The following is a 121896-nucleotide window of genomic DNA, read 5'->3' as shown; positions in this document are numbered from 1 at the left end:
GAGTGCCAGAGCAGCTGCCCCATGTCCTCACTGTCCTTGTGCCCGCCCTGGTACAGATGCAGAGCTAACTGGGGGGTTATCAAGAGACGTGGCTCCAACCAAGCAGTTCTCTGTGGGTTCCCCTCTCCCCGGCAGTGTGAATCCCAGCTACTGGAGCTGCTCTGGGCACGAGCTCACAGCCGCACACCCTGCCTGGTGGAGCAGGGGCAGCTGGCATGTCAGAGCACAGGCAGCCTTCACCTGCAGTGTTTATTTAGACTGCTGAATTATCCCCTGACACTTCTGCTGCGTGAGATGCTCTGGGATGTAATAATCACAACTGACATGTTGTTAGCCGGCAGGTCTGATCGCTTCAGCTGGAGTGCCACTATATTATTGTTGTGATCACTGACACTGTAAGAGCTCATCTCACAGCCATCAGCATATCTGAAAGGCACACCAACCAGCCCTGCTGATCCCTTTTGTCACACTGCTCAGCACTTCAGGAGCACTCCTCAATTACTTGCGTTCTGCACAAACTCTGTGCTGCAAATACACCATCTTTATTCACGTATCCACAACACCAATCTCTTACAATAGCTTTTTCACTGTGGGATGGTGCAAAAGCAAGTGTGGAGACAGCGACGGCTTGGAGTGGTTTTGATGTTTCTGTCCAAAAAGTCTGCCTGTCCCCTCCAAAGGCAAGAATGGAGCCGTGCAATTCACCGTGCAGCCACTAGGGAGAGGCAAAAGCTATTGCAAAATGGACTGGGAGAGAGAATGTAACAGTATTTCCAAAACATCCCATTTACACCAAAGGAAAGCTTCTGGCCAATCTGTCTTCGTGGTTCTTAAAATAGGCCTGGCAAAATTCAAATACAAGAATTAATTTTGAATCTCATTAGCTCTGTAGTCAATTAGTTAATTAGAAAGCGGTTGCAGACAATCCGTATGAAGCACACTCTAATTATCCCTTCCTACCCAGCGCATGAAAAATTCATCATGGTTGGGTTGCTTCACCTTTTAAGACAATGACAAAAGCAGCAGAGAGCATTCAGTGGAGCGTTTTCATAGAAAATCTTCATCATTTGCCTATTAAAAATCAGGTTTTTTTGTATCTGGCCATACAAAAAGAGTCTTACAGAAGGAAAAATCTTAGCAGTAAAACTCAAAGGTATGAAATACTGGCTGTGCACATCAGTGTCTATATTCTTTTTGTGGTCTTTCCACAAAAGGTTTTGCAGGGCCTTCTCATAAGAAGGAGGAACACAAAAAAAAACCCTAAATTATGAGGACAAAATTTACTACAGCCAAAGTACATCAACATTCCAGGCTGGTGAAACTGATGGATATTTTAAGTCTTTTCAGATGTCACATGATTCTGATCATAGAAGAGCTGTATGAAAGGTGAAGCGATACACTTGCTGGTTTCCTAAAATATATCTGAGGATCAGAATCTGACATATGCAAAATAACTTCCCTGCCGCCCTCTGCAGTTTCACTCAGGCTCTGAGGAAACCACTCAGCCGGCTGCTGACAGTACAGGAGTTGGGTTGGGTTGGGGTGGGATGCCCCCCAGGAGCTTTTAGCTCTGCACTGCTGCCCTGGTACCCATGGCAGGGAGTATGGGCTGTGCTGAGAGTCCCATGAGGCCACAGGACACTGCCACTGCCACCAGAGCACGGTGAGTGGTGCTGGGGGATGCAGCAGGTGGCATGGAGCAGGTTGGCACCACTGTGGAAAAGCAGCTTCTGGATTTCTCTTCAGGCCATTCCTCTACCATAGCAGACCTCTGAAAGCCACTTTGATGATGAGTGCCATTTGCCCCCAGCCTGCAGATTTGTTGCTTTCAGAGAAAGCCACCCACATGGGGATGACAGCTGCAGCTGCAGTGGAAAGGGGAAGGCAAAGCAGCAGCAGCGCAGGTGAAGGCAGAGAAGTGGAGAAGTGTTACCTGGAGTCAGGCACTCATCACTGAGTTTTTGTCACCTCTCTTCAGTGCAGGGTAAGATGCTGCTGTCTGGAACCCCAGGGTTGGGACATTAATCATACTTCATTCCATTTGCTGGTGAGAACCCTGAAACCTAACCTTGCCTTGTAGATCAGCAGGGAGGAGACGGGTTCACCAAGCCTGATTCCTCCCTGCTACTTTTTTACAAAGAAATTCAATGCATCAAACCTATGCTTTTGCTGCGAGAGCTAGGCAAGGAAAGCAGAAACTTCTTTTTGCCTGATACTAAATGGGGAAAAAACAAAAACCAGAGAAGGGCTCTGACAGTCAACAGTGAGTCAGCAATGCCAGGAGGGAGCAAGAATATCGGGTTTCAATTCCTCAACCTTCCCAGCCTTGCTCTGAATCAGAGAATCATAAAATTACTTGAGTTGGAAGGAACATTTGAAGGCCAAGTAGTCCAACCTCCCTGCAATGAACATTGACTCCTACAGCCTGATCAGGGTGATCAGAGGCCCTTGCAGCCTGATCTTGAATGTCTCCAAGGACAGGACATCCACCGTCTCTCTGGACAACACATTCCAGTGCCTCACCACCCTTATTGCAAGACCACCTTCCTTCTTAAAATGGAAGGGGGATCATCAGCACTCACTTCTCCCGATGTGGCAGAGCAGCCCTGCTTTCCCAAGGAGATGTTAGTAAGCCCCTTTGACTGACAGCCAGAGATGGGAAGGTGATTTCCTGTGAGTTTGCTTAGTATGAAAAATGGATGCATCAGCAGGATGATCCATCACTTTTCGGGTCCAATGAAAGCAGAAAGAACCCTAATCTGCCTTCTAAGATGAGCGAGAGTGATGAACACATGATGGTGAGGAAGACAAGAAGGAGGTGGAGAGTTTGTTTTGGGAGAGCATGGGAGGAAGGAAAGAGCACCCCACAGTGAGGAGCAAAGTGTAACAGTGGGAGCCCTCAGGGCTGGTCCTGGGACCCTGTGGGGCTTCAGCAGTGAAATGTGGGGTTGGGGTCTGGAGGAAGGAGTAGGATTCTTAGAAGATTTGCAGCAATATGCAGGAAAGACAGCCCAGAAGGAAGGCCAGATTTTTTTTCCAGCTTTTCTGGGCTAAAGAGATTAACTATGCCTCAGGAAAAGGTATGGACAGATCTGACTGGTATTGATCTGTACTGGGTGGCTGATGAAGTGGGTGGAAGGACCAGGCAGTCATTTGCACTTCAGGCAGGGCTTTACCTCCTCCTGGTGGAGTATTTCACTACAGACAGCAGCTACAGCCCCTGCCCTCCATTCTGTCTGAGTTCTGAAAAGGAGCAGTGACTCACCTGAGCTCCACAGCATCCAGAAATGCCATGGTGACCAGAAACAACAAGTGACTTCCCTGCATCACCTGAACCACAAAGCAGTCACTGCTGGAGGTCATTCTAAAAGATGAGCAGGAATGCCAGTTACCCATCTTCCTCACCTTACATTACAACCTGAATGTGAAGCCCAATCCAAAATCAGTGGATTTTGTCTGTGTCAGCTTCTGCTTGTTCCCTGAGCAGGTTGTGTTGAAGCTGCCAGTGATGGAGGAGGAAGGCTGGAGGGACCAGGGCTGTCCTCCTATACCATGTATAATTAAAGAGGACAAATATTTGTCATTAGCTTTCAAACTGTGTATAAGGGAGATCCATGCAGCTCAAAGAGCTATGTAATTAAGTGCTCCTAATCTCCAACCTGTAGTGGGATCACAGCAGTTTTAGGGAGTACCTCCCACAGGAGGCTGTCCTTTCCAGGCTAACCCATGTGGGCTTCCCACAGGCTGCAGCTCTTCAAGCACTGCTTCAACACGGCTCTGTACCACTCCAGCACTGTGCCCATGTCTGCAGCTCCAGTTGTGGGCTCCTCCTTGCCTGTTAGGGGAGAGCTGGCCAAAGCCACCTGCAGTGAGGTGCAGAAGGAAGAGGCTTGAGGAAACACTGCATAAAATCCCGGCAGAGACCTGCTGAGACTGGCACTGGGCTGGAGGAGCTGGAAAGCTGTGGGGGGCAAGGTAGGATGTAAACAGATGTTGTCCCCGTGGTTTCATGTTGATGAAGAAATCTGCAACAAGAGGTGCAGTGTGTCTACAATTATGAGTATTGCAGGAAATGGAATGGAGGCAGTCACTGCGATCCTGACAGGACAAGAGGCCGTGAGCACAAACTGGAAAGTTTTAGAAAGTTTTATCTGAACACCAGGCAACACTTCAGTGCTGCATGGGTGGCTGAGCAGTGGCACAACTGCCTCAAGGCTGTAGATCTCCTCACTGGAGATCTCCAGAAACCGCCTGGCTGTGGCCTTGGGCACTCTGCTCTGGGTGTCCCTGCTGGGGCAGGGGTTGTGCAGAGGGACACAGAGAGCACTGCCAGCTTCAGTCATGTTGTTCTGTGATCCTCTCCTGAACAGCCTCAGCATGCAGGGAATATCTGCCAAAGCAGTGAATAAAGTCTATCTACAGGTAGCTAGGATTAAACCTCACTCTCTTCAGTGGTGAACTGAAACAGCCACAAACTCCTGCTTGCTGGATCCTGCTGCTATTGCAGACCGTGAAGCACAGGAACGGTGGTCACAGGCAACACTCCATAGGGCCCATTTTGCTTAGAAGCAGCCACCTTCTGTGTACAGCAGGCAAAAGTATCAGGCACAAACCCTGACCAAATCACATCACATACAAATGGCCGCTCACAGTGTGCAGCAGCACCCAGCAGCAGCCCTGTGCTGTACCTCACAAGTGGGACCCCACGCTAAGACTGGGCAGATCACCAAGTGTGGGTAAGAGGCAGTGGAGTCAGGGACAGGTGCTCATCTTCTGGCTCCCCGGTGTCCAGCAGTGCCCTGGGATTCCCCCTGAGCACTTCTTGCCCATCTGGCTTGTGCACGTGTATGAGAGCTCTGCCACAGGCGCTGTTTGCTGTAGAGACCCGATCTCATCTGAATTATTTCAGCACTGCAGAAATGGAGATAAAATAATTGGGATAGATGGTTTATTCTTTCCTGTTTTATTTCACCACTGACACAAGCTGGCTGCATTTCGATGAACTGATTTATACTGAATACTGCTCTACAGTGCTTCCAGCTTATCTTTACAGGAGTGAAAACAACTGTCAGCTGCAGTTTAAGTCAGCTCCTATGGCAGGTGCCACAAGTAGCTGTGTGTGTGTTGTCCTCCAAGGTCAGGACTTCGGGCTGCATTCCAGGTGAGTGTTTGCTGTGCCCCAGAGACTCAGCTCAGAAGCCTGACATGGACACTGTGTCAGCTCAGGGCTCAAAACCCAGATGATATCATAACCATTTCTGTACAGATGAGGTGCTGCCTTCTGAGGTTCTGGGACTCACCACACTGTGGGGAATTCTATGCTGACTGAGTTGAGGGAGAGAAAGCTCAGAGAATGAATGAGGTTTTTTACGTCACTAAAAATAAGTTCAATTCTAATGGAAATCCCACTTAATTTCTGCCCGAGCATCTAAGCAGGATCTTGCACTGCTGCCTACTGAGCACAGCTCCTGGGCTCCAGCAAGGTACTTAATATGGTTTGAGTAGTACGTGTCCAAATCTTAAATCTCAGCTGTGAGTGCTCAGTTGCAGATGTCAGCAACAGAGGAAAGCAGACCTGCACAGCAAAACACAGCCTGGCATGTACAGTGCTATGAAATCCCCAAGGTGATCAGAGATGTCAGCTCAACCCCATGTCTTCTGATGGATCTTTTATAATAGCCAGGCACATCGTACACCTGGCTGACTACGGGGGCTGGAAACACTGCAGACATTGCAGCTGCCTCCATGGGGTCAGCCTTCATCCAACAGGTACAGGAGCACCATGTAACCAAAATATGGGTAGGACACTGTTCTCAGTGCTGAAATAGTACCAAGGGATTCACTGTTAAACTGCCTGCAGCAGCAGAAACCTGTAATAAAAATCTGTAACAACAGTAACAACAGATGCCGCCATCAGTGCCCGGATCTTCTGACCCAGCCAAGGAGGAGACTTTTGTTTGAATCCACGTGGAGAAGCAGTTTGGGTTTCCACTTGTGGGCAGGCATTCAGCTCTCTTAGAGGTGTGTGGGAGATTTAAGTAACACCTAACTGTGTTATCCACCGACAAAGTGAGTCTTGGAAATAACATGAAAGATGTGAATCAATTTGGAGCATGTGATCCAAATGATACATTACCAAAAAAAAAAAAAAAAAAAAAAAAAGGTTAAAAAATAATTTAAAAAATGAGTATTGGTTTCTGAACAGTCCAAACTGACCATTCAGTTGTATGGAATGAGCACATACGGCATGGACGGCGATTCTGCCTCTGCATGCTCTCAGGTCCTGGAAGGGCTGATGGGTACAGGGAAGTTCAGGGATGCTGCATGCGCTCAGCAGCTGGCGGGGCAGGATGAGAGTTCTTCCCGCTGTTCCCTTGTAACTGGTTAACTTTGCTCTAAAGCAGAGAGCTCCCATTGCTTGCAAACTTGCATCTATTTAGTCTTTTGTCATTAAAATTCTTTGTGTCATCTATGCACTCCTAATCCCTTTAAAGTATGGCCGAGCTCCTGGTTGCCGCGATACCCTTTGGCACGGAGGATCTTGCCGTTGTTTTTCATGGTGTGCAGCTGCTTGCTGTGAACTTTCTGCTGCTGCTCAGCATTATTCATTATCCCCTACTACCAACGCAGAATAACTCAAAGGATGGTGGGCTCACGCTGGCTCTGAAAGGCTTGGTGCGTGTGGCCCCGTGATTCCAAAGAGATCTATCTTTTCCATTTCTTACTGCCAGGAATGGCATTACAGGCGTGTGTGTGCAAGGAATCAGCAGAACCGGGGGGCTGCTTTTGTCCTCTTGCGTTTCAAACCAAGAGAAGGGTGATGAGAAGAGGGGCGAGCTGCCTGCTGCCGAGCCATAAAGGCTGCTTTGTGCTGAGCCATCGGGGCTAAAAAGAGCGCTGCTCTGCCCTGCGAGCTGCCCAGGGGCTGCTGACAGACCCCTCGGGGACAGCCTTTGTTAGCTCCGGGTCAGCTGCGGTGTGAGATGTCTGGGTCCTCTCCGTATTGCAGCTGCAAAAGGGACAAGGGGTCCTGAATTTGAATTTTATTCTTTTCTTTTTTCCATCACAGAGTTTTCCAGTTAGAGCTGGGGCACTCTGGACTGGAGCCCAAGTGCAGCATGGGCTTAAGGTGAATTCGTGTAGATGTGGGTGAGATGCTGTGAGAAGGGAAGGGAGGATGCTGCTGCTCATATCAGCACTTGGATATGACTTTCGTACCCGAAGGACAGGAGGAAGAAGCTGTGGGACAGATGTTCATCCCAAGAACAGTCTCTCAACAAAAGCAGCTGTTCCCATACCAGTTCGCTCAGCCACGCCTCTGCTGCAAACCCCAATTCTTACTTCACCATTGCTGAGCCACACACAGTGAGCCTCAGAAAACCTCCTCCAAAGGTCTGTGGAGATGGAGCAACTCAATTTTTCACCGCTGCCCACAAGAGCAGGCTTCTGGGAACCCTCAAATGTTGCAGCACCCCAAAGTAACAGAAAGCCTGCAAAAGGAAGATGGTAAATGGCAGTAAGAGCCTCACATTTCCCTCATTTTAATGAAACTAACGTGATGCACCTACATCTTCTTATGCTGGCCTTCCCAGGCAGTCTGGGATGAAGAGAGGAATCTGAGCACCTACACCAACAGCACTCATTGCTTTCTAGTCTAGGGTTACATTTTCTAAAGCCATCCAAAGGTGCCCTGGCTGGTGGGGCAGAGCAGGGGCTGCCACAGGGCTGGGTGCAGATCAGCGCCTGCCGAGATGCAGGAGGAGCAGCACGGCACAGCCGGCTCCACAGTCTGAGGCTGCTTCCAATGCTGCTCAGCCGTTGCCATTTCTTATGAACCACACACCTTCCCATTTCTCTCACATCTCTCTAGGAGACAGATCTGCGAGATTTGTTTTCTGAATGAATTTTATAAGAGCTTCCAGAAGAGATTTTTTCGGGAAGGGTTTGTCTTACAGCCTTACTGACAGTAAAAAGCACGAAATTGTCGGGGTTTTTTTTTTTTTTTTTTTTTGAACAACTGCATGAAGGGAGAAAATGTGAAATATTTTGAGAGCAGCTTTCCTTCATACGAGAAAGCAGAAGCGCCATTACTCTCCCTTTCTCACACCATCTGTGTGTATTAACGCTCACTATTTTAGAAACAAAACATCTCTTACATCTTTCAAGCAAGCCAGGCTAACGCAATCCGTATAACCACCAAGGCAAGTACAGAAGCCATGTAGAAAAGAGGAAAAGCTTTCTTTTATGCTTTCTTCTAAGCTTCAGAGGCCTAAGAAATCTGCCTGAAGTTCTCCATAGTTCACGAGGAGTGCAAGGCAGACAGTGCATGAATTCATGCAGATGTCTTTTGGTACATCCAACCCAGTATCTTGTTTCCTGCAGTTACTGTGAGGGAATCATAGAATCTTACAATGGTCTGGGTTGAAAAGGACCACAGTGATCATCCAGTTTCAACCCCCTGCTGTGTGCGGGGTCGTCAGCCACCAGACCAGGCTGCCCAGAGCCACATCCAGCCTGGCCTTGAATGCCTCCAGGGATGGGGCATCCACAGCCTCCTTGGGCAGCCTGTTCCAGTGCGTCACCACCTTCTGTGTGATAAACTTCCTCCTAATATCTAACATCTAAACCTCCCCTGTCCCAGTTTAAAGCCATTCCCCTTCATCCCATCACTATCCACCCTTGTAAAAAGCTGCTCCCCCTCCTGTTTATATGCTCCCTTCAAATATTGGAGGGCCACAATGAGGTTTTATCTCCAACATCCTTCGGCAAAGGGCTCACGAGGTGAACTGCCCATGGTGTGGTCTGTTCCATTTCACACATTTTAATCTGGTTCTCTCAGTTTCTGCAGACAGCCACAGTCATGTGGCACTTGAGTCCATCTGATGGTCTCTGCATAACCAGTTCATAACTACATATTAACTGGATAACTAAAATGTTGGCTCCGTCCTCCCAGCATCCCAGAGGAGCGTGACCATAGGCTGTGCTCTATCTTTTGTCACCTGGTTTGAGTCTTCCCGAGGCCCAGCTGTCAGTTCTGCTATAAAAATGCATTGTGAGTGCTGCTCTGCAAAGGGTTACCAGAGAGGAAATGAATATTAGCAGCAGCATTATTTATTTCTTCAGAGAGAAATGCTCTGGTTCAGATCAGTGAGATAGCTATTTTTTTCTAAATGCTTCTTCTTCTGAATTATGCTGAACTTATGAGGTTGTCTTTAGAGACTCTAAATCTCTTTAGCTCTGATTTCTGTTACGTAGCACAACTGAACTCTTAGCTTGTTTCTGCATCATGTGGCCTTAGCTTCCTTCTCCACCAGCAAAGCACCCTCATTTCCCAATGCAGTGAGTGCAGTATCATGCTGATGCCCAACAGATGAGTGCTTCATTTGAGGGTACTTACTGATCCTTCTTTAAAAGGAAGCTCTTTTTCTTTCTGGGGTTTTCAGATGCTTAATCCTATTCCATGTTGCTGCCTACAAACATCTCATAGTCCAAAGAAAGACGGTTTCAGTGACAGTGATCACTAAGTCGCATAAACAGAAATTCGGAATGTGTCTGAAACACTTTTTTAGCTCAAGAATCTCAGTGCTTCTGGCTGAGTGAGGGGGAAGCGTTGCCCCTGGGGGCCACATGAGAGCTGATGGACAGCACGCACCACAAGCAGGAACCGCCTGCAGCTGTGTGCACAGGAGCAGCAAGGGGACACAGGTTTGGTGTAACTCATGTCCACGAGCCATGTAACACATGTCATGAGCCCAGGAGTGCTCCCTTCCATAGGACACTGCCCTATGTTCCCAGCAGAATGAGGAACACAGGGCTTGCTTGGGGTTGTGAAAGGGCAAAGGCACCTGAGAGCTGCATCTCACCTGGCTTCCAACATTTACATCCTGCATTTACATTTTATTTATATGTTTAACAGAAAACAGGTAATCAGCTGCTATGTATCTCATAAAACAACAGTAATATAACACAGACCATACATTATGTAACACTTACTGTCAGAAAAATTCTGTGTACACAAGCCCACAGGATACCATGCATGGATGCAAGCACGAAAGATTGCTCCCCAGGGGCTGGTCCCAGGGAACTTCCCAAATCCTAGCAGCAGATGATTTTTATGGTTTATATCTCATTCTTCCTTTCCCTGTAAACAGTTTGCTCTGGATGTGTCAGGAGATGCTGTGGTGGGAGGAGGGCTCCAGGCTATGCATAAGCCATGCCAAGCTTGGCTGGGTGTGGTGGGGACATGGGGATGCCTCTGTCCTGAGGGTGGTCTCAGGTCAGGTTCACAAAGGTCTCAGGTCACAGACAGACCCTCCTCCTCTGTTTGCTGCCACTCGTTTGCCATCCTTGACTGAAGATCCATCTGTTTGGAGTGTAAGCAAACCTCCAGGCCATGCACTTGGCTGCCGAGTTCTTCTGCAGGTTTAGGTCTCTGTGAAGCGTGGTCTTGAATTCCCTCTGGGGAAGCAGAGTCCTCCCTAGGACATAGATCTATTACAACTAATTTTATTTCTTAAATTGTATATAAAACCAAGTAACTCATTGCAGTGTCTAACACAGGGTTAACATCAACGTTATGTTACTCTGTGCAGTTTTCTTTTCCAACCTTCAGTTCCTTTTTTTATTTTTTCATTTGTTGGCAAAACATGAGAATGTCCCAGAGGTGCTTCTATTGCTGCAGTAGGAATCAGGTGGGGTCAGCGTGACTAGGCATATTATTTTCATTTTCAAATTGTCTTATCAGTTCCAGAGCTGAAAAAACTTTTTAACAAGCACAGACCCACAAGTAGGAAGCCCTCTTTTCTGCAGAACACCTCCTTACCAAGGACCTGTACAACGTGCCACATCAATGTCAATGGACAATTGCTGCTTTGATCCTTCCACTTTCAGACCATTTTCTATTGCCCTGAAGGCTCAGTCCAAGCCCATCCCAGCCAAAATAGCTCCCAATGAACTGATGTGATCGTGAGCCTGCACAGACTGCAGAGAAACAGCTCTCATTTTGTCACCTGTGCTTTGACTCTACGGCTGCTGACTTCACAACTGCTTTTGAGTCAGTCCCAGCTGATGGCAGCCTTGCCTCTCCCAGCTCAGCCCTCCCTTTGCTGCCACAAGTGTCTGTGTGACAGTGACAAAACAGAGCAGCCACCAGAACTGGGTTAAAATGAACCCTGCAAGAGTAAAAAAAAAAACAAAAAACTTTCATTTTAACCCAGATCAGTTCCTCAATCCTCTCCTTCAGGTTGTCAGGGGCAAACAGAAAATGATATGAAGGGAGAGTGAGGAGCAAATTATGTGTGAAATGTCAGCCTAAGCTATAGGTGGATGGAGATGATCAGTCACAGCCACCAGGCGTTAAGCAACATAAAAACCCCCTTAAGCCTTCAAGTACTTCTGCAGTCTTAAATTGCCATTTCTCCTCTTTGAAACAGCCTTATTTCCCCTCTGCAACCCCTGCTTTCTGACTTCTGCTGGGAGAGGGGGCAGTGACGGTGGTTCAACAGTGCAGGTACGACAGTGCAGGTACTTTTTCATCTTTGGTATCTGATTTTGACTATTTAATTGAAAAACCAAAGGAGGTGCTAAGCTGTTTCTTCCAAAGTGCCATGAGGAAATGGTTGAGGTTGGCGACAGATTTCTGCTGCCAAATACAACTGCTGCTGCTGGGAGCTGCTTGCTGTGGATGCTGGAGTCTAGAGACACAGCTCGTGCTTTCTGAAAGACACTGCTAGTGATTCCTGCTGGAATTACTGTATGAAATGTGGCTGAAAACCCTCCAGTGTCCTGCCACCGAGCAAAGCACAGCAGGAGAGCCTGTTTTTGGGTGTGGGGTGCTCAAAACCCAAGCTGCAGTAGGCTGCCACCTGTCCTTAGCTCCTGCACAGGGACCATGTGGGAGCTCACCTTACTCCCAGGTTTCTGAGGCGCTCTCAGTGGCACGGCCACAAACAGCCCCTTCCTCAGGCCAACTGGATTCTGCAACATCCTTATAAGCCAGGAAGTGACTGAATCTTCCAGACATGCAGAATTCTGCATCTTCAAAAACGACACAACAAGGGTCCCCATCATTCTCAAAGGGAAAAGAAAAAAGATGGAGATAAAAAGTAGTGGAAAACGAGAGATGTACCACAAGACTGTTATTTAGGGGTAGGAATTTGTCCTATTATCAGCAATGAATTTTGGACAGCACCTGCATTAGTTCTGGATGCTGTGTCTTTGCTGCTCTTTTTATTTACAGAATAAATTGCAAAAAGCAATTTAGGCATGAATCTTTTTGATCTGAAAGTGCTAAAGCCTACCAGAAATTTTGACTTTTTTCAGTGTTGGCTAATTTTGTGTTCTGAGTAGGAAGCTTCAACTTCACACCATTTCTACACATGCTCCTTATCTGTTACCCAGCAGTTCAGGCATGCTAAACTTGTAACTGAGACATTCCTCCACTAATATCTATGGCTTTATGGGGATTTCATTATTGCTCACCTTACTGTAGATCTTGAGAAGTCATGGGGAATATCTGAAGTAGCTTGGAATGATTTAATTTGTGAAATACTAGTGGGATGCAGTGATATTTTAAGAGTCCCTGCCAATTCACCCAGCCCTGACTTTGTTTTGCTTGCCAGCAAATGAGCGAAGCAGGGAAGGCAGGGGCAAGGTGAGCTGCCCACAGCCCCTTGGACAGCACCCACTTGTCCATCCTTACAGTGAACACGGCAGAAGAGAGCACACAGGCAGAAAAAAGTCTCCAAGAAGAAGCAGCAGTAGCAATGTCTTGCACACTGAAGTAGGTCTCAGAATTGGCAAAGCAGCAGCTGGAGGAGGTAATGACCAGGTTCCACCATTGCCCTTGTTGGTCCAGATGCTTTGGCACAAGCTGAGAGCCAGCTGGTGGCTCTGGCATCTTGGTGGGTAAGGCCACACATGCCTGTGCCACCAGCCTGCTCGCTTCTCCTCCCTCAGGAGCAGCAAGGAGGGACAGCACATGGCATTATCACAGCATCTTTAACAGAGGCCTTGTACACCATTGCCAAGCAAGATCTCTGCTGGATCAGTACAGATTTTAGTCTATGGACTGTGCCTGGTGGTTGCTGTGGCTGATGTCAGCTTGACCTGTACAGGTAGGCTGTTTTGCTGTACAACAGGATGGATCCTGACTATCACAGAGTGGATGCAGTGCAGTCTTCTTGGTGCCCATCTTGGAGGACTGTATGAAAGCAGACAGGAAGACTTCAGAGGCAATATCTCTGGAGCAGCTAGCCATCATGGCCAGCACCACACATGCATGTTTTTCAAGCACAAAGGAGAACTTGGATATGCTGCAGCCAGTCCCTTCAGATGAGATGTGAAAGCAGAGGCCTCCTCCACCAGCGTCGCCTGATGTGCAGCGTGCGGAACCCGTAGCACATCCTGAATTCACAATGAAAAGAAGCCAGCATCCGGTTCGCTGCCTCATCTTCTACTAGCCAGCTCCTAACGCCCATCCCAAGTCTGTCCACCGCCATGGAGAATAGCTGTGACCTTCATCCAAACCATAGCTGCCTACCTGTGCCTGTGCTCAATGGGCCCACCGGAGAAGAAGCGCCGGGCTACTTGGAGCTGGTGTACTTGGTGACGGCCTTGGTGCCCTCGGAGACGGCGTGCTTGGCCAGCTCTCCGGGCAGCAGCAGGCGCACGGCCGTCTGGATCTCCCGCGAGGTGATGGTGGAGCGCTTGTTGTAGTGCGCCAGGCGCGAGGCCTCACCCGCGATGCGCTCAAAGATGTCGTTGACGAAGGAGTTCATGATGCCCATGGCCTTGGAGGAGATGCCGGTGTCGGGGTGGACCTGCTTGAGCACCTTGTAGACGTAGATGGAGTAGCTCTCTTTCCTGCTCTTGTGTCGCTTCTTATCGCCCTTCTTCTGCGTCTTTGTCACGGCTTTCTTGGAGCCCTTTTTGGGGGCAGAAGTGGACTTTGCTGGCTCTGGCATCCTGAGAGCTCTTTTTTCTGGTTCTTGAAGCTGCTCGGAAAGAACACAAAAAATCACATTCATTTTTATTCTCCTATGGTATAGTTCTACTGAAAGATGCATCAGTGCCGTCTCCAAATCTGAGACAACCACCCCACGACCCCATCCAAGTGTTTTTGAACTGCCACTGGGAACCACGCTGGTTTGTGATTATTTTTGTGTTGTTTCCTGTTTAAATCCCCATGATACTGGCCTTGTCAACACTGCTGAACCCAGACCCAGCTGGCATCTGCTTAGTAAAGATGGGCTGGGGATGGACACATTTCTGAGAGGGACACCAAAGTTCCAAATAAAGCATTAACTGCAGCATGGATTAAGTTCAGTCTTTCTGGAACATGCTGGAGGCACTTGGATGATATCACTGCAGCCAACTTTTTATGAGGCTGTTTATTTTGTACAGCTACTACAAACTCCAACACAACCTTTTGTTTGGCATGTCCACAAAAGTTTGAGAGTGCCCATATTTATGTGGCTACTGTTTTACATCACGTATTATAAAGGAACATAAAAATAACATAATTTTAAGGTAACCAGCTGAAGCACTGGAATCTCTCAGCATGAAATTTAGTAAAAATGTAAAGAATTAGAGAAACTCAAAGGAGATGTCAGGAATCATGTGACAGAGAAGCAGGAATGCAGATAGGAGGAAACAAAATGCTTTTGGGCTACATGTTGATTGAGGCAATCTTCACAAATCTTCATTTCTGGCTATTTGGGGCTTTCTGCTTCGTGGGGAGCAGGCCTCTGTTGGCCAGCCTACGTCAAAGATGTTGGATTCTCTCTCTGAGTTTTAATTAATTCCACCACAGCTTGCAGAGCCTCGACCTTTAGCTGCCTGTTGTCGTCAAGGAGTGCTGTAACAAAAGGGCGGTATGTAAACAGGTCATAAAAGTGGATGCCTCCTCTACACTACAGATTTACATGTGTTTTATTGTGGGTCAAGGGAATAACTGTGCTGCAGCCTGGTCTCTTATTACAAAGGTTTTGTGTTTGAGTGCTCCCTTGGAAGACAAATCTCCTGCAGGCTCTGGATGCTGGAGGATCAGCTTCCAGCATCGCCCCAGGGCTTGGTCTTTCATGGCTCTGCAGTCTCCTGCCTCCTGCTGAGGCTGCACCTCCCTCGAAGACAACCTATGAATGCCAGTCAGTTGGCTAAGAGAGACAAAGGAGAATCAAGGCTGATGGCACATGTGGATATCATAGAATAGCTGGGCTGGAAGCAATCTTAAAGACCATCTATTTCCACTCTGTGGGTGGGGACACCTCCCGCCAGACCAGGTCACTCAAAATTGTAGAAGGATGTGGGGTAACCAGGCATGCCCATCCAGAACAACTTCTTACCTTTCTATAAAACCTCCAAAGATTTTCACCAATCTATCTGCTTGATTCTTCCACTCTTCTAAATTCCTTTCTGGTGTTTTTCTCAGTGGAGTTATTTGGATGGGTAAATTCTAGATTGACCTAAAATACAGAACGCACCTCAAAACTCTGACACCTGTTCACTCAGATGTTGTGTTTTCCTCCTTTGGTGACAACATTTTTCTTCCTTTCTTCCTCTACTTGAGAAGCAACATTCAAGAGAAGCAAACCCCTACTGTTCTTGTTTGCAGACTTGAAGATAAGTCTTTTTAAGGGAAAGGCATTTTTCCAAGACAAGAAATAACTGTGCACTTTCTTCATTTTCTCTTGGGCTAATTCCCTAACTGAAAAAACACTGCAACTGAAAAATGGACGTGACTGTTTCTTATGCGTACAGGACAGTTTCAGCTGTTCAACTCATTGAAGCCCTTGGGTAGTGCAGCCAGGATCTCAGTTTTCTCCCATTTATAGCTGTGATGAGGGGAGTAAAGATGCTAAAGCTCAGAGATTAGCACAAATGCTTCAGTGTCCTTGCTTTTCCCCACCTATTTCTTTGTAGCATACAGTTTAACAGCTAAATAATACCTTCTTTGGGAACTGGCTTCCTGCCTTCCAGTTTGCTGGGACGATGCCCAGTACAAAGGGCCTGATTGAGGCTGCTAAGTGCTAAATAAATCATGTCAATAATGGCCCACAGTACCACCCAGAACTCTGGTGACACCGCTATTTTTCTGCCACACAGACAGGTACTGCCTTGCTACAGAGGTGAAATTAGTGGGATTATCCCAAGGTGTCCACGAGGACAGTCTGCTGAGCAAACATTACCTACCTTAGGAAAAAAAACCAACAATCACATTTCTTTCCTTTCTTAGGAAAAGAAAAAAGAACAAAAAGAAAACCTGAAGAGACCAACATTTATTATTTTGCATTTAGAAGCATTGCCACGATGTCCGGCTTTTTTACATGGAGTGTGGCTGACCCCTTGATCGGAGAGGCTGTGGGGTTTTCACCCTTGGGGACACACAGAACCCAACTGGATCCGGTCCTGGGCAGCCAGCACAGCTGGTCCTGGTGGAGCTGCACTAGACAATCTCCAAAAGTGCCTCCAGCCTCAGCCATTCTATGGCTGTTGGAGACTGAAGCCGGGTACCCAGAACAGGCTTTAGAAGTTGTGCTCCCCCAGACGGCCATTTCCCATGGGATGCTGCAGCTAACAGCACCCCTACAAGCACTCCTGGTGAGGGGCGATGACACTGGTCTCCAGGCACTCCAGGTCTTTGGGAAGCAGGATACAGCCATGCAAGAAGAGGCACTTGGAATCATCAAGGTGAGATTTAAAAGGGTTCAGGCTTCTGAGGAAAATATTCTGGCATGTTTTTCCTTTACTTTCTATGCTGTGAGTCAATCAGTTACCATTGTTGGCATTTGTTTCCCTTCCTCAGAAAAACAACAAAACCACTGCAGTATTTCTTCCAGCAGTCCTATGCTGTAAGCAGCAGCCTGCCTGCTGCTAGGGAGCAGAGTGGTAGGAAGTGACAGATACACCTTTGCCTCAACACCCTTTTCCTCAGCATCATTAAAAGGAAAAAGAGTTGGAAACATATTCAAAGAGATGAATCACTGCAGCCTCTCTGATCTGAAGAGTCCTGCTGAGAAATCCCATATGAAGCCTGATGCTGCCTGCATCTTTCCTATGCCTGATACACTGACAGCCAGACTGGAAGAGAGGCTCCCTCAGCAATTCTTTCTTATTTTTGGGGTTGCTGCCGTAAAATCAGCACCAAGTTAGTACCAGTGGTGTGCAAGGATGACAAGGGCTGGACCATTCGTTGGCCTTTAGGACCTCTCCTCATGCAGAGGTGGAAACAGCACTCACATTTTTCCTCCTTTTCTCTCACAGAATCTGTCCCTGCTGAGATGAGCTTTGTGGCATCTGCTGTAAATCCTCACACCCGCCGCACCGCCCCCTTGCTGTAATTTACTAACAGCCACAAGGACTACACTTCTATCATGGTACTTTGTTCTTGGGATGTTTTGATGAAAAAAAAAAAAGAATATTTGTAGGAAAACCTGAAGCTCTCATCTTTCTGACATCTGGTACTCTTCTGATACTTGGTGATCCTCTGACGATCTATTTTAATCCTTGTTCCAATAAATAAGAGCCAAGAGGATCCTGCTCGTTACTCTGCCCCTTACATATGAAAGTTTTCTTAGTTCTGGTCAATTATTGTCCCATTTTTTAGTTTCTCTCGTGATATAAAATCAAGAAAACTTGGCTTTAATCCCACACATCAAGAAACCTGAAATTTGCTATTGCTGTCGGTTTTACTCTCAAACACAAAGAAAGGCAACAAATATCAGAATGTTCTGCAGAAAAGTTTCTTAAATGGCTTCATCTGCTCAGAAATGTTTGCATGAGTGCAGACAGATCTGTCAAATGCAGTTAACAAGTTACCAGATGTCAGCAGATGACTGTTATTGGAGCACATTTCTGCAAAGGGCAGATCCCCTCCCTTTTACAATGGATTGCAATGTACCTCACTGTTATTAAACGAGAACCCTCTCAATCCAGCTGCGTCGTTAAGAGTGATACCTGAGAAAACAGGCACGTAGTTTATGGTTATTTGGTAGCAAGCTCTGCCTAGGTAGCAAAACAGATCAGAAGTGAGGTGAGTCATGGTGAGACGCTGGTGACGCTTCCTCATGTGTACAAACTGGTTGTCATGTTTTGGACTGGGAAGAATTTTTCTCTTGGCATGTTGTGTGGCATGTGATCATGAGGTAATGCTTGCTTTCTTCTGAAGTAATGAGGAAAACAGTTTCCTAGAATAAGGTAGACTAATCTGAGCTGATTTTTTTCTGAAGGTGGAGGGCCAAAGAGCAGATTTCAGGATTCCCATATCAATAATAGTGCCCGTCCCCAATCCCACATGCTCCGCTGTGTTTTATTTAGTTGTTCCTGTAAAGTAATCATTTCAATGGCTAAATGTTTAATCCAAATTTGGATTCATGGTTACATATTGGACCATGAAAATCTGTTAAAACTGAAGCTCTCCCCCTCCTCCATCATATTTAAAGAAATGCTACAGCTCACTCCCACACACAGGTGCACCACGTTCCAAGTGACCCACAGCTTTAGAAGAAACACAAGCAGAGTAACAAAGAGAGATACACTGGCATCCTAACCCTGTGACTGCCCCTCATCCTTGCTTGTGGTAACGCATTACCTGGGACTTCCGTCCAGGAACCTCCTTACAGTAACCTATGCTTTGCTTTTCTTTGCAGGCATTTCCATTTACAATTTTAGAAAACACATTTCTGAACACCAGCAACAGCTGTAATTTCTTGTGCTACCTCTACTGAAGCTCCAATTACTTCTCAGGACTGTGGGAACATCAGAGATGCTTATGCACCAAGTATAGAGCAGGACCATAGATCAGAGCTGCCTGCAGGGAACATATACTGAATTTCTAAAGAAAAGAAAATCTTATTCATGAACCAAGCAGAGCAGCAGAGGGACACAGGACTGCAAGAAGAATGGCTGTCAGGAGGTTAAATATTGCTGTGTTACTCTGAGAGTGCCTGAAGTCAGTGGGGGTTTAACCTGCGTCTGAAACCACAAGTACAATATTTAGAGGTGCTTAGCACCAGCAGACAGCATTGATTTCCACTGGAATGCTGGAGGTTCAGTACTTAGCAAAAATCAGACTCTGTGTTTTATCAGGGTTTTGTTGCTGCAAATAAATATGTGGGTACTTAAAAAAGCTATTTAATGTGACTTTTATCTGCTCGTCCAAAGATCACTTGATAGCTACCTGCTCTGGCATCTCTCCATTCTACACTCTTGAAAATAGGTCCTAACAAATACAAAAAGGAGAAATTATATTTTTGATAGACAATACCCTCTAAAAGTTTACAGGCGTATATCTCGTACTGTAATCTGCTACAATTATGCTCCGGTCAGCTTTCTCTCTTTCTTAAAGAGCCATGGTTTAAGAGAAGTATATATTATCACCATCATCCTCCACACCCTCAGTACTAGAACCTCCAAGAGAGAACACAACCAGGCTCACCTTCATCCCTTGCGTTTATCAGCAAGTCAAAATATTAACACAACATAAACTTCAGCACAAGCATCCTTTACAAATTTCATAGTTACTGGGATTTGCCTCTTCTTCCACAAATCCTTTCCGTAAGCAACAGCCACCTGAGTGACTGCAGGAGCGAGGTGAGAACCAGCGCAGATGTATGAGGCACCTCCTCCTCCTCCATCACCCATTGCCAGGTGTCAGGAGTTTTGTGTGACCTCTCCATTTCTACAGATAACCCACGTAGCAGAAAGGCACTAGAGCAGGGATCATGCTCCAAAATGTTCCCTGACTGGGAATAACATGGAAAATCACGCAGAAGTGGAAAGCTACGTTCCCACACAGACTGAAGATCAGACCAAGTCATGAACGTTTTAAGAATGGTGGGCACATCAAAACAGAAGTACTACCAGTCTCCTCTGGCACAGACAAAACCTTTTTGTGAACCTTTGTGCCGTGTATACAAGTCTATGCTCAACAGAACAGTAAGTATCACAAACTCTCCTCTATGTGCAGAGATGCAGCTGAGCAAGGGTGTGCTTTGTGCAGCTGTAATCAATCATGACCCACATTCCTTCCAAATGAGGGCCTCCAAGTTCAATTATAGTCCTGCAGTTACTGTGCCTGCACCTCCACATTTCAGCATTTCCTGAAAATGATTGAAAAAATAATATTGGAAAGCATGTAATTAATGAAAAAGTCAAGAATATGTGAAAGCTGCTTTATCATCAATGTAAAACACAGGAGTCCAGGAGTGCAATGTGCAAATGCAGACATGGCGCATTGCATCTGTAAACCAAACAGGTACATTTGAAAGTGGTCTGTCATGCCACAAGCTACACATGTCAGATTTTGAGGTACTCAAAACACTGCTATGTGTACATTAATAACAAATTGGGCAATTTACAGCAATTTCACTGTAAAAGGAAGATGCGTGACTGTCACTGCAGGGAAAGGAAGACTAGCATCCTTCCCCAGAGCTCCCAGCAGGCAGGAGCAGACCAGCAACGCAGCCCAAGGCTGCTGACACCTTTCTGCTGCAACCAGCTGATCGCATTACCGCAGCCCCCCGTCGTAGAGCACTGGAGGTCACAGCTGCAGGGACAGGGACAGCCTCTCCTAGGGCAGGGGATGAGGAGAACACGGCTTGCACAGTGCAGCAAACGGCACTCAGAGGGAGCTGGCTGCTCTCCAGGAACAGAGCAGGGTGAAAATGAAGGACAAAAGAATTGTTGAAGTTAAACCCTGCAATAAGAACTGACCATAAACTGTTTCAAAATGTTCACAAATAGTTTCATGCTGGAGATGAGATATGGAAAACTTTACCTGAAAGTGATGTGAGATGGAGGGAGAAGAGAGGAGAAATTAAGAAGTCTATATCTTTGAATCATACCGTAGTATCATAGAAAGGCCTGGGTTGAAAAGGACCACAATGATCATCTAGTTTCAACCCCCTGCTGTGTGCAAGTCACCAACCAGCAGACCAGGCTGCCCAGAGCCACATCCAGCCTGGCCTTGAAGGCCTCCAGGATGGGGCATCCACAACCTCCTTGGGCAGCCTGTTCCAGTGTGTCACCACCCTATGAGTGAAAAACTTTCTACTAATATCTAACCTAAACCTCCCCTGTCTCAGTTTAAAACCATTCCCCCTTTTCCTATCACTGTCAACCCATGTTGATAGTTCAAATCTGATTTCTTTGGAAAGGATCCCTAGGATATGGCTCTGACAGAGTAGTAAGCAGCTACTCTGCATTAACCAAGCAATTTCCTTCTGCTCCATACTGCCAGGCTACTGGGCTGCCATCAAAAAGCAGAGAAGCCTTTCACCTTGCTTTCTTCTTTCTTTGTTATTTTTGTTATTGTCCCTTCCTCCTTTCTTTCCCACCCATTGTATAGGCCCAGAGTTTTGGAGAAGTCTGCAACCACTTGTTCCCATTCAACATGTGATATGGGTACCAAGGCTGACACTCTGCTTTGACTGAGCAGCCATGGGGCTGAAGGGCTTGCACTTCCTCAGAAACACTGGAAAAATGCATTTCAGGTCAGCTCACACCCAAATTCCATACTCCACAGCCTGCCTGCAAATGGAGTTCTAAGTGGTGTTTTAATCCAGCTCTAACACTGAGACTAGCATCATTGTCAAAGGGAGTACACGCGCTAGCCACTACCAGCTGAAAAAAGCAATCACCCTCCAAAGAAATCAAAGCATAATTAGGGATAAGTCAATATTTACATCAGGCTGCAGCGCAAAGAGCTCTCTGCTGCAGACTTGGTGACAACCACTAGACCAGCACTGAAGAGAAGAGGGCTGGTGGACAAAGTGACAGCCCCAAATGCCAGCGGTCCTTGCTGGTAGGTAGCAATTAGAATGCCTAAAGGTAAGACTTGCTTTTCAAAACACAAAAGGGTTGTCAAGCACAGTCTGTGTAAAATGTCACATTATCTGTACCATACTGTTATTTTTAGCCATCCATGGCTTCATCCTCCTACGCTCATTTTCCTCGAGGCTCCCACGCCTTCAGTTTCCTAAGCTGTTTCTCCCCTAGATGAGGGGCTCGCCCCTTGCTCTGCCTCCTCACTGCTGCTGCCCCTCTCAGCACTCCCCCCACAGAGCTCACTGATGTCCTAGATCCAAGAGCCACATGCTTATGGAATCTGCCCAAGCCCTTATCTTGTGTTCTGCCCTCGCTGTTTAGCAGGCTGGACTGAGGACCCACAGGCACACAGAAGAATAGAACAGAGGAATTAATTCTGGTGTGGGAGAGGACAGGAAGGGTGGGACAGCTGCAGCATTCCTATCTCCAGGACAGAGCTCCTGTATTTACAGTGCATTTAAGATGCAGACACATCAAGAACAGAACTAAAATTCTTTATACTAGGGATGGTCAGATAGTTCACTCCCAATGGGATGCTCTGGTGTTCCCTATCCCAGGATGCTGACTCCTGCCCTGCAGCATCCCACATGAATCCTGAGCATTTTTCTGGTTCCAGAGAGGACAAGGTACCAACCCTCCCTCTCTGATGATGTTTTAGCAACATCCTTACCCTTTCTTCAGCCGTGTTTCTCAACTGTTCCCTCTTTTTGGTACCCTGTTTCTCGATTCTGGCTGACCTTGAGACAGAGGAATACGGAGACTCATATGAAATTCTTTTTCTGGCCCATTAGCCAGAAAAATGGATCATCAGATGGTTTTTTTTTTCTTTCTGAGAATCACTGAGATTCTTCTTTAAGCGTTAAATTTCAGAGGGGTCTCAACTCATTCCTTCTCTGGCTCCTGAACCTCATAACAGAAATTTCTTTAGCAGAAATATCACGTTTTCTGCTCAAGCTTCCTCTCACCTTCTACAGCAATTCATATCCTCTATGTAACACAGTGTAACCTTGCTGAAGGTCCATTTTCATTTCCCCCATCCTTTCTTCCATTGCCTCCTCCACAGACATTCACTGTATTGCCATCTTTGCTTTTTGTTCTTACTGCTATCCATACACCTTCATTTGTGCAGTATTTTCTGATTGACAAATACCAGCCTATTACATAGAATCTCTTCACCTGCAAGTGAAAGAGCTAAAGAGATTACACAACCAGGTTACAAAGAGCAATTTGATGTGCCCATTTTTCCTAACTTTTGCTTTTGGTCTGATATGAACAGAGGCTAGAAAGGTGGGCCCGGGTGAACCTGATGAGGTTCAACACGGCAAAGTGCAAAGTTTTGCACTTGGGACGGAGGAATCCCAGGCATCCATACAGACTGGAAGGAGCGGTCCTTGAAAGCAGCCCTGTGGAGAAGGACCTGGGGGTCCTGATAGATGAAAAACTTAACATGAGCCAGCAGTGTGCTCTTGTGGCTCGGAGGGCAAATGGTATCCTGGGGTCCATCAAAAGAGGGATGGCCAGCAGGGACAGGGAGGTGATTGTCCCCCTCTACTCTGCTCTTGTGAGGCCCCATCTGGAGTACTGTGTCCAAGTGTGGAGCTCGCAGTACAAAAAAGACAGGGAGCTGTTGGAGAGGGTGCAGAGGAGGGCAACTAGGATGATCAGGGGAGTGGAGCAGCTCCCCTATGAGGACAGGCTGAGGGAGCTGGGCTTGTTCAGCCTGGAGAAAAGAAGGCTGCGGGGTGACCTCATTGCAGCCTTTCAATACCTAAAGGGAGCCTACAGAGGGGAGGGGAATCAACTCTTTGAAAGGGTTGATATGTGTAGGACGAGGGGAAATGGTTTTAAGTTGAAGGAGGGGAGATTTAGGTCGGACATCAGGGGGAAATTCTTTACCCAGAGAGTGGTGAGGTACTGGAACAGGCTGCCCAGAGAGGTTGTGGATACCCCGTCCTTGGAGGTGTTCAAGGCCAGGTTGGATGGGGCCCCCCAGGGCCTGGTTTAGCATTAAACATGGAGGTTGGTGGCCCTGCATGTGGCAGGGGGGTTGGAGATTCATGATCCTTGAGATCCCTTCCAACCCTGGCCATTCTGTGATTCTGTGAACACTGTCTTTGCTGTCAAAACAAAAAATCCTTTGTCACCATGGCTGCAGCCCCACTGTTTCTTCCTCCTGCATGGGTTACTTGGGGGAAGGATCTCCACACACTGATCCACCTTGCCTCTCCAGATGGCACATCTTGTGGTAGAGACGAGTCCTCTGCAAATGGAACCCCTTCCTGGTCCTGAAGTAGTACAGGTAGTACACTGCCAGCATTTAACAGTGAGCACAGAAAACCTTGGACCACTTGAGTATTTTTGCTGAATTCAGAAAAAAACCCACCTATTCTAAAGAAGTTTTTAGGATGGTCTGAAAGACAAATAATCACCCCTGACAGATCGCATCTTCAGGAAGGTCGGTGAAATAATATGACAAGAGTGGTGATTAACTCTCGCCACAAAGGGAAATGTTGAGCTGATGTAGGTGGCACACAAAATCCCCCACTCCCTTTATGAGTCAGGTAAGCTGCCAGGAGGCGAAGGTGGGATCCGTGGGATGGAGCTCTGTTTACCCCAGCCACTCAGCAGTATTCTTTTTGAAAGACAAAAAAATAAATAGTTTAATTATTAAATCAGATTTTTCAAAATTAAGTTTGATTTAAATAGCAAAATCTAACACTTGCCCTCAATCTCCAACGATGCTGTCTGCAGTGATAGGCAAGGAGAAATATTACTAAACAACTCCACCCCCTGAGGTTAAAATAGCATTTCTGGGTAATGCATCTATTCTTCTGCCTCCCACCCACACCTGTGATCCTGCAGTCACATTGCTTCTCTCTCTCTGGCTTCAGAAAAAGAAGCAGGCAAGCCAGGATCCCAGCCCCACACAGAACTTGGCCCTAAAGAAGAAAAAACATTTCTCTCACAATGGCTGCAGAGCGGTTTAACAAATGCATAAAACAAGGCAACTGGGGGAGGGAAAGGAAAAGCATTTTTTGGTTCTATTTTGGATCAGACCAGGATTCAAAAGATAATTTAAATCATCAAACATCCCGAGTTGGAAGGGACCCATGAGTATAACTGAATCCAACCCTTGGCTCCACAAAGGACCACCCCCAAAATCAGACCGTACGTCTGAGAACGTTATCCAAACGCACCTTGAACTCCAGCAGCTCGGAGCCGTGCCCACCGCCCCGTCAGTCAGCAACCTTTCCCGAGCCCCTTTTCCCGCCCCTCCCCTGACGCAGCTCCATGCCGCTGTCACACAGCAGAGCTCAGCGCTGCCCCTCCGCTCCCTGTGAGGAGCTGCAGCCATCAGGCCTCCCCTTGGCTCCTCTGCTCTGTGCTGAGCAATAGGTAGCTGTGTCCCTTATTTAAAATCATAAACTTTTCATTACTAAAATGAAACTCAGAAATGTGAAGTAAATACCATCAGTTACTTAGGCTCCCGTGCAGGCTGAACAAGCTACTTTCCCACTTTCCCTCCTGAATTTAGGAACGTTTCCCACACACTTAATTCTTCAGTCTACCTGACAGTGCGTCTCTGAGGAAGGGCACAGAGCAGTACCTGCGGGTGCTGGGAAAGAGAGGTGACAGGATCAGACCTTCAGCATGAGTTAGTTCTTTGTTTCAGCTGGAGAATGGAAGATCTGGAGTGGAGTCTGCATAAATGTATGGATGGGTGCGTCTATACACATGGAAATGTCAGCCAGGAGAAAGGACACAGTGGGACAATGAGCAGTGTGGGAAAAAAGTGCTAAGGGGAAGGTTGAGTACAGCCCCTGCAACATCTTTCTTCCTAAATGGGAAAGATGCGGATTTGATGATTGGACTACTCTTCAGTGGACTGGTTGTGAGATTGTACCCAGAGATGGTGGTCAGTGGCTCAGTGTCCGCACAGAGATCACTGATAGGTGGTGCACCCCAAGGGTCAGCACTGGGACTGGTGCTCTGTAACATCTTCATCAACGTCACTGAGTTGAGTAACCCTCAGCACGTTTGCTGGCGACGCCAAGCTGTGGAGTGTGGTCAACACACCTGAGGAACGTCATCCAGAGAGACCTAGGCAGGCTAGAGCAACGGGCCCAAGTGAACCTCATGAGGTTCAACAAAGCCAAGTGTGAGGTTCATGGCAACCCCTGCTATCAGCACAAGCCGAGTGATGTAAGGATAGAGCACAGCTGGCCACGAGCCAGCAATGTGCCCTCACAGCCCAGAAAGCCAACCATACCCTGAGCTGCATCAAAAGCAGCATGGCCAGCAGGGCAAGGGAGGTGATCCTGCCCCTCTGCTCTGCTCTGTGAGACCTCACCTGGAGTACCGTGTCCAGATGTGGAGTCCTCAGTGCAGGAGAGACATGGACCTGCTGGAGTGCGTCCAGAGGAGGGCCACAAAAATGATCCGAGGGATGGAACACCTCTCCTATGAGGACAGGCTGAGAGCTGGGGCTGTTCAGCCTGGAGAAGAGAAGGCTTCAGGGAGATCTGAGAGTGGCCTTTCAGTGTCTTAAGAACAGCTAAATGAAAGAAGGGGACAGACTCTTTAACAGGGTCTGCTATGATAGAACAAGGGGAAATTGTTTCAAACTAAAAGAGTGAAGGTTTATACTGGATATGAGGAAAAAGTTTTTACAATAAAGGTAGTGACGCACTGGAACAGGTTACCCAGAGATGTGGTGAAAGCCCAGTCCCTGGAGACACTCAAGGTCAGGCTGGATGGGACTCTGAGCACCGGACTGAGCTGTAGGTGTCCCTGTGCACTGCAGGGGATTGGACCAGATGACCTGTAAGGGTTCCTTCCAACTCAAATGATTCAGTGATTCAATAGAGATTTCAGAAAGGAGAGAGCAAGACAGACTATAAAAATCAAGCCAGGAGAAGAAGTAAAAAAGATGGGAGAAAGAGAGAACATATGAAATGGCACAAAACTGCTTTTCTCCTCTCAAGCCTTTTCTCTCAGAGAGAAGGGGGCAGGCAGGTAAAGTAACCAGCATAACGTCAGGTAAGAGGGACACAGAGGGCTGCAAGAAGAAAGAAAGACCTGGCACAGCAGAGAGGGAAAATAAGAAACTGTGAGGAGCACAGCCCTGGAAGTGAAGGAATAAAACCAAGCAGAATAATAGGGAAGGCCCTGGAGATGAAAAGTGACACCGTCCTGCAAGGCTGCTGCTTTCATCTGAGACAGAAATCCAGGAGGTCACCGAAATTGCTGCTTGGATCTCACATTTGAAACATTAAGATAGGTGTTTTTTTCACCACAACTTATCCTCCTTTCCAGTGCTGATGACATTGATTACCATGCCCCCCACTTAACACCTCCATGCCAAGGAACAAAGCTCTGAGACTATCATGCCTGCAGCAGACTGCTTCCTTTGCATCTGGAGGCTTCTGCAGAAATACCTCCGTAGACAAATCCAAATTGCTGCAGCTCCCAAATTACCATGAAAGAGTTGAGTATCGTTAGCGGGATGAGGAAGGAAATAGGAAGGAAAGAGAGGCACACGCTCAGGGGAAGGCTCGTTTTGTTTTCATAATTAGCAAATCATACAGTACGGAGGGAAAAATTGCTGCTGGGACCTGAGCTGTCAGTCCTTCACACATCAAATAATAGGAACCAAGAGGAGGGTGTGGGAATTGCATTCAGATGATCAAATTCCTCCTGTTATTAGTGTGCGTTCAGTGTAATAAAACCTCATCAGGGAAAGTACACACTGTAACAGAAATCCTATGGAGGTTATAGAGCAAAACCCCAGGAAGACCAAACAGTGTTCCCAGGCAGCCTGAGACCCAATGCAGTGCTGGCGGCACCAGGAGCAGCACATGGGGATGAATGAAGCCCTGTTTGTAAATGTGCCATGCAACTGCATGCTCCTGGCTCTCATTTTCTGTGATCTGACTCAGCCTCCACAGAGATCCACTCCCCCAGGTTTTGATTCATAAATCCTTCATCTCAGGGAAAGTTACAAAGACATGACACAAGCAAAGGGCACGCGATGACGTGAAATGGGAGAACGGCAGCGTGGAATGCGCTCCGCTGCGGCCCCGTGCACTGACCTGCTGCCATAAAGACAGCCCCGGGCCGTGCCCAGGGCAGGGACCTCGCCGGGTACACCGCCAGGCCGCACACGGGGCTGCTCCGGAGCTGCATGGTGACCACTGGGCTATGCGCTCTGCGTCCCCCGGGCCAGCGGATGGGACACGTGCGGGACGGAAAGTAAGAGGCTTTCTCCCTTTAAGCAACGAAAGAGATCGGCGTTAACAGCAGCAGTGCAGATACAACAGATGATGCACGAGCAATGGTGTATGGCGCTCTATGCTTACTAAACAATTAACGAGCACCCACAGCGTCGGTGCAGCGATGCACCCACGCAGGACTGACCCTTCCCCGCAGCCTGCTCTGCTGGGTACGAGCTCAAGACAGCGGGCCCAGCCGCGGGTGCCGCGGGGCCACTGCAGCGGGACAGGGCTGGGGGCTGAGGGCTGAGGGCTGAGGGCTAAGTCCCGCGCCCGGCGTGGGCGCGGCTCCGGCCCCGCGAGCGGCTCCGGGACAGGGCTGGCAGCGGCGCGGCACCAGGTGCCGCAGGGCTCCGGGTGCGGCACGGCGCATCTCCGCCTGCGGCCGCTGCCGCTATCACACGCGTTCCGGCACAGGCTGCATAACAAAGAGCATTCTCAGCCCCGTCCCCGCGGCCGGGCACGGAGGTCCTTGCCTGCTAGGCGTCCGGGCTCCTCCGCGGGCGGGCTCCGGGCGCGCTGCAGCTCGCCGGGGCCGGGTAAGGCCGCCGAGCTCTGCGGGGCTCCGGCTCTGCGGCGCCGCACCGCTGCGGGCCGCCCATAGGCCGGGCTGCGCCCCGCCCGCCCCCGCCTCTGCGGGCTCCCGCCGCCGGGCCGCCGGGGGCGGGGCGCGGCGCGGCCCCTGCGAGCGGCTCGGCGCTGCGGCGACGGCGGCGGCTGCGCAGGGCGGTCGGCGCGGCCTCGGCACGGCGGCCGGAGGAGGCGGCGGCGGACGGGCACCTGCTGCCGCCCGCGCCCGGAGCCCGCGGCGGGCGGGGGCCGAGCGGGCGCGGCCGCGTCCCGGCGGCGCAGCGGCTCTCGGGGCGGCGCCTGGCTCCGGCGGCCTGGGCACGGCGGGGAGCGTGAATGAGAGTTTGCTCCGATTTCCGAGCCGGGTGAGTGCCCCGCCGGGCGCCTGTTTTAACGTTGAATGTCGCGTACGTTATTTTCGTCCTAGCCCTCCCTTCCCTCTGATGAGCCGCTTCGCCTCCTCCCCGGGGCACCGCCGGGGCGGCCGCCCCCTCCCCGCGTCCTCCGCCGCCTTTTGTTCGGCGCGCGGGGCCGGGGGACGCGGGGAGGGCGCGGGCCGGGAGTGTGGCGCTGTCCGGCCCTGGGCGCAGGGGGCGGCCGCGCCGCTCCGTCCACCGCCGAGAGGGAGCGCCCGGTCCGGGCGTGCGGCGCGGGTCGGGAGCCGGCGGCGGCGGCGGAATGAATACGGCGCGGGTGGGGGCTCGTCCGGAGCAGTGGAGGTCGCATCCCCGTGCACAAATACGGTTGGGCCGCCCGGTCTCCGTCGTTGCTGCTGGTTAGGGGCTGTTGGGTCGCAGTGTCTCCCTTGGACCCAGTAGTCTGTTTGGTGGCTTGTGGCTGGGAAATGAAGCTGGCGGTGCTGCTGATACCAGGCGTCCTGTCTCTCAGTTCAGTACGTTTGGGTACGCCTGGCTGCGCTGGGGCTGCCCTGTGCCGGGCAGCCGGTTGTATGTCTGGGAAGCGCATCGCTTTTCCAGGTGTGCAGATGAGGGCCGTGCGGCACGGCTGTGGAGAGAGGGCTGCTGCGGGGAGTTCCATTGCTGGTCTGAGGGAGCCCTGCTGGACGTTCAGACTGGAGTGTTTGTGTTCTGGGCCACGGGTCTGCTCCGCGGACAGTCCCTAGTTTTCCCAGCAATGATGGTGCAGATGGGGGACATGACAGCTGGCTGTCAGCCCTTCCTGTCGTTGCCTCCGTGGCAGAGCTTGGGTAGCAGTGATACTGTGATGCTGGTATGGATGTGGAGTAAGTGTTGGAGGAGTTCTTGGTGTTATATGTGGGTGAAGTTGGAGGTGCTCAATAAGGCTTCTGCATGCTGTGTTACCTGGCCATATCTTTCCTTACAGTGTGACAAGTGGTTTTGTTCCTCAGAAGTCGTCTAGCTATAGGTCCCTGTTTATTGCAGGACTTGCATCTGCACCTTTAAGAGTCTCCTCCAACTCAAATGATTTTTTTTTAATTAGAAGCGGGAGCTCCATTAAACCTTTTTTTGTTCCACATCTGGTTACCTGGCCCTTCAGAAATGAGGGCTCTCTCAGTCTGCATTCTTTTGAAGCCAGCGTTGGATCTTAAACCTGATTCTAAAATGGGTAAAATATGAAGCAGGTTAATTGTACGTTGGTACCAAGTGACAGAAGAATCCCTGGCAGCCTGAGCTGGATGTCACAGCTCTCACACTGGGCTCCTTTCCCCACCATAATGTAGGTGATGTGGGGCTGATACTGGGACGAACTGAAGACTTACAGCATTCATTACATGTCCACAGCTCTGTGCATGTCCTCCTGGAGGCACTTCTGGTTGGCAGCAGGTAGGGCTGTCTGAGGAATAGAGTCAGGCAATGGGTTTCTCATTGTAATGGGGGCATCGCTGAGCTGGGTGCTGGGACGTGCTGCAGTGGTGCCCGTGGGTGCTGGGAGAAGCCACACTGAGCCCATCTCCCTGTCCTTGCCTCCTGCCTGGAGCATCACTGAGGCCTGTGACGTAAGTGCCTGTGGGGGAGGAGGAATTGAGGGCAGCAGCTGGAAAAGCCTGTCCTCACTCCTCAGGGATCTGCCTGAGGGGAGAGGAAGCCCTGCTGGAGGCAGAAAGCCCTGCTGGGGAAGGAGCAGGGCTGGCCGGAGGGGGGGAGGGTGCTGGTAGCAAAGTGTGGCAGCCTCAGGCACTACCCCTGCCCTCCTGCCCTTGTGTAGTGTGGAAACTGATGGGAGTTCCTTGTAGGCGTGAGTGCAGTATCAGGTGTCAGGCGTTCAGTGTTGTTAGAGAGTAGGAGGCTTGAGGGGAGAAAAAAACCTGTATTTGTTTTTGTAAGGAAGCTTGTGCAGTGTATGAGAAGTGGTTACTGTCACTGTTAAATTCAGATATACCTCCGCAGTATGAAGCCTTGTCTGTCCGTAATGCTGTATGTGTTCAGTGTCTTCACCATAGCTTGGTATTTCAGTGTTCACTCTTCAACACAAAGACTTTACAGCTGAGGAGAAACAAACTGTTCAACCTCCAAAGTAACAACCTGTTGGAAAATGAACCATGACCTCATTTCGCATTGCGCTGCTGTGAAAATTCGTAGTTTAGTTTTAACTCAGTCACCACCTCTCCTGTTCTTGCAGACGGGAGACTGCTTTGTGTGTGGCGTATGGCTCCATTAAAAGTTTTATGATGATTGTCTTTTTGTTTACAAAGTCAAAGATCATGTTTCCTGATGTTTTGTTTCCTAAAGGTCAGGAAAATGAATGCTGTTTAGCAATGGATGAGCACCTCGCTGGATTTTCCTGGTTTGAGCTAGGCAGTGGCTGCTCCAGGTCTCTTCCTTCTCAGCCCAGTATTTGTCAGGCTAATTTGTCAGGGTTACTCTCAGAGTTCCCAAATCCCAGGCTGTTAGTAAGAGTCTGCAGTCCTATGTGCAGATAGTCTGCCACCCTGAGCTGCGGGCTCTCTTCTGCAGACCTGACTGTTTCTGACCCAAGTGAAGTGTACCATTTTCCAGCTTTATTTTGCAACACTGGTTCTTTTTCTTCTCTGCACTGATTTGTTTTTCTGGGTTAGGTACTGCCTGCACGTTGGCGAGCTGATCTGTGGAGCAATCTCTGCACAGAAATACAGCTGTTAAGTGTCGCTTTGGGTCATAACATTGGGCACTGCCAGGATTTAAGAGTTTTGGTCTTTAAAGTCTCAGAAAAATGTGAGTTTTTTTTTCCTTTTATCCCATGGTCACTGTCAGTCATGGGGGGGGGGACAAGGCAAAGAAGCGGAACGTTTTCCTTTTCGGTCAGAATTCATTAATACAATGACAGTTCAGTGGTGAATTCGGCTGGAAATGAGTTAATGCTGCTTTGTGTTATGACACACGCACAAAAAAGAAGACTTTGAAGCCACTTCTGACTTCATAAATATTAGCAATCTTTGGAATCTTTGTGGAGAGTAGGCACTAGATTTTTTTTTCTTCATCTTAAAGGTGCAATTTCTCTTGTATGGTAAATCGCCTTGACTAAAGGGTGGCACTCAGCTGCAAATTAAAAATACATTATTTCCAGTTAGGAGCTTTTTTGCTCTTTTCACTCTCCTCCCTTTGACACCCAATCCTTTCTCCTGATGCACCCTCTGGCAGTAATAGATTTAATTCCCTGACAGGAGACCAGGCCTTCAGAGATGCGTAAATGACTGAAGATGCAGTTATGTGCTTCTGAGAGTGGCAGAAGGCGAAGGCTCCTGACCTGCTCCGCATTTGGTTGCGTTTGAAAAATTTGAATCTTGGGTCACCGTGTGTCTTTAACATTTGCTCATGTTAACAAGGGAAAAAACCACTGGCTTTGATGGTTTTTGTAAATGTGCTTGGAGAATACTTAGGGTTGTCTGGTTTGCTTTTAGTTTGAAAGCTATGTCTGCATCTCAACAGAAACTGGAGTTCAGCTGAGATGAGCTGCTTACAACTCGGAGTTACTGCAGCCATTCTCTGCCAAGCTCTGTTGAGAACACATCGCCTGTTGTAGAGAAATGCTATAAAGAGTGCATTGCTCTTAGCATAAGGCTTGCTCTATAGGTGTCTTGGGGACAGAAACAAACAGATCTTTTATTTCCTAGTATACTTTAAAAACAAGTAAATGTTCTGTGTCTTGCTCTTTCTTCCTGGGATGCAGGTCTTAGAGGTCACTGTAAGTCACTGGTGCTGCAGCTGTTCCGAGTGCTGCTGCCCTTCTGCAGGAGCTGATGTTTCTGGTCGCAAACCTCAGACACTGCAGCCCTCTCTTCCTGATCTCATCAACACAGATGTTGACACATCTTTTGACCCGTGATTAAGGGATTTATGACTAGATTTGTGGGATGCACGTGCCCAGGAAGCACAATCATTAAATGCAGCAAAGCATAGATGTGTGTGTGTTCCTTGGGATGTTTGGTCTCAAACTTATCTCTGTTTTGAACAAGTGCTTGCTGATGCGTGGGCACGTTGTTGCTGTATGCTGCCCTGGCTCAGCAGCAGCCACCTCACTCAGGGCTCTTTCCTTCATCAGGGCTCTTCTGTCTGCTCAGTGCATATTCCCATGTTCTCAAGATTCCTTTGTGATGTGCGTGAAGGTGAACATCTGCCTTAGAAACTAAAGTAAATGGGGTGAAGTTCAGATGTTTTTTATTCTGCCACATCTGTTTTGTGTGCTTATGTGAGGAACTCTGTGGTCCATGTTAAATTTATAAAGGAGGATTTTATTTTTAGGTCAACGCTCCAGGTGCAGAGTAAAACTGTTAGTGGAATGTTGACAGCCACATAACACTGCTGTCAGCTGGGAGGGAGGCAGGAGGACAAGAGAACGGAATAAAGCATGAAACAGCACTTTGTCCTTGGGATGGGCCTCTGTGGGAGGGCACAGTTGTGTTTCTTGAGTGTTGAGCGTCTCCTCCTGTATATCTGTATGTAGTTGGCCAAGCTGTGGTGGATTTTTTTTTGTGCAGGAAAAGTAGTTAGCAGTTGCTTGTCTTCTCCACATTGGTAAATGAATTTTAAATTTCCAAAGTACCCCCCTGAAAATAACTTTATTATGAGAGGTCTATACTTATCTTAATTAAAGAGAACAAAGCCGCACGCTTTGTGGTGGCCTGGCATATACAATCAGTGCCTGAATTCTATTATTTTCTACCACTATAGCTGCCTTATCAGAGCTCTTGATAGGACTGTCAGTGGCTTTTATTAATAGCTTCCATTACTAATGCTTGGCTTTTTTACCATCTCATAGAAGCCAGTTGTTACTTCAATATTCATTTCAGGTGCAAAGTTGCTTATATATAGAACACTGGAGATTCACAGGTTTGGAAACGAATCATTTTTGAAAATTAATATCAGAGTTTTGAATGAAGGATCCACAAGTTATCTTTAGATGCTCAAAGCAGAGTTATGAAATAAACTTGAAGTTTACCATGAACCTGAACGTTGAAAGTTAGACATGTAACACAACTTTTTAAATACAATATGAGCAAGAGTTTTAGCTCTGAAGCTGTCTGCAGGAGTCCTTCTGTCTCACGTTGCTGATATTACTGACTGAAGTGCCACATTCTGGAAAGGTTTTATCTATTTACTCTCTCTGGATCTCGTTTGTGTCCTTACGCGTGCAGAGTAACTGCGCTTCGAAATAACCTGCTGCCTCAAGGTTAGCAGCATTTTGACATGCCAGGCAAAATGTGGCGGCGCTGCACAGAGACACGTGGATTTACAACTGTCAGCAGTGTTTAAGCGGTAGCACAGCCGTACCGATGGGGGAGTTCTTGTAATGTGATCTGAAGGCCACACATAGTTGTGGTGCTGCTTTATGAGTCTGAAAAAAATCTTTTCCTTTTTGCTTTTGGTAGAGCCAGCTCTTGGCTGTAGACGTACAGCCTTGGGGTTCCTCTAGTTATTTGAGGACTGATGTGGAAGCTGTAAATCCTGTAATTGATTCCAGACCTTAGTCTTGAGGAGCTGTGCAGTCATGGCTTCCAGGCACAAGCTGCTTCCCCCAAACACTGAAGCAGGGCCTGCTGCAGGTGTGCCAGGACAGAGTGCTGCCTGGAGCCTGATGACTGTGTGCTGCCTGCATTGGCAGCAGAGCTGGGTGGTGTGCCCATTTTGGGCTCCAGACATCCCAGCAGCAGAGACCATTTGGAAAGCCCTCTTGGAGCTGAAGGGACCAGTGGCCTGGGCTCTGAGCGTTCTATAAGACTTGTGACAAGATGTCATGTCACAGTAAGAAAAAAATAGCACATTCAACACCCAATGATAAGATGCTGTTTACTCTGTGGTGTTCCCTGCACTTATATGGCCCTTGATGAACACACCCTTGGCTGCATGATTCAAAACCAAGCTGCAAGTCAATATGTAATCCAGGATCCTATCTCTGGGGTATAGTCACTCTTTCTTCAGACTTCCTTCACCTTCCTTATTCCTCACCTTTTCCCTTCTGAGATAAGCAGTAGTTCTTGGAGTGTTGTCTGTGTGTCCCATCCCAGAGCTCCTGGCTGTTTTGGATGGAATAGGAATACGTGGAGGCTGCATTACTATGTTCTTTATGTAGTCTGTCTTTTCAAAACATTAAACCACTTCCAGGCATTACAGCCGTTTGATTAACTTTGTAACTTTTTGCACTGAAGTGCAGCTGCTGCTGTGTGAAATGCTGCGTGGTGTCAACACTGCAAGAACGAGGAGCGTGCAATGGGGGATGTCATTCACAATAAGCTATAGAGCACCTAGCTAGATGTGTGGATCCTTTAAGAGCTCTGCCAGCTGCTGCAGGATGCTGTATGTTCAAGTTTCACTTGAGCTGTAAAAGCTTCCTGGAAACTTGCAGTAATTAAAACTAAAATGTTGGGAGCACGCAGCACGCTGCAGAAGTGAGGGCTGTGGTCTCCTCCAGACGATATGGAGCTAACCCTGTGGTGTTTAGAGAAACGTTCTGAGTATGAAGCTTAGAAAAGGATCTGTGCCTGTTCTGTGCGTTTTTCACTTTCCCTATCTCGCAGTTACTGGTGGGATTGATGAAGCAGCTCTTACTTGTACTCCCAGTGAACTAACCAGTCTAAGTAAGGTAGTTCTGATTTCCCCAGAAAACTCACTATTAAGAAATATTTTTATGTCAAATCTGCTTCTTTCCTGTTTCTTCTAGTAGCAGTCTTGCTTCCGTTTTTGACGGATCTTCTAACAATGATTTCATTTAATGTTGGATCATTAATCCCTCTACAACAAGGAAAAAAAGCACACAAAAAAAATGAGGCGCAAACATCATTTCTTGGAATGTTTTGTAGGAAGAACGTGGAGATTGCATTGCTGAGCAGCTGACTGGTGAAGCTCTCTGGCACTTGGGAGTCCTCTCATAAAGCAGAGTAGAGACAGCACATGGTTTTTGAGCGAGAAACCGCCTGGTGTTCTCAGGCTGGTTTTTCTAGCAGAGTGCAAGCCTGAATGTACAGTATCTGCTTTGAGTTTCACTTAGATGAGTTAAGTTGGAGAAGATGGAATTCATAAGTAATTCTATATTTTGCTGTTAATACTTTGAAATTGCATAAATATTTTTTTCTTTATAGATAAGCATTAAGCTATTATCTGTGACCCATTCCTCTGTAGTCTGCTGTTGATGACCATTTATTGTCTTTGTTAAATCATGGAAAATCCTTCCATGCAGTTTGTATTTCTTTGTGTCTGAAGCAAACTCCACTTGTTTGTCTTACCCTCTAGGTGGCTTTTGTTCTCAGCTGGCTGGAAGTTCATCATAATATCTGAGCACTACAGCAGACTTCACTCGTGGCACAAAGATGTCGTGTGTGTACTTAGAGCTGTGGAACAATTGTCTTAGGTGACTTCTGGAAACACTGCATGGACTTAAGCAAAGAAGAATGTCTGTTTGTTCTAAAGGTGGTGATTTGCTTTTCTACTTTCTTGTTCCTTTTCAAATATCTCAGCTAAACAAAGCATTTGTGGTACATAGTCTGATGTTCCTTTGGGCTTTTTTTATATAAATATCAAAGTTATGATGTTAATACTGCGTTCTCATGAATGTCAGAAGTAGGAAAAGACAGATAAGAAGGGGCTGCACCCCTGACTGGCTGACCACAACTTGCTTGTTATCTGAAACGAGAGATGAGGACCCGTGGAGCTGTGTTTAGGTAGCAGACGCATTGCTTATGGTTTCTGAACCATGGAGGAAATACCAGATGCCAACACTTGAGGAGATTATCTACTGCTACCATACATACTTTCTTGCTTGCAGGATGATCATTGTTTGAAGTAGCTTCCTTATTATATGAAGATTTACCAGTAGATTCACTTCGTAAAAATATATACATAATTTGCAAAGTGCAGCCATAAACAGTAATATGAGTGTTTTTAGGTGGACAAGGAATAGCAGATCACTCTGCTTATCAGGGTGTGAAGGAAAGCTCATCTCATAGTCAGTCAGCTGAAGAAAACTCCCACGTGTAAAAGGATGTAACGCCATGAGGTTGAGCAGTCCTGATGTTTCTGTAGGTGTTCCCATCTACTCTTGTTTGCATTTTTGTGTAGGAATGCCACTATGATCTGAGCTCTTCTTGTAGCCTTGTTAAAGCATGTGCCCAGTCTGTTCTCCAAAGGCTTTTTTTTTTTTTTTTTTTCATACCCTTGTGAGCTTTTAGTCAAGGTCTCTGGGGGGCTATTGGTAATAAATTGGACCTGGCTTTCATATCTTACTGCTTGCCTTTGTTCCTGGGTACCCAGAAACCTTTCCAATTACTGGCTTGAAGGCACTTTTCAAGACCAAACAAATGTGTGTGTGTCTCCTAGGTGGTGAGGCTGCCTCTTCTGAAGGAGAATTTGCAGGAGGGTGTGATTTTACTTCTGCAGCGCAGCTTTTGGAGGCCTGACAGCTCTGGTTTGCGGTGTGCCATTGGAGTTGAGTGCAGTCGCCAGAACAGTCCTCGATTAAAACTGCTTCTCTTAAGGTTTCATACTATCCAATAAATTCCAGAGTCAGGCTGGAGGAGAAGGCAACTTTTTTTGTGCAACGTGATAAACTCCAGGCACCATATCAGTTTAAAGACCATGGAGCACATTACAGATCTTCACTGGATTGTCCACACCCACTGTGTAGTCTGGATTTGGTGTCTTCTGACTTCATTTGTTTGGACTGATTAAAGATGCACTGTGAGCCACATTTTCCTGGTGATGATGCTGTCAGAGCAGCTAGGAAACGGTAGGTCATCTGTGCTAGTGCAGGTTTTTATGCACATGGCATGCAGGCCTGTGTTCACTGCTGGTGAAAATGCATAGCTAATAGTGGTGACTATTCAAGAAACATTTTGTAGCTGAGAGCTTGCTTGATCAGGCATTGTTATTGTGCTCTTGGTATCTGTTGTGGTTTCTGTGGAAATAAATAGGAAGTGTTTCTTTTGGAGTGACCTGCATATTGCATATAACTATATTGGATCTCTGTGGTGTAGAACTTGTCCTGCAGCCTTCAGCTTGCTGATGTTATTAATGCAAAAAGTCCTGAACTCCAAGTTATTGTGACTTTGGGGCACTGCATCTGTTGAAACACTTGCAAAAGGTTGAAAAGTAGGCTTGCTACCCCTGAATCAGAATTTGAGGTTGACAGGTAGTTACATTCTTAAGATATTTATGGAAGAATGAAATCCATGGTTTAATTTTTAAAATTCCAAGGTTTAAATATGCAAATGCTCACAAAGTAACTGGGATCTAGATGGAACTGGAAGAAGTCCTTGCTAGGAGGCTGACAGGTGTCAGCAATGGGAGCATCTTTGTGTGAGGGCAGGGGCTTGGACTGAGGAACGGCCTTTTGGTTTTGCTGTGAAACACCGTTGTCATCTTCTCAGCTTTGAGTTGAAAACCAAACAATTTCTTAGAAGGGATTCTTAGAAGAACCCTACAGCTTGGTGGCTCAGCAAGTTGTTACCTCTATAAAGGCCTCTTAAGAAGCTTTGAAATGCACATAGGTGCAACAATTTTATCATGGCCTGTGTGTGAAAGGAATAGCCCTACCTCTTTCCCCGCACCCAGCCATGACTATTCAGAAAGATAGTGTGTGTATACAGCGGTTTTTTTTCTTCAGCAGCTTTGACCTTTGGACCTTTATCGTTACTGACTGAAGCGTCATAGTGGCATAAATATACCCGTCAGCTCAGACAGTGTAACCCTGGCCCTCATCCCAGTCTTACAGGCAGACTTACCAATGCCATCCTTTATCTGCCTTTGAAATTGCTTGGTCTGATTGGAATGATGACAGCATTAATCCTTTTCATATTCCTTCTACCTTGATTTCTTCATTACTAAACTATCCATCCTGCTTTCCTTGTGTTAATTCCATTTGAATTCTGAAGCCTCAGTGATGTGTGAGATTACTACTTACTGTCACTAGCTTTGTACTGTTTTAGGAGCCTGACTGCTTTTGTGGTGTGTTTGTGATGCTTTGAGACAAGGAAATGCTTTGTTTTGGACCAGAGCATGCAGAAAGTAACTCGGGGTGCTTGCACAGGCTTGGTTAATAACCTCTCCCAAGGGTCAGTCCTAATTGCTGACAGCATTGGATTCAGGGACTACTTCATGTTTGGGATTAAAAAAAACCCAACAGTTTGGCAGAACTTGTCTGCCTCTTCCTTTTGTCCATCTCATGTTGAAATGCAGTTGAAACGCTGCTAATATGGCTGTGTCAGAAGAGGCTTCTCTTGGGAGAAATGCCATTTAGCGTAGATTTAACCTGCAGTGATGCTGCCAAGAGTACATTCCCCTCCATATACAGGGTTAGAGCTCAATATGATGTACTCTGGTTTATTTAAAGGCTTTCTTCAAGATGCCTTTTTCCTGTTGTTTCAAGCATCTTCAAAACTGTAGTTGTCAACTTTGTGCAGTTTTTTTTTGCCACTGGAAACATCTGCTGTTATGAGGCAGTAGGATAAAAAGTGCCATTAAGATGTTAATTTCCTACCAATGCAGCCAAATTAATGAGAACTGGACTAGTTTATGGTAACAGCTTCAGCTGGTTGGCTTTCTTGTTAGGAGGAGGCTTTGTACTTTTCTTACAGATTCATGTAATGCATCATTTCTGTGTTTTGTTGAAACTGTGCAGTTTTTTGCTCAGCTTTCCTCAACTCTGTGCATACTCTAAGGAAGCCTGAAAATTTAAAAGATATCTATTCAGACTTGTTTCTTGTATGGCTGCCTGAAGAATAGTTGTCATAAGCTCTTTGAAATCTGGGGAAAAAGCCAAGGACTGTTACATTAAACTCTAGAAACTGCTGTGCTTTTAAATTTTTTATCTGGAAGTTGTATATGAAATTACTTGGACTACCAGTCTTGCCCGTAGGACTACTGTACTTGCAGGATTTTGGAGATGTTCTTTGGTGTCTAATGGAAACTGACCTCGACGTAACTTTGTCATGAGACTGTGGAAAACAATGACTGGTTGCAAAGCACTGCTTTGAGGTGATTTCAGGATTCTGGCAGTGCTTCAGGCCTGACACTGAAATTTTCTTATTGTCTCAGAGTCTGCAGTGCCTGGAGGGGAATTTGAGTGTCACTGTAAGGTGACATGGAGGACAAAAAGCTGAGGAAGGAAGTGGTTTTGTTAGTGAGTACCATGCTAAGGCTGGTGACCCAGTAGTCCATACATGTTAATTCTTTTGTTGACTTGTGATGGCTAATTGCTAGACGTGTCTTATGGCTTGGCACAGCCTCATAGTTGCTTCCCTGTAGGCTGTAGTTGTGTATCTTCACCTTTTCCCACTTTTGCATCAGACATGTATGCAGTCCTACATGCCAAGCTGTTGAAGATGGACAGTTGAACTCTGTGTATCTGGGGATGAAGGAATGATGGCTGCTGACCGATCATTTGCGTCACTGTAGAGTGTTTCAAGTGATGAAATACATGAATTGCTTGCGAAATGCCAAGTGGTTGAAATTGGTTCCATGGACTAATAAAATTTGAGAGAGAAGACAAGAATGTGTGAGAAACTTAGGGTGTTTTTTTTCTTCACTCTCCCACCCTATACTTCCTTACAAGTGTCTGACTTGCGTGTTCTGTCCTTCTTTCTGAGGGTATTGCACTTCATAGAATCATAGTATCATTTGAGTTGGAAAGAACCCTTAAAGGTTGTGTAGTCCAACTCCCCTGCAAAGCACAGGGACACCTACAGCTAAATCAGAGTGCTCAGAGCCCTGTCCAGCATGACCTTTAACGCCTCCAAGGACGAGGCTTCCACCACGTCTCTGGGCAATGTGTTTCAGTGCCTCACCACTCATATTGTAATAAACTTTTTCCTTATATCCAATCGAAACCTCCCCTCTTCAATTTTGAAAGCGTTCTCCGTTGTCCTGTCACAACAGACCCTGCTAAAAAGTCTGTCCCCTTCCTTCTTACAGCCCTCCTTTAGATACTCTCAGATCTCCCTGGAGCTTTCTCTTCCCCAGGCTGAACAGCCCCAGCTCTCAGCCTGTCACTGTAGGAGAGGTGTTCCAGTCCTTGGATTATTTTCATGGTGCTCCTCTGGATGCACTCCAGCAGGTCTGTATCTCACTTCCTGGCACTGCTCATGTCCTTCCCTGTCCATAACTGCTGGTGGAACAGGGAACAACTTCTGCCGGGGTTAATTTTATACTTATCTGCCCCCTGACTGTTTAACCATTCACAATTGTGCGTATGTGTGGATGTCCAGTGCCTGTCCTCTGCTTACAGTAATCAGTGAGAAGACCAAAATTGGCTTTTTGTTTCTTAAGCATGCAATGGTTAGTAGGAGAGAAGGTGGGGGAGATGCTGGCAAATCACAGGCTGTCAGTACCTCTTGGCAGAATGAGACTCAACGGCAAAGATCACTGATTTTTGCAGTCCAGAGAATGTTCAAATAAGTACACGAACAGAAAGGTCTGTAGTTATGATGAAATACTCAGGCAATTAACAATCAGAAAGAGTTAATGTACAGGATAATGGGTGATTATGTTCCTAATGGCTCTTTTATTTTCTCATAGGGTTGGCTGCTCCACTGCCTGGTATGCCTGTACCAGCTTGTAACAACCTAAACTAAAAGTAGTTTTTATTTCTTAAATTCAGGATCACTGATCTATGTGTGGAGACAAGAATAGATATTTTACATGCTGAGTGAATGATTCAGTTTGAAATTTGATCGAGGCTTGCTCCTGTAATAGAGATTAGCTTGAACTGCAGTTTTCCAACCTTATTTCATTGTTTTAAGAGAAGTCATTTAAATAATCAAATCTTTTAAACAATTGATTGCAATCCAGAAATCAAAACTCTTTTGGGTACAGTGAACCAGTTCTGTTTATAGCAAATGTGCCAGAAGTGCAAATGTGTTTACATAAAGAATTACAGAGAAGAGGTCCGTGACACCTAGAGGACAAGTAAAGTGCTTTCCTGTGTACCACAACATTCTCTATTATTTCCATATGAAGAGTTTGGAAATACCATTTCTCTGATCTCTTCCCAAGCTGAGTGTGTGAGAAGGAAGGAGTGATGAAGTTCTGCCTAAAGGTGCTGCCGTTTCACTTCTCCATCAGTTTGGTGGGAGCCTCATCTTAAATGTTTTACTCTTTGATAAGATTTGAAGAAAGAGTTTACGTGGTTCTTATGAGCTGCTGGGTAGTACAGACTGTGCCAGAAATGACGTTGTTCAAAGACAGACTTACTGTATGCTACTTACTTTCTCTCTGTTATTTCTTCATTTAACTTGGACAAATTCCTCCTACGTGCCTTGTGCAGCATAACATTCTTTAGCAGAGTGCCTTTTTACATATTATCTTGGAAGTTTTTACACAATACTTAACCGTATCTTCATTTAGAAGTTGATATGATGAGGAATTAGAAAATGACATAGTTTCCTAATTTATGCAGTGATTTATTTTTTCCTCCCTCCTCAATTCTACGTCTGTAGACATTAACAGGAAGAGTGTTTTCAGGTTTCTGCTGGGGAAAGGAGCAGAACGAAAAGCAGCCCTGCTTCTTGTACAGAAATGTGGGATTTGGAGATTCTATGCATTCTTTATGAGCTCAATGCCAGTAGGAATTAAGCTGAGGATTCTGTATTGTGATGATGGGTGTAGTTGATGTGCCAGCCATATCACTGTAGTTCATTTTCATGTACTAGAAGTGTTGAACTTCTTTATTTATGAGAAGGTGGTGGGTTTTTTGGTGTTTGTTTATTTTCATGAATGTACAGTGATTGGAGAGGTGGTTGGTAAAAGACTCCATTTCTTTCCTTGGCTGTGTCCATCACTGGTTTCTGTGGTCACTGCATCTCAAGTACTTGTTAACTTATGGTGAGTTTTATTTCATATAGAGGCTTAGATCTTTCAGATGACAGTAGAATAGCTTAGGTTTGCAGAAGCAAGTTAACACAGCACTATGCTTAGAATCACCACACCCTCAAAGCATGTCTGTGAAAGTTCACATATAGATGGTTTCTTGATAATTTGGTTACTCATAAAACTGTTATTGTTACCTTTTGCTGAATCCTCTCTGAATTGAAGAAAACCTGTAAAATAGACCATCTTTCTACACTCTGTATTTTTTCCCATAGCCTTGTTTTCAATTAGGTGCCCCGGTGTAATAGCTGAATGATCTGGAGGAACCCGTGGTTGAATAAAAAGTTAGGAGACTTCATTTTGTCACTGCATACTTAGCATAGCAGTTAAGTATCTGTGATCTTTTGTGTGATAGCTTAGTAACTCCTTTGGAGTGGTCTTGCCTAAGAGCATCTGCAGTGCATAGGTATCTTGTGATGCACTGCCCAGCGCGAAAGGGGAACAGACATGGCTCTGCTGTGTTTGTTGGTAAGGGTTGGGACAGGCTTTGCTTCGAGTGTGAGCTGCATGATCTTAGCTGTGCTGAGCTGAGGATCGCTGTGTTAGTCACTTGCAGTGAGCTGTGTCCTGCTTCAAGTGTGTGCCTTTTCTCTCTCTGCTATATTTTTAATGAATAGCAAGTTGAAATATTTATTACAAAGTGACTGCATAGTCATTCGTGCAAATGACACATCAGGTTTTACGCTTCTGTTTCTGAAGATTACTGGGTGAGCTGTGAGCTGGAGTAGAAGTACTTGCTTGCTGCTGGGAGACCTCTCTGAGAGGCTCCAGACCATCCTGCATAGACCTCAGCAGGCTGTTGCCAAAATGCCTTTCTCTTAGCTTGAAGTATGGTTCACCATTCATGGTGCCTTTTGTCACAGCACTCCTTTAATTTATCTGTATTTATCACTGAAAGATGATGACTGTGCTAATTCAGATTGTTCAGTGCTGACTGCGTATTTCCACAGGTTTAACTGCATTGGTCGCGACAGCTTGCATTTGTTTTTACTTGAAGGAACTAACAGGGCTTTCACTTTATAAACAGTGCAGTGATCACCTTTCGTAATAAATCTAGTACCCTGATTAAGATGTTCTGTGCTAGCGTGTGTACTTTCAACTTCAAATGTTTATTTTAAAACAGATTGTATGTAAAAGGCCAACTTTATTCTAAGTGTTATGTCAAGGTAGGCTTTGTATATTTCCAGTAGAAGAGTGGAAAAAGAGATGGATGTAATGAGAACATAACCTTGCCCCGTGTCAGTGGTCCCTTCAGCCTCCATGTTCGTTTGTTTGCTGTGGTGCTTTGCCCCAGCTCTGCCTGCTGGAGCTGGGCCAGAGCTGAGCTGCGGGTCTGTGCCGCCCTGCGAGCCGCTGCTGAGCTGGTGCTGCTCTCTTCTTCCCATCCTCACAGTCAGCGCCCCTGGCCAGCCCTCAGAAATCAGTGAGAGAGTGACAAATGCATTTTGTCTGTGTTAATCTGTGAACGTTCGCCATCCGTCCTTCAGAGGAGGGACTGAAGATCTGTTGTGGGCCTGATTTTGGAAGATATCGCAGAGCAGCTTCATAAAGGCTGTTTTCAGGGTGAGGTTGCACAGTTGTTGAACCTGATTTGGGTGCGGGTGGCTGCTGTAACAGGATACGTTCTCCTCTGCCCGTGACCAGAAGCCTCTTCTGTGAGGGAGGTGTGAGGGCTGCAATGATGTGTGCAACTGTGAGGCTGAATGGATGTCTGCTCCAATTAAACCAACCCTGCCAGAAAGCAAACACAAAAAGTAGTTGGATCAGCAGTGAATTGATAAACCGCATTGAGCAGCAGAGTGACAGAAAGGCTCTGGCAGAAGCGAGGAGCGCTGCCCTGTGGTGTCAGCTGCATTGGAGCTGCCTTCGGCTGGGCCAGGGGTAGGCCCTGAGGGGAGAGCTCCAGTGCTGCTGGTGGAGCTGCTGACCGGGGTGGAAGTGTTCACCTGAAGGGCAACCTGCTGCTGTTTCTATTGTGTGTGCTACCCCTCTGACAGGTCATTTGCCATGCTCACGGGACTGAGTGTGTGAGCTGGTAAACATAGATGCTGAGAAGCAGCCTGCTGTCCTATGGTTTAAATCTGTGGGCTCTGCCTGTCACTGCAGCTCTTTCGTGCAGGCAAAGTGATTTTCTGACAGGGTATTTTTGGTAGTTCTTCAGGGGGAAGAGTGAATGTTTCACTTTCTCCCGTGAGTGCCTTGAGAAAAATGAGCTTTTCCCTAGATCAGGAGTTAAAATTGCCACTTAAACAATTTACAGAGGGATTAATTTAATGTATTTTGCTAATATTGTTTTGTGATTAGAGAATGGTACGGGGAAGTAAGGTATCAATGTATTTTTGGAAGAGGAGTGTTTTGGGAGATGGACTTTTCCAATTAAGTACAAAGGACACCTCCAATAGCTACTCTGCTGCAATCGTCACTGATCTCGGTTTCTTCATGCACTGACATGTGACCTGTGTAGGTATGTGTGTATGGTGGTGGTGTTTTTTCTGTCCACTCTGTGCATCCCACAGTATTCCAGTGGTAATCAAACCAGGTCCCCATGGTTCATCTGGCTGGGGACTGCCCAGCAGTTCTGCCTTCCTTGGGGGACAGCTGGCTGAACTCTGTCGCAGATCCAGAAGCCAGTCCTGCAGCTGCACTCTGCTGCCTTGTAGTATGAGGCTGTGTTCTGTGGCATCCCTGTCCCTCCTGCCTACAGCTGCCAAAGAGAATGTTCTGAAGACAAATGGCTTTTACTGTACTACCTTGGTCCATCTCCTAGGCAGCTTCATGTTGGATACTGAATGACACATGAGACTATTGGAAAAAATAGATTTCAGAGTAATACATATTCATGAAGCTGCACTATGGTTGCTGTGACAACCTCACCTCAGTCAAGATCAGTGTTTTAAACTTCTGTCTCCTATGTCTGGGTTTTTCCCTTAGAAGATGTTACACATTTTCCGCTTTTCTCCCAACCTTCCAACAATTTAAATTATTGTCAATTAATAGCTGCATCTAATAAAGCTTATAATATGTCCAAGCACAGCTTCCTGCTTCTTTCCTACTGGTGTTAATTGAGTGTTGTGGGAGTGGGGTGCTTTCTTCTGCAAGATGTCTTTAATGCTGGCAAGAATATTCCGGCTGGATTTTCACTGTCTGTTTTTCTTTAAACTTGAGGGGAGGAAAAAAGGAAACTTGAATTAACAAGTATATTTCTCCAAACCTTAGGTAGGTAGCCTAACTGATAATGTAATTTCTCATGCCAAAAAAAGCTGATCCCCATACAAGAGTAGTGTTTTAAGGGCTCCTGACCTTGAAAGGATTGGGTGCTTTTGACAGGTGTTACTCAGAAAATAGTTTGCTCTGTGTACTGGATGCATCCTGTTATGACTCTGGGGCCAGGGTAAGATAATTTGAGGAAGATTATAGCAGGCTGTGACATGAAGGCAGTGACTAATTTCTGGATGAGCTTGTGGTGAGTTGAGCGTGTGGAGAGAGCTTAGCTCTGAAGGTTAAGTTCTGCCTGTTGATGTGAGAAATTGAGGGCACTTGTGAAACCTTTGTGACTTTTGGAAGGCGTTTATATGCTGCTCTTGCCTGGTCTGACTGAATGTTTGGCCCAGAGGACTGCAGTTTGTTTCCAGTGAGTATAAAGTGCGTGGCCTTTTCCCTAGCTCCAAAGCAAGCAAGGATTATTGCTTTCGGAAACTAGCTGCCCACTTAGAGCGTTCCTTTCTGAGGCTCTTGGTCAGTGTGTGGGTGAGGTGCTGGTAGGAGGAGAACTGTGCTGGCTGGTGGCTGAGTTCTGGGGAAACAATGACATGGTTCTATACGAGAATTTAACCTATTGCGTGGTCTGAAGTGAGATGCATGTTTCCACAGTGGGATTTAGGATAGTGCTGTGCTGTGTCATCCCTTCCCCACTCTTCCGTGTCTTCTCAAATTGAGCTTAATGCCAAGTTTTCTTGAAAGATAACTTTATCTACACAAAACCACTTCCTGTTGTTCAAGAGAAGAAGCTGTAAATAAGGTTTGGTTTTCTGAACAGATTTGAACCTTCTGGAGAGCAAACTGGGAGAACTACAGGGGAAAGAGAACTGAACAGGCAGGGATCGTAGAACCATAGAATGGCCTGGGTTGAAAAGGACTACAATGATCATCGAGTTTCAACCCCTGCAGGGTTGCCAACCACCAGACCAGGCTGCCCAGGGATCTTACAGTGCAGTCAGTTGATCTTTCTCCAGTTAAAGTTTTTAAATATTAATAAGTACAAAATGTTCAGACAGTGACTTCAGTCCATTAAAAAGAAAAGCCGGAGGAATGTGTGTAGAAAGAGGGAACCTTTTGTGCAGAGCTCTGTACAGAGCTGCTCTTTAAATCTGTTGTAGGTGGAGGTGTTCCACTCAGGGTCCTGTTTTATTTAGACGTGTCCAGAAGAAAGCTTGCCAGGCCTTGTTTTCAGTGCTCTACCTGGTGACATATATGGACCGTCCACATAGCTTGTGGTGTCCCTGCTTTCCTGTCAAGAGAATACGCAGGATTGTTTCACTGAAAAAGAAGTGAATACCTAAAGTAAGCCTGATGCTGTCCACTCCCTCCATTTGCATTTCCCTCCCTCGTGATAAGGCTGAAACGTCCTGGTGTTGACACTGCCTGTGTTTGTTCACACACACAGTTGAGCTCTTACCGAATACCAGAACTCCCTGACTTCTGTAGAAAGACGTTTTGAGATTAAAAGGAGAATGTGAAGGAAAATGAAATGTGAAGATGAGAAGCAGGGGTATGTTAGATCTATTTTGGCTCTAATGTCTTTAGCTTTCTGAAATATTGTTTTTCTAGTGATAGGAGCACAGGTGCTTTGAGGGCTTTCTCTGTGTCGCAGTCTGGTGTGGCCTTTTTGATTTTATATATAGTTACACTATGATGTTGTAGTGTTTTGTGTTCTTTTTTTCTCAGAGTCCCAATGAATGTGTGCCAAGGGGATGCTGTCTGTGTAGTGCCTCTGCATTTCGTTATCAGATGAGAAGATTGCAAGGGTTGTGAAGCAGAGTTCCCTCTCTGACAAAGTGTACATCAGAATTTAGTTGCAGCATCTCTGCCTGGTCTAGCAGGCCATATATTCACACTTGCTGTGTTCTGGTGTCAAAGTCTGGATGTGAGAAAAGAAAACCGAAACCCTTAAGCGACTCGTAGGAAGCTGCAGGGGAACGACTTTTCCACATTCAGGCAAGTGCAGATCGTGTTTGCTGCTTCCACAGGGCTGCAAGGGCTGCTGGTGTTAGCTCGGGACCTGCCAAAAATCTGACAGTTAGTTGGGGGGAGGGGTGGGGAGCAGTGCTGTGATGAAGTGAGACTCTTTCCATAGTAGCAAGTCCTGTAACTGCTGATCGTTGGGCTGTGCAGGGCAGGCTGGCTCTGGTTGTTCTCCAGCTGCCTGAGGCTCACGGGTAGCTCACAGCTATCTTCATGCTGAAGCTGCTCTGGAAACACTTGCAGGAAGACTGCTTCAGATCTCTGTGATTTATATGAGAAAGTTTAGGAGAACTTGAATTTTTCTCCTCATCAGAAGTTTGGGATGTGTGCATATGTTATTTTGGGGATTGGAGTCTTGATAGCTTAAATGTCTGATAGTCTGATAGTTATTTTTGGTCAATTGAGGGTTTTAGTTCTAGGTCCAAATAAAGTCATCTCTTCTCTGGCCCTCTGTAAAAGAAATAGAACTTCAGCCACTAAGTTTTTGCATTAGCCAAAGGATATTGATTGCAATGGAAAAAGAAAATCAAAGGTGGTTTTGCTGTTTGAGCATTTGCTTGTTTTTTAAATGTGACAAGTACAGACCTTTTTTCCTAACCAAGCTCATCAAGTAAGTACATGAGCTGTTGCCTACCTTGTTACAGGATGATTTGGGAGCCAAGATAATTTTAACAGGCTGGTATTTAATTTTGCTGATTTGACCTCTGCCACTGCAACGAGAGAAATGAAAGCCACCTTCTTAAAAAACAAACAAACAAAAACAAAACATGGGTGCCTGAATAGCCTTGTTTGTAAGCACGTTAATGCAAGATAGCTGCACCGTATCATGAAGAGGGCCTGCTAGTGTTACGAGGTCTGGCTGCGGTGCCATGATGTTGGACCTAAATCAATCTTGCAGAGTCAGCGTCTGCCGTGCTGCACCCTGTGCTTAGTGCCACAGAGCTGGACGGGGGAAAGATCTCTCGTTGCTTGCATTTATACTGCAGTGCTTGTTTCAGAAATAGTCTTGTAAGAATTAGCATTTATTTTGCTTGAATTAATGCTTTATGAAGGTGATACCAATCTTAATTTTTGTATTATTTTTGTAGTATGCTAATGTGAGCAACTGCTGCCTTATGTACAGCAATGCAACGCACATTTGCAGTGTGCAAAGTTAAAATAGTTGCATTTCTTTCTGCTGATAGATAGTTTGAGAGAAGGATCTGCGTTCTTGCTTGTAGCTCTGCATATACAAAGCTGCCTGTCAGGTTTGATATTGCTGCCATGGGATCTCTCTAGAAACAGCCTGAAACTCATAGCTGAGCTGGCTGGGGCTGGGACATGGATGGGGAGCTGGGAGAGGGTAAGGGGGTGAATAGCTGTGGTGGTGAAGCAGGTGTTTTGGTATTTAGTTACTGTGTTTTACAAGACCAGATTCTGACCTATAAATAGATTTCTTTTTGTTCTGTAGAGACTTACTTGCTTCCTCATGCTTAGCTAGATTTCATCTGAGTCACTTGGAATCTCTGAGAAGCTTTTCTTCTAGTGAATGCAAAGCTATTGAAATGTAGCCATATTTATCGATCTTCATCTAAAAAAGAAGTTGCTTGTTACAGGAATAGGCTGCTGACATGAAAAGCCTATCTGAGAGCACATGTTTGGCTTGAGGCCAAAGAATGAACTTCTATAGGAGCTTCTTGGCAAGCTGAAGTTTTTCTTCTCTAGTATAGCTAAGCAATCTGGGAGCCTGTTACATTTGAACAATTTTTAGACAAGATGGTCATATTGTTTTATAATTTAGCAGATATTTCTAAGTGATAGTTTCTCGTTTAAATACAAAAATGCCTAGGAACACAATTCTGTGCTATTTAATCATTTAATGATAGACTTACTGAATAATAATTTTAGGAATTAATACACTGATGAGATCTTGCTAGCCTCTCCATTGCAGAATTTGAGCATGTTGTTTAGTGGAGTAATCTGGTAGTGTCTCAAACAAAGGTCTGCATTTTTAAATAAGCAGGTGCTTATTGACACTTAATGACAGGTACATCTGTTTCATTAGTAAAAATACAATAAGTGTATTCTTGGGCACATCTTTTGGCTTGGTTATTCTATGAGCAGGGCTGAAACACATGAATGGTCCCTAGGAGACAGCTGCCATTTGGACTTCTTGTTCCTGAATAGTGTCCCAGTGCAGGTAGATACAATCTTGGGCTTCTTCACTGGCCTTGTGGATCCTTCAGTTTTCATCCTTTGAAAGCAAAGCTAGAAGAAGAGTATCTGAGTTTGCTGTGTCTCAGTATTTGTGTTGCCTCTTGCTGCTTTTATAAGGTGTTGTATGAATCCACTCTAAGATGAAAACTGACTTCAGATCTCAAAATGGCTGTTGAAGTGCTGTATGTGCCAGCCTGTTGTTGGGAAAGGTCCTGCAGCAGCCCTGATCCTGGGGAGCAGTGAATGAGCATAATCCCAACAAGGAACTCTGAGGGTTCTAGCTGTGCTGAGGAAAGATGCCCATCTGCAACCTTGAGCCAACTGCTTTGTCTGTAGGAGGGTGGATGTGGCTTGGAATGCTTGTCTCTGTTGGTATCAGGCAGTGTGTGCCATCCTCATTTCTTCTTCATGCAGTGATGGAAGGGGTGATGGCTAGAGAAGCCTGGTTGAGAACTGCCTTCTTGTGGGTCTGACCTGCATACTGGGTGACATCAACAGAATGGTGATGGAGATCTTTGAGATGGAGGGAGCATAATGCATTTGTTCCAGTGCTTATCAGGGGTTTAAACTTCCCTGATAGCATTTGCTCTTCAGTTTCTATTAATAGCAGGGCCTGAAGATAGTTTGGGATGTGATAGCTGACAACTTTCTTCATCATATAGTCAATGAATGAGCAGAAGTGTTTCTATTTTAAGCTCAGCTTTGACAAGTAATAGAACTTCAAAGAAAAGCAGTTCGTAGAAAATAACCTTGGGGTGAGCTACTACAAGGGGTTGAAGAGGAAAAATAAACAGAGGGCTGCAACTCTGATGAAGGAAGATGTTTCTTTAGCTGGCTGTGCTGTGGGGAATTTGTATTAGTTTCAAATGGTTGGAGCTTGGTGTGAAGAGTTGCTGTAGAAGGGGAATCTGGAGAAAGAGGGAACGGTCTGCTTGAAAGAGATTTGTACAACTCCAGTCTTGTACCCTTGGTCTTGCCAAGGCTCCTCTTTCTTGCTGTTTATATGTCAAAGGTGTTGCCTGTCTATATCTTGCTTGTCTTTTTTATGTTGCATTGGTTCCTGGGATAATGTGATGATGTGCAATGCAGCTAATGCATTTCTTTTAACGATGAAGAGAATGTTGACCATAGGGAAAAGAGGATAGTAATACAAACAGATGCATCAAAACAGATTTCAATCCTGACAGGCATTCATTTGTGAAAGTTTTAAAGCATCCTCCATGTGAAGGCCTCTGAGCTGAGGAAAATAAATTGCATGAAGAAAAAAACTGGCTATTTCACAGTAGATGCCCATGGAAGCTTTCTGAAGTGGTGTGATCAAGGAACTGACTTTGAAGTTAGAGTTTGTGACCTTTGTTACCCAATGTGATAAGTTTACAACACTGAATTGGACTGAGTCAGGGGGCCCAGTTTAAATCATAGGTGGTACAGTGCAGTGTCTTAGAAAGCTAGAATTACGATGAGTTTACATATATTATTTCATCTTTCTTATATTGTCTTCTGAAAAGCAAAATGCTTCTATTGGTAGGGTTGAAGTATTTAAAGCAGGTATGAAAGAGGAAGAGGTTAAAATGAGGCTCACTAAAGATGAGCTGAGGGGAACAATGTCAGGACTGGGGATAAGACAAATGCTCAGCTGGAGTGCATGTACACCAACACGTGCAGCATGGACAACTAAAAGGAGGAGCTGGAAGCTGCTGTGCAGCAGGCAAATTATAGCTTAGTTGCTATTACTGAAATGTAGAGGGAGCGCCTCCACTGCTGGAGTACTGTCATGGAAGGCTGTAAGTTCTTCTGAAGAGATAGGCAAAGAAGGAGGAGCTATGTCATGGCTCTCTATGCTAGAGAGGGTTTTAATGTTGTTAAGATTGGGAATGGGAATGATGAGGTTGAGTCTCTGTGGGTAAGGATCACAGGGAGGGCCAACAAGGCAGACATCCTGGTGGGGTCTGTTAAGGACTGCCTAACCAAGATGAAGAGACGGATGAGGCATGGTACAAGCAGCTGGCAGAAGTTGTGTGGTTCACAGCCCTTGTTCTCCTGGGAGATTTTAACTTCCATGATGTATGCTGGAAATACAGTACAGTGCAGAAGAAGCAGTCTAGGTTTCTGGAGCGTGTGAAGATAATTTCCTGACACAGCTACTAAGAGAGCCTGCCAGGGAGGTGCCCTGCTAGACCTGCTGTTCACAAACAGAAAACGCCTAGTGGGGGATGCAGAGGTTGGGAGCTGTCTTGGGCAGAGTGACCACGAAATGGCAGAGTTCTGTATTCAGGATGGAGTCAGGAGGGGGAGTCAGCAAAACTGCTGCCCAGGACTTTTGGAGGGCAGACTTTGAACTGTTCAGGATACTGGAAGGGACGGTCCCTTGGGATTTGGTCCTTGAAGGGTAAAAGGATCCAGGAGGGCTGAATGCTCCTCTAGAAGGAGCTCAGGGGGAGTGCAGGAACAGGATATCCCCCTGTGCCATAAGATGAGCTGAGGGGCAAGAACACCAGCATGGGTGAACAGGGAACTTTTTGTAAGTCTCCAGGAGAAAAGGAGACTCTACCTCCTGTGGAATAAGGGATGGGCAACTTGGAGAGTACAAAGAAGTTGTTAGGATGTGCAGGGAAAAAAATCAGGCATTAACCAAGCTTGAACTCAACCTGGCCACCATAGTAAAAGAGAACAAAATGCTTTTTAATAAGTATGTTAACAATTAGAGGAGAGCTAATGAGGATCTCCATCCTTAACTGGATGTGGTGGGAAAGTTACTGCTGAGGATAAGGATAAGGCTGAGGTTCTCAGTGCCTTTTGTACGTCTGTCTTTAAAAGCCAGACCAACTGTGCTCAGAGTACTCTAGCCTCTGACCTGGAAGTCAGAGTAAGCCCCCATGATTCAAGTTAGAGACCTACCACTCCACCTGGACTGCCACAAATCCATGGGGCTAGATGGGATCCATCTAAGGGTGCTGAAGGAGCTGGTGGAAGTGATTTATCAACAGTCCTGGTCAACCAGAGGAGTTCCAGAGGGTTGGAGGCTTACCAATGTGACTCCCATCTATAAGAAAGGTTGTAAGGAAGATCTGCAGAACTACAGGCCTCTCACAGAATCACAGAATGGCCAGGTTTGGAAGGGACCTCAAGGACCATGAATTTCCAACCCCCCTGCCACATGCAGGGCCACCAACCTCCCCATTCAATGCTAAACCAGGCTGCCCAGGGCCCCATCCAGTCTGGCCTTGAACACCTCAGGGTCGGAGCATCCACAATCTCTCTGGGCAGCCTGTTCCAGCACCTCACCACTCTCTCTGTAAAGAACTTTCCCCTGATATCCTAGATCTTCCCTCCCTCAACTTAAAGGCATTTCCCCTTGTCCTGCTGTTATCTACACTTTCAAAGAGTTGATTCCCCTCCTGTTTGTAGGCTCCCTTTAGGTATTGAAAGGCTGCAATGAGGTCACCCCGCAGCCTTCTCCTCTCTAGGCTGAACAAGCCCAGCTCCCTCAGCCAGTCTTCATAGGGGAGGCGCTCCAGTCCCCTGATCATCTTTGTGGCCTTCCTCTGGACCCTCTCCAACAGCTCCCTGTCTTTCTTGTACTGGGGGCTCCCTGAGCTCAGCCTGACCTCAGTGCCAGATAAAGCCATGGAGCAGATTATCTTGAGTGAGATCAAATGGCAAGTGTGGGACAGCTGGGGGATCAGGCCCAGCCAGCATTGGTTCATGAAATGCAGGTCCTGCTTGACTACCTTGATCTCATTATGCAACTGAGTGACCTGCCTGGTGAATGAGGGAAAGACTATTGACATAGTCTGCTTAGATGTTAGTAAAGCCTTTGACACTGTCTCCCACAATATTCTCCTGGAGAAGCTGGTAGCCCATGGCTTGGATAGATACAATTTTTTTCTGGGTAAAGAACTGGCTGGAGGGCTAGGCCAAGAGAGTGGTGGTGAACAGGGTTAAATCCAGATGGCAACCAGTCGCAAGTGATGCTCCCCATGGGTCAGTGCTGGAGCCCATCCTGCTTAATATCTTTGTTGATAATCTGGATGAGGGAATTGAGTGCATTGTCAGCTAGCTTACAGATGATACCAAGCTGGGAGAAGTGTTGATGTACCTGGAGGTAGGGAGACCCTATAGAGGGATCTGGACAGGCTGGATTGCTGGGCTGAGGCCAATGGGATGAAGTTCAGCAAGACCTGGTGTCAGGTCCTACATTTTGGCCACAACAACCCCAGGCAATGCTACAGGCTTGGGGCAGAGTGGCTGGAAAACTGCACTGAGGAAATGGACTTGGGGGTATTAGTCAACATGTGCCAGTAGTGTGCTCAGACAGCCAAGATGGCATCCCAGCTTGTATCAGAAATAGTTTGGCCAGCAGGAGCATGGAAGTGATCAACCCTCTATACTCAGTACTGGTGAGGCCGCACCTTGAGTTCTCTGTTCAGTTTTGGGCCCCTCACTACCAGATAGGCATCAAGGCTTTGGAATATGTCCAGAGAAGGGCATTGGAGGTGTGAGGGGTCTGGAGTGCAGGTCTAATGAGGAGAGGCTGTGGTGGTTCTGTCTGGAGAAGAGGAAGCCCGTGGGAGACCTTATCGCTCTCTACAGCTGCCTGAAAGGAGGTTGTGGGAAGTGGGGGTCGGCCTCTGTTCTCGCATAACCAGCACTAGGGCGAGAGGAAATGGCCTCAAATTGCATCAGGGAGGTTGAGGTTGGATGTTTGGAAAATTTTCTAATCCCAAAGAGTGGTCAGATGCTGGAGCGGGCTGCCCAGGGAGGTGGTGGAATCACCATCCCTGGATGTGTTTGAGGCATGGTTTAGTGGGGAAATATTGGTGGTAGATGGGTGGTTGGACTAGATAATCTTAGAAGTCTTTTCCAACCTTGGTGATTCTATGATTCAGAAACCACAGAATTACAATTTTAAGACTAAATTTGTCTAAATTCGAGTACTCTTGCACGAGCTGTTATCTCCAGAAGTGATATGTGTGCATCTCCTATCCCTCCCGATGAGATGATATCTGCACTGTTTGCGGAAGTGCTGGCTGAACTGTTGCACTCAGAGTAAACTTCTGTTTGCTCTGTCTTTAGGCAATGTGAAAATCACTAATGAAGTGATTCTCCTTTGTATTGAGAAGAGAGTTGTAGAAATCTAGCAAAATTGCTTCCCGAAGTATACAAGATTGTTGATAACAATAATGTTAAGGATTTGGGTTGTATATTTAAAAAGTGCTTTATCAAATTCAACCATCCATAAATTTTTGGTGGGATCTTCAGTGTCGATCTACCTGTCAGCATTCCTCAGTGAATCCCTGTTACCTTCCTTTTTCTTACTCTAAAGTAGGAGAGCGTTATGGTAGCCTTGCTACTCTTCAGTTTTTCAGATTTAAAGATGGGTTGTGATGTGTAATGGATTTTCATGTCTTTAATTAGACATGTCAACAAGCTGAACAATGTCAACTGAACCTTTTTTCTTTAAAGTAACTTGTTTTGGGGGTAGGTTGTGAGTTTGTTCCCATGCTGTCTTTAGAAATAGCCATGAGAAAGAGGTTGTAACAGTAGGGGAAGATGTGCAGGAAGATGGTAAGTTATCAACTACTGGAAAACAAACCGTGCACCTGTTACACAGGGGGTGGGGAGAAATGCCTCTTAGAAAAAGCTAAGCTGCAGAATGTTTTTTCTTCTAGTGACAGGAAGGCTCTTGAAAAGATGGCTGTAAGTAGGTAATTAACAAAATGTATGTATTTAGGCTTATTGAAAGCTTTCTAAAGTACTCTTCATGTCTTGCTTCTTGCAGAGACTCCAACCGTCATGTTAAGGTAAAGCAGAAAAGTGCAGTGCTGAACATGCTAAAGAAGTTGGACAAAATAAGGTTCAGAGGTCACAAGAGAGATGAGTTCCTTGATTTAGCAGAGTCTCCAAATGCTTCTGACACTGAATGTGGAGATGAAATCCCAGTGAAAATACCTCGAACATCACCCCGAGACAATGAAGAGCTGAGAGACCCTGTAAGTACTAGCTTCAAGTATTGTTAAATTATGTCATTGTTGGGTAGAAAAAAAAACAAACACAACCAAATTAATAATTCCTTGCCCCCTATATTTTGCATTTAGCACTTGAAGATTTGTGGATTGGGAATAAAGCTTTAAGTAGGCTTCCACACTGTGGAAAGTTCAAGGTACTTTCTTAATAGTAATGTTTTCTCTTCCTGCTGTTGTTTTTAGATGTTGTAGATTGACAAGTCTGTTAACTTTGGACGTGCTTCTGAATGCTCTCAAGTTTTATTTGCTTTGTTAAAATACTAATAAATACGAAGGAGAAACTTCTGGTTGTTTTTCAGCTAGAAAAACTCATAACTGCCACTGCCCAGAACTGTAGGCATACAATTTCTGATTCCTCATTGTTTACTGGAGTGTTGTATCCAGTGATGCTGCCATATTTCATGGCTGTCTTAACCCCATGCAGGACTCTTCCACTACAACTTTTTGACACTTGCAAGCAGTAGCAACTGAATATAATGGCTTTCTATAAAAATAGAAATGCTTCAGGAATTGTTAAATATTGTTTTTAAAACAATATAAGGAATCCTCCTTTGACCTCTTACATTACTGTGGTCCTTGAGCTTGGACTACTGGGTACAATCTAAATTACATTTTGGCAATTCAGCTGTTGAAGTCAGAACTTGTACCACTCTGGGGACTGACAGTGTGGTTCTTGGACCCAGATACAAGCTTTCAGATAACAGCTGGACCACATTTCAAACACGCATGCTCACTGCTTAGAGGAATCATCTGAAAGATTGCAATCTGTGTAGGGTTAAGCATTTCCTTTGGTTTGGCAGCTTGTGTCCTGTTCAGTGGCTATTATTAATGGTGCCTTTTTTTTTTTTTTTTTTTTTTGTAAGCATATAGTAGCACAAATGGTCTTTGCTTATATGGAGCTCTTTTGCCAGGTTTTGTTTCCTATGATAATGAAACAAGTGGTAACAACAGAGCATTTCTGTGTCACAAAAAAACCTATTGTATTCATATCGTCAAGCTCCTCAGACAAGGAAGGTCTTTTGAATATCTTTCCTTTGCTCTTACTCTTCTATGGCATCTGTCTTTTGTTACTACATATCTATTGTATGTACTGAAACTGTTGTGTTTTTCCTCTTCCAACATGGTATTGTCTCAATTTATCTTAGGTAAGTAGTGGCTTATTTTCATCCAGACACCTCAGTGTGCAGAGCTGAACAATTTCAGAAACCAATTTGAAGAGAAGCACTTTGCTAGCTGGCTGATTACATGATGTGGAGTGCCCTGATCTAACTCTGTGGGACATAATTGAGCACAGAGAAACAGAGAGAAAGGGGAGAAAAGAAAAGCAGGAATGCTATCAAACTTGTTATGCCCTGCTCATAGTGTTAGTGACTTCCAAAGCCAGTGTGATGCCAGAACCACCGGCTAAGAGCAGCAGCTGTGTTGCAGATAGTGGCAAAGCAAACTTGGATGAGGAAAGAGACCTGAACTATAGGGGCTAAATTTCACATGGAAAGTGTGAGGGATTGCTACTTGGCTCTGGAAGGCTTCTGTCCTCCTAAGCACTGCTGCCCACCCATAAAGTGAAGGGAGAAGAAATAATCCCTAGTCCTGCAGAGTTGCCAGGAGTAACCAAAGTAATTCTTCTGTATTTAAACCAGTGTTAAAATAGTGGCTGAGATCATGTGAACAGAGGGATTCTGAGTTATGTCTGTTTCTTGTTGAGATCAGATGCTTGAGTTCTGCCCAAACTGTTCTCCATGACTGAAACTCAAATCTTAGATTGTTTATATGGGGTGGTTGTCTTTCATAGGCTTTGTAAGCACCGTGGCATCATACTATGATTATGCTGTCTAGGAGAGGGATTGAGAAAAGACCAAGTTGGGTTGATTTCTTCCTGATGAATACTTGAGGGAGCTCTTCAAAGCAGACAGAAGTGAATGCAAATCTTGTGCATAAATGGAAGTTAGGTCACGTGTATTTTCATGTACAGGTGAGCTGGTGCTGTATTTTCACTTCTGTTGCTTTGTTGTTTCTCTTGAAATCTGAGTGGAGAACTCCTGAGCTGGAAACAGCAGCATTGTTGGCTTAGACCTGAACATAAGTGTGGAAGATTTGAATCTCAGCACCCTTAACTGCATCTTCAGTACATGGATGTCTTTGAGTCTGCTGTCAGCCATCTCTTTGTTAAAGATTTCTTCTTTGCCCCTCACTGCTTTGCTTTTACTTCTAACTTTTCAGTCTAATGGTGTGCAGAGAAGAGTATTCTCTGTTATCCAGCTTCAGCAAGTTAAGTGAATGTTCAGTTACAAGCCACAAACATAGCTGTGGGAGTTAGTCCCACAACTTCACATCTTACTGAAGTAACACGTGCAGAATTTACATCCTGTGGCTAGAGGAAAGATGACCGGATGAAGGAATCTTGTATGCTCTATCTTAAACTGTAAGCATTACCTGTTTAGCTCCATAATAAACACCTGGACCTGTGTTTGGGTAAAGCAGCTGTTCCATAAGAACAGGTTGGCACTGCGAGGGAAGCCCTAGACTTGAAGATTTGTTGTTTTTCTTTGAATTCATTTGAATTCTGTTCAGAATCTTCTGTACTGTTCAAAATACTCATTGCTTTTACCTTGAATTAGTTCAGTCTTGACCTACAGGTTGTCCATTTCCTTGTGTAGTTACTTCATAGAATCATTTGAGTTGGAAGAGTCTCTTAAAGGCCACCTAGTCCAGCTCCCCTGCAATGAACTGGGATGCCTATGGCTAGACTAGGTTGTACTTCTCTCTTCACTGCCCTTACTACACAGTACTTCTGGGATAGCTGCTACTTTCTTAGGTGTCTGTGGGTTCCTGGACACTGTGACCATGTCATAGCCCAGACACTGTGTTGCTTAATAAGCTCTTAGTGAAGCGTTTTCCAGTTCTTGAATGGCTTCCCAGATTACTCCTTCTTCCCATTTTAGCATCAGGCTTTTTTTTTTTTTTTTTTTTTTTTTTTTTTTTTTTTTTTTTTTTTTTTTTTAATAAATGTGGACATTCAACTCCATATGCAGCAATGGTATTTCAAGCTTGTTTTGTCAAAACACCACAATTATTGAGTTGACTATGAGTAACCTGGTCCATTCCATCTTCTTTATAGTCAAAGTATTAGCATTTGTCATATTGTGGTGTTGAAACTTTACATAAGATTTATTAATTGATTAATTAAAGCCCCTTTCATTCAGTGCTATCACGTAGAATAGAATCATAGAATCGCAAGGCTGGAAATGTCCTGCAAGACCATCCAGTCCAACCGTCTTCTCATCACCACTGCTACCACAAGCACTAAACCACATCTCGCAGCTCCTCATCCAGGTGCCTCTTGAACACTGCCAGGGACGGCGACTCCACCACCTCCCTGCGCAGCCATTCCAGTGCCTGACCACTCTCTGAGAGAAAAAGTTTTTCCTCATGTTCAACCTAAACTCCTCTGGTACAACTTGCGGCCATTTCCCCAGGTCCTGTTTGTTGCCTGGGAGAAGAGGCCAAACCCCTCCTCACCACAGCCTCCCTTCAGGAAGTTGTACAGTGCAATGAGGTCTCCCCTGAGCCTCCTCTTCTCCAGACTGAACAATCCCAGCTCCCCCAGCCGCTCCTCATAAGACTTGTGCTCCAGACCCCTCACCAGTTTCGTTGCCCTTCTCTGGACACATCCAGGCCTCAATGTCTTTCCTGTAGTGAGGAGCCCAAAACTGAACACAGTACTCGAGGTGCGGCCTCACCAGTGCTGAGTACAGAGGGAAGACTCAGGCATCACGTTTTCCTATTTTATAGATGTAATGTCTGCAGCCTGATTTGCTATGACGCAAATCTTCAGGGCTGGGACTGCACCCTGGAAATCATGGCCCATCCTTGTATTTGCCTGTTTTGGCTTGTCTTGCCTTCTATATAGTGTCTCGTTGTTTTGTGATCCAGGTGAATTTATGCACTGTTAATGTTAAAAGTGTTCCATTTTTATAAGAGGGAGAAAATGTTTCCTAGTACACACAGTGAATTCAAGTACAGCAGAGAGAGGATCACGTCCCCTTGGGCAGAAGAGAGGAAGAACAAATTTGTGTTTCAGCCCCAGGAGCTTCTGCACTGAACTCAGTGAGAATTTCCAATTGAAGCTCTCTGGTACCTGGCATATTGTACTGAAAGCAGCCTAATCTACTTATGCAAGTTCCCTGCCAGTGTGCTAGGATTAAATCTGAGTTATTATGGTGCAGCAAACATTAATTTAATTGCTGTTCCAGTACAGTTTGGCTTTTCCTGAAACATGTCAATTAAAACCTTAAAATTTGTGTATCTGTTGCCTCATTTGCAATGATTTGAAGATATAAAGACTCAGGCAAACATTACAGATAAAATAAGCTGCCACTAAAATAACAACAAAAAAAATCTTTCAAAATATAGCAGTGCTTTGTGAGCTATCTGTTGTGGGTGTGCTTCCCAGAGCAGCTATTGAGGATTAGCAGTTGATGCGGATGCTTTGTTCTTGAGCCGTCTGCCTGGTGTTTTTCCCTTCCCTGCAGCAGGTACTTGTGGCAGCCATGGTGAACCCTTGCTTATTTCAAAGAATCTTTGAGCAGTGTCAGTTGAGAACAGCAGGCTAATTCATAGCGTGTGGGTATATGAAGGAAGTAATCTGGAAGTCGTGTGCACTCTGGGCAGCCCTAATATGTGAGGGTTTTTGTTGAGGAATGGGGTAGAAGGGCAGGATGTTATATCTAAGCTGTTGTCCCCGGGTATGGCAACCAATGTGGTGGGCAAATTGCAGTGAAAATAGCACTCATCTTTGCCTGCGTCAGTAGTTGTTTCATTTGGGAACTGTTCCTCTAATAAGGTAATTGCAAACCTGGAAACAAGACCAACATCTTCTTAGGTGCTCCTGGAAAAAAAAATCTCCATGTGATGTTGTGTGAATAAATAAAAGGAATTGAACAGTTGCATGTCTGTGTAATGCTGAGATATGCTGTACTGCAGATGGAGATGCATCCGTATCTGTGGAGCAATAGAGTTCCTCTGCTGCGGCTGCACAGTGATGGTGTTCACTGGTTTGGGTGCTCAGCATTCAAAACCAAATGCCAGGGCTCTCAGGATACAAGTTTGTAGAAGGTAAAGAGCTCTCAGGTTGAGAGGTGCTGTTGCTAAAAACCTAAACTGCAGGTGGCTATAAAAGCACATTAGTGGGCCAGTGAGATTTGCCTTCAGACCTGGAGCTGGATGTGGTGTGGAGCAGGACTTCAGACGGCAGGTTATCTGTTGTCATCAGCAATGTGCCTTTAACCCCTCTGACTTAAACTCTTCCTGCTCAACTCCGTGGCATTTTGCTGGCTTCCTAGGCACTGCAAACTCATCTTCGCTAAGTAATTGTGATTGCCAACATTTTAAGAGGGTCCTTGCGTCAAACATTGTCAAAGCTGCAGAGGCAGAAGCTATGGAAAAGCAGAAATCTGTGGAAGCCTTTAAGGCTTTTACTGAGTCATGCAGAAGCAAGAAAGGGCATCTGTACAGTAGAGTTGTGTTAATCCAATCCCAGTCCCTGAGCTGTCCTACAGCAGCTGAAGAAAGAAATGCTATTACCCATTTAACACAGGAATTACAACAGGAACATTTTTTATTAACCTGTGAGTGGAGTCAGTTATGCATTCCTGAGACAGGCAGCTGACTTCCAGTGAATGTAACAGGCTCATTTCTTATCTTTTTGGCCCATAACACCTCTTGACAGAGCAAGGTGTGTTAGTGTGGAGAAAAATCTTCTCTGACAGAAATGCCATCTGCTTAAATGTCTCTCTTTCCTGTATGTGCTCACTTTTTTGGCCCTTCTCAGTTGTGTTCAGCAATACTTTACGATGTCACTAAGTTTGGAGTGGGTGCTCTGTTTTTCACCAAATTTGTGTTGCTGTGCATCTCATCTTACTACTCAGGTTAAACCATTTCATTATTATTGTACATCATACAGTACTTGCATGATGTTGCTCCTGGTGTTCTTAGCAAGCAGCCTTATATTTTAATTTATCTTTTTATTTGTTTTCTTCTCTCTGGCTTAGGTTGTTTGGGGTTAGTTTAATGGCCCCCAGCAGGGGGGTTGAAACTAGATGATCTTTAAGGTCCTTTTCAATCCATGCCATTCTGTGATTCTATGTGTACCTGCTGATTTTTATTCCATTACTTGGGTGGAAACTTGAATATCTCAGACAAGTACAAGCCCCTTTCTCCCTCCACTCTTCCCTCACCTGTCATCTTCTATCCCATCTGCTCTGCGTGGGGCTGGGGACTGGGGAGCAGTGTGGCAGGAGCAGTGTGCCCCTAGCAGTACGGCTGAAGTGTCACAGCACATGCTATCACATGGCCTGATGTGCATAGCTTGTGAGCATTCCTGATGAGTATAGCACCTTACTTTCTGGCCTTTATGTTGTGGGGGGGTTTTAGTGTTTTTTTTTTGTTTGTTTGTTTGTTTGTTTGTTTTTTTAAGCTGTGTATTTTCTCAGCAGTGTCTTTAGCCAGTTCCATATCTAATCCTACATGCTGGGGCCAGAAGCTGTCCTCTTGTGCAAGGTGTACTTCTGCCAAGCACGTTAAGCTCCCTCCTATATGAGTCACAGAGTGATAAAAACTCAGTTGCAATATAAAATCTGTGCTTTCATGACTGGGTAGCAGTCTGCATTTTTATAATGCTTCCTTCTGCCTGCCTATAGCGTATTGCAAGGTGCTCCTGCCTGACGTCTGCCACACCTTCCTCAGCGGGGCTGTGTCTAGCAAGCAGTAACATTAAGTCCTACAGCACTGAATGCATATGATCCAGGTTTAAAGATAAGAAATCAACACCAAGGTTAATCACCGTCCTGTGCTCATCTGGAAATAAACCGCTCTTCTCACCAGGCTGGAGCAGTGTCAGGTGGCCTGTAGTGCTGCACCTCAGTGGCTGGATGGGAGATGTGGTACCTGGACAGCAGGATGCTGTGCTGCATCTCCCCATACCAGTATGGCTGTGGGTTCTGTCTGTCTGCTGTGCCATGCTGCTGGGATGCTCATGCTCCAGCTGGGAGCAGCGCTGTGCTGACAGCTTCTCTTATCAGGGCCGACAGCTTGCAGGATTGTGGGTGTCACTGTGGCACTTTTGGAACAGGAAATAGCATCCCTGCTTGGCACTATATGAAACAAATCCAGGTGGGAGGCTGGTGCCAGGTAGATGTCCTGCAGTAAGTGTCCACCGCTTCTTCATTTTACTTCATTGACAGTTCTGAGGTTCAAACTGTGTTCAGCTTGAGCAAGAAAACAGATGTTTAATAGGTATTCCCACACTGCTTTATTTAAAAGAGCAAATCATTCCCACCAGTAAAAGTACTTTGCAGCCTGTGATCTTTGTACATCCTTTCCTAAGACATAGAAAATGTATTTTAATTAACTCTCCTGTAAATTAGCTGAGTTGATGTAAGTATGTAATTAAACTCTTGCAGTTAAATATATGTAGCTGACTTCAGAAAGCAGTAGAGCTCCTGTACGTTTTCAGAGATAAATAGGGATTGGGGAAGTGTTCATGATAAATCCCTCTTTGTCTGAAGATCATTTTCAAAATGCAGGCTCCCGTAATGCCGTTCAGTTTGGCCTCCTGTAAACCTCATTGGCAGCCTTCTTGTAAGCAGTGGGCACTGCATGCAGGGCCTCACCCTCCATTGCTGAAGAGATGCCCTCACACACACTCCTTTCCCTGCTTTCTGAAAATGCTCACTTCATGAGAAATGGGCAGCATTGCCTGCCTTCTGCTGTGTGGGCTCACTTTCTCTCTCTGCTCTCTTTGTGGAGGTGGCGATTGTCACTGCTGTTCTTAACTGATCACATTGCTCTTTAATTCTCATCTCCGGCAGTATTTCCCGTGCTCGGGGTGACAGCAATAAATCAGTCAGGACAGTCTCCTGACTCCCCTCCGCCTGGACCTCCAGGATGCTCTTTTAGAGTAAATTTTTAGAATATTTCTTTCACTAGCTTTTCAATTTAGTGTGTAAAGTATGTCACATCGTTTCTTAACTGGGTGTGGGAGGTGCATAGTATAACTACACTTTTCAAATCAGCAGAAGAAAGGGTAAATGATGGTATGGCATAGATGCTGAGGGAGCAGAAAAAGAAAATTTGTTTGCTGTATCTCCTTGAGGTCTGCGTCATTCAGATTCATGTGGGAAAGATACCATGCTTTGGATTGGTTTGCACTCATCCATTTTTGGTTGTTAAATGCAGATTAAGAGACATGCAAAATTGTTGATACTTGTGTGTTTTTCCCACGGCTGTCTTTACTGCACTAAAAGTAAGTTGATATATTTAAATGACCAAAACCAAATGTGCCTCTGAGCTGTCAGTGTGTTCTGGCTTTCTTACAGGCTGGTCCAGGGACCATCATCATGGCTTCAGGAGTCCAGGATTTTAACAGAACGGAGTCTGACAGACTGAATGAAATCAAAGGTCACCTGGAAATAGCCTTACTGGAAAAACACTTTTTGCGTAAGTATGACATTAGTACTCTGTGGAAAGGAATGGCTTAGGCCTGCTGGAAAAAGACTTGATGTATGTTCTCCAAAACTGCAAGAGGTTGCATCAGAATTCTGCGGTATGCTGACGACTGGATAATGCAGGGGCTGACGTTTCTCAAGGTTGCTGGATCACTGAAGTTTTGTTTTTTTTTTTAAATGCATTTGTCACAACATACAATGCTCTGTGACAAATGCTGTTTATTTGAAGCTTAGTGTTGTAGGGAATATTGTTGGAAGGTTCAACCTCTAGTGCAATACCACCAACATCTGCCTCTCATACTGTGGGCCAGCATAATAAAACGAGGAATTATTTACAGAGCAGCCCTCATTTCAACAGATCAGAACGGAAGACAGGCATTCCTTTAATGTTACAGAAGCAGAGATCTCCAACAAATAGAGTTCTCACTCAGCTGCTTTCCCAAATGGTCATTTTAGTGGATAATTTTTGAACTTAAGAATATGAGGGTTGTTTTTAGATGCTCAAAGCTCCTCATATGTTTTCTAAGGATAAAAATAACATATTTACAGATTCTATTCAATAACTAGATTAAAGTCTTAAAGTAATTTAAGACTTGTATTTTACCTTCAGCATGTTCTCAAGGACTTGAAATTAATTTTATGTGGCTTGTTTATCTTTTGGCAATATTTTTTTTTGATGTTTTATTCCCCTGAGTGCGAGAGGGTGGCATGATAAAGAAACTGGACAAAAATGTATGGTAAGCTGATACCAACTTCCACTGGTAGCCTGGAAGAGGTATCATGATTGATCTATCAAGCAAAAGCTGGTTGTAATTTATTTGAATTCTAACTCATCTGTGCAGTACTGAAGTTACCTCATACTTCTTGTACCCCTGGAACTGTATTGCTTAAGCTACTGTTACCAGATTGTTCTTTGAACCAGATGAGATTTTCATGATTTCCTAATGTAACTTGGTGTGTGAGAGAAAGTAAGCCTTCCCAGAACTCATTTCTGGCTTGAACAAGGACGTATATTTTGCTATAAAAACATTGTATGGCTGCCAAACACTTCCACTGCTGGTGAATCCATTTGCAGCATTTAGTGTATAGTTACAGGAGCTAAAAATGTGTAGGGGACACATTTTTGCAAATATTTTTTTACTTTCAGGCTTATGCTGTAGTCTGAAAACCTTCTTATCAACCACTTGTAAATGAATCCTTTTCTTTTGCATATTGAACACAAATCTCAAGGCTGGAAGATAAGGAACATAATTTTTTGAGAATGTGTTTGGAAGTTCAGGCCAACAGGGGTGGTTCTGGTAGGTAGGTCAGGCTCGCTCCAGCCTTCCTGCTGGGTCAAGACATCTTTCCTGAAGCCTTGGCTTTGCTTTAGCTGCAGTCATTCTTATCCTGATGAGTTTTTTGCAACTCTACAGAAAATCAAAAGAAGGAATGATAAACTGGTAAAGGAATAAGCACAGAAAAATCTCATTCCTCACTCCCACTTTTACCCCCTTCAGAGTTTTGGTCTGAAATGTGTTGGCCAGTTGGAATGAAGTAGGAGCTGAATTTTTTTGAATATGGTTGTTGTATTCATTAATTCTCTTCCTTATTTCTTTGAGGTTAACGAGTTGAAGGGTTCTTTCTGTGTTTTTTATTTGGTTCTAGAAATGCTGTGTGATATGTATATCTTTTTTTCTTCCCAGAAGTGAACTGACAACGAGCAGAGAAACATTCTTGAAATGTGCAGTTTGTTTGCTTTATTTGCTTTTGGAAGAAAGCCTGGTTTTTAGTGTTTTCTGTTGTTGTTTTTTAAATCTTACTGCTTCAATAGATGATTTTTAAGGCTATTAACTGTATCTGCATGCTTTTATTTGTTGGATTTTTTTTGTTTGTTTGTTTGTTTTGTTTGTTTTGTTTTTTTAAATTATGTGTTCCCTTAAGGTCTCTTAAAATGTTAGGTGTACACCACACTGTACGGTATGTGTATATAAAGCTGCAGGTCACTTTATGGCTGTTAATGTATAGCTCAGTGAGTAGCAGACTGCTGATCTTTCCTAAATTACAGTCAGTCAAGTTAGTGGGCACAGTAACAGTTACAGTTAGTGGGCACGAGTAAAAAGTGCAGTTTGGCTCAGTAATATTTTCAGTAAAACACATCTACACATGACCATAGCCTCTAAAAGCTGGAAAGGAAATCTAGAGCAAATATTTACCCAACACGCTCACAAAATAATGTAGTTGTCTAAAGGGAGAATATCTTCATCTGTGGTGCCAAATGAATCCCTTCCTTCCTTTCTAAAGAGAGAATCTAAAAATCCAGGAAGGTGAAGATGGAGAGGCATTACTTAGCATGTTCCATAGCTATACATGCAAATAAAACGTGACTGAAAATGTGAGGATATTAAGCTTCAGACTGACAGGAGTCCTTCTGTCACTCACCAGGAGGAAAGGATCTTAGATAATGACATCTTAAGCAAGGGAGGGATCATCTGAACTCTTCCAGCCAAAAGGGCTAAAGTTGCTTTTCCTGTCCGTACAGGAATGTTCTTAATCTGCATAATCTAATGGGTCCTTCTGAGCCTCATTATAGGAATGATGACCACAGCATTTTGGGTACCAGCCTGCAGTATTGGAGTGGATGACTCAGTGAGTCGTTCCTGCAGATCAGTGTTTAAATGCCTGCTGAATGAAACCTGCAAAGAGTTCCGTCTGCTGGAAACACCGAACAGAAGTGGATGAAAAAAAAATAGTTTTGGAGCTGTTGCTATTTTACATTTGTAAAGGACGGTGCATTACTACAACCTTGCTTCTGTGCACTCCAGCACTACGTGGATGCTAGCTGAGGGTTCAGGTTTGGAAGACAGATACTGAACTGGGGTGCCTAGACTAATATGATATGGTTAGCATGGTTTTTGAAAACATGGTTCACAGTATTTGTTCTTTCAGATCATACTTAGTACAGATGAACAAACTATTGAACCATGCTACAACAGCTTTCAGTGCTTTCATTTCACGCTTTCTGTATCTAAAGGAGAAATAAAGCGTAACTTGCTGCTCTTGCATTCGGAAGACAAAAGGATAGGCGATATCCTTCTGGATTTGTACCTCACTGAGGGCTTTTTTCCCTGTGTTTGTGCCTGATTGTAGAGGGCAGTTCTGCAGCTGGTTATTAGTTTATGCCAGCACTCTGTGCTACAGGCATGCTTTGTGGGTAGGCATGCATCCTATGGCTCACCTGAAGCATTAGCTAATTCTCATTCAGGGATGTTCAAGCCTGTCACAACTCAATTTTAGCAACTCAAGGAAGAGGAGATGATGGTGGCAGCAGCTGAGAGTAAATAAACCAGATGTCTTAGAGAAGAGTCACCTGGTGACATGAACTGAAGGAACTTGGAATTAGAGTGAAAGGCTTTGGGAGGAAATAAGGTCCCTTCCCACAAGGATTTTGCATCCCTCTCTGTTCAGCAGGCTGTTGCAGGAGTCCCTTGGTGCTTAAAAAACCACTGTTCAAGGTTATGATTTTTAAAACAATATTAAAGAAGTTGAGAGAATGCATCTTTCACATCAAAAGTTCTGCTGAACTTTTCTCCCTCTCTGGTATGTATATTTAAACTGTGTGTGTGGCTAACTGTGGCTTCTTCTGTTTTGTTGCTAACCAACTCAGTGACTGTTTGTATGAAGAGCGAATTAACAGAATGTACTGAAGAAAGTAGAGCTCCAGATACCTGTGTGGTCTTCAGGTACATCTGGGATGTTAGAAAAGGAGATTTAATGTGTGGTGCTGGTGGTTGTGACCAAATTATCCTGTTTGAAGGCCTATTCTGTATAGAAATACTAACAGCTCCTAGCAAAGTCGCAGGAATTGTATGCAACAAAGTGACTGTAAAGCTGAGTCAGAGTCCCATTGTCACAGTACCCTTGGTGTAATTGTTCCTTATACCAAGGTCAAATGCCTGCTGCAGCAGCAAAGCTGGAAAACAGCAGGGGAACTGTTTCAGTGCAAGTTTTGCTTTCTTGCTGACTCAGCAGCCTGTAGTCACCTTTGGTTCAGAAATTTTGAAGTAGAATTAGGAGTTGATGCAGCAGCCCACCTTCTTAAAGCGTGCTGATGCTTTGTACTGCCTCTGCGCCTTCACCTCAGCCTTGTTTTTCTCAGCTTAATATCCTGGACTCCCAGATTCCTGATGGGTGTTTCTGGGAGATAGTACATGTCCAGTGCTCTATCTAGCTGGTGGAGAATGGGTTCTGCTCTTGCTCTCTCAGCTTGACTCCGAGAGCCCAGGCTTGCCAAGACCGGAGAAGGAAAGGCTACAATTACAGCCTAGAGCCAGCAGCAGGATGGAGTCCTGGGCTGGTCCTGTTCCAGGGCTACCTTGTGCAGCCTGCACTAGATATTGCCCAAAACGTGTTGACAGTGGTTGTGTGAAGGTGCCAGAAACCTGGGAGGCCCAACCCAGGAGGATCCCACACTCCTCTGATGTCTTCTGTGGGGCCAATTAATCTCAGTGCAGCACTGTGCTGACAAAGATAGATTGGTTTTGGTTCTGAAACTTGCTCCCTCACTGCTTCTGACACATGCTGCCTACAGCACTGTGTTATGTAGATACGGCATGCACTTCCTCCTGCATTGTTTTTTTTTTTTTTTTCTTTGGCTGCCCAGCTTTGCTTCATGAATTGTGAGGCTGGAAGTAGCTGAAACCTTGAGCGGGGCAGTGTGGACACTGCACTGTGCCTGTCCCTGTTGTATAACTGGGCTGGAGATTTTAGGAGCTCTGTAGAACCTGCCCTTCCCTTATCCGTTCAGTAACACAGACGTCGTAGAGAGTCTGCAGCTATTCCCAAACCAGGAGCTGAAATGTTTATAGCCTGATTCATTTATTCTGCCAAAATCATGGAGTGAAAACACTTCCTGCGCTAACGACAACATTTTTCACAGCTCTCTTCATTTTAGATGGATCTGCAGCTCTTCTGACATTTTTATTCTCTGAAATTTCTGAAAATTCACAGAGCAGTAGTTCTCATGACTTTTAAGCTGACAGAAGTGCATCTAACAATAGAGAACTTCACAGTGGATGTTTTGAGAGTAGGATCTGAGTGAGTTGTTGATTTTTAAGATAATCAGCATGTTTTCAGGAAGCTTTTTAAGCTAGAGCCCGTTGCAAAAGTGAAATGCTCCTGTCTTTTCTGTGTCTATTATAATAAAGCTCAATTGAAAAATCTGTGTGTAAATGTAAGGTAACTAATTAAACATTAGCATAATTATTCTGTTCCAACTGTAGTAATGACATCTCAGTTCTTTCTAACATCACCTGCTCCAAGTGGGATGCAACAGGAGTGGTGAGAGAGAAGACCACACCACTTCGCATAGATGTTGAATAAGATGTGCTTTTTAAATTAGACTTCCTCATTTATGGAAGACAGAACAACACTTCACACACAACACAAAATTCTGCTACTGAGATGAAGAATACCACACTCCTGAGCAGCAGGATGAAAGTTCAGGCTCAGCCTTCGCTGCTGCTGCTTCTGGATCAGCTCTGCTCTGCCTTCTATCAGTGCAGAGGAAGTCCATGCCTCTCTCTCAGTTCCTGTAGGCGTATGCTAAGAGATTCAGAAATTGGTTCCCCAAAGCTGTGCCTATTGATGATGCTGGAGAAGGAGTTTTGCCTTAAAAAGCAAAACAAAACAAACAAAAAAAAAAAACCACCAAAAAGCAGTAAATGGAGGTGCAGCAAAATGACAAAGAAAGGAGAAGGGGGAAAAGAAGAGCAAAAGGAGAAAGGGGGATTTTTTAACAGCCATATTTGAGATAGGTTGGCTGAAAGCGAGCTGGCTTAGCTGTTTCTGAAAGTGACAGGTCACTTCAGTTTGTGTGCAGGTAAACTGGACTGAGCTGGAGAAAGTTTATGGTGAAAATGTGCGTGTGCTTTATTCTTTCGTTTTAAATATTTAACTGTTTCATTTCTCTGCTTTTAACAGAGTGCCCATACAGAATGCAGGAGGAAGGAGGAAAAGATATGCGCCAGATAAACATAGTCCATTTTTAATGTATCCTGTCTGCTTCTCTGGCTTCATGAGACAGCCGTATTCCCATTAGAAAATCTTTTTCCTCTTCTTTCTGCGTGAAAGACTCTTTCAAGCAGACAGGAGGGATGTGATCACAAAGGAAAACCATTGAATTAACAAAGCAAGGCATTTGCAAATGGAATAAAATGAATAGCTCTTCCTTCCATCTTCCATCTTCACTGCCTTTTTTTTGCCATATCTTACCTCATTAGCATTTAAGTGTCTTACTACTTGCCCTTGTACGTAGTCTGGTTGGATTTAAAAAAGAAAAGTGTTTTTATCATTATTTTCTTCCACATATGACAGACAGTGTAGTTCAGCAAAGATCAGCTGAAGATAAAGTAGTGCAGGGCAAGTTTTCTAGGACAACGTGAAAACAGGTTTTTGAGGCAAGAGGAATGAGAATTCTGTAGGAGTAGTTAAATATGTGGAGAATGCATTTTAATCTTTGTGCAGCAGTGTCATAGAATCACAGAATGGCCTGAGTTGAAAAGGACCACAGTGACCATCTAGTTTCAACCCCTTGCTGTGTGCAGAGTCGCCAACTACCAGACCAGGCTGCCCAGGGCCACGTCCAGCCTGGCCTTGAATGCCTCCAGGGATGGGGCATCCACAGCCTCCTTGGGCAGATCGTGAGAGGTCTTGGATTTTTTTTGTTTGATTGGTTTTTTAATTTATTCATACAAATTCTTTGCTCGCCTAAGAGTCCTCACCACTGAATGTCTTGTGATTAAAAAAGAAGCAAACACCACAAAACAACCCAACATGACAAAAATTTTATGTTTGCTGTATCGAATGTTACTGTGGCACTAACTGCTGAATGTTCCATAGGTGAATCTGAACCCTTAAATGACTCTTCTTTGCTCTCAAGAATGCATTCACTGGTATTTTAAACTGTGCTTGTAGAAAGAGGGAACTGTAGTTGCAACATACTGGAAGTATGTAGGTTGCTCCAAAAGTAATGCATCCTGTTTGTTTCCATGAAAATTAAAACAGCTACAAAGAGCAAAATAGTGCTGTTTGACAAAGCAAATTCTCGGCTACAAAGCACTGTTTTTCAGCATTATCACCACCATTAGCTGTGCACTTTGCCTAATCTGAACAAGAGCCTGCGTGCCATGCTCAAAAAATTCTGTACCGACTTGAAAGCTCATAAATTGAAGAGGTGACTTAAAGAACAAAGGACAGCCAATAAAGTGAAGCTGCTGGAACAGTGTCTTAGTCAAGCCCTTTTCTTTCCTGAGCATCTCTCATGCAAAAAATTAGAATGTCTGGCACTGTCTGGTATCAAAAGTTAGTACATTATTTGAAGTCTTACAGATAGATGTGTGGTAAGGCTTTGGAGTCTCCATGGCTGTCGAGTCTGTGGTGAAGAGGACAGAAGCCTTTGGGGAGGGAAGGGAAGGATTCAAAGGAGAACTGGTAAATAATTAGTTCACACTTCAGCTGTATCCTTTTGTAGCTGTGGATTGGGAACTTGCCTCCACGATACAAAATAAATCACAACATCACCATAAAAAGTAGGAAAAAAAAAAAAAGACCTACCTACCAACCTAAGTAGTTATTTTTTTGGTAGGTCTTTCCTCATCACTACTTGTTGCTCAGGCAGCAGAAAGTGTTCTTAGAATGTGGCTTTACTTTATGACAAATGGTGAAGCGCTTCCATGTCTTCTACTATACTATTTGTTGCTGGAGTTCAGGATAAAGAATAAAAGCACTTCAAAGTCTATGGCAGTAAAAATATATGTATTTTCAGATTTTTAACATTTTTGTCTGCTATGTTGTACTGGCTTACCTGGGACACACTTAATACTCTGGCTGTCTGGAGGAACTGGGAGTCAGGCAAAGGCAGAAGGTGCATGTGTTGGAGATAGCTTCTAGCACTGGTGCTGAGATCCACTTTGGTAGTGTGTTGTTGAGATTTAGCACGTTCATTACCTATTGGACTACATACTTGAACTCCAGTAATTGTTTAAGGGGTTAAAGGGAGATTTGCCATAATTAACATGGACGTAGAAGAGTTATTCCTGTCTTATTAAGCACTGGTGTTTCCCCATGTAAATGTGGCAGGATACATCCAATGCTATTTGGCACTTCTGCTGTTTTAACTTTGTCTGATTTGATTTAACGCGGAGCTGACGGTATCCATAAACACCAATTTACAGTATTCTCTCTAGGCTCTGCTCTGGAAGCAATTTTTTCTCTCTTTGTCTCACAGGGAGATTTTGCTGCATACCTGTAGGCCTCCAAAGGAAAGCTATTATGTAAAATAGCTACTGGGAGTCTCCCTAATCCACCTCCAATCCCCTTATTAAAGGAAACATCCGCTTTACTGCACTTGCGGTGTTGAATTAGAAAGCCAACTTACTGTGTAATGCCTTCCGAGCCTAACATAGCATCTTCTTTTCCCAAATATTGCTGGGCTTTCTTTGTTCTCTCTGAACTAGACATATAGATATACAGTATTTATGGGGTTTTTAGCAAAACGTTGCTGTCTGTCCTGAGAGGGAAACTGATTTTTTTCAGTAGCTGTAAGGCTGATGGCATGGTGGGGAATGATAGCTGCATTGTATTGAAATACTGGGTAGCTTGTCTTTAAGTGACTGGGTGAGAGCAACTAAGCTTCTGGAAATGTTAAATCTTTAAATTTAGATGACTGACTCCTTGCAGACTTCTAAAGCTCATTTTTAAAAATGCAGCAAGCAGCATCCAGAAACTTCACTTTACTTGGAGAGTCTTTAAAGCATTTTTGAGGGTCGCATCTCCATGTCTGGTTGAGCCATACCCCGAATCTCTTGTAATGTCATATACAGCAGGAGACTGGGAGCTGTGACTGATGTGCCTGGGAGGGAAATGGAGTAATCTTGGACCTGAAGCACAGCCTTCTTTGTGTGCACCCCTTTGGGGTGGTGGAGGAGGGAGAGCACTGGACTTTGGCTGTGTGAGAGTGAACTCCAAGGAGCGCGCTTCTCTCATCATCGTGGAGAATACACATCTGTAAAGCTCAGTGGGAAGATATGGTGTTATCTTGTGGGCTCTGCTCTAGAGTTCGTGGGTTCTGGTCTTTGTGGCCAATTTGGTTGCTTTGCAGGAGGAGCACCTGGGGCTTGAGAATTGCAGTTCAGTTTAGCCAAACTGTAGATTATTTCAGGGCAGAGAGCAAGGAAGAACAGCTCTTTTTTTTTATATTTTTTTTTCTTCTTCTTTTTTCTATCCTCTGTGGTGGTTTCTGTTGCTTAGCAAACTTGGCATATTTAACTCACCAGACACGGAGATTTTACGACGCCAGACCCATACTGCTGCCAAAGCAGCAACAAATGCTGCTTTAAAGAATGGAACGGGCAGAGCTGAGGTGGGTTTAAATTGCAAAGTTGCATACTTGAAAGTTAAGGAGTACTATCAGATGCTGTGTTTTTTGCCTTGTTTTATAGGAGTTCTGTCTTGTTCATTGTGCACCCTTTTACTCTGCCTCCTTTGCATAAAATAATTATCTGGCTCTTCTTGTCCTCCCAGTGTTCAAGTTTCTGGGTTTTGTTTTGTTTTTAATAGGATGAGCCACAGTACAATCAGAACAAGAGGGATTACGAAAGCTGGAAGATCGGTGTAGGCTTTCAAGAGCACTGAGGTTAATTTATACTACTTGTGGTTTTCTTGTGTACACAAAATGCTTATTCATTTCCTCTTTTTTTCAGTTTTTATTTTTCAAATAGCTATCAAAGAATTTTTTTCCCTTTAATGGTCTTGAGAAATTAATCTTCCCTCTGGAACCTTTTGTAATATTGCACAAGCTCCAGTGTATTTGAATTACAAGAACTGCTTCCGTTCATTTGAATGCATGCTCTTGTTATGCAGCAATGCAAACTCTCGAAAGTGTAGGAAAGGCTAATTGCAAGCACAGTTTTCTTGCTGGAATTCAAATTGCTTGTAAACATGTAATTAGAAACAGCTCTGTGTAAAAAGATGTGCCCTTATGCCGGTATCTTTATCTACAGGGCAAACAATCTCTGCTGCAACAGCACGAGATTTCCTTCTGTATCATATCATAGCATAGTATAGTCTTGAGAATAAATCTGGAGTTCTTTTGCTAGAGGACAAGTTGACTTCTCTGCTTCATGTCTTCTTTCTGGGGCTGTTAACAAAGCATCAGTGGTGAAATGACAGCGCACTCCTGTTTGCTGGAATACAACCTGTAGCCTCCCAGTGGAACACATCGCATTGTGCTGTTCTCTCACTTCATGTTTTTCTCTCCTAATTCTGTGCTCTAAACCTCTCAGTGTGGCAGGAATATGGATAATCCGCCACCAGCTAACTGGCACAGCAGATAAAATGATGGGAGATACTGCAGGAGCCCCTCGTGCAGTGGGGGCAGAGAGTTTATCAGATCTTCTGAATACTTGCAGTGGGACTTGTGACCTCCTCAAGGCACACGCTGATTGAAGTGACAAGGTTCAGATATCAAAACTGTCAGATTGACCACAAATTTACAAGACTATATAGAAGAGGTTGCTGTAGGGTAGAACATAATCTGTGACTCGTGTAAAACTGTAAAGCTTGAACTCCTGTGTCTGTGGAGATAGTAGAATTAGCAAGTATTTCTGCTCTGGTTTGCTATAAGCCTGAAATACACCTGCTGTTCTACTTACTGCCAAGACTGAGCTAAAAAACTCAGCAGCCCAGAGAACAAAAAATAGAGTAATTTTGTCATTTAAAAAAAGGAAAGAACAAAAGAGATTCCCAGTCTTCTTTTTGTCACGTCTCTTGAGTGCCTATCTTGGCAAAGCAATTGGTGACAGCAAGTCTGTTGTCGCTCTAGACTAAAATAAGATCATGACAATGATACTGTCAGTGACAAAAAGCAAAGCTAATTAGCCACAAAAAAGTCTTATGCATAGTTGATAGTTCATGAAAGAGAATATGTATATTTGTGTATATATAGGTGTGTTTATACATACATAATTTCTTGGAATTTAGTCAGGCACACTGTAACCTTGGAAAAAAACAGAAACCTGTACTCAGTTCCTCATCCCATAACCTGTTCTGTGCTGTACTCAAGTCTGTAATGCATCCACCTGACTTGAATGAAAATACTAGCGTGCCAGTTGTTGACAGAGAATTATATAGCATTGGATAACTTCATGAGTATGTGTTTGTTTTTTCCTACCCATACACATGGGAGGAAAAGGAGGAACAGATTTTTTTTATTATTATGAGCAACAAATAGCCTTTCCTGCTGATTATTTCTGTGGGGAATGAAGGATATGTCAAGCTGTATTTAGCTAAAGGTAGCTTGTACCAAAGGATGTATCTGTAAAGGAGAACGTTGAAGTCATTTTTCTACTTGCTTTAACAGTTAGAATGGAACGTTTTATACATGGTATACCTGTGCATTTTTTGTGAAGTTATTCCAGATCTCAATTATTTGTTTTTTATGGTGAAAATATTCGCTGTAGCCCAAATGGAAACGACAAGAAAACGACAAAAAAAATCTTATTTGCCATATTTAGGGTTTATTGTTCTTCAAAATAACAAAATGTTTTTCTTCTATCCTACTTAACAGAGGAGGAACTCAGGAAGCTGAGAGAAGAAACGAATGCTGAAACATTAAGGCAAGAACTAGAAAAGGAACGACAGAGGAGGCTAGAACTGGAACAAAAAGTCAATGAAGTACTTAAAGCAAGGTAAGAGAAATGTCTTCACTGTATAGCTGAAAGCCACTTGAGGTCTCGGACTCTCTGAATGAGGAGTTTTGGTGAAAACATCAATTACCAGCCTAGACTCACTTAGACGAGTAATTCACGGAGAGAGAAACTATGTTTTCCTGTAAAAGTACATCAGGAAGCTGAGTGATGAAACAAAGACTGAAACATTAAGGGAAGGGCTTTAAAGAGGCAGGGAAAGTGAAAACTAGAACATGAAGTCAGTGAAGTACTTAAAGAAGGGTAAGAGAAATGTCTTTGCTGTATAGCTGAAAGCCACTTGAGGTCTCAAACTGAATGAAAGTTTGGGTGAAAATATCCATTTCCAGTTTAGACTCTTAAAATAAACGAGTGGTTCACAGAGAAAGAAGCTGTCCTTTCCTATGAAAGTACATCTTGTACAGAGCAGTACTCCCGTATTACTTGACCATACGTACTGTCATAGCAACAGAGATGTCCTGGCAGTTGTCTGGTTGGAATGTTCTTCCTATCATCTCTGGGGTCTGACCTGCATGGAGCTGTCAGCATGCACTGTGTGATGCTGAATGCCACAGCCTGTGCCGTGCTGATGAATACATGTTGCCTCTTCAAACACTGTCATCTCCTGACTGCCCAGTCAGTGCTACTCCTCTTCTGGTGAGTGCAAGGGCATCCCAGTACCACACCACAGTCCTTAATGTGTGGAAGTGGCTGAAATTTGAGCCTTCCTTGCCACTACAGTGAAGAGTATGTCCCTCCCCATACTCCTAAATTTGTACAGCTTTGAAGACATTTCTCCTGATGCTACTAAGCAACACATTTGATGATGTCTCTTCTTAGTCTGCCTGTCTGTATGGAGACTTTAGATCTTAGAACTGTAGCAGATGCTTGGTGACCTTGATGGTCTAGCTCGCTTGCCTGCGTTGTTGTCCTCAGCATAGCTAAGGTTACTTGGCTGAGTACTTGGAGCTGTGGTTCAGCATCAACTACAGTTATCACTAAATAGTGCAAGCTGAGTTGGTAATTGTGCAGAGTAAACGCTGCCAGCTATTTGGAGGTTACAGGCAAGAGCAAACTGGCAAAACTTTTGGTCTGGGTATGAGATTTCCAATACTATACAAACTTCACCAGCTACTTCCTGCAGTGCATATGCTGAGCATAAAAATCCTTTTATGGTTAGGCCAGCTGCCCTTACACCCAGTATTCTGTTGCAGGGGGATGGGAGATGTTTATGGAGAGTATGTGAGCTTACTTGCTTTCAGTAGTCTATGCTAAGCTATGGAAGTAGTTCAGAAGTTCACTGTTAACTACGAAGAAGCAAATGTGGGAGTTTGTTTCTTTAATACATTTCCTAGTGTCTCTACTTAGAATTGAGTTAATCACAGAAGTGAGTAACTATTAAGCATTCAGCTTAAGTATTACCTTTGGTCACTTATTCTTTTCTGCAGACTGTAGAGTTCCAGATTTTCCTGTGTTTCCCCTTCAGTGCTTCAGTTACTATTCTTTAATTCTTCCGTCTTAAGATGAAAAGTCTGTGTTCACACTGTAGGTTCACCAAGGCTTTTAAATGGCAGATGAAATACAATTACTCTCTTACTCTCCAAACCTAGTACAGCATTAGATTTTTTTATTTTGGCTGATGCTTTGTCAAAATCTCTGGTTCCATGCAGGATTGGTCCATGTGCAGTCCTGACCCACACTGTATGCTTAGAAGAGGCTCTGTGAGGTCCTTGCAAGCCAGTCCTGTGGTCATGCACTGGAAATGTGACCTGCATGGTTCTGTTTTGGGAATTTTTTCTGTGGTTTTATGGTTGCTCTCAGAGCTGCAAAGTAGGAGACCTTTTTTCACCTCCTGTGCTGGTTGGCTTTGCTGCATGCACATGTAACTTCCGTTTAGTGTCTAGACTGAAGATTCATTGTTTGATTGAACTGCTGGGAACAGTGGAAGAGGGACAAAGTTGGACCTGTTCCCATGCTGAGAATATCTGTTTGCCCCATAACAGCATTATAAAGTGTGAATGTTAGTAGGTGAAACTGATGCTTCAGGGCACCTTTTTGTCTTATATGCTACCTGCTATGGTTCAACCAGGCAGCACCACACAGTCATTTGCTCACTCCCCTGCTTCCTAGTGGGACAGGGGAGAGAAATAAAGAAAAAAAAACACAACACAAACTAGAACTGGTGGGTTGAGATAAAACTATTTACTGAGATAGAGAAATGGAAACTAGTTATCACTATGTATATAAAAATGTGTATAGCAAGTGATGCACAAGCAATTGCCTGTCATCCCCCAACTAGACCCCCAAGCAGCAGAATAGAGAGAGATGAACTCCCACCACCTCCAGAACTCCTTCCACTTGATGTCATATGGCGTGGAATATCCTTTTGGCCAGTTTAAGTCAGCTATCCTAATTCTGTTCCCTTCCAGCTCTTTGGGCCCTTTTGGCCCTGTACAGCACTGCTTAGTGGGCAACTGTAAGCAATGGTGTGTTATCAATATCATTTTTCTTCTAGAACCAAAGCATAGCATTATACCAGACACTTTGAAGAAAACAATTCCATCCCAGCTGAAACTAAGCAAATCCCGTGTGCTTGTAGCTGAGTACAGTACTGGTTGTACCATCAACTCTGGCCCTTAGGCTTTCTTCTGAGAGGGGAACACCTGGGTTCATGCCCATCACAGAAGGGGGAGAATTATTCCATTCTAACTGAGAGTTCTGAAGAAGGACAAGGGCTTCCTCTGTAGGAAGTGCCCACTGTCCTGTGTGTGGACTTGCTCTTTACAGGAAGCAATGGGGGTGTCCCAAGATCTGATATTGGCCAAATAAGGGTCTGACTGTGACTTGCAAGTATGAGCATTTTACAGAGAAAAGAGTTTGATCTTTGTTTATCAAATGTTTGGGCTTTTTTTCAGCTCTCAGTGATTTCTCTCGAACTGTCAACATCTGTTGTGTTGGGTTGTGGATAACGCTAATCAGAGAAAATCTCTAACAAGTGTGCCACTATTAAACTAATGTGGCATGACCTCTCCCCCTCAATGCTGTATTCCCATTTAGATATCTTAAGGATTACAGTAGCCCTTTGAACTTGGCTTGCACTTGAGGTTTACATTCAGCCAATTACCCATTTTATCCAAGTCTTTTTCTGATTCATGTTGCTAACATTTCAATCTTTTTGGGCTGACATTTATACAACAGCAAAAAAAATATATTGAAGCTGCTTTCCAGTTTACACTCAGAAGAAAAATTAGTTTACCTAGGCTTTTTGTTACACCGTGCTCATTGTGTGAAATTCTTTTCCACTGCTTTTTATCTGTTTGCACTTTACTGTAGGCATTTTAAAATACCTCTGTTATTACTACAGACACAGTGTTGACACAATCAAGCATATAGTAGGCTAAATATATATCTGCTAGCAACTTAATTTTATTAAGTGAATTTGCCTTGGAAAGTCACTGTTTGTACTTACATCAACAGAAACATTTGCCCAAGTCTCAGTTAAGTTTCCATGTCATCTTCAAGTAGTATGTTTATAAAAATGTTTGCATGTATCCTCTTTGCTTACAGAAATGAACTACTAATGAAAAACAAATCAAGGTATATTGTAAGGAGAAAGAAATTATTTTAGCTATTCCAGTATTCAGAATTATATGTGAAGCAGATCAGTACACGCAGCTGTATAGATACATGCAAAGTGTGCAACAAGGAGAGAACAATGGGTTAATGACATATTTTTTGTGTGTAGAGCATGGGCTTATTTCATCAAATTGTTTGTAGGGGGGAGTGGAAGAAGGGGATGTTTAGTTGGATTTGGATTTATTTGTTGCAGTGTTCACTGTATGTCTGAGCATTCAGAAAGAGGCCCTCGGCTCAAGTTTTCCATAGACACTTTGAGACAGCCCAGCATTTGGTGCAACAGCTGAAGCCAGTAACATTTTACTGGTGGAACAATGCATAAATAATCTGGAATAGTCTTGTGTGAGTAATGCTTGTTTAGTGTAAATTGTGGGCTGTTGCTGCCTTGTTTTACAATTTGTTTCCAGCTCTGTCACACAATAAAAAATACGAAGTACTGTAACAACACTTACCAGCAAGCTGTGTCTCATATGAATCTCTTGAGCTATTTTTAAGAAGAATAGACAGTGGTTTGACATAAGCCACCGTTTCTTCTGTATTGTGCATTTTTATTGACTAACTGGCCCCTTGCTGAATGGCATCCCTTGAGAAGATGCTCTGCATGACAGTGAAAATAGCTGTTCACTGAAGACTTTCTCCACTGGAAAGGTACCTGTTAGGCTGGGACTGCATACAGCTAGCAAGAAGCTGACACCCAGGTCAGGTTTTTGGCAGTCGTACTGCGCTGGGATTGCTAACAAATCCAGCTTGCTGAACTGTCCTTCTCATTATTTTTAACTTATCAGCCTGTCACCAAATCTACCTCCTGTAAAGAGTAGTTCGGGGTGTTGTGGGTTTTTTTGTTGTTTTTTTTTGTTGTTTTTCTCTGGCCACAGATATTTAGATGAGATCTTGCACAACTTTGAGTTGATAACAGTTCTTCTGAGAGCTGTTATTTTGTTTCTGAAAGTACAAACTAAATTAGCCGTGTAAAATGTGGGAATATCTGTGTGGGAAGGACAAAGCGTCCTAAAGTATTTGGTGTATTTTAATGGGAGGGAAATGGAAAACGTGAAAGTATTTTAACTCAAGTATGTAACAGCCCCTCTGGTTGAGATGCCATGTATATCTGACTGATTTGTCTTTAAACTGAGCCGTGAAAATACCTCATTTCTGCATAATATTTTTGTTTCTGTTATTGGAAGGTGCTTTCCGTGGAAGTGTGCATGTGTTTCTTTGAGATCCAACAGAGACATAACTGGCTTCAGAAAAGCTGTCAAAGGAATGATGATGGGTTTGTGAGCTCAGTATTAGAGCTAGTCTGTAGGAAGAGTGCACATGGCTGAGAGCAGCCCTGTAGCTGTTGTAAAGCTGTGTGCAGTAGGTCAGGTCTTCATGTAGTTTTTTGGAAAGATTCTTTTGATTCACATTCAGTTCAACTCACAGCTGTAGTCAAGGCTAAAGACACACAAAGCAAAAATATTTAGATATGATAAACGAGCAGAAGTTCAGCATCAAAGTTCCCTAAACATTTGGGTCATATGGCTATGAAAATAACAGTTTGGCACCATTTTGTATGTTTCTGTGGGGCAGAATTGAGTGGAAGCCTCACTGATGTGTGCTTGTCATTTTTAAACATTGCATATGTACTCATCATGAGCAGCTCTAACATCCATGCTTCCCTGCCAAGTGTGTATAAAAGAATTCCCACACTTGTGCTCATCTTTTCTTAGCTGTAGCTTGCTATTTCCTGTTTTAATCAGCCTTTGCTTCTAAGTGGATTCAATCTGTAGTTGTATAAACATGCCCTTCCATCAGGAGGATGGCCCGTTAGCCTTACTGACCACAGCTTTTTTTCTGGGTGGAAAGCATGCTCACAGAGGCATTAATGCAGCTTGTTTTCTTTGGTACAGGCTGCAGTTAGGAAGTCTGCAGCAAAACACAACCTTCTGTGTTGTTTCAAAGACAGTTCGTATTTTCCTGCCTTCTAATTGGTCTCTGGCATGATAAGAGGTTCAGAAACTGTAGGAAGGATGATTCCTGCCCATCAGGGGTCTTGCTGTAGTGAGTTGGGCTTCCCAATGGGTTTTCAAGCCTAAAGAATGAATTTTGAGCTTCCTGAACCAAATTTGTCTGAGGTGGCTAATTATAACCTGATTCACAGGTGCAGTAATGAGTTGTCATTAACCTGGTGATTCATAAAGGTCATGTTCTTCATGGGGAAAGAGTGAGAGGCAGATGGCAAGTAAAACAGTGCCAAAAAATGAACAAATGGAAAAACCACCAGGAATGGCCAGAGCCAGACTCTGGTGTGCTACTGAGGAAGGCAGTAAGCCTGGTATTCCAGACTGTTGCTGGATGAGATCTTTCTTGATTTTTTTCCAAGTAACATAGAAAGTAATGACGCTGAGCTGCTTCTGAAAATAGATCCCAGCATGTCAAAGGAAGACCCAGCCTGAAGGCTCTGATGGTTGTTGATGGTGGGATCCCATCTCCATTCTGTCACTGGAGCTGTTCAGGTGTGACATCCCCCCAGGATGCTGCTCAAGCAACAGGAACCTGCCTGTGAATGACTGTGGCCTTCCTACCAAAATGAGTTTTCAGCGATACGTGGTGGCAGTGACAGACGGTGACTGAAAATGTCCCACCTGTATGGAGTCACTGTAGAACTGTGTTGGGAGAAAGACACTGCTATGCAATAATCTGTGCAAATTTGATCACGTTCATTGCTTGTTGTCTTTAGAAGGATGGAGTTGGATGCATGTGTGAGAAGGAGCAAGAAGAAGGAATGTCTGGGTGCAGAACCTCAGGGTTGTACAGAACTGGGGAAAAATTACAGAGAAACACATGTGAAAGTTTAGTTAGGGGAAAAAAAAAACTGCTGCTATTTAGATTACTTCTGAGAAAATTTGAAGAGTTGCTGCAAATATAGAAACAGTGTGGAAAAGATCTGCAGAGGGGTGAAAACAAGTGGTTTTCAAAGATGAAACCATTGAGTTCACCTTGACTGACATCCAGTTACTTTACAAATCAATAAACTATTTCTAAATGTTCTTTTTAGAAATAAACAGGAACGTAGAAAATCCATTATGTATAGGGAGTGCTTGTAATTAGCCCTGTCATTTTTCCATCTTAATGAGTCAGAATGCACAAATTCACAGCAGCCTTTGCCATGTGCAGACAATACAGTGAGATTTTACCTAATGTACTTCTTGGAAGAAAGGCAAGATGCCTATAAACCCATCTATATTCTGTTACCTGCCTAGTGCACAGTGATCTCCTCTTGCTGACCTGCATCCGTCCCACTTGATTCCTTTCCTGAGCAGTGAGAGATGGAGCGAACATTTGAAAGCACCTACCTTGTCTCCTTAAATAAGTGTCAGTGAAAGTACACAGCTAACATGTTATTGTTTTGAATAATAACCTTTTTGATTATACAGTTCTGTGTCACAAAAAGCTTGCTGCAGCTGTTCTGTTGCAAAGCTGCTTCTTCATTAGAGAAATCTTTCTGTAGCATGTCTGCATGGATGGCTAAAGACTGATGAACTGATGCTGGAAGTGTTCTCAAGACACTTTAGCAGTTGGAGGCTATGGATCCTGCAGATGTAATGTGGAGCCTTATAGGTGTGCAGAATGGCCAGATGGTTCTTGTTTTCCAAAACATGTGGTTTTAAGAATGAGAGCATTATTCTTGATCTGTCTTGAAAGATGGGACCAGTGATGCCTGATTCTTGTTGTGTGGCTTTGGAACATTATCATCTCTGTTTTTCACACTGATACATGAATTTTGCATTTATTTATTTTTTAATACAGTTTCATCTTGGCTTGGCATCTCTGCACCGAGAGCTAACAATGTATCATTTGAAATAATTCTTGGTATCTGCTCTTCTCACTGTGAAGATGAGTGGTATTGACTGTACTAACAGCAGCAGAATTCAGGGGTCATATAATAAACTGTGGTATTGTTTGAGTACTGTGGTTATCAGCTTGCAGCATGGAATCCCTTTTCATTTATTGCTGTGGGAAGAGTCAGGGCTCTGAAGAGTTTTCTGTCAGCGTTGCAATAAACATAAAATGCAAAGACATGAGTAATACAACCAAATGATACTAAAATATTTTGTTAAAAGATCAGGCTGAGTGGTTGCTGACAGAAAATGGCTAAACTACACTTATCTGTTACATGGTGATATTTCCCTGGATCCTGAATGCAGCGTACTGTGATAATTTTAATCCTGCAATAGGACGCACGTTTGGTTTTCTCTTTAATTAACTTGCAGGATTTTGCATTGTTTCTGTTCTTCCTTGCAGAGCTGAAGAGGTATCTGCAGCTCAACAGCCTGCAAAGCCACAGACACAGGCCAATGGAGCAGGTAATCTTGGTCAGATCTGTACTAGCAGTTTGATGCAGTTCGTTTTCTTTCCACTCGTTTCTTTTGAAGCTCTTCCAGAAAATAAGATGTTATGGGAAAACTTGCTTGGTCATGAATCAGACTTTTGAAGAAGCCAAGTAGTAAGAGCATCTGAGCTCTTAGTAATCTGAGTAAGATTCTTACATCTGCGTATGATTCTGCTTTTAGTTTTTGTAGATGATTTTATATGCTTGAATAGGGATATATATATATATTTTTAATTAGACGACCTTCAGGAATGTAACGAAATCTGTTGTCTGACTTTGTGCGTGTCGAGCTGTTCAACCTGGAGAAGAGAAGGCTCCAGGGAGACCCGATAGCAGCCTTTCAATATCTAAAGGGGAGCTGTGACCCATCTCCTCTTTCTTACCCTGTTTTATTGACCTTTCTTTCCAAAGAATGCTGCTAGAAACTGATTTTCTGAGGTAGAGACAACACAAAAGATGAGTGTTCTGCTCTCATCTGCACTGCCTAATCCTGCTATGTACTTCCACTGAAACCAGCATAAAGAAAGCATACAGTGCTTCGTTGCTTTCCATCTCCTTTTCCTGTCAAATTAGCATAGCTGTAAGGTGATCATCCTATTCTCTGCTCAGGAGTGTTTTGCTTTACACTTCCTTTTCTCTGGATGACCCATCAGCACAACAGGAGTGCTGAGATTTGGGTCAGACCTTTGTTAACAGAACACAGCAAAAAGTTTGGTAGTGTTTGCTAAAAATTCTCGTCTGTTAAGAGTGTTTCAGTAATCTCTGTAGTTGTATAGTGAGGTGTTCCCATGTGCTGTACTTTCAGCAAAACTTGTGCTGGATGCAGGAATCTTCTTCAGTCATCTTTACAAGCATGGCATAGTCTCTGTTTCTGTGAAGTGGCAGAACTAAATCACATAGTGAACTTCCAGGAGAAATGTTACTGAAAGACAGAAATGCTGTTACAAAGAATACTATCTTACCAAAAACAGCATACGGAACACATGAGGTTTTATACAAAGATGTTTTCTAGTAATATCCTGATACAGAGTGCTTCTTTTTTTTTGTAGATAAACGTAGTCACACTGTATGTTCAAGACTACAGAAGTGGTTTTGTGACAAATTTGGGGAGTATGTTGAGGACTTCAGATTTCAACCAGAGGAGAACACAGTGGAAACAGAGGAGCCACTTAGTGCTAGAAGGTAAATCTCCAACGTGATTGAAAGGAATTGTTGGTTTTTTACAAGTTGCTTCTCTTCAAAGACAAAAAATCAGCACCTTTTAGATGATATGAGCAAGTGTTTGTATCAGGAGTAATTAAACTAAGGCTATCTCAAATGGTTTATGAGTACCTTGGATGAAACATAAAACTCTATCTGCAACCTGAGGTAGAAGAATTGTTTAGCAGGCTCTGCCATGCACTTCTCAAAATGTGGGCTAAGGCTTAGTTAGGCTGCAGAGCTTTTACATTTCAATTTTTGATTTGATGCAAGATAGCCTATATTACTAGAAGCACATTTCAGAAGAGGCAAGAATGAAGCTAGATGTACAAACGTTTGATTTATAACTGTGAGCAGTTTTCCAGAGACCAGGGGAGCATGACTGCATTTCAATATAATTCACTTGTTGTCTTTTTAACAAGTTTCTTTTATTGATTTTTTTCAGGTTGACTGAAAATATGAGAAGATTAAGTAAGTATTAAAAGTACTTCAATTTCTGCAAGTAGTTCTTACTGATTTTATTGCGAGGACTGCTGCGTACAACGTATGAAGTTTAGAAATACTTCTGCCTGTTCAAAAGCAGGAATGGTTCTGAAATCCTGCATTAGTGCTTGGAGTGCAAAGTAACTTAAATGAACAGTGGTAGGAGTTTGCCTTAAATCTAGCATTGCACAGAGTATCTCAGTGGTAAAAATGTAGTGCTAATTAAAATGTGAAAGCACATAACAAGTGAGAACAGGTTATTTCTACAGTGGCAAGATGCTTATTCCTGAGCTGCCCACATACTTTTTCCCAAGCTCCTTGCAGTTTGCTTGCTGGGCTTTTAGCTTATGCTTTCAAAGGAGAATAGGTTAGTCTATGAGTGGGTCTTGAATTTTTTCTCTTAGTGAGGTATTTTGGAAGGTGAAGGATGAGTGGTGGCAGGTTAAACTAAGTAGTTAAACCCTCTAGAAGTTCTGTGCAACCAAGAATCGCTACAGCTTGAAAAAAAAAGGCTGTTTTGTGCCTCAAATCTTTATAGTATTGTCGATGGGAGGCGCATAAGGGTCTTTAATCTCAGTATAATTGTGATGTTATTATCCTTAGAATCAATACCAGTACTTTGGGAGCATACCTGTGATCTGTTCCCTGTAGTGAATGTGCTTTGCCTTTTGAGTAATTTAAAAAAGAGTACTGAGCTTATGCTTTGAGTGGTTCTCAGAGGTGCCTGTTGTTCAGGGGTGCCTGATTGCCACCTGCAGCTCTCAAGGGCCTTTCCATCAGCAGTGCTTTCCAAGTGGTGACCTTCCCTGCAGATTTGGTGTGGGATGGTGAAACAGAGCAGATGGGAGGAACTGCTGGAAGCATTGCTCAAGTCAGTGCCTTGTCTGAAGCCTTGAGTCTGCCCATCCACTTATTTCATCCACGGCTTTGTTTAAGTCACTGATGCTCAAGGAAATCTGGCTGTTTAATCACTTCCCATAGGGAATGCACCAAGGCTAGCTGAATTTCAAGCCGAACAAACTAGGACAGCAAGTTGCAGGCTCTCTTGAGGACAGCCTTTCAAAGCTGTGAGCTGTGCTGCAAACAAGGGTGGGTACCTCTGGGCTCCCCTTTCCAAGAATATTTACTCTTATCAGTAGGAGAGGCAAAAGCAGTGTTTTTCAATAGAAAAAGCAAAGGTCTTCTTGCAACAGCCCCTTCCTGTTTTGCTGTGTTGCTTAGCTAAGTGGTAAAAAAGCATATAGGAATAGGAAGAGTGAAGGACAAGTGTATTTTACGGAGTTGAAAAAGAGCTGCTTTTGCTGCTGCTGCCTGGCTGAGTGTGTCTGCAGATGGGAGCAGTGCCCTTCCCTGTACAGATTTGTCACTCAGCAAGAGCAAAGGTCTGCAGAGCTGAGAGACAGGCAGCGAGGTCTTGTGCTGTGCCTTAGAAAGAGTAAGCAGCCAAGTCCTGCTAGCAGTTTGACTGCAGCAGAAGTGCAGCCAAGAGATATGTAGCCTGGTTTGAGGTCAGCTTTTTTGAAGTAACAGTGAATTGCTCCTTGGTGGCTTGGAGTCCAGTCAGGCTAGTTTAGCTTGTTTTACAGTACAGTGGGCTGACCTATGCTGAGTTCTTTGGAGCAGTGTGAACAGAGCTGGGGACAGACTGCTGTAGGCATCCGAGTTACCCTTCTAAAAATAATGCAAATCTTGATTTATTTATTTGATGTGCACTTAAGAGTTTAGATATAACTTTCATCTTGAATAACAATTCAGTTTTCGAAAATGCATTACTGAACTGGTTGTTGTTACATTGATGGGTCTCTACATTTTAATTTTCCTTAATTTTGATATGGCTTTTTTATATTTACATGCCTTGAGTGTTCTTACTAACTTTCTGATTTTGTTGTTTGATGTTTACAAGTGACTTAACCCCACTGTCTGCTAATTCTAATAATTGTGTTCTTTCTCTGTTCTGTTTAGAGAGAGGTGCCAAACCTGTTACTAATTTTGTGAAGAACCTTTCTGCCTTATCAGACTGGTATTCTATCTACACTTCTGCTATTGCCTTTATTGTAAGTTATGCTATTCCTCCAGAAGTTGTAAGAACTTCTTTTAAAATATATTATTTATGGAAATTCATTGAAACTGCCATATATTCAGAGGGATTATGTTGAAGTCAAGTCGAATAGTAGGATTGCAGTTAACAAAAGATACGGTGTAGTTGCCATTTAAGTTAAATTTCAGAGCCATTTCAGTTGTACATTCCAAATTTGTTTTGTAATTGTTAAAATAATTTGAAACAATATGGACATTGTTCTCATGTTCTTTGCTTCCTGTCTCCCTGGTCAGTGAACTGATGATGGTTACTGCAGCCTCTGCAAAATCTCTCTTTTTCTGGAGCTGAAAGGCTGATAGAGGCTATACTTGATAGGAAGATATCTTTCACCATCAGTGTTCTTTTCTATTGATTAGAGTCACACTTAGTGATGAGAGACAAAGCTCCCTGATTTTAGTTTCATTTAATGTGCCAACTTGAGATCTGTGAACTAAATTTGAGTGTTCCCATGAGCTAAATTTAAGTGTTCCCATAGAGCAATGTAAGAAAGTTTGCATGCTGCTGTGACATAACTATTTAGTGGAGTTTTGATTTGTTCTTTTTTATTCTACGTGTTAATGAAATGATCTAAATTCCTTTGGTTGTGCTGTAGACACAATATTTAGAATGTCAGAGGAAATTATGAACAGTAGTTCTAACTGACTTCATCAGAATTAATCTTTTTGGTGAAAATGCTACACACTTTTCCATTAAATGATCCACCTCTGTAAGTTATAGAGCCTTGTTGAATGATACTTTCACTGCACAGCTGAAAGAATACTGAGGAGGAGACTTCCTCACCACTGAAGTTTGGGATTTAATTGATCTGAAATAAAACAGTGAGTTGTCCTGATGCCCTGTGAGGGTATAACTGTCCAAGCTCTTCCTCTTCTACAGTGTTTCTTTCACTGACCTAGCCTGGTCCAGCTCATCCCTGGCCTTGAAGACATTCAAGGCCATGCTGAACAAGGTTCTAGGCAACCTGATCTAGCTGTGGTGTCCCTGTTCAGTGAGGGGAGTTGAACTAAATGACTTCTAAAGGTCCCTTCCAACTCTACAGTTTTTATAAGATATTAGACCATATCATGTTTATGTAGTAGATTCAGACCTGAAGATTTATGATTATTTTTTTTCCCCCACATCTTCACATAATTGCAACCTTGGAAATAGTCGATCTTGTGCAGCTGAGAGCTATTTAAGTGTTATCTCTGGAGATCTGGTTCAGTCTTATAGTTTCAGCTTTACATTCATCAATGCATTGCTGTTGTCAATCTTGGAGTGGCTAAAATTCATTAATATTCATGATCTGAGTTGTATTCTCCTGAACCCGACAGTACCGTGGGAAAATGTGAGTGACTCACTGTACCTAAGTTTGTAATCTGTGTCTTTTTTTCTTTTCCTTCACAATCTGCAGATTTACATGAATGCTGTATGGCATGGCTGGGCCATTCCTATGTTCTTATTTTTAGCAATTTTGAGGTTGTCTCTAAATTACCTCATAGCCAGGTATGTATGTACTTAAATACTAGATTATTTTCTTGTAACACTTCACTTGAATGGGGGTTTTTTGTTCTTGTATTGATTTGTAAACTGTTACTTTTTCTAACATTGTGAATTAAGTTTACAAGCTAGAATTCAAACTCCAGTATCTATGATTTCATTGCTCAATTCTATAATCTTTGAAGGCACTTAGGAATTATCTTTATTTGCCACGGCTTGGGTCATCATAAATGAGACTGCGTGTTCTCAGACAAACCTCTTAATACTTAAAGAATCGAAAATAAAAATACCCTGCAGTATTCAGAGTATCACCTTACATATTGAAGAATATCTCGAGTATCACCTTACATATTGAAGCCTGCAGCTTCCTAGAGAGAATTTTCACCTACATCTAAATTGCAATTTATTCTTTTTCTTTGGCTCTTATATCCAGAGTCTTCCATTTGTATACTTGGTCTCTATTAAAAATTAAGGCTTCTTAAAAAAACCTTTTTTTCTTCTTTCTGTGCTGAGAATATCTCTTAAAATGCTATTATAAGCTTATGATTTTTTTCCCCTTAAAATTGAGATGGGGACCTTTCAGTGTGTGTCTTACAAAATCATTTTCTAATTTCTTGCTTAATACTTGCAGTCTGATGCTCCATTCTTTGAAAATTAACAAGACCAAATAGGCTCCTGAATATGTTTATGCAATTTGTTCACTCACAAAAAAATCCTCATTATCTGTTCTGTGCACGCAGTCCACTTTTATCATAAAATCCACAAGCAGTGTACCTGATTCCATGCAGTATCTACTTAGCTAATATTGTTAAATATATATATATATATATATATATGCATTTAAAGCCACTTGTGGTTGGCTACTTCTACTTTTGTCATGTTGTAGGAGGCTCCTTGTTGGTTTTTGAGTGTTTTTTTTTTTAAAAGCCATTTTACTTACTGCAGAAAACTGCTTTTCAGCCTCTTAGAGCCAATCCATGTTGGCAGATGGAAAAGAAATACTTGCTCTCTATAACTATTTCCGTAACTTCTAGGGGTTGGAGAATACAGTGGAGTATTGTGCCTGAAGTTTCTGAACCTGTGGTAAGTCTTTGATCAGTTTGGTCTGTGCAACTATGTTAAAAGCTGCCCTTTCACAATCTTTCTATGTGTGTGAGTGGTTGAGACTGGAAAGAAGAATAAGGTGTAAATAAAGATGTAACAACTTCTTTCTCTTGCCACTTAGAAACTAATAGTGCTCTTAGATTTGCGTGCTTCATAAAATGTTCTGAATTTGATTGAAATTTCTGGAATAAACTTTCATGTAATAACTGGGGCCAAGGTAGACCCTGTGGGAACTTAAAAGAAGCCTTGTGTTGTGTTTTGTTTGTAATGAATTATGATTATTACTTGTGAACCTACTTTAAGCAGTAAGTTGGACTAGGTGACCTCTTAAGGTCCCTTCTAACCTGAATTGCCATCTAACTTTACATGTTTTTTTTTTGTTTGAAGTACTAATATAAGATGGAGTTCTTTGAATTTCAAATTGTGCTCTGAGACTTACCAATACTGTTAAAAGATCAGTAATCTAGTGAAAAAAAAAGTTGCAAAATTTCTAAAAATGACATTTCCTTGCTAGACCAGAAATAGGTCACTCTAGGTCTGTGGCATAGACTGAAAGCCATTGTAACTGCATTTCTTCAAAGACATATTGTCTTTTGTCTACAGTCTCGTATGACTCATATTTGTATATACCATGGAGGAAAAGCATTCATAGCTGAAGATAACCATCAGTGAAAAATATATTCTGTAGATCTAAAACAAGGGAGGAACTTGCTACATTTAGAGATTGTTTAAAGTGAAACTGTTGTTTTCAAGAATGCGGAGGAGTCGCATTGTTGTGAGGAGTTTTGTAAAATGCCACTTCCATCTGAGACAAAAATTAATCACTTATCACTCTTTCTTGCTCAAGGAACCTCCAAAAGAGGATCTGACAGTGTCTGAAAAGTTTCAGCTTGTTCTAGATGTGGCTCAGAAGGCGCAGGTACTGTGCTACTCTCATCTCTTTGGCTTCTTCCCTAAAACAAAAAGGTTCGTTCTGAAGTGGTCAGAGCACCTACACAGCCTGTTACAGATGGTGTGAAAATGAGTGCTTAAACAATACTTTTCTCACATTCTTTACTTACAAGCAATAGAACTACCAATAAGATGCCTGGAGCTTCCAAAATGGCCAAATGCTTTGGAGAACTGGTTGGCGTTCTCCAAGTCATGATTCAGAACAAAGTCCAAAGGGGAAAAGAAATCATTTCTGACTCTTTTTTTCCCTACAGTATGCAGTCAAGTTTCTGAAAATGTAGACCAGGCAGTGAATCTTAGAAAAGTACTGGAACATAGGTCCATACCACAATTGTGCTAGTCACAAAATTAGTTTGAGACTTTATCCCTTCAAGTTTTAAGGTGAAGGTTACTGCATGTTTAGATGTGTTAGTTAACAGTTGTCACCAGAACAGTCTGTTTTTTAAACACCACCATCTTAGCCTGAAATCTGTTTGTGTGGCAAAAGATGAGGGAAGACTTTCTCTCAGCTGTGTTATTTTGGTTAGCTACACTGGTAGTTCATTGAGTCAACTATAGAGTTGAACTGCAGCTTTGTGCCCTGTCTAATGATGTGCAGCCACTCAAAGTAGCTTACCTTTCTGTTGCCAGCTGTGTAGTCCTATACTCTTCGTTCTGCTGGCTGTGGTTCATACCTGACCCCTTCTTCATGGTGTCTGTGTAAATGAATCTGATAAAAAGTGAAACTCCGTTCTTCTTCAAGTGGAGGCACATGGCTGAGAGCAGGGAGGGAGCTGACTGTGGCAGTGAGCCATTGTTAGCCTTAGGTAGGAGCGTGCCAAGTCATCAGTGTAGTCTTCACTGATTGTCCCATTGGTAGCAGTAGTATGAGTTTGTTGGTTCTTTCTTTTTCATGGCAGTAAATAACCATGTTTCTCTTATGTTTATATGAATGCATCTCAAAGTTTGTTTGGAAGATGAAATTTACAGGTATTGTGACAGCAAGGATCAGTTAGAGAAGGTTGCTGAATAACACTGTTAATCCAGAGAAGTGGTCTATTTGTATCTGTAAGAATTATATGGAATCTTCAAGGGTATATCATAAAAATCCCATTAAAAAAAGCGAGTAGCCCAACATTTGACAATCTCAGTAAGCACTTCCTAAAATTTTGGTGCTCTAATGATTCAACCAAGTTTCCATTTTGTTACCAACTGACAGAAGCTCCTAGCTTCCAACAAACACTTTCCAGTCATAACAGTGAGTTTGAAAAACTTCTTTCCTTCAATTCTAATAACTAACTTTGAATTGAAGAACAAGGTGTTAAATTAGAAGTCATTGAATGTTGCTGTTCAGTGCTGTATTTATTCAATTGTGAAGTCTGTAAATGGCTAAAAAATGATTTTTTAAAAAATCACTTTCAGGGATTGCTTATTCTGTAAGATAACTTTGTTGGTTTCTAATACGTGGACAAAAACCCTCCAAAGTAACACAAGAATTGGATTTAATTCTCTTGCTTCTTATGCAGAATCTTTTTGGGAAGATGGCAGACATACTGGAAAAAATTAAAAAGTAAGTTATATAAGTTAATTTTTTTTTTTGTCCTTTTTAAATAAAGACAACATCTGGAAAGCGTGGTAATACAGTTTTGGTTTTATTTGTTTTCAGCTTGTTCATGTGGGTCCAACCAGAAATAACACAGAAGCTCTACATCGTTCTATGGGCAGCTTTTATTGCATCCTGCTTTTTGCCCTACAGGATTATTGGACTTGCAATGGGTAAACACATTAAATAATTGACCTATTAAAGTCTAGACTTAATGCTTTAAAATTTAGCATGATCTTCAGAGAGGGAATTTTGGAGTGTAAGAAAGAATACCCTACATTAATAAATAATGCAGTGTTGTAAAGTGTCTTCACTGAGCTTGGCATTGTTTGTTGCATGCATTTCTGAAAACCACATCTGAATACATAATCTAATAGACAAAGACTGGAGAATACATTTAGTCCTTAAAGTGGGGAAGTCTGTGATGAGCTTTTAGGAGAGATTTTCAGACTGTCAGCTCCAAGACTTACAAGAAATCTTGTATTTTGTTTTTTTTGCTCATACTTCCTTGTACATGAAACACACACAGAAGGCTTGAGGATGGTAGGGTTGGGAAAACTGGTATGAATAGAAAATGAAAAGATATGAGTGTGAACCAAGATCTTTGGTGTTATGGTCTTTTTCTTGAGGTAATGAGATGATCGGAAGAGTATTAGCTTCAGTGGAGCTGAACTTCAAACCTTTAAACCCTGTTAACCTAAACATATATATGGATTTGCTTGATATAGCTATTGAATTGTAAGTGTGAGGTATTATTTTATTGCTCTGACTCTTAGGAGATCTGAATTTCATTCACTGAAGTCTTAAGAGAGTATTTCAAGCCCTTTTTAATCTGTCAGAATGCACGAGGGTACCTTCTGTCACAGAAGGTGAGGTAAGACATGCTGTACTGGAAGATAGAGGTTAATGCAGTACGTGAGAGCCCTCTGTTGCCGTATAAATTTTTGCAAGTAACTGTAGAGCTTAGTGCTCTGACACGTTTTCTATTCTGGAAGTATATTATGTTTTCAAGATGTTTTTGGTAATAAACTTTGTATGTTTGAATTATTTCAATGCTCTTCTACATAGTAAGAAACTTTGTGTTTGTAAAAACCTGGGAAGGGGTGAGATCTGTGGGTGAGGAAGGGGAAAAAGGTTTTGCTGCCATTGTAAGAAGACTCCAAGTAGCACCGAGGACTGGTTTAGCACTGTGAATGAGGAGACTTAAATAATTTGGTTTCCTTCATGAACTTGTTCAAACTTGGTCAAAACTGTGATTTTCTCAGTGCCTTTATGAATGCATACCATAGTGATTTATTTTTTTCAGGACTCTATGCTGGAATCAAGTTTTTCCTTATTGATTTCATCTTCAAACGATGCCCCAGACTAAGAGCTAAGTATGATACTCCTTATATCATCTGGACAAGTCTCCCAACAGATCCTCAACTCAAAGAAAGATCTAATGCTACAGTGTCGAGACGAGTAAGGATAATAAATCATTTTGTACCTCTGTCCCCAACATCTTAAAATCAGATACCTTTCTCCCTTCCACTTTTCCCCAGTGTCTAGAGCACAATTAAGAGGAAGATTAATTTAAACTTAACAATTATTATTAGTTCAATTTTTATAATTATGTTGAAGATTCATCGTGTTTTCATATTGACTTTGTTTCTTGTAATAAATCAAAGTGTGCGTATATGCGCACAAAAATAATGGCAATCACATGAAGCTAAATACACAAAAATAATGTCATCCATATTCATTCCTATTACTATTTCTGTAACATACATTCTGTGTGATTTTTTTTTTGTAGTCAAAATTCAGTCTTGTGTTGCCTTTCTCTGTTCTCAGATATTTTTTAGTGGAGATTCGGCTGCTTGCGTGAAGAACAGGAAGAAAAGAGTAAATACATAGCTTGCTAATGGGATACATGTTAATGGAATTAGTAGCTTAGAGACATAGATATTATGTCTAAAAGTTATTTGTATTAGACAACCTTTTAGCATAGTGATGACAAATGATTTTTCACCATGTTGGTACTCTTTGCAGTAAAGTTTTCTTTTGTTAAAGTCTCATAGGCTGTAGTCTAATCCCATTTTAGTGTTGGCTTAATGCCTCTTACTACAGAAATTGCATCATGGCGTTTCTGAGTATTCTCATAAAGTTCCTGGCTAAAATGTGAAACACTTGGCAGTAACTCAGGCATGCAATTGGGGAGCAACAGGGGTAAACTGTAACCTGTGGTTAACCTGTCAGGAAGAAGTCTGGGGCCTGGGGGAAGTTGAATAGAAGGTGGCAAAATGATAAGTGCAACATAAGCTGAGTTTTTCGGAAGAAAGTAGAAGAGAGAGAAAATCTGACTGAAATTGAATCTTCTGTTTGTATCTTCTGTCTGATGAGAGAAATGATCAAGAGGTTAGGCAGGGCTGTAGATTCTGTCATCTGTAGCTGCTATTTCTGTTGCTTGCAAAAGATGGATTTAAAACTTCTTGTATCCCTAGAGCTTATAAGTTATCATTCTCTTGCTCTGAAGATTGTGTAATCTACCTTAGGGATAGAAAGGCTCTAAGGAGCTGAATCTGAATCCATAAACTTAAAGAATAACTGTCCTTTCTGCTTCTCCTTTATGGCTTAAGTTTTGACAAGTTGACCAGGCTTTTGAGACTGGCTTCATAGATTTGGTTTTTCATCTTGGAAATTAATTGTGGGACAGCATTATTTTCCTCAAAATGTCTTCAAAAGCATTAACTTGATCTCAGTAATTTCATTAATTTTAGACAAGCTTTCTCACCCCTTGGGAGATTTCTGGGAAAATTGTAGAATAAAAATAGTTGTGGTTTTTCTTTTCTTCTTTTTTTTTTTTCCATACAAAAGAGAAAGCACAAAAGCATATATTACATTATATGTGCATTTGCCTTGGCTTTTTATCCTTAAATGATGTACAAGACACGGTAAACTTAGACACCATGCAATATTCATCAACTGTACCACCCTGGCCCCATGTCCTCAGAGAATAGTCTTGATAACAGTATCTGATGGGTACAGGTTGTATGTCAAAAGCTGATGACAGATCAAGTGGAACCAACAAGGAATACTGCTTGCCTGCTTCCAGACTGTTGATGACAATTCTAGCCAGGCAGGATTCCACCAGTATTACAAATCTAACACCTTCCAGTTATATTTAAGCTTACCAAAATTCTTTTAGTAAAGGACCCTTCATTGTCTCATTGCCTCATAGCCTGAGAGGTTATACTTAAATAAGCTGGTTGCTTTAAGGGTAGTGGAAACATGTGCCTCTTTTAGGGAGGATGCAAGGAAAGGGCAGTATGGCATTGAAGCCTGGCCACTTTTTTTTTCTCCATGTAATGGTTAGGTAGGAAGCTGTGCAGCACAGAGCAGGGATAATCTTTATTTCAGAGCAAAAATCATTAGGTCTCTTTTCCTGACCTTTTGTATGTCTCGGACCATGGAGCTTCACCTGGTTACGCACGTATAGAGCCAAATAACTTGTCAAAGGGTGCCTTCCAGAATCTCGTCTGGTCTTTACTCACAAAGAAAGAATTCCTTGGTTGCAGGGGCTTTATCATTGCTAAGGGCACAGCAGAAAGGCAGTAACTGAAGCAATAGTACAATTATTGTCAAACATTTGCTTTCAATCTCAACTTTCTTTATTCTTTTCCCCTGAGGCATCGTTGTATTACGGTTACCCTAAAAGCTGGATGGTAAATACACTCTGTTGTGCATAACTGTTTTGTCAAGTCTGATTTTATAGTCGGTGAATGCAATGCACACTTTTCATTTGCTTTTGTTAAGCTAAATCCTGTGAAGTGTTGAGTGCTGCCAACTGAAACTCAGAAAGCAGCTGAGGCTAGTCAGCTTCCCATGGCATTGGGCTGCTGCAGGAGAAGGGCTTAGTCCCAGGCTTGCACGCTGTCACTTTGCCAGTTGTTTAACTGCATGTCTGCAGTAGGACTAAGAATGGAGCTGTTCCTGCTTTTGTGACAAAAGCCAGCCTTTAGAATTGTGTGGTACACTAGCAAGATGAACAAAGCAAATGGAGGCAAGCTTTTGGAAATTAGCTGCCTGCTGTCGTTCCAGAAGCAAGGCTGTTTTATTAGGGCTACAGTGGTTCAGGAGCCCTGCTGAAAAGAAGATTTTACTGAAGTCATTCAACTTTAAGAACGCCGTGCTACTTCCCAGCCACCCCACCCCCTTCCCAAGGATACTGACTGCCATTCTGGTTTTATTTCACATGTCAACGCTCAAAATTCAGTGCAACTTCAAAGGAAAGCAAAGATCAATGACTCTAACACAACCTGAATAAATTGAACTGGTGTGCTCTAACCACTGCTAACTCTCATTTTTAATTGCATTTGTCGTGTGTAGTCTTTTGGTATGTGAGCAAGATCTTGCAGCTTCACTCAGTTCATGTTTTATTCTATCTAATATGCTGCTATATAGACTTCACTTTTTTCTTTTGTCACTGTCACATTTGTGTTGTTTGTTTCTTTTCCTGCTAGCTGTCAGGGCATGAAAAGGTATGGATCGTAGCGTGGAAAACTCCCCTTCAATTTCAGCATTTGTATTCCTAATGAGCTTCTGCAGTTTTGTGTGACTTTTTTTTTTTTGTTTGCTTTTTTTTTTCTTTATAACCTTAGTTTGTGCAAAAATATCTTGGCCTGTCTCTTGAAGACAAACTAAATAGTGAAATTATGTTAACTTATAATTAGTCCCAGTAGCACAGTTAATTTGGAATTGTGTGCAGTGGCCTAGCTGTATCTAATCAGATATACCCTTTTACTGTAAAGAAATGATATTTTAAGACAGGAATATCTAGCACCATGTACTTTCATTTCTGTAGAGGCTGCCCTTCAAAGTGTAGCACTTTGCAAGGCTGTCTGCAGGTAGAAACTCACAGCCTTGTGATATAGAAGTAGCATGGTGCAGCAGTAGCAACTTTGTTGAAGTAGTTAATGAAAATTGTTGTCCTGCCTTTCCTTGAGGAAGAAAAGCTAGCCAGGCTTTTGAGAGCGCAGTTCCAAAATGTTGCTGTTCAAATTTTGGAATATGTTTCTTGCTTTTTCAGCTTCAAACAGCAGCATCCAGAAGTTACGTGGGCTCAAGTGCCCCAACTGGAATAAACAAAGATGAAGACACGAGTCGCTTCCATAGCACTAAGAGGGGGAATTTCCATGAAGTTTTTAACCTGTCAGAAAATGAGCGTCCTTTGGCAGGTATTGCAACATTAGTGGAATACATTCTGAAAAGCCAAAGATAGCTTAAAGCTGAATTCTCCCTCTGTGTAATGTATAAATACAAGTTTTTGATTTAAAATACCTGCTTTAAATTACGATGAATAGTGGTGGTCTCTTTCATTCTATGTCTTTACAATTGTTTGTAAGAATCAACAGCAGATCATGTCTTTTGTTGTAGTGCAAATGTTAAAGTAAATAATTGTGTTTGTGGGTTGGACCTTTGTTCTTAACTTAAAAAAAAATAAATCAGTGTTAAAACAGTTGTTACGATGCCTAGAAACACCCTCTCTAGGTTTTGCTATGCAAACACTCCTTGTTTTCAGTATCTAAAGGTGAATTTTCAGTTCTGCCCTTTTATAAGGGAATTGCTGTTTCTCTCTTTCCTGAAGTAAGATTTCTTCCTGTGATTTTTTGTTTAGTGTGTGAAAATGGCTGGCGGTGTTGCTTGATCAATAGAGATAGGAAGATGCCTACAGACTACATCAGAAATGGAATTCTTTACGTCACGGAAAAGTGAGTCATTAAAATTGACATATTTCTTAGGAAGAAAATGCAGCAGATATTAAAAAAAAAGAATCTGAAAGTGATCCTTTGACAATATTTTGAAACAACACTCTTCTTATAAGTGGGTAAAAGTGCCTTTTCATGGTGCTTTAAAACCTCAAAGCATGATAGGAGCGTGAGATCAAAATCTGGGGTGTAGTAAAGCTTAACAAGCCTGGTTTTGTCTTGGGAAGGCTCGCGTGGGAATGGAGAGCAGCTCTATAGCCAGTTGTTAGTAGCTGCAGTCTGTGATAAGGATAACATACACTCTCTATGTGTGTATGTCAAAAAAAAAAGAAACCTAACAGCTGGATGTATTTTGGGAGCTGTGATTAACGGTTATGTGACAATTATTCTTAAGTTTCATTTTTAAAGAATGCTTCCTTGAAGCAATGTGCAACCAAACCAGCAAACCAAAGAAACTCAAGCCTTGGTTTCAAAACTAGTAATTGATTTTTTGTGTTGCTGTTTTTTTTGTTCTTGTTTTTAGTTTTTACTTCCTTTTTCTTCCTCCCCTGTGCTGAAATGAGTGTCACTACCGTTTGGCTCTTGCACTGAAATTCCTTTGGAGGGTAATGAATGGAAGGAAAGCTAATCCGTATGCAGTGTCACCCAGTGATGGAGAGTGTTTGGAATCTGTAGCGTTTAAAAATTTGAGCTTTTGTCTGCATCACAATAACATGAAATTAACACAGTAATTTTCCATTAGGTCCTATTTTAGGGGAGGGTAAAAGACTTACAAGCTTTTTGAGATATAATATTTCAACTGTTTAAGTCTTTACTTGTTTCCTGTATTTTTAAAGTGCTTGTTGGGTTTCCCCATAAGTGCAGTAATATGAAAACAATGTTTTTTTGGTCTGTACTTGCTGTGTGTTCCTGGCTTTCCGACGTGTTAGCCAGTTGCTAGCATTTCATGAATGTTTGTTCTGAATCGAAAGTTGTAACTGAATTAATTGAATTCAAATTAATTGAATTTTGTTTTAGAATACTGTGTCAAAATGAGCATTTTCTTTTCTTGTCTTCAGTTACTTGTGCTTTGAAAGTTCCAAATCAGGCTCATCTAAAAGAAATAAAGTTATAAAGCTAACGGATATAACAGATATTCAGAAGGTATGTCTTCTTTGTGTTGCACATAGAGAAAAAAGTTGATTTTCTGTTCTGTTAGTTATGTCTTGATTTTCTGCTTATGGTGATTTGGGATTTTGGGGGAGGAGGGGAAGATGACATTGATCGTTTATGTAACTGAGACAGTTCTTTGATCAGGAATATTTGTTCAGTTGTTTAGAGTAACCACATGCAAACTCACTGGGAGCATAAATGTTTACAAAACTCTTACATTCCTGAATTATTTTTGAATTAAAATTATGTTGTTTCTCCTGTATTGACTGGATCTGCTTAGGCTTTAAGAAGATTTTTTTGTTAGCAAGAATTGTGTAACCTTAATTTAAATTAGAGGGTTGATGTCAGAAGATCCACCATCTTAAATGTAGATGCCTTGGAGGAAAGAGGGATTACTGACAGTGAAGAAGGATAAAGCATTAGAGTAGCATTACTGAATTGGACTGGAATTTTGTCTACATGGAATCCATCACTAAGAGAGTGAAAAGTGGATGGTTAGAAGCCTGGCAAGTACAGTGTAATCTTCTGGTTGAGCCTGCTGTCACCAGTGGCTGCATTCTGTGCCTAGCATCACGCTGTATGATGTTCAGTATCACTTCTTGTTACCTCTTTTAAATTGTCTCACTCTTAAATACAGGCACCCCTACTTTTTGCTATATCCTGTGGCCACGAGAGCCACAAATTATAACACACAGAGAAAGAAGTCAGTCTGGTGTCTGTAGTTTGGGTACCTCCAGATTTGCAAATGAATTCTTTCCATTCACATCACATGTCTATTAGGGAGATGACTCGAGCTCAGCTTGAACTTCTCATTGAAATTAATAATTCATACTGATGTATTTTAAACACCATACTTGAAGCAGCACTGGCTTGTTTAGTTGGTCTTTACTGCCATGGAAGTCCTTTTGTATCAGTGTAGCTTCTTGATGAAGATGAGACAGACATTGTGCAGCCAAGCATAAAAGCACAGTGGGCCTTGTTTTATTTGTGAGTGGGTGAAAACAGGACAGGCTCAGGCTCCTTCTGTATTTAGGATATTCTCTAGCTCAGCCAGCAGTATTTCTGCATAGCCTTGCAGACTTTCTTTAAAAAGCCCAACTGTACATATTCTGTTGATCTACTTAATTTTGAAAATTAGGTTTTTTTTGTCTATTTCCTGCTGCTTTAAACTATCAATGAATATTATTAATTCTAGGGAAACCCTTAAACTCTAGGCACTTGCACACCTCTTCTGCCTGCTTAAATTTATGCACGTGTATATATGTGTAAACAATATATATGAGCACACAGGCACACTGATGTACTGCAGAAGAGCAGGGTGCACGCCTGGTCAGTGACCACTGATATCCCTTAGTGTGAAGCTGCTGACTGGACCCTGGCAGGGGAAGCTGGGGCAGCTCCCAGTAGCAGTGCTGGGCTGGGGACCATTGGAGTGGGCAGGTAGCACAACATGGGGCAGGTGCTTGCTGCGTGGGCAGAGCTGTGCTGGTTTATTTCGGGGCCAGCAAGAAGTGTCTGGCCTGTGCTGATTTTAACACAGCCTGTTAGTTGTGGCTGGAAGGGTCTACCTCTGATGAGCTGCATAACCTCCTCAGCACTTCTTACAATTGTTCGGTACATCTAAGATACCTTAGGTCTGTGCTTGCTCTTCCAGTATAAAGTGCTCTCTGTTCTCCCGGGATCAGGGATGGGTATTGCCGTATCAACACCATCTACACAAAAAGTAAGTAGCTGGCTCTGTCTGTGTTGTCTGTTTGCCTTCATGCCCTTTTTTGACATCTTTCTCTGGCAAGCGATAGCAAAAAGGGTTTTTCTTTTTCCTCTTGCTAGTGTTTTGCTTCTTTCTCTAATTCGCTTGTACATAATTCAGCATGTTTCTTTCAGAATTTTAATGAATTAAACATTCAACCTGTTTTACTGCATCTGACTACTTTACTGTAACACTTCAGACAGATTTGCTTCATCCTTTCAGCTCCTTTCTTTCATTACCTCAATTGACTGCTCTCTCAGCATCCTTTGAGAGCGTAAGGGGTGATAGGCAGTGCAACAGTCAGAGAATAAAAGTTGTTGGCTTGACAGTATCTTTGGGTGAGGAATGATCTGCTGTATGGCATGTTTTGGGGTGGATTTAGTTTTCCTGTTCAAACCTTATTGTACTAAACAGTTAAGTATCATCAGGAAAACTTCATGCACTTCATGAGCGAGTTAAAATGCCCTCGGTTGCCTGTTCTCTGTGCTTTATGCTGTGGTTGTTTTATAAAGACAAGATGGAGATGGAGACACATTGGAAACTTGGGCATATATCCAAGGATTTAGTAGAGAAAAGGATTCTTACTCTTTATTAATGTACTTTGAGTACAGTCCTGCTCCTAATGATATGGCCAGAACCATAAAGTACCTAAAGGAAGAGTTTTCTTATTCCAGACTGACGTGGTCTTTTCTTTCTTTCCCTGTCGTTTAGCCTTTGGTGTTTGGTGCTATGGTACACAGAGATGAAGCTTTTGAGACGATTTTCAACCAGTATGTGAAAATAACCTCGGCATCATCGAACAGTGAGAGCTAGTATCTGATCTTAGAAAACATAAAGGAAACTTTCTTATTTTGCAATTTGGTAGTGAAAAAAAAATAATGAACATCCTCATCTATTTTGCAATAATTTTTCTTGTCTGGTGGTTTATATTCTATCTGTTACATAAATCAAGTGTATTTTATATATGCCTTCATGTTTGTTTTTAAGGTTTTTGTAAAAAAAAAAAAAAAAATTGTAAAAAACCCACAAAAAAAAAAAACCAACAACAAAATGAAGCAAAACAGTGGAAGTGCTATCATCACTATTAGCCTTGTACATTAAGCACTTTTAATGTTTATTTACTGACATGAGTAGCTCAAAAGACACTAGAAGAAGTGACTGAGTAATGGACTGAAACAGACTGATCCCTTTTAACTGCACTTATATCACTGGGGATACGTTGGACCCATTATCTCAGTTATTTTTTCCCCAAGATGTGAGAATGACAACTGCAATATCCTGAAGTCTGTTTCTTCAGCTTTAAGTTTTAAATTGGGTTCTATATTAAAACTGGTGGCCAACACCAAGGAAGTATTATCATCTTAGTATTTCCATATTTGTAACTGCACTTAACATAACTCCTCCTTGCTAAATCTTGCATCGAAGAAGGTTGTTTACCAGTTGGGTCAGTTTTTTCTGCTTACAGAGATTTAAATTGTTTGTACAGTGAATTGGAGGAAAACATTTCTAGCTATATCTTCCTTTCCTGATTAACCAAAGCAAGAGGAAGGAAGGCAGGCAGATACTTTTTATAAAAGAGGGCATCAAAACGTTGTTCCTAAAATGTTAGGCATCATATATTTGTATTTCTGTAGATAGTTGTCATAGAAGGGCTCAACTGTTGTACATGTTGTATGTACAAGGTGTTTGTATGTTATTGCATAAAAGACTTGTGGGCTTTTTGTGTTGGGGAGCTGGGAGTGGTTAAACTAACCTGCAACATGGCTGGTTTTTAATTTGGCTTTTCTCTGGAGTTACCTTATAATAACACTATGAGACAGCGACTGAAAGCACTATTTCCTTCTCACAACATCATTTGAGGGGCATTGCAATGTCACTGTGTTTCCACTTGTAAAATTAAATTTCAGTAACAGTTAAACCCAATTGCCAGGTAAAACAGGAAGGCTGTGCTCCTTCTCTAAACTCTCTCAGGCCTTTCTGGCAGCAAAGCACATATTGATCTTCAACTTTAATACAGAAAGCTTTTTTATTCTATACAATAGCACCCATCTGAGAGGTTTAGAATTCTATTTGCATTTTTCCTGAAGCACAGTAGGAGTTACACTGAGCCTTCCAGTTTGTCTGTTCCTTCTCTGTGTCTTTTGAGTTGAGTAGTGCGATGTCTCCAGGTGTTATATGGAGGACCCCAGGAAAGTAATGGAAATGCAAATTCTTATATAAAAAATAGGACTTAGTTTCACAGATTTTTTTTTAACAGGGATTTTTCTTTCTTTATATGGGGAAAAAGATAGAATGAAGGAGTGGCAGAGCCAAACACCAAAGGATCTTTAACACTTAGCACAGTTTTTACTTAAAGTAACTAAATGCAGCAGTACTGAAGGAGGCAGTTAAACTGTACGAAACTATTTCAGTCTGGCTGTGAAGAGGTATGATGCAAAGAACTTAAAGTGCACCTGATATGAAGAAATACTGTTGAATACTGTGATTTTGTTGGGTGTTGTGAAGTAAAACACTGACTGTGGTAAAGCACCATGCCCTGGATGGAACTGTGAACAGGAGCAGGAGAGAATCCATAAGGGCTGGGATGTCATTTTGGAGATCTCTTGACCTTTGCAACCACAAAAAGGGGTGCATTTCTAGTGCTGCCCATGTGTGTACATCAGGACCTGAAACCTTAACACATAAGTGAGGCTGGGTGGGCTTTCCTTTTTGCCACCATCTAACATGGATGTAGCTTGGCAGTTCATGGTTTCTTCGCTTGACATACTCAGGTTTTATGTTTAAATTCCTTGAACTTAATTTTCTTCTTCAGACCTGCTTCAAGATCAATTAATCTTTTTGCAATTGTTTTGTATTATCATCTGATTTTCCTTCCTAGAAGCTTCCCTGAGTAGTGAGTGTGGCTAATAGGCATTAAAATCGCTTAATGTTATACAAATCTTAACCAGATTCATCCATTTTGTCTTAAGGAAGAAATCCCTTGGGTATGTTTAAAGCTATTGGTTTTTGGGTTTGTTTTTTTTTTTTTTTTTGAAGAAACAGAAAACTATATTTTTTACAGAGAGCCTGCTCTTTTTCTTATTTTTGTATCATTTTTTCAAGTGTAATTTATACCTTCACTCTGATCATAACAGCAGTTTCAGTAGGAAATCAGCTGACTGACACTTGTTGCTTCCCCCACACCCCCATCACTGATTGACCCTGGCTTATGGGGCTGTCCTGGATTCTGGTTCCTGAAGGAGCTGTAGGTCCTGTGCTTGTGGTGCCAGGGTGGTTCACTATACCTAGGCTTCAGAGCAGGAGAAAAGAGGTCATGATCCTTTCTCCCAGCCTGAAATGCCTCGTGTACAATATACTGTTAATTTTATTTTCTTTCTGGACAAAGAAATTAAAAACTTTTTACAAAATCTAATGTGTTGGCATTCAGAATCAATGCACGCTTTAACAGTGTGAATTTGAAAATGAGAATTCCTTGAGCAGTAAACCTAGGGCAAACTGCAGTGCAACACCATTTCATTCGAACGTGTAGAAACCAGACTGGATTTTTTGGGGGGAGCTGTAATATAACAGACAGACGTCTGTGTACATATTTTGCAAAGCTCACTTTACATTTGGTTGTCCAGGTTCCTGCTGTGTAGCTGCTGTGTGCGTTACAGAACATCACTGCTGCTCCAAGGTGCCCTCAGTGTGTTTACTGACGAGTCCTGTGCTCGTTCCTCTGCTGCATCCCCGGGTGCTCGGAGGGCAGCAGGGGTGGGACAGTGAGGAAGTGTATACTTGATTTGTACAATTATACTCAAGTTAACCTTCGATTCCAATTGACCTACGTAGCTTTGCAGTGTAACCTGCTTTGCTTCATTAGCAGGCTGGGTAGTACCACTTAATGTAGAGTGTTACTTTCTAATGGCAGAAAGTGATGTTCTTGTCATTCTGTTTGCTGTTTATATTTGCAGTTCTGTTGATGTATGCGGTTCGCTGCTGTTGGATTTAACTTCTTTTAATAGAAGTGCATTGGTTAGTTTGAGTCCCTTTTACAGGAAGAAAAAAAGGGAGATGAAAACTGACTACTTCAGTTTCTTATTGGTGACCATTTAAATTCAGAAGGAAAAAAAAAGCTGAAATATGAAATCATGCCTTTCCATACACTGTAGCTTTTGTGAGGCAAGATTGAATGAAACAAGCTGTTTCTAAGTAGCAGCATCAAACGGAAGCCAGCAGCAAATCCCCACTGTTGTTCCTGCAGACAAAGAAGAACAAGATTTCACCCAATCTTGAAGAGATGACAGGATGTACTTTTTTTTTTGGCTACTTAAACTTGTATGAAGAACACTGGTAGTTTTTATTGAATTCTGTACATTTTGGCAGATGTTTAATTTCTACTACTAATCATTGAAATATAATGGATGTTAAAATTTTTATGTCTGAAGTTTGAGTCTATATTTTGAAGTTGTAAATAACTCATTATCAGTGTAACTTTTGTTTGACAAAAGACTTATACTGTATGAAAAATTGAGACAATGAAATGATTTGCCCTGTACATTTTTTAAGGAAATGTTGTTTGTTTAAAAAGTCTTGTATAAATTATAATTTTTATTTAAATAAACATACAAATGCTTTGTGCTAACCCTTTTTACAAACTCCAGTAGTTGGTACAGCAAATTCGACAGCAGATTTCTTGCAGCAGAGCACAATACTGCCTTTTGGCATTTTCACAGCAGACTCAAGCCCTTTGCTGGGGAAGTGTGTGGTTTCTGGTGCTCACTGCTTTTGAAGCTCAAGAACTGTGCTTTTATCTGAAGTGGTCCTGCTGGTGCATTGGAGAGCACGGCTGTGGTTTTGGCTCCTGTGCTGTTGAGCACCTGTCCCTTTGTAATCATGTAGTTAAATCCAGGGATGGAGAAGCAGCAGGTGAATGTGAGGCGCTCCCACTGAAGGAGAGCAGGGGTAAAACAAGACTCAGTAAAAGCTCTTAGGCAAAGTAATAGCTGCAGACCGTGCTACAGGTAGGCACGGAGGTAAGAATGGGAGCCTTTCTGCCTCAGAGGTATGTGGGAGGTGTGCTTAGAAAGCTTGTATAGCTGACTGAGGGCTGTTCTTTGTCTTTCAGTACCTGTGGTCGTTTCAGGTCTTCTGTCTCACAGACTTAGATGCAGTCAGTTGCTGTGCCTTTGGCCGTGCTTCTGTGAAATCTGTAACCCTACTGGGGATTAATGGTGGGGCTTCTTTGTCCGTGGTGTCTGTCACAGGAGCTGGCTGCACAGCACTGGCTTTCACTGCATACTCAGGGCTTTGTCTCTGGTTAGGAACATGATACCAAGAGTAAGCTTCCTGATCATCTAATCTGAGTGTATTTGTTTGTCCCTACAATACTCCTTTTTATGTTTTGCTCCCTTGAAATAGATCAGTCCACAGCAGATCCTGCAGTCATGAATGCGTGCTGTTTCATTTACTTCTATATTTAGTTTCCTCACGATGGCAGCTATGCGTTTGGTGACAAAGTGGTGCTTTTAAGCTGCTATTTTAAATACTTGTGTGTTCAAACCATACTTAACTTCCCTCTTGTTCTTCTGTTAATGCCTTTTTCATTAAATACTTTTATACAAGGCCAGGTGCATCTGCAGTGGTGCTCACACAGGTTGGATTCAGCCCCGGCTGCCTGCAGCCTGGTGGGAGGAGTGCGTGGAGCCTTCATGTCTGGTTTTGGCTGTAGGCTGCGTGAGACCTGGCGAGGGGAGGCCTTCGTTCCTGAAAACGGCTCTTGTTTTCTCAGCCCCACTTTAGCAGCCCATGGAAATAATAGGATTTACTGAATAAGCTGCATACCTGCCCTCCATGCAGCTCTAACTCCATTGTGCAGAACAAGTATTAATGAGATTGTAAAGGACAGTTACTGCATTCAGACCAGAGATACAAATGTGGTTTGTTCTTTTTCCCCTATTCTAAGTATTTTTTTTTTTTTTTAGATCTAAGTTCCTCTACGGAGTCCCTGGATTCAGTACATTCCTCTTTTTAGACAGTTTCAGGGTAAGCTAAATGTTCTGTCTGCAAGTTAATGGCTCATCTCAGCTTCAAATATTTCCCTACATGATGAGTTAAGAGTTGTAAAAGATGTATTTTATGTGTTAGACAAGCTGAGGCATTCTTAAGAGCACTCTCTTGCAGCAGCAGCTCCTCACTGAGCTGTTGACATGAGAAGTTAAGTGGGCTTAATGCAGTGCCTCGAGGATGTAGTTGAGAATGTGCCTGGTACTGCATTTAACCTGAACTGATTTATTTGGCCAGTTTAGCTTTGGTTGGGAAGCAGAGAGGGAAGATGATGGGAAGATAGAGATCTGTTTCCACATTTAGATACCTGGCTCTTCGTGCATTGTGAGCTTCACACCTTTTTGAGATGTGAACTGCGTATAATCTGTTTTTGCGTTCTCTACTGAAGCTCTGTTTTACCACTTCGAACTTCGAATGGCTATATGTGGAGAAGGATTTCCTTCAGTCTTCCTTTTTCATTATGTTTTTCTTTTGGTTAACTATCAACTTTGCCTATTCTTTAGCTGCTCCCTGTGTTTCACCCTCCCCTAATTCCATGTGCATGTTTTCCTCTATACACCTAGCTTCGTCCTTCTCATGTGAGTACACAAACCTTTATCCAAAACCATTTGATCCATTTGCCATCTGCTCCGTTTCATCTCTGAATGATTCACATGGCTGGGTAAGATCCTATGGACCAGAAATTAATCTTCATCTTTGCTTCACATGGTAATTAGTAGCAATGAGTGGCTGGCTTCTACCCTACAGTCTAGCTGAGATTGAAGGTGAATATGTCCAAGGGTTCTGACTGATTCAGGTTTACCTTGAGCCAAAGGTGTGTCTGTAAAAGATGAATGTAAAAGTAGCTGCATAACACAGAGAGGTATTTGGGGAAGATTGTTCAATCTAAGCTGATATTTGCTCAGTCATCTCCATGCTGTTCTATTGAGCACAGGGCATCAGGTTTTGATCTCTCTCAGCTAAGTCAGTAAGAGCTTCTGTAAATGCTCTCCTTGGTTTTCCTAAGTCAGGGAAGTATTTAAGAGGAACTGCTGTTAGTATGAAGTCTGTAGACCAAACAGGTGCATTAAGTGTTATTTATACATTTTGAAAAGTCATTTCTGATCAGAAATGTCTTTAGCCACTGACAAACGCTGACATAAGTAAGGAATGAGTTGCATGGGCTGTTTCTAAAGCCAGACATCCCTAAAAATATCATGTACGTCTGTAAATTTGCAGAAATGATGTAAGTCTGAGAAGCACTTTGGTGTTTGGGAAAAATGATCACATCTTTCAGATCCTCTTTGGGAAAAGCTGGGGGATGGGCTGCTGCGTAAACTAACAGTGACATACACTGAACATTTCTCCATGGGAAACGTGTGTTACGAGTTGGTATTTATTCATGTTGCTGTCTTAATACAAGGGCTGAGAGCTCCTGTCTCCTGCCACCTACCTAATGCTGGCACTGGGACTCATCAGGCCTTCCTAAAAAGGCAGGAGCCCAGCAGTGCACCTTGGAGTACTCTGCACATCTCCCTTTGCAGCGCAGTGAGCCATTGTGCGTTGGCACAGCTGCCCTTGCAACTGCAGCCTCAGGTAAGTTTTGGGGGTATATAAAACTGCCTCAATGTTCCCCTGGCCTACAGCATTTGGGAACATTCTGCAATGACTGTCAGATTTCAGAGGTAACCTTTTATACAGATTGGATAAACATCACAGTGTCGGCCCTGACTATAGTGCTAAAGAATAATGAAAGGAACTGTGAGCTAAAGCTGTCTTCTGTGTGCACAACTTGGTGTGAATCCCATTGGTGCAAATATTTGCAGATCAGCGTGCTGCTGTTAGCTCTGCCTTTCATCTGAGCCTTCAAGCAGCAGCTTTTTCTCTGCTTTTGCTCTCAGAACTTCAGAGCTGGGAAAAAGAAGGCAAAGAAGGAGGTTCACCTGGGGGTGTTTGGGCATTGTGTTCCGAGCAGGGAAAGTTGTAGGGCATCCACAGAGCACAGGCTGGAGAAGACGAGTTCTGTTGTGTGGTCCTTTATATGCTCTTCGTGTTGCTCTACTGCTGATACAGCTGCATTATAATCCACTTTTTGCCAGAGAATAACAAAATATAAGTGCCCAGTTTCAGCAGTTTGTAAGCTTTTGTTCTTTTTAGGATGTATATATATATTTTTTTCCCTATTGATACCAAAAAAGGCCTCATGAGAGACGCTTCCTTCCCAGCTTTCAGCAGCACCATTTCAGCAGCCTCATTAAGTTGCTCGTCACCAGATTGGTTGATGAAAGAAGAACCAGGCACCTGGCCTGACGGAGGGCACAAGCTGTGCAGTTGGGTGATGACAGGAGAGATGTGATGGTGGGACAGTTGATGGGACTCCCTATTTCGGGTGCAGGTGATTCAAGGCTGGGTCTCTGGTTGGCTGTGCCTGCACCACATGGAGAGCAGCTCTTGGTTCCCTGGCACTGAAGGTTGCCAGAGCCACGTGCTGCTCCTCTCTAGCTTGGTGAAACTGGGCCAGCTCCAGGTCAAGGCTCATCACAGGCAGCAGAAACACCCAGGCTTGGCACCTCATGTGCCCCAGGACAGTGGATACAGAGGTCCATTCCAGCCTCAGCCCCTCTGTAATTCTCTGATCATGCTGCGTTGGGTCGATCAGGACTTGGGAACTCTTCCTGTGTGCACTTTCTTTTGCTATCAGTGCAGCTGAGGCGCTGAAACTCCTGTTCCTCTGCTAGATCATTGTTGAAACATAGCTAATGGATGAGATACTTGAGCAACTTAAATTGAAGTTCTTGCAGAGAATGAAGTTCAGTGCGTTTCCCAGATGCTGAGTTTGATGCTCTCACTAGGAAGAACTACACTGCCTGCATTCTCTCTCATTCTGTGTGTTTTTAATGAGCAGCAGGCACCTTTTTCATCTGCATTTGCCTGGTGGTTGATGCAGACTGTAACTCACTGGAGCCTGTTCAGCTGCAAGGGTGATGTGTCAGCTCCTGTGCAAGGGATGGAGAAGAGCTGCTCTGTGTGACACTGGGGTTGCTGTTGTACTGCTGTAGAAGTCTTCAGCTACAGAGCTCAGGTCGGTAGGGAGACTTTGCTAGAGGTTTTTACCTACTGTGCTTTCCTGTGAGCTCTCCTGATGCATTCAGCTTGCTAATACAGCTCACGTTCTCCCTGAACCTCCAGCACAGCCCAGTAAAAACACCAAGTCTGCCTGCTGGTGTTCAATAATGAAGGAAAGAAGCTTGGAGAGTACGCGCCGTTTAAGATCTGCCCCTCAGCAGTCTGCGCGTGCTCACGGGCTGTGAGGTCGGAGCAGCAGCTGGCTGCAGAGCAGCAGGCAGGCCTGGGGGAGGCCTCTGCACCGTGCGTATTCCACATGCACCCAGGCCACTCAAAAGCATGGCTGCGCAATCCACGCAGAGCAGCCGTGCGGTTCAGCCAAGTGCACCGTGGTGCTGAGATGCTTTTGTGCCCATTTGAGGCTGAAGCCATGCCTGATTTCCAGCCCTTCCCCACACAGAGGCCTGCAGGCAGGATGGGCGCTGTGTGGCCCTGGGAGCAGCTCAGCTGTCCTGGGGAGACATGGCTGCCCCCACCAGAGTGCTCAAGGCTGGGTGGGATGATGGTTTGAGTGGGACATGTCTCTGCTATGGCTGGACCTAAATCATCCATAAGGGTCCTTCCCAACCTTTGCATGGGTCTAAATGCCATCCTCTGTAAGACTGCTGCCTTCTTGTAGTGTTGGAAGGGCTGCTCCACGGAACTCCAGCATGGCTACTAAGCTATGTGTGCTTACAGGCAAGCATTCTTCTTGTACTTGCTCTCTGTTCTGGTTAAGTGCCTGAATGGAACAGCTGCTGTCAGACACTTCGGGGACAAAAAGCCATACTTTGGGAAGCCTCTAAACCTGTGCCATGCAACGGGGATGGACTCGTGGCAGAGGAACTTCCCAGTGACAGGCACAACTTGTGCCTTTTTCACAGAAGGTGTTTTTATGCAGACAGTTTGTGAGGCGTACGAACAGATGGGATTCGTTATTTTAAAGTTTTCTTTGTTTTTAATGGTTTTATTGTTTGTCTTTGAATCAACTTGCTTCTTCCTGTGACCTATAAAGTCGTCCAGAAATTGTGAAAGAAAGGAGAGAGACCACAGACAATCAATGATAGTTATTTCAATGTTTCAGTCAATGTAAACATACAGAATTTTTACAAGCCAGGCAGCAGCAAGGCCAATTTTTTTTTCTTCTTTTTTTTTCTTTTTTTTTAATAAATAATATATCACTTCTAATAGAATTACCTTTAGTTTGCCAGTGTCTAAGGAACAACTAAAATAATGGTGTTAGACTGTGGGATATAGCATGGCAGATCATTTTAAGGGTCTATCAGAACGGAACAACTGAAGGAGGAAGCAGAACAAGGAAGAGGATCTTTAAAGCAAAGCCAAACAAACCACCTGAAATCTGAGGTACAGTGAGACTGCAGTCTTCCTCTGCACCTCAGTTATGTGCTCTCCCCAGCGTACCATTGCCTTTTTGCTACCTGAATGTGTTATTTACCTCAATGCATTCTTCAGATCCTTGGTGTCATACTAATTCTTCTCTAATTATGCCTCTTAAACTTTGCTTCAATAAATAAGCAGTGTTTGCTTAGGGATATTTGATGCTTTCCTAAGAATGTTTGTATTTTCTTGTTTCTTTTTGGTCTGTTGTCACGTTCAAAATTGGAAGAAACTCAGTTTCCATTAGGAAGATATTTGAAAGAAAAAAAAATCACATTTCCTTTTGAGATGCCAAATTCTCTTGATAGTAGTCCTCCTGACTGCTGCTTTGTTGCTATGGTGATTACTAGCCCATTTAAGCAGCTTTAAAATGGTAATGATGAGTAGGAAAAAGGGATTCATAACAACATCATTAGCATAGCTATTTCTGTGTGTTTCATGAGATTAGGATATGGTCAAAGTCCAGTGAATAATAGGATGATTTATTTTCCATTTTTGTGGGTGGGTAATGCTTTAATGGAAACAGATTTGAGGCATGCTGCTATCAGATGCATCAGTTTGGAGCTTTGTGATGATAGAGCTACTGGACTTCTGTGATGTCCTGTGACAGCATAAACCACCTTGAACTAATTAAAATACCTTCCTTCATCACTGGTGTGGCATCTGCCATGCTCTGTGAGAAAGCTGGCCCCACTGCTGCACTATCAGGGAAGGGAAATCTCTGAAGATGTTGAATTGGTTCCCTAAGATTTTGGGGTCGGTCAACTTCTGAGCAGGCATGGAGCTGACTACAGGCCCTCGCTGCAGGACAACTCCCTGCCTGGGAGGACATCTTTGAAGTTGCTCCAGGGGAGGCTCAGATTGGGTATTAGGAACAATTTCTTCTCAGCAAGAGAGGTGAGGCAGTGGCACAGGCTGCCCAGGGAGGTGGTGCACTCACTGTCTGTGGAGGAGTTCATGGAACGTGGAGATGTGGCACTGAGGGATGTGGTTAGTGGGCATGGTGGGGATGAGCTGATGGTTGAACTAAATGATCTTCGTGGTCTTTTCAAACCATAACGATTTCATGATCTTTGCTAGGGAACTTTAAATGAGCGAAAGGTGTGAATAATGCGGGTGTGAGAAGTAGCTGGTGGGGTTCTTGGGGCTGATTGCTGTGGAGGATGGCAGGGACAGAAGCAGGGGATGTGCTTTCAGGCAGCGTCAATGGGAGAAGCTGGATCTGTCCATACGAACCTGCATTCCTTTTAGTCTTTTGGTGACCACTTCAGAACACAGTAATTCCTTTACCCGTTCATTTAGATCCCCATTTACATTTAGTGGATAGAGCAAATGTATTTCTTACTGACAAGAACCATTGCTTAGGGTGGTTCTGGTTGGTGCCAGCAGGAGCTGTGATGCTCTCCAGCATTTGGAAGGACGTTTCCACTCTGCTGACAGGACAGAGGATGGGTGATGCTGTGCTGGCAAGGAGTTTTTGGTGTGGGTAGGTGGCTGCCAGTTGTCCCTTCAGCAAGCAGGACACAACGGCCTGACTCCAGGGACGAGAGTACTCTGCAGCTCCATTTCCCAAAGGGATGCATCCTCTGCAAATTCATCCTTACTCAGCTCATGTATCAGGGAATGAGCTCCAAAATCTCTCATTTTATGGAATGTGCATTACATAAAGGAGTTTTCTCAGTGACTAGAAGCCTTAAAAATATTCTCCAGTGGCTGGGAGGGAGGGAGAATGGGAAGAATAAAGCAAAATAAAAAATAGGAAGTGCCAGGCTGCACTACTGGTGTCACTGATACTGCTTTGGCTTAAGACTGTGAGACGAGAGAAACTGAAGTCTCAGGCTGCATTTTGTCACCTGTTCCTTACTTCATCTCATAATAGCAATGTAGCTGTATATTAAATGAAAGGATCTTGTCACAAAATCACAGAATTGCATAAGTCGGAAGGGATCTCAGGAGATCATCAAGTCCAACCCCCTGCTAAAGCATGTTCCCTACAATAGGTGTTCAGAACAGCTTTTATGAATTTCAGGTTTTCTTTCCGCAATCCTCAGAGCATCACTCTGCTCCTTCCACCTCAGAAAAGTTAATGTCATTCAAAGACAGGAAGCCAAGATGCACTAGAAGTGCTGGACCTAAGAAGTCTATGTAGGTTAATGACAGCCTCTGCCCACCCCTGCTGCCACCAACAGGCTGATGTGCTGCCCTGTGCTGCCTGCGGGTCTTGGGTGATCCCTGCGATTCCACCTCCAACAGTGGAGGGAATGCAGGATCCCCCACGTGTTTTTTACGTCCTAAAGAAGGAGGTGAAAACATCATTTTAATTTGAAGGCTGTGCACCGTGATGTTTTTTAATCTCCACCATGTACATCTGGCTTTTATGTGAATAGCAAAGCAAAGCAAGAAAAACAGTGTCAAAATTAAAAATACAGCACTCGTATTTTTGTCCAGTTGAAATTTCATCATACATCTCGTCATATAAGTGATGGAGTGGGGACAGACTCAGCTTGTCACTTCAGAGGCGGGCAAAGGAAAAGGTAAATTCAAAGACTGAGAAGGAAGGTGTTGGGTCACTATCTGTAATAACACATCCACTTCTGTCGCTATTCCATCTCCAGGCTGACCGCTGGAATTTGTTGAACTGTGAATTTCTGTACACATATAAAGTTCACGCTTCAGAGCACAGCACTGATTGCTCATCACAGGCCTGTGAACCAAGGCAGCTCCTGCAGAATTCAGTTCTTCTCTAATGAGCTTGTCTAGAAGTAAGAACAGAAAGGATTAAAGTCAGTAATAAATCACATATGTTTTATTTTTCCACTGTAATTTGTCTTTGCAAACATCTTAGGTTTCTCTCTCAAGAGTTCAACACACGACTGTATATTTTTCCCACTTGAAACACAGCACCAGAAGAATTCTCTTTTTGACAGACAGAGAATAATCAACAAACCCAAGCCCCAGAATGCTCATTTGTTGCCTGTGATGTTTCAGTAAAGAACGTCTCCCTGCTACCAAATTAAGCAGCTTCCTCCTCTCTTTGACTAACAGATGAACATATCTGAAAGAATTTGCTATTGCATCTCTTCTGTAGTAAATAATCAGGGTAGAGAAAACTTGCTGTGAGGCACTGAGGGCAGCGGTGGGCAGCGCTGTGCTTGCAGGAGAGCCACCAGCACAGCACCACCATTAGTGTGAAATGGGGCTCTTCTCTAGGGGGGGAATTCAGTGCAGCAAAAAGGGAGGCACACAGCAAACAATCCTTTCAAATGGAATTAAACTCTACAGGTTTTAGTGTTGCTTCTTTGAAATCCGTCCTGGGGAATCTCTGGTGAACAGAGGCGGGTGCTGAGGGACTGGCTTAGGCCCCTCTTCCTTTCAGTTGGTGCTGGGAATAAATGTTGTTTCCACCATTTCTGAAGTACTCCTATTGCTGTTTTTCATTATGTCTTCATTGTATCCTGGTGGTAAAATCAAGCAGCTCTATAAAACACATCTTGTTAAAGTAATATTCTCCATCCCGTGGGTCACTCAGTGCTTACATTAGTCATGTTTATCTCCAAGGGTGCCATCAGCGAAGGTTGCGGTCCCCACACTGGCTGCTCTTCAGAACTGCTTTTCTCATTACAGTGCAGACTCCAACAGCCTTTTCTTTTTTTTCTTTTCCCTTTGATTGCTCTCACAAGCCATTAAAAAGTTGATGTTTGCCAGTTCTTACCACAGGTATAGTCTGCTTTTAATTAAGCCTCCAAGCTACTGCAGATTGTTTATTTTTTACAGCCAAGCAGAAATTAGGTATTTCATATCAGGGGAAAAATGGGTTCTTCCACATTTGTTGTTTTGTCCTAATGCAAACTGAGCATAAACATCAGTACAAAATATCCCAAAATGCTGTCTGATTTGGAAGCATCGAGGTGTTTGTGCTATAAGCTGTGATCTACTGCTTGCACGTGCCTCTGAAGCTGCAGCCCATGAGGGCATGCGGCTGTCCTGTCCGCTCCCACTGCCCCCATGGCATCAGCCTTCAGCTTTGCTACATCACAGCCAACAGCCCTCAGGAGGCACTGCCCATTAGGCAGCAGCCTGCTTTGCTTTCTCTCATTTGCTTCTGTGGGACCTCATCAGCCCCCTGAGCACACATACAGCATCCAAAAGGCTGAGGCCAGCAATTCCCAGTTTTAGAAAGGAGGCTCGTGGAAGCCACAGCATTCCTATTTGATAGATTGACCTGTCATGTGTTCCTCCACCTGCCTTCAGAATCTGTGCTGACTTTCAGTTTGTGAGACAGGACCCAATTAATATTCTTGCAGTTTGCAGGATTTCTTCTGAATCTGCTGCTATGAAATTCTTACAGAAAAAAAGCTCAGAGAGGGATTAACCTGATGCAGAGTTTATAAAAGGACAGACCAAAAAGAATTCAAAATCTGGCTAAGAAGAGGAGGAGCTCCTGCAGAAACTCAATACGATGCATTGCAAGAAGGATAATGCCACAGTCTGCAAATACTCTCAGGTCAGCAGAAGTATAAAAGAGGTCTTCAGAGACTGTAGGAGAAGCTAAGATGAGAACAGGCAGGTCAGATCCTTAACAAGCTGAACAACTTGAATAACAGACTTAAGTCATGATGAAATACTAAGCTGGGGCACCACAGCACAGGCATCCAAGAACAGGTGAATGAAACTTTGGAAAAAACATCACAGTGAACAGTTCTGTAAAGATATCAGTGATCAGAAAAGGCCTGGATGTTGTCTTTGCCCACTTTGTAAAGACATTTGTAAAACAAAACAAAACAAATGCGTTCTTCTCCTGCCATTTAAAAGCAAACACACATTCTGTGCTTCAACTGTGATTTCAGCATTTCATAGAATCATAGAATCACCAAGGTTGGAAAAGACTTCCAAGATCATCTGGTCCAACCATCCACCTACCAGTAATCCTCCCCCACTGAACCGCATCCCTCAGTGCCACACGTCAACTCTTTCTTTTCTTGAACACCACCAGGGCTGGTGAATCCACCTCCTCCCTGGGCAGCCCATTCCAACACCTGGCCCCTCCTTCTGAGAAGAAATGTTCCTAATACCCACCCCGAGCACGCCCTGGCACAACTTGAGGCCATTACCTATCGTCCTACTGAAGAGGCCGACCCCCACCTCACCACAACCTCCCTTCAGGCAGTTGTAGAGAGAGATAAGGTCTCACCTGGGCCTCCTCTTCTTCAGACCAAACAATTCCAGCTCCCTCAGACAATCCTGTAAGATGTGCTCCAGCCGTGTGTTACATTTTTATTTTAATATTTTAATTATGCTTAAATTATGTTTTTCATTTACAGCTGAAGGCAGATCGATATTAAAGCTCATTGAGGTCTTGCAGCTTCCAGTCAGGACAACCTGGGGCCAAACTCAGACCTGGGCGCTGGACATTAAACATGTGTGGGTCCAGGTTGGAAGTGCTCTTTGTGGAACCAACCATTGGATGTAACTCTACATTTCATTTAAGAAAAGGAAGACAAAGAACCTGTTTCCTTCCCCCAGGAATCTCTACTTCAAGCCATTTCTTTTATGAATCTGTGGTATTTATTTTACATAGGGAGTGCTAATCCATTGATAAGAGATTTATTTTTTTTTTAATGTTCAGAACTGGAAGATTACAGCGGATGGCTGGAGCAGATTAGGAGGTTATTGATACAAAATGACTTTTGCTCCAAATCCTCCTTGTCTTCTTCTGCAGGAGACTTAAAAGTCTTCTGAAGGCTTTTTATTCCACGGGAAGTCAGATTGATAGCTCCCAGTTCCTAGACTTCACGATAAAGGCAAAAGAAATGAATGGGATGAAAGCCCTGGAAGAGAGCATCCAAAACACAGCCCCTTCCTCCCCAAGTTCAGGTCTCCTTTACAGATTCTCAAAGTCTTTTCTGTGCTTCTGGTGATTTGTTTTAGATAAGGATGAAAGTACTCAGGACATTTTTTTTTATTATTATTCTTGTGGAAATGGGTCTGCATTTCCCTACCAGCATCATTTAAACCATTTGAAGGGTGTAAAAACCATCTGGAATTGGAATCAATTAAAAAAACAAACAAACAAACACAAATTGAATCAGATTAATTTCTCTTTCATTCACTGCTCTGAAAGAAGCACAGAATTGGAAACAAAGATAAAGGAGGAAGAGCACTTTTTAAAGGGTTCAGTTGAAACCTTGTAAAACACAGAGATTAGCTGAGGCAAAGATTTTTAATTAACATGGTTCTAAAAGGAAATAAAACACAGTAAAACACTGTAGCACAAAACACAATACTGGATTATGGTATTCAGCTGTTCCTCAGCCTCCTGCTTACGTGAGAGAACAACTAAGCAAAGAGCACCCCACAGCTTGGATGCATACTGTGATGTGGGCAGTTGTGTTACAGAGGTGGGAGCTATAGAGGCCCTTTTCCTCCTCAAGGAGAAAAGACAGAAGGGAAAAGAAAGATGTCTGCATGTGGCGGATCTGTGGCACGGGGACACAAAGGCTTTGGTGCTGATGGGATGCGTGCTCCTGGGGATGGGGCGACCTGTGGAGTGCCATGCCACACAGAACCAGATGGCCAGGACAACTGGGTCGGGTAGCTGAGATGCTTTCCTGTGCCGGCCTTCCTGGTTCAATACCGCTGTGGAAGGGTGAATCCTGTATATTTGTAACCTGGGGCCAAACTCACCTGAGATTCGTGGAGTATCTGAACAAGGTGTGCTTGATGCTTTATGTGGGGAATTCATGGCTGTATCAAGTGTTTTCTGGGCCGGGTTTTCCCTTCTTTGAGCTGCCTCACAGTTTGCTTCCGTCTCATAAGATCTTTCTTTATTAACTAGCTCATTGGTCTGGAGTACTGACACCGCAGCAGTGTATGTGTTAAAAGGTAGGGGTTTCCTGTTCATCTAAGCACCTGCTTGGCATTAATATGTGTACAGACCACAGCAGGGTTATCCTGATACCCGCACACATGCTTCAACATTTTAGTACATTAGAAGTTAAATTACGTTATATTTATGAATGTTATTATGAGTTACTGCGTCGTTAGAGGTTCATTATCTTAATAGAACTTGAAAAGTGGTTAACTCATGAATGTAAATTAAACTGTTTGGCTATAATTTTGACTAGAATTGCTGTACGATATTTTCCTGCCCTGCACAGTGTTTTATTTCAGGACAAATCCATACATTTTACCATGTAATCACAGGACGTCTGAGGCTGGATGTGCCTCTGGAGACCATCTGCTCCAACCCTTGCTCAGAGCAGGATCAGCCACAGCATCTTGCTCAAGACCACATCCAGCTGGGGTTGAGTATCTCCAAGGCTGGAGATCTCACAACCTCTCCGAGCAATGAATTCCAGCATTTGACCTTCCTCACAATAATAATTAAAAAAAAACAAAAGTGTTCAAGTGCTGTGTCCTGCAAGCTCAGACTTCCTTAAATCGGCACTTGATGGCAAAACAGATTTCAGTTTAGATATACTACTATATATTTCTTCCTCAGTAATTTCTTGCTAAATGTGCTATATCGTTGCAATAGGGAAAGTACCACTAGATGGCATAGGTAAACTCTGAGAACACAACAATGGATACATACAGCTCTTCAGGCCTCTCGCCCATTCCCAAGACAAGGAGTGCTTGCGGAACTTCTACAGTGGGGTCTGAGTGCTTTGGGAGGACCGGGATCAGCCTGGCTGCCCAGCTCATAGCCACCAGCTCCTCATTTGCTCTGGCCCACTCTCTCCCAAGCTCCTCAGGAGATCTGCAGTAACATTTTCTGGCCTTCCTGAAGCCCCAATTTATCCCTTGCAGCACTAAGCCACTCTAACTTGGTCATAGGAGCAGAACATATGATTACCTTTCTTCCCTCTCCCCAGCATGGACAGTTCATTATGAACACTACTCCACATTTCATGAAAACAGGAACAATATGTATTCTTTAAGATTTAAATCTCTGCTGCTTCAGCTCTTAGATGTTGTACAAATGTTGCAGATCTTATGAAGTGTGCGATCCGGGTGAGATGGATGCTTCTTAGGTGCTGAGCTTTCACTTCCAGCCAAGCAGAAGCAGCTCATTCTGTGAGAGCTGTGTGAATATTTGCAGGCTGTGCTAAAGCAAATCCTGGGTAGGAAATAAAGAGGAAAAAAAAAAAGAGAAAAGATTAACATCTTAAAGCCAAAGCAAACAACAATTGAAGGTGCTCATCCTGAAGTGCTTTCCCTCCAACACCTGCAAACAGCAGCTCTGTCAGCCTGCTCCTATGCTGGGCACGCTGAGCCCTACAGATGGGTTTGGGCCACTTAAGTCCCATCGTTATGAAGTGTCAGCACAGGGAGACACTGCAGCATCACCAAACACTGCCAGCAGCGGAGCCGTGCACAGCTTAGTGCTGTAACATGCCTGTGGCACTGCTCCTGCTAATGAGGCTGGCAAATTCACGAAGAGTCTAACAGCCATGCTGTGGGTTAGCTCAGAGTGTGAGAGCAATCTCTCACACAAGCACTGGATGGCAGTAAATGCACAACGAAAGTTCCTCAGACAAAGGCAATTAAATATAGCACGGCAAAGAGAAGCTGAAAACTTCAACTGCTTCAATGATCAGTTCTTTACAAATGGCTATTATGTAATATAATAAGTAACTGTAGTTTTACTTATTCATTAGAGAGTTTTGTGCATGACTACAATCCATCTGCTTTAAATGGCTTGAGACTGAAATTAGCTGTCTCAGATGTGATGGGAGTTGCTGCATATCAGTAAGGAGGAGAAACCTTTCTGTTTGCAGGAATATTGCAAAGCGGATGAACTAAAGATTTTTCTTAGGAAATTTAAATAACTGAATGTATTTTCTTATTTGCCAAGGTTTTGCAGATTGATTGCTTTTTTTGTGTGCATAGGCAAATGAGTGCAGAGCAGTATTTCTGTCAAACCTGATATTGCTTTTTCTTTGAGATTCGGCTGGGCTGATAGAAGAAACGTATTGCCAGACGCTGCACTGTCAGGCATCTTGTTGGATAGTGTCTGACGTTCTGTTAAGAAAACCAGCAGCATTTCTGTTCACAAACCCCTATCAAAAGGCTTCAGAAATCTGCTAATGGATGGAGCCCGGAAAGTGATTGTGTTTAGGAGCCAGCATCCCAGAGGAGTGTGT

The 121896-nt window shown here is 43.4% G+C and overlaps 2 protein-coding genes across 8 annotated transcripts; one reads left to right on the top strand and one right to left on the bottom strand.

Annotated features, from left to right (window-relative positions):
• Positions 1 to 9876: 9876 nt before the first annotated feature.
• LOC128079701 (histone H2B 5-like) lies at positions 9877 to 28711 on the bottom strand. 2 transcript variants are annotated; one of them, XM_052681156.1, is made up of 2 exons: positions 28574 to 28711; positions 9877 to 13994 (listed from the first exon to the last, which is right to left on the bottom strand). In XM_052681156.1, the coding sequence occupies exon 2, from the start codon at positions 13962 to 13964 to the stop codon at positions 13584 to 13586; it is 381 nt and encodes a 126-aa protein (XP_052537116.1). In that variant the 5' UTR covers positions 13965 to 13994; positions 28574 to 28711; the 3' UTR covers positions 9877 to 13583. The 2 variants fall into 2 exon arrangements, with proteins under 2 accessions (XP_052537116.1, XP_052537118.1); XM_052681158.1 differs by lacking the exon at positions 28574 to 28711 and adding an exon at positions 27918 to 28257.
• A 203-nt stretch (positions 28712 to 28914) lies between these two features.
• On the top strand, positions 28915 to 103274 carry GRAMD4 (GRAM domain containing 4). 6 transcript variants are annotated; one of them, XM_052681138.1, is made up of 20 exons: positions 28915 to 29032; positions 56199 to 56409; positions 64818 to 64938; positions 76552 to 76672; positions 84593 to 84654; positions 85730 to 85862; positions 86326 to 86351; positions 88326 to 88417; positions 89855 to 89946; positions 90975 to 91023; positions 91892 to 91963; positions 93501 to 93544; positions 93641 to 93750; positions 94884 to 95038; positions 97243 to 97278; positions 98643 to 98790; positions 99231 to 99324; positions 100380 to 100464; positions 102128 to 102196; positions 102935 to 103274. In XM_052681138.1, exons 1-20 carry the CDS (start codon positions 29004 to 29006, stop codon positions 103034 to 103036), a joined length of 1851 nt encoding a protein of 616 aa, XP_052537098.1. In that variant the 5' UTR covers positions 28915 to 29003; the 3' UTR covers positions 103037 to 103274. The 6 variants fall into 6 exon arrangements, with proteins under 6 accessions (XP_052537098.1, XP_052537100.1, XP_052537101.1 ...); XM_052681140.1 differs by having other exon boundaries at positions 102108 to 102196; XM_052681139.1 differs by lacking the exon at positions 28915 to 29032 and adding an exon at positions 47618 to 47747.
• Positions 103275 to 121896: the final 18622 nt, after the last annotated feature.

This window comes from Tympanuchus pallidicinctus, unplaced genomic scaffold (assembly GCF_026119805.1).
Source record: "Tympanuchus pallidicinctus isolate F22 unplaced genomic scaffold, pur_lepc_1.0 scaffold19, whole genome shotgun sequence".
Taxonomy (NCBI): Eukaryota; Metazoa; Chordata; class Aves; order Galliformes; family Phasianidae; genus Tympanuchus; species Tympanuchus pallidicinctus.
Note: the sequence above shows the minus strand (reverse complement) of the source record. Positions and strands in the feature narration are given on the sequence as shown.

Excerpts from the sequence above, each read along its gene's own strand:
- LOC128079701 (XM_052681156.1), bottom strand. The coding sequence starts at position 13,964 with ATGCCAGAGCCAGCAAAGTCCACTTCTGCCCCCAAAAAGGGCTCCAAG.
- GRAMD4 (XM_052681138.1), top strand. The coding sequence starts at position 29,004 with ATGAGAGTTTGCTCCGATTTCCGAGCCGG. Across the intron at positions 93,545-93,640 it reads ATACTGGAAAAAATTAAAAA|CTTGTTCATGTGGGTCCAAC; the intron begins GTAAGTTATATA and ends ATTTGTTTTCAG. Across the intron at positions 98,791-99,230 it reads AAATGAGCGTCCTTTGGCAG|TGTGTGAAAATGGCTGGCGG; the intron begins GTATTGCAACAT and ends TTTTTTGTTTAG.